The sequence below is a fragment of the Glycine max genome, chromosome 7 (assembly GCF_000004515.6).
Source record: "Glycine max cultivar Williams 82 chromosome 7, Glycine_max_v4.0, whole genome shotgun sequence".
NCBI lineage: Eukaryota > Viridiplantae > Streptophyta > Magnoliopsida > Fabales > Fabaceae > Glycine > Glycine max.
This window is the reverse complement of record NC_038243.2, coordinates 15,334,447-15,459,151: the sequence shown is the minus strand read 5'-3', so window position 1 is coordinate 15,459,151 and position 124,705 is coordinate 15,334,447. Positions and strand designations below refer to the sequence as shown.

The window sequence follows — 124,705 nt, the reverse complement described above, 5'->3', positions numbered from 1 at the left end:
AAAAATAGATAATTTTGAATTTTCCGGGATGAAACACATTTTCTTTTGCAAGAACTAAGAAAAACATTTATATACAAGGATCAACAAGATATTTAAACTTTATATACATTAATTATTTATTGATATTTTGTTGTGTGTTACAAGTTTGCTAATACTAAATTTTTATCTTAAATTTACTTTAATAGATTATTTATTTCATAATATTGTTTGATCTTTACTGTTTTTAGATATATTTTTAGAAATATTATCTATTTACAAGACAACAAATATGTATATTAACGTTGATCATGAAAAGTTGAGACTAATGGCTATTTTAGTGTTGGTCTCGAGGTTAACATGAACATAGTTGTCTCTAATGTGTTTACATCGGTTAAAAGAGACTAACACTTAATTTTTTTTTACTGGACTACTCTCTTATTTTTTGCATCTTTTTTTTTCCGTTAAGCCACTTGTTCCTCTTTCTACTTGTAACCATCCATCGTCAGACAAACCATTGAAGGGTGAGTACAACAAAAAATAAATAGTTCAGGTCAGGCTTTAAAAGGTCTAAGTCTATCCTATTATGAATTTTTTTAGATCTGAGTCTGACCTATAATCTATCAAAGACTTTTATTTTGACTCAACCTGAGTCTTTTTAAAAGTCTAGTTTGACCTAATAGCCTTTTTTAGAAATCTTCTTCACATTAATTTTTTAATATTTCTTTCAAAGTTATTTTTATATAAAAAAAAAAAACACACCTTCTATAATAGATTAAACAAAGCCTTAATATATAATTTGTCTTAATTTTTAATCTAATATTAATTTAATTGGTAGTCTTACAAATATATTAATAATATAAATAGAAATTATCAGATGATATAAAATAATTCAAAAATGAAAGAGAACCTCTTTCTTTTAATTTAAAATATTATAAAATATAAATATTATATCACAAACTTTTTAATTGGTTTTTAAAATTACTTATTTATTAAATTAAATTTTTTAATTTTTTAAAGAAAATGATATTATTAAATATAATTATTTTTGTTTTATTATTTAATTTACTTAACATATTTTTTAGGTAAATATTTATATTTTTGATATCTTTTGAATTTGTTTTGCTTTTCTTTCCATATCTGGAAGCCATAGATAAGAAAAATATCAATTCATATCATTTAAGCAAAAAATAACTATTAATTAAATATCTTTAAAGATATTTTCAATATATTTTTATCATAAAAAATAGCTCATATTTAATCATTATTAGTATCTTTTGGATATTTTAATCTTTTCTTCTCATATTTGCATAAATAATAAAAATATCAATTCTTATGTCTAAAATAACTGTTAAATAAATATTTTTAAAGATATTTTTATTTAAAGATATTTTCAATAAATATTTTTAAAGATATTTTCAATTTAGCATTTACTACTCTTTAAAATTTTATGTCTATTACATAAGATACATGTATCAATTATTTTTTTAATGTATTTTTTTTAGTTTATTTTAATACTACTAACTAATTTTCTTATGGAGCAGTAACGTGTAGTCAAAGTCTGCTGGTTTAAAAAGAAATATTAATTGTACCCAAAAGATAATATATATATATATATATATATATATATATATATACCTATCAGACTTATAAGGTTTTTTAATAAACCTAAATTTGGTCTATTTAATTTAATAGACTTTTAAAAAAGCCTCAATCAAACCTTTTAATTAAATAGGTTGTAGGTTCCTATAGGCCAACTTCGTCTATTCTCACCCCTAAGTTAATATCTTTTTTTAACATTTGATTGAGAGCTAGCTTTTGTTGGATGACTGTATTTATATCATGATTATATATATTTTATTTAAAGGTCATTCGTTGTAAAAGTAATTTAATTCACAACAGGATTTATTTATTGTTATTTATTCAATGTAAAAGAGGAAAAAATATAATAAATTTATTTCAAATTCTATTTTATAGGAAAAAGTCAGTGTGATTGGGTATCACAATCAGATTAAAATATTGTAATCACAAAAGATTTTTTTTTTATAATTCCTTTATTTTAATTTTTAATCTCGAAATTAAACATTAACGGGTAAATATTTAAGTTGTCACATGTGGTATTTTGATTGGACTTTAGTAGCGTAAAAAATTTTCCCTGTCATCACCAATGAACAAGTATCAGAAAAAGTAGTCCTCAAAAGCCTAATTGTCCTCAGTGTTCCTCTTCTTCCTCGCTGGGTTTCCTGCAGCACCCGTCTCCCCAACCCAGAAGCCAGAAAATGGAGTAGTTCCAACTGAAATTGGAGACGTTGGGATGCTCCACCAGATCCGAGAGCTTGTTCTGCAGCCCCTCCTCACTCCCAACCGCCATTAAAGCACTCTCATTCCACAACCGGTTTGCCTTTAGAAACTCCAAAGCTCGACCGCCCAAACAGCCCCAAGCATGGCCTTGTCCTCATCGTCCCACACCACGCGCGCGTCAACCTTCATCTCCTAAGAAAAAAACAAGTATATCTGTTTGTTTATTTTTTCAGCCCCAAGCATGGCCATGTAACAGATTGAACTAAGCTGGGAATTGAGAGCTGAAGGAAACAAAAGTAGGTATCAAAATTAATAAAAAAACGCTTAAGTAAGCATTTAACACTCAAGGTTCAATTTTGGAATTGTGAATTAAAATAATGAGATTTCAAAAAAATGAGGGATTCAATGGGTAAATTAAAAAGAAAACCAAATTCGTGAACTATAATAAATAAAAGGGCTAAATTTGCAATTAAAAAAAAACTAATATATGGTTTGGTCAATTGTCAGTCTCACTGGGAGAGGGCGTTAGGTATTTGCTATTGCATCCCTTGCCACTTAGCTTTTCGTTTAGAAAGCCTCAAACCATAGTAAAGGCAAAAACATGGTACTATTTCATCATTCAACATACACTCCTGCAACTCTTCTCTATAGTAATTTACTGCAACATCATCAATTAATTTATAACTCCCTTTACTACTTCTACATCATTCATAAATTATTGGCAACAGCTTTTCGCTGCAACAATTGTTTTGACACTCTTTTTTGTCAATTACATTTAAACGAATAATATTTAAATATTTGATATAGCAAGGGAATTCTTAGAATGATAAGATATTTCTAGGAATATACATCATGAATCAAACAAACTACGTTATTCTCTGGAGTTCTAAAACAGACTCCCGATAATTTCAAATATAAACAACATAGTTTTCTTTTTTCTTTTTCTAAAATACTCTAGCAGCTTTCTTGCCATAGTATTTCTAGGAACGCAATTCCAAATCAAACAGTAGATGATACATTCTACCCAAGTTTGAGATGTTATACCACCACTTGGTTGCATTAATTTATCTTTGATTTTGATGATAATTTCATGATGAACACCTTTCTGTGATTGTCAAACAGTAATTTCAATGTATAGTGTACATCAAACTAGCGGGTGCAACAATGTAAGGTTACACACTTATTAAGTAGGTCAGGCCATAAATTATTTAGAGAAAGGATTGAAGGAATCTAAAAACATTGATAAAACATTAGAAAATTTATTTTTCCTAAGACAACTGTACAAATCTGATAGATACAACTAGCTATATGTATCCACAAGTAAATGGAATTTATCTACTGTTGCTGAATTTTGTTGAAGTGTGATGGAAATGACAGCCAACTATCAAGTGTGGAGAAGTGCCAAGTCATTGTGACCCGTGCACTGAATTTTCTTCATAAAATTGGTAAACATTGTCAAACAATTTAGAGAAACAATCAGCTACCTTCAAAAGCAAGTCCAGCCATAATCCCTGCATTTATTCAGAAAGAGTTATTAGGATTCATAACTATATTAGATTATTGATCATCAGATAACAAAAACAGCAAGGAGAATACACTATCTCCTGCCAAAAGAAATGCTGGTAAAGAAACCTGCTCAATTATATTGCTCGTCTAGTTTAGATAGAAAGCTATACCAAAAAATACCAACAATTCGTAGGACAATGTCTAGATATTTAATAGAGATTGAGTGGACTGGAACCTTTTTATTGTTTGGATTTTTTCCGATGGAACGAAAAAATAAATAAAAAAAGAACTGATTTCATTTTCTATCCCCTATATCGGAGGATAAGAACAAGCTTGAAATCAGCTTGGTCTTTGTTTCCAGTGAGTTTGAAGTTTAAAGCATATGGGCACATTGAAAAGAAAAAGATGGGATTAGTACTCAAGCAAACAGTTGCAAGTTCAGTGTCCACACACAGACATTTGGAAAACTTCAAGAGCTAATGAATGTCCAAAAAGTTTTTAATATTCTTTAAATTTAGAGAACTTCAAGAGGACAAGATTGAATAGTACCACCGTAATACATATGTAATTCAAAAAGATCAAAACCAGCTTGAATAATAAGACTACGAAAGGACAAGATATTTTTCAACCCAAATCTCAAATTGAAGTAGCATTTTGGTTATAAACTTCTCTTAACAAATAATGAGCCAATCTCACAGAAACATGTGAGATTGAAATGGGACCACAACTCTAGGTCAGAAGTGATGTGATACAAAAACAATTATCACAATCATCGTTGATAATTTGATGTAAGAATAAATAGCTTTTAAGTAAATAGAATGAGATAATCATATCAAATCAAATCTAGTTTGAGCTCATAAAAATTGTCCTTTCAATTGGTGGAGTCGTGGAGAAACAAGACTTTTACAGATTCAAAAAATAATAATTCTGTGATGAAACAAAATATCTCTCATTTGGCCCTCAAATAAATTATTTTTTCTGGATAAGAAAGACAACTATATCATTCTGTCAGATAATAAAAATATCCTTCCTCTAACTTACTGAAAACATTCTGACATTAAAAATTAATTAATATCATCAATTACTAGTGGGATCAAGTTTTTTTTCTGGATCAACTTCATCCTACAAGAAAGGATGGATTCTTCACCAAGTAATACAGCCATTTATCTGATGCCTTAAAGCTTAAGCAGAAAGATAACACAATAAATTTAAAGAACAATAATTAGCAATGACTTACAATTTATGCACTATGTCACAACCAATTTTTTTTCATGCAGACGATCTTCAGTCATCACATTACTCCTCTTGTCGTCATTCTTCTCTTTGTCAAATGCAAACTCCAGTTGTTTCTCCACTGACTTGACAATTGCTGTTCGCTTGGATCTTAACCTGTATGGGGGAGATGCATTGAATGCCTTATTGTTGGGAATGCCAATCCCATAGCCATGGCTTGCTGGACTCCCGGAGAAATGCCCAGAACCAGAATCATCATTGGTTCTCTCTGTTTTATTAGAAGTATGTGGATTATTATCTACTTTCAAAACTTTAGTGGGACTGGTGAGTGTTTGGGCCCCAGTTCTTCTCCTCCTCAATATGGAAGGAGTATTTGGAAAAGTATTAGCAGCCTTTCTCAAGATCGATTCAGGTGTCTCAGTGCATAATTCACTACCCTTCGCACGAGGTGGAGTGAAGAAACCAGTAGGTGACATCGTTGGACTCGGACAGTACTCATTCTGCTGGCAAGTATAATTTAAATAAAGAGAATCTATGGGAACTGAACCATCTAACTGTGGTGGCTCATAACACAAAGAACCACAGGTTGGATTTTCTTGTGAAGATGTTCCGATTAACCTGGTACTGCTCCTGTCACCATTGTTTGTACAATGCTCAAAAGTTGAGTTTCCATTGAGTCCAGAATTCTCAGATATTGGCCCAAAAGTTGTTCCAAAATTAGCTCTTGACACGTGTTCTGAGTTGCTACAGCTGGGGTTGATGTTGGATGATCCAGGCTTGCATTCTACACAGTCAGAATCGGCAGAGTCATTTGCAGGAACACTTGAAGAATCACCAACTTCTCTAACTGTGCCTGAGGACTCAAACTGATTCCTGCCACTGTCATCTAGCTTACTAATGGCTGTAGTTTCAGATGATGTTTCAACAGCTGCATTTAATTCTTTATTTGAACAACCAAGCATTGATTTACTAGCAGAACGTCTAATTGTATCTTTGACAGGAACTTGTGGACTATTCTTAGGAATTGGTGGAAGTCTTCCTGTAGCTAAATAAAAATCCAACTTTTTCTTCAAAGAACTATTCCAGTGATTCTTTATTGCATTATCAGTCCTGCAGAAGAAAATTCACAGACAAATATTAACATTTGTCACAATATAATTCAAATGGCATCTCATTCCATCATATAAATAAATCTTGTAATAGGAGGTCGTATAATCAACAAAGTATGCCATCCTTCTTACATTACTTTTATGATAATTGAAGTATTTTTTGTCTTTTGTTTTTTTTTTTGTTGTTGCAGGAATTCACTCTACAACTTATTTAAACTATACAATGTGGTGCTTCCACTAATTATGTTTAGAATAACCTTGAACAGCTTAGTCATCTCCACAATAAAGTAGGTGGACAAATCTTCAGAACTTATACGTTCAGAAATTGTAAAAAGGAAAAACCTCAAGAAATACATCGGTGTAAACTTGCATGGGGAAAAATTAACAAGTGAGAAAAACAAGATGACAATATAGATTTCAAGATTTTCAAATTAAGAAGACCAATATTTCTTATCATCAGTAGAATTGCTACTGCTGACTACAGCATTCTCTTTTTTATTGTAGAACTTTTCTCTCTTTTCTGAGGTTGGAGGTGGATTGAGTGAAAAGTTCATTAAGAGAAACAAGAGTATTGAAGAGAGATCACATGGCCCTTAAATTGGGTTTCCCTAACAGTCATGTTCAGAATTCAGTAGCATTGTTGCATTTTTTTTTTTTTTGTTAAAAAGATTCCTACTCCCATTTCTCTATAATTTTTTATTTTAAAAAGATTCCTATAATTTTTTTTTCTTGTCTTAATGAATTTCTTATTTTATTTTAAAAACTAAATGTAAGTAGAATATATTGTTCCAAGATTTTATTATTGAGAGAGAGCAAGAGAAATACATCCAAGTACCACCACCACCACAAAAAAAAAAATGATTTGGAACTAGCCTAAGATGATACTTCAGAATTAGCATAACATAAAGATTACATTCTATGATTATTGCTATGATCTTAATTTCCTTCATAACAACAAAAGAATTAAAAGAAAACAGACCTTCCATGAAGGACCTTAGCTATTTCAGCCCATTTGTTCCCATGTATACGATGAGCATTCATCAGGGCCAATTCCTCTTCCAAAGTCCAGGCATCCTTCTTTATGTCAGGATTAAGATGATTGTGCCACCTGAAAATATTTGAAAAGAAAAAAGCAGTATAATCTTAGTAACCCATATGCAAAGCAAGTTTTAGTAGTCAAATTGTCAGTTTAAACTTTAAACAAAAGGACATTCAGATGGAATAAAGACTTGAAAAGTTGAAGGTGATATGCAAGAAACAGATCTAAAATTTATATTTAATGATATAGAGGACAACTTTTAGCAATAAAAAGGTTAAAAAAAAGATACAAAAAGAAATAACTTTCACATGATCTTCAGTTAACCTACCGCTCTCGACATTGTTTGCCTATTCGACCAGGTAAAGACTTGGCTATCAAAGACCATTTTGTAGGCCCATATTTTGACACCAGTTCAACAATTTTATCATCCTCCTGTAAGCCAATCAAAAGAAGTTATTGCTTGAATAAAGCTGTAGGAAAAATTAAAAAGAAAAGGACCAAGTTTCAACCTCCTGTGTCCAAGGTCCTTTAACAAGTTCTGGATTAAGAACTTTTTGCCATCTGTGCAGACACTGAACTTCTGATCTATCAGGAAAAAACTCAGCTGCATTCCATATTTTAAATAAGTGTCACAAAAATGAGCATAATGATTTCACCAAACCAACATGACCAAATTCCTAGGTTTACAAATTACACATATGACCATCATCCATCATAGAAAAATTACAAAACAAGATTATTATAATGAAAGTTGCAAGTAGAAGTTTGGAAGTTTTAATTTTAGTTGTTTTTATTCTAACTTTCAGAGTTCCAAAGAAGTGAAAAACTGTGGGAATCCATATATTATTTCAGGAATGTATATATTTTATTTGATCTTTCCTGTAATTAATTTGTTATATTGGCCATCATTGCCAACAATTATCTGCCTGTCATTCTCCTTCTGTAGCCTTCATGATAGTCATCCCTTCTTCTTCCAGTTATATGCACTGGTTTATTATCACTGTGTAACCTTCAAACTTCAATCACGTGGTGTGTGGGTATTGTTTTCCTGATGTCAGACAAAGAGAAGATATGGAACACAGTTGACAAAACAGGAGATGCTGGACACCAACAGCGTGGAGAATTGCAGAATATCCATTCTGATTATAGGCTGAATTTGAAGAATTATCTAAAAGTCTCAACTTGTTCATACTGTGCTAAAAGGAAAAGAAAAGCTGATTCACCTAATGATTAATAGGCCTATAAATGGAGACCCTAAGTTTCCAACATGGAACAGAGAAGACTCCATGAATATAGCTTGGCTATGGAATTCAATGATCCCAGAAATTAGTGGCACTTGCATTTTTCTCAACACTGCAAAGCAAATATGAGATGCAGTAGAGCACCTATTCCAAAGCCAAAGAAGTCGTTCAAGTATATGAAGTAAAGGTGAAAACAGTAGTGGCAAAACAAGGGAACAAAATAGTTATTGAAAGTGTTAATCAGCTGAAGTATTCTCAAAGATGAGGCTAGATCATTATAGAGTGATAAAAACTAAATGCACAGGTGATGCAGCAGTTCTCAAGGAAATTATTGAGCATGACAGAGTCTACGACTTCCTTGTTGGTATGAATTCCGAGTTTGATCAAATCAGAATTCAAATTTTGGGAAAAACAACAAATTACATGTTTCAATGACATGCCGGCTATTGCACAAAGTGAAGAAGGCAGGAATTTAATGTTGGATACCCAAACTATTGATAGTTCACCTATGGTGGATAACTTATCGAGAGTGGTTCAGCAAATGTGATATTGTGGGGCACGTGCACCTGCTGCAACAAGGCACATTACACCCAAGAGAAGTGCTAGAAAGTGCATGGAAAACCTCCTAGTCAAGAATGGGGACAAAAGGGAGAGAGGTCTGCAAGGAAGAATGAACTTACTCATGTTGCTGTTGCTGGAACAAATGAAGAGAATAAGCCTGAATCCACTGATCTTGATCAGGAAGAGATAGAAAGGGTAAGAATTTTCCTTGGCAGCCTAGAAAAACCAACAGGTACTTGTACTTTGGCATATTCGAGTAAGCTTCCATTCTCATTTGGATTATGTCTCTGAAACACCTTCTACCCAGTTATGGATATTGGATTCATGAGCCACAGATCACGTGACGACAACCTTATTGAAACACTTCTCCACATGTTCCCGTTGTCCCAGGAGTAAGAAAATTACCAGTACAAAGGGGACTGTTGTAACTATAGCTGGTTTAGGAGATATCCAAATCTCCATGTCCCACAGTTATCCACCAAGCTTGTTTCCATACAAAACTTACAAAAGATTTATACCATAACTGATATTGCTTAGCAATCATTGTGAATTTTAGGATAAGCATTTGAGGATGATGTTTGGACATGGTAGAGTATCGAATGACCTCTACTACCTTGAAGAATCAAATCTGTCTACTATGGTTAAGAACAGTTTACCACATACATTCATGTCTGATTCTATGTTATCCAACAAAAAGAATTTTCTTTATCATTGTTGGTAAGAGCATCCTTCTTTTCCTTGTGAAGAGCACTGGACAATTATCAATAAAAGTTACTAACCATTGAAGCAATGGTTAGATGTTGAGAGTCTTCCTTGTGAGGTGTGTGAGCTAGCTAAACACAAGCATGTACCATTGCTAATAAGCAATAAAAGAAGCGCATTTCCCTTTTAGCTTGTACATACAAATTTATAGGGTCCCTCTACTGTTCCAAATGTCCAGCGCTCAATGGTTAGTAACTTTTATTGATAATTGTCCATATGTTACTTGGATTTTCTTACTCAAACACAAATCTTCAGTAAGCACTGTTTTCCAAAGTTTCTTCTTTATGGTAAAAAATAATCCATTAATCTTGTGTCTAAACACCACAACAGAATGAGATTGCAGAGAGGAGAAATGGACATCTTCTAAATCAAACATGAGCACTGTTGTATCAGAAAAATGTGCCATAACACTGTAGAGGTGATGTTCTTATAGCAACATAGCTTAACAAATTACCCTGTAGAGTCTAGAGTCTTACAATTCAAAACTCAATAGCCCAATGGATTTACTCTCTTCCTTCTACCCAAATTTGTCCACTACAAACAATCTTAAGCCCCAGATCCTTGAGTGTGTTTCATTTGTTCATATACATAATCAAGACAAGGGGAAACTTGATCCTAGACCCGAAAGATCTGTTTTGTTGGGTACTATTCCACTTAGAAAGAACCTATGAAGCTCTACTGCAACAATAAATCAGCAATCAACATAGTTCATAATCCAGTTCAGTGTGATCAGACTAAGAACATTGAAATGACTAGGAATTTAATTAAGGAGAAACTTGACTGACGGTGGCTTAATATGTACTCTACATGTGCCCACTGAAGGACAACTCGCACATATCCTAACCAAGGGGTTGAGCATCTCCAGCTCCACATTTGAGAGAATTCTATCCAACCTGGTAATGGAAAATAGTCAAAATACCTATTCACTAGCTTGAGGGGGAGTGTGGGAATCTTATGCTATTTGAGGAATGTATATATTTTACTTTATGTTATCCTATAATTAATTTGTAGTATGAAATTATTTTAGAAACCAGTATAAATCCCAAAAATCATGGGATTACAGCTTAGAGAAGGGATACATTTGTTTCTTAAATTAGCAACTAGGACCTATGTATATAAACCGATTGATTATTCAATGAAATATGTATTCCATCCCTAATTTTCAAGACTAACTAAAAATTATCCTCAAGAGTCATGCCTATGTCTTTTGAATTATATATTTGTTTTTTTTTCAACTGCAATATTCTCTAGCTCCACTCTAGTACCAAGAAAACCATCAGTAATAATGAGATAATTTGTATATAACAGTGTAGAAGTTTCATTATAGTTTTCATGCTCCTTAAAGATTAAAGCAATGGCAGCTGAATCTATCTCAAAAGATGATGGAAACTTTGCAAAACAATATTTATCTTGTTTCTCATTCATTTTAGTTAAATTACTTTAGGGATAATACTATCTGTTCAGTTCAAATAAATAGGGTAAGTTCAAGTACTCACTGCAGTAATAATCAAGTATGCATCGCAACTATAAATATGTAAATCACATATAAAGGTCATCACTGAATTATTGAACCAGATGTCTCCATAGCAAAAGCAACATAGCAATAAAAAGGGATTCCAGAAGAACTAACTAGGGTAACAATAAACAAATACCTATTTTCTTCCAACTCTTTCCCTTAAAAACTGCAACAGCATTCCTTAATGTCTCATCCTGCAGCAACGTTAAATAAAACATTGAGAAAAAACATTAGCTATTATCATTAACTTGTTTACAAGCAGCAATAAATTGAAAGGACTGGCATAGTAATCTTGGACTACAGTTACAAAGACATAAAATCAACTGAGCTGAAGTCACTATTTAATCAGCTTGATAACAAGCAAGAACATATATAACCAAAAAATTGATAAGTAAGAAAAGAACAGTTGTCTCCAACGAGTAAAGACTAACTTCTTGTGCAGTCCAACCGCCCTTAGCACGCCTTATAGGGCCGGTGGTCCTCCTGCACAAAACATATTCATATAACAAAAATCAATGCATATAGATCACAGCAAAAGCTTCAAAATAGAGAAGAAAAAGTTCCACAGTATGAAGGGAATCAGCTACTTAACACATAATCTGAAATTAAGCCAATACCACAGAGGTATAAAACATGCAGGAAAGCACACTGCCCTTAAGGTACAACATGATGATCACAATTCATGACAGATACTGCAATGAAAAAGTAAAGAACTTAACGGATGTTACCGATGTGAGGGCGATGTGGATGCAGGGCTACATCTCCCCGGAGACTTGTGAATTGCACTGCCACTGCCTTCGGATACAGAGGAGCAAGAAGCAGCAGTAGATTGCTTATTCTCCTGACAACACTCCTCTGATTTCACCACCTCAGCCATATCCTTCACACAAGAACCCAAAATCCTAAAAAACAAACCATAGCATACATCAAAAACAGAGAAAGCCAAAATTCTCAGAACAACCCACCATATACCAACCATCCAAAAAACCCAGCTCAAATTGAAAAAATCCAAACTTTCACGGTGGAACACAAATTTAAACAGGACCCAGATCTTAGAATCTATTATCAGATCAAAACCTTCAATCCCCCCACGCTCCCTCCCAAAAAAAGTAAAAAAAAAAATCCTACAATTAACATGAAACGCTCCACCAAAACCTATTCCAAGTCCTTGAAGATAAACGCAACGACTCGATCAAATCAAATATAAAGAAATTAACGCCTGAATTTTGCAGAGTAAACAAAAAAAGAAAACGGAAACGGATAAAAAAAAATAAATCGAGAAAAAAAAACCATGAATTTCTCCGAATAGTGAAGTACCTATGCTTGCAGAGAAGTGGCGGGAATCGAAGTGAAGCTCATAGAAGAGAGACCACGATTGCTTCTCTCTCTTTGTCTCTCTCTCTCTCTCTCTGAAGCTAAGGTTTCGAAAAATCCTCGAACGTTGAAACAAAGGAAAATTGAAATTTGGTTTTAAAAAAATAAAAATGCAACCTAATTTATTTAATTATTTATTTTATATCTGTGTAACGAATATACACATAATAAAACTATTAATAATATAAATATAATAATAAATGTTTGAGCACCGACGTGACGTCGCCGTGAATAACCGTTAGGGGTGCGTGTGGCGTGGTTTTCAGATGCCGTCAGTTAACGGCGGTTGTGAACGTTACTTAGGGGAACAAAAGTTTGAAACTCAAACGGCACTGAAGGCGTGACGGCGATAAAGGTCGAACAAGTTTAAGGGACCTGATTTGGGTGTTGGTAAATTTTGAGCCGTTGGATGAGAGGGAGTGGTGGCGATTTCAGTTCCAAGAAGGAAACGTTCTAACTAATTTGGATGGTTAGAAAGATGTATTAACTATTAAACAAACTACTCATATTAGGTTCGGATGAAACAAAAACGGCCAAAAGGAAGGATTATAACCCTTCATAAAATAAGTCACAAAAAATAAAAAAACAGTTCAGATTTTTTTTATCATGTGATAAATATCATATGCGATGCCCTATTTAGTATAATCCTTTGAGTTAAAAAATAATTCACATAATAACTTATCTAAAAATATTCTTTTTATCTTATATATTATATTACTATTCTGACCTAAATATAATCAATAAAAAAAATTGGACCGAAGTATAAGTAAATATTAACTAACTTTTAATATGTTATTCATTTAATAAAATTTTGTTTCTCATAAATAATTTATTTCTGATAGTTAGTTAAATGTGCTTATATTTAAGATGGAAGGAAGTATTTATTTTATGGAAGGGGTCGAAGAACATGAGATTACATATGTGAAAGATTGGCAGAGAAGTTCTTAAGTTGTGATGATTTATTGAGGAATCACCTTGGGGAAGTTCTTTTCTCCTTTTCCTGCAATTTAAGCTTTGGGGCATTCTGGCTCAGAGACAATGATCCATCTCATTCAGCATGGGTGTTTCAGATCGCATGCCTCGTATCCATTGATGGCATTGATCAACGATTTTAACCAGAAAGGAGGCATATTCATGTGGTGGCCATGTTTATAGAAAAGCTAAGCAAGTAGTTGATGTTCTTGCTAAGTTCAGTTTTTCTGTTAATAGGGACGGTAGAATTTTTTATAGTTTGCCATCGTTTCTTCCTACTTTTGTTGTGGCTGATATAGCCAGTGTTTCCTTTCCTCCTAGTTTTTAATAAAGGTTTTCTTGGGGTGCTTTAATCCCATCGGTGCCAAAAAAAATATTCTTTATTATATTTTATACTTTAGTATTTTTTTTAGAAAAAAAATTATATAATTAAAAATATAAAATAATTTTACATTATCATTCTACCACAATCATTGTATATGATAAATTAATTAATTTTTATAATAATTAACTTTAAAGTCATATTAATAATAATTTATAATCTGATGACATTGTAAAATTATTTCACACAAAGTCTGTTGTATAATTTATTGTTTAAAACAGTATTTTAACTTATGTATAGTACAAAATAAATGTTTTATTTGGCATAACTAAAATTATAATAAATTAAATTTTTAAATAAATAGATTATATTATAATTAAAAATTATAATAAACTAATATTTTTAAGCATACAAATTTTATTTTAAACTTGTGATAAATAATTTATATTGAGATAAATGTGATTTTTATTTGTTGATAAAAAAACTGAAATTCAAGTTAAAATTAAAAATATTAAAAATGATAGATAGAAAGATATAAGATATAAAAAAGAATTTCTACAAATATTCTCATAAAAGAAGAACAACAAATAAAAATAAATGACAGTTAAAAACACTCTCATTGAAGATAGTCATTTTAATTTAATTTATATATATAACATAGGGGTGTCTTTTTTTCCGATAATTATGATATTAATATAAAATATCAACTTACTTTGTTGATAATTTTAACAACGTCTTTTTCTTTCATAAAACTAAAATTCAAGACTTTGTTTTAGATGACCTAATCTAGTTCCATCAAATCAACAACTTGTTGATGTAAAAGGGTAAAATTTCATGTAATGTAAAATATCTAAATAATTATGTATCTATACGTATATTTTGATGAATATATATATATAAAATGATTTAATGAATAAAAAAGTTACCAAAAGAATAAAAATAATAATTTGAAATATATTAAAGTTTAAAAATAAATATTATGATTCTTTGTATAAAAAATAAATGGTCTCAAATTTGAAAAATTGATCAAGAATTTTTTATGTATGAGATTTATACCTTACGTATTTTTTAATAGGATATGGCTTTCACAAATAACAAAGTCCTTGAATATTACAAAAAATCAACTTACAAAAGTGAGCATGTACAAGTTCAACACAAGTTAAGATAAATTTGCAAAACAAAGGATAAAGTGTTTAAGCTTAAGGTATTTCGTCTAGAGACTATTGCTTCAAAGAATGAAATTTTTGTTCAATATGATAGCTTAGTTAACTTCTGTTTTTTCTCCGGTCTTTATATAGGCATCAAAATGAGAACAATTGTGTGAACTGACTTGCAAAAGAGGGAGATATATCTAATGCTCTTTTCTATCTTTGGAACATCTATCGACAAGCTCTTATACACAAGCTACTTGTCGATAAAAATAAATAAATTATAAACATGATTATTACAATTAACTCAAAAATATATATTAAATGGTGATTAATGAAAAAAAATCAATAATTAAGATTTTTTTAGGATTAAAAAAAGCAGAGGTACTCTATATAATAAAAACAAACCATAGGAATGATTATCATAATTTACTCTAGGCATACCTTTTGTTAGATTTAGTTAATTTTGTTCTTCTCTTTGTGTGTTTATTTCCCATTAATTAAAAAACATGGAACTTAGAGTTTTCTAACAAAGTCACTATTATAGTTTGTCTAATTAGTCTTTTAAAAAAAATTAGGAACATAAGATACACAATCCTTACTACTAAGTTGTCAAGTTAATCTATTCTAATATTTATAAATGGAAAAAAAATGTTTTTAGTTCCTATATTTTCATAAATCTTGTATTTAGCTATTCTCATAGTTTCATATCATCATTTAATTTAGTCTTTGTGATTAAAAATATATTTTTAATGTCTCACCATTGACATTATTTTCTACATAAAAAAATGGATTACACTATTTATTTATCATCTGAATTCATGAAAGTAACATTTAAGAAATGAACAAAATCAAAATAAGATGTAAAAATAAATTTATAATAATTATTAAAGAATAAAGATGGAAACAAAAATAAAAATGAAATTGTTAAAAGTTATCGTTCGATGTGTTTAATACGGACATATTAATAACTTCTTTTAAAAAAATAAAACAAATTTCCACATTATTTTAATCAATTTTAAAAATAAAAAATACACACTTTGTTTGTTACATCACACAACAGTTAATGCCACTTATGAAAAATTTGTGGGAAGAAACTAAAAATAATTTTTCTGTAAAGTACAAAAACTAAATTAAATTATATGAAACTTCAAACATTAAAAATAAGATTTCAAAAATATAATCACTAAAAACATATTTTTCCTATTATGGATTGATCTCGTTCACTTAATTTCTACCATTTAGTCTAACTTTAATTGTTAACTACAATAACTCAATTGATTCATACTTCAACCCATATACAAAACAATAATTGGATAAAGTGAAGCATTTCAAGATGTTGGAGGTGCATAAAAAAGTCAACACTTCATGTCAACATAAACTACCAACTTAAGGGGTAATTATTCCAGACTAGCCCAATAAGCCCATATCGATTACATGGAACCAATCTAGTCCAATAGGTTTGTGTCAGTTGGTACCTAGAATAGGGGATATGCTAGGTGCACCCAGCAATATTGCTGGTGCACCCAGCAATTCAATGAAAGGTCAATTTTGCCCTTCAGTTAAAAAAATAAAAAGCATTTTTTTTCTTCCCGGAAGCATTCTCTCTTTTTCTCACTGTGTCTCTTTCGCAAAAAGCTTCTTCTCTTCTCTCTTCCCCGACAAGCTTCTTCTCCGCGAGCTTCTCCGACAGCCCTTGGACCCATTTGCTTTCGAGGTAGGTGGCCTTCTTCTTAGCTTTGGTTTTGTTATGCACTACATTAGGGTAGGTTAGTGTAACGTTAGGTTAGTGGAACCTTAGGGTAGAAGACAGAACCTTAGGGTAGAAGACGAAACCTAGGGTAGAAGACGAGAGGGGAGAAGACGAGAGGACGCCGGAAAAAATGGCGGAAATCGCTGACGGAGGAGTCTTCCGGAAGACCCCTTAGGGGTTCTTCCGGAAGTTCCGGAAGAACGTTTTCCGGAAAGTTTCCGGAAGAAGTGTTCTTCCGGAAGTAACCAAACGTCTTCCGGAAGAACACTTCTTCCGGAAGACTTCCGGAAAACGTCTTCCGGGAACTTTCCGGAAGAAGTGGTTCATCCGGAAGAATTCCGGAAGACTCGCACTTCCGGAAGAAGTTTCAAACTTCCGGACGACCTTTCCGGAAGAACCCTTCTTCCGGAGTGTTTCCGGAAGAACCACTTCTTCCGGAAGTGGTTTTTTTGTTTTTTTTTTTAAAAAATTTTTTAAACAGAAATTGTTTTGTTTTTTTTAAATGAATTATTTTATTTATTTTGGTTATTTTGTTTTTTAGATTTTATGAAAAATGAAGTTTGGGTTTTTGATGTCATATTTTTTTTATAATTTAAATTGTGTATTTTTACTAAATATTAATTTGTAAATTAATTTTTTTTATAAAAGTAGTTGTGTTTGTTTTTGTTTATTGTTTTTTTTTAAATTAGTGTTTTTTCTTTAAAAATGAAGTTGTCTATTTTTATAATTAAAGTTGTGTGTTTTGGAAGTTTTATAAAAATACTAATTTTTTATAATTAATTAGTTTATTTTATTATAAATGAAGTATTTTATTTACTAAAAAAATTGTGGATGTTTACTAAATAATTTTTTTTTACATTAGTTGTTTAATTTTTTTTAAAAATTAAGTTGTGGATGTTTAGTAATGAATTATTTTTATATTAGTTTTGTTTTTTTTTTTTTATAAATGAAGTTGTTTAATTCTTTTTTAAAAAAATTAAGTTGTGCATGTTTATTAATAATTTTATTTTACATTAGTTGTTTTTTTTTATATAAATGAAGTTGTTTATTTTTTTTAAAAAAAAATTAAGTTGTGCATGTTTATTAATAATTTTATTTTACATTAGTTGTTTTTTTTATATAAATGAAGTTGTTTAATTTTTTTTTTTAAAATTAGGTCGTGTATGTGTGAAAATGATTTGATTTAAGTTAGTCTTATTTGTTTATAAATAAAGTTGATTTTTTATAAAGAAAATTGTGTATATTTTGACCGAAAAAAAAACGTGTTCGACATGATTTACAGATCATGGCCAGAACACGAGGTTTAGGTCGTGCCATAGGTAGATTTGTAGGCAGAGATAGAGCTGCTGGCGAGGATGCTGGCGATGTTCCCGAGAGGCGTAGGCCTACTGCCTCAGCCCGTAGGCTACGCGTTCATCAGATGACTACGGAGGGACGTGATATGGCTGAGGACGTCGCTGACATGACTGATGATGTCCCTGAGCAGCCTACGGAGGCACCTGAGATGCGTGCGGACGCACAAGGTGCTGATAGTGGTGAGGGGTCAGATGGTGATGATGCTGCAGAGGGATTCCCTGGTGGTCCACGTGACCCGTCAGTGCTCACATCATTTGCCGAGCATGTTGCACATGCCGTGTGGAGTGGACAGGTATTTTAATTTGTTAATTATTTGTCATTGTTTATTTATTTGTTTATGATTAATTTTTTTTTAATAATTGTATAATTTGTACTTCAAATCAGGAACGTCCTGATTTGAAGTTAGTGTCACATGGGAGGAAGCTGACACTGATTGGGAGGCCAGTGCCTGAGATTGAAGGCCTGGTGGCTGCCACAGGATTAAGTCCACTGATAGATTGTTCAGTTATTACTGGCGATCCTGGATTTATATCCGCATTTGTGGAGAGGTGGCACAGTGAGACTAGCACCTTCCACCTTCCAGTAGGAGAGCTGACGATCACATTGGATGATGTGTCGTCCATTCTACATTTGCCCATCACTGGCGCCTTGCACAGTTTCCACGCTCTTTCTACGGAGGAGGCCAGATTCTTGCTCACGGAGTTGCTGGAAGTGTCTGCGGAGGAGGCCAGAGCCGAGACAGCGCTCACACGTGGAGCATATGTACGATTAGGATGGGTTCGTGACATTTATGAGACCAGATGTCAGGCCCGGCGGTGGATTGTCGCAACTCGCGCTTATTTGCTGCACCTTGTCGGTTGCACTCTTTTTGCTAATAAGAGTGCAACATACGTGCATGTGGTCCACCTTGACGCTTTCCGGGACCTCGCTCATAGTGGTGGTTACGCTTGGGGGGTTACCGCGCTGGTTCATATGTACGACCAGTTAGATGAGGCTTGTAGGACCACCACCCGACAGCTTGCGGGGTACTTGACGCTATTTCAGGTAAATTTTGTGTTTATTAATATGTTAGGTTCGATTATGATTTAAACATGTTTTTATGTTATGTTAACCTCAATTATTGTGTAGTGCTGGATCTATGAGCACTTCCCTAGTGTGCATCAGTGCGTGACTGACGACACATACCAGGAGATGTCCCCACGTGCTTCCCGGTGGTTGACGTCGAAGGCGCACATGAAGGGCATCACAGGAGCACCCTACAGGGCACGTTGTGATGGTTTGACCGTCACAGATGTGTCCTGGTTGCCGTACACGGAGCATCGGGGTGTTAGGGCGTTTCAGGAGATTTCATCGTTCCAGGGTCAGCTCAGATGGGGTCCTATGATCGTCGCAGTTCGACCGGAGAGGGTGGTACGCCAGTTCGGTTACATCCAGAGCATCCCTCCGCCGCCTGTTAGTGCACGATTGTCACAGGAGCAGATAGATGACAGGTGGATGGAGTTTGCGGATCACTTACTACCTGCGGGTCAGCCTTGTTTAGTGCCTGGGCAGGTATCTGCGGATTACATTGAGTGGTTTTTCCGCATATCTCACCCTTTCATGACACCGACCCAGGCAGCTGACCAGCAGAGGGATGCACCAGCTGCAGACCCTGAGGACTACATACAGCCGCCCAGCCCCCAGGTTCCAGTGGCATTTGACCCCCCTCCATATGTGGTAAGATTATTTGCGCGTTTAATGTTTTATGAGTTGTTGTTTATTTTGAATTTCATAATAAATGTTTTTACTGACTTTGACAGGATGATTACGAGGGATATGAGGCGATTGCACAGAGGTTGGAGCGTGTGCTCAACCTTAGGATAGTCACTGCAGGCACAGAGTTATATGACATTATGCAGGACTGCCTGACGATCGCGAGAGGGGGACCCAGTGCTGATGGGACGGTCAGGGCTCGTCAGAGACGCCGCACGGACCATTGATCATTGTATTTATATTGTTGTGTTGTAGTTGACATGAATATTTGTAATTATTACAGTTTTTGTTTAATATAGTTGGCGTGTTTTGCACAGTTTATTATTTTATAATATAGTTTGTTATTCCGATTGTTTGTGGTCCTTAAGCGAAGTTTACGGTTGTTTTAAATTTATTTTTAAAAAAAGGGAACCTAGAATCATGAGTTTTGTTTGTAAGAATTACATAAAAAATAAAAGTTTTTAAAATGATTAATAATTCATAAGTGAACCCTTTTTCCATGTTCAAGTACCCATGTTTGGGATTTTTTTGCGTGGGTGTGCCTGTGCCCTGAGACAATGGAGGGCGGCCATTTCTCATGTTTGGACGTCAAAGAATCCAAAAAAAATAGTCCCGTTCCCCAGTTCCGTCAACTAACACGTCAAAACAAAGTCTCAAAATCCAAAAAACTACGAAATGAACCCTTTTAACAATTAAATTTTTGGACCACTGAAACAACGCATTCAACTTTATTATGGGAATTAAACACGCCGTAAACATATAAAGGTTACATCAACAAAAAAACAAAAAATTAAACATGACATTCAGTTGTTTAGCGACGTCCCACTGACCTCGTCTTCAACATATTTAGTAAAGACAACTAAAATTTCTATTGGTCCATATTTTTTCCAGTAGTTAGATTGTACTAACACCTTCAGCAGTTCTTCGTTGGTGATCAGCTCATTTATTTCATATTTTATAACCGTATCTGAATACTCAAACCGAGCTGGTTGGCGGAAAAACAATCGTCTTACCGTTTGTGATTCGTGAATTCCAAGAGGGGGGATCCCTTTAGGTGCAACTTGCTTGATTAAATTCTTCAGTTCATCGATGGTACATGTTGAAGGAATTTGAAATTTCTTAGGATTTTTTCCTGTGAACGCGCAACCAACAAATTTGTTCTGCCGTGGCATGTTCCATTTGCCGTTGTAATACAGGATCGCGTCATGAATACGAGGCATAGTGCGTTCAAGTAAGTTTATTATTCCATCTGGTGTTCTTCCAACGGTGCATAATAACTCAATCGGACCAACACAAGAAAATTGATCATTACACATTAACATTGTGTTGACATCGTCATCATTTATCAATTTGATACACTCAAAGCGAATTTGGTTACCTGTATCGGTGAATGGCTTCCGGTAGTGAATTTCATCCAAAAATTGTTTGTCGGATAGCTGAAGGGTATTGTGTATTCTGGTTTTTAGGCTTGCAAAATCACACCTATTTGGTACTCGAATGGGCACCGGAGTTGAAGTTTGGAAGTAAACCCCAGTATCATTGTGAATAATCGATCCATTTGGATAAATGAAAGCCAACCTTGAGTTGACAATCGTCTGACTGCTAGTTTCTCCTAGAAATGCCATAGTTTGTGTATCAGTTGGGAGATTATTTGAAAGCAAGATAATGTGTGATTTAGTAGCCTAGTCTGCCATATATATAGATGGTTGTGACCGAGCCTTTGTTTAACTTTGTTTACAAAAAAATAGACACGCGTAAATGTGTAGTCAAGTCAGCCAATGTGTTGTCGCTAATGTGTAGTCAAGTCAACCAATGTGTTGTTGAGCGACTGCTAGTTTCAAAATGTGTACTGAAGTCAACCAATGTGTTGTCACGCTCAAACTGTAACACGCATGCATGTCATTATGTGTTGTCAATTATGACAATGATGTATGCTGTACGCGTAAATGATTTTTGTTGGACCAACAATTTCCTTGCTTAACCAAACGAGTAGTTGATAATATTAATTGGTTAGTGACGGGTTACAACGAATTATATCGCATAATGAATACAAATAAATAAACAATGAATGTTTAGTCTTCATTTAGGTCTACATAGTGTGTTTTGAATGACATCAAGCTTGTGTATTCCTGCATTCTACTAATATATGGAATTGCCCATTGCTTTGCCTGAGAATAACAATTGGTTGACCACAACAGCGCTGGGGGCGGCAACGGACAATGGTCTTTCAAATAAACCTGTTGTACATGAACAAACATTATATCATGCGCTGACCGTGCCAAACGAACAAGCGAAGTCATTGCATAATTGTTACACTAACTATATTCAATGTACCTGAACAAAATGATTTCCAAACACGTGACCGACACATATGATGCGGTGGCCAGAAGAGTCAGGTGGTGGTTGACTTCTAAGAGGGAAAAATGTCATGCTTTGTTGTTGGGACAACGATATAAGGATTACGTTATACCGTGAAGCAATCACATATCCCATGTCTGTTATATCCATCCACTTGTCCACACTAACCTGAATGAACCAAACATACACATGTAAGTAATTTAAACATTGTTATTAAAAAAAATTAACCTAAAAACATACCTTTGAAAATCCATCAACAAGTAGGGAATAATGCTGGGTGCACGTAGCAACTCCCCTAGAATAGCTAGGATAAGGCAAAAAATCTCCCAAATAAGTTGAGAATAATTCAAAGTTCCTTTGTTCTCTTGCTAGAAAATATCCACTTTATCGTATAGAAAATTAGTATGTTATCCTAATCAACCTTATCATGTTATCATTGACGACCTTATGCTTCAAAAGACGCGTACAACATGCAAACAAAATATTACCTTGATTCTCTCAATTTTTTTACATCTAATACTATCAAATAACATGTAAATAAAATAATTATCTTACTTGCTTTGATTATCTTAATAACCTTTGAATATCATTCTTGAAGTTTTAAATATGTTAATTAGAAGAAGAAAAAATCGTACAATTTAAAGTTTGGAGGAAAAAGAATTATTGTGGGAGTGACATGTGACACATGATTTACTTCTAAAAACTTTATTTTGATTTATGACATAACACTTGCATAAATAAATAATATGTAAATAAGAAATTGACTTGAGAGATTTGGGAGATTATAAAAATGTCTTATAGGTATAGTTATTTTTTTAAGGAAAAAAAATGTTAACATACTTTTTTCGAGTGAAACTTTGTTATTTTTTTAATCATAGTAGGATTTTTGACTTCTTAATAAAACTCTAATATATTTTTATAAATTTTAATTCTTTGGATTAATTATGGAAGTAATTCTTAATTCAAGATTTGGTTACACTTAAGATTCTCTGTCTCTTTTGATTCGTGGGAATCAATCAAGTTACACTCATTAGATAATTTTTAACAAATAGTGTACTTATCAAATAAATAAAAAAAAAAAACTTATATTATTTGATAAGATTTATGTAAAATTTTACCGAATAAGTAGTATTTACAACGGATTATGTTAATTTTTACTACTCCCTTTATTTTTTAACAAGAGTCGTTTTAGACTTTTGCACACTAATTAAGGAAATTATTAAAGGCTTGAAATAAGTAAAATATCAAATTACTCCAATTATAGGAGTGATAATGAAAATAAATGCATTGCAGAATTCCAAGGCAACTGCTACTCTACTGAAGGAGGAATCCAAAAACAAAACAAAAAACTCTCTCCTCTCTCATTTAATATACGTGTAGTTAACGAAAATAAATCTCTCTCTCCATTAAAAACTCTATTTTGTTTCATGAGCTACTAAAAACCTTTCTTCTTTTTCTCATATCAAAACTCATTAATCATTCAATGAGGAACCAAAAATTAAACTCAGAAAAAAACTTTAGAGGCAAAATTTGAGTGAAAATTTTGAGCCAAAAAAATTGGAGCCAAAATTTGAAAGCATACCATTATAAATTTTGGGTCCTATGTTTCATCTTGCAACAAAAGAGTAGTATGGCTTCCAATAACTATCAGTTTAATCTAAATGAAATTCCTTACATAAAAGGGGTTAATGAAATTCAATATCAAAACAAAGAACTTGATGAAGAGAGGCAAGCGACAATTCCATTGGTAGTTCGATCTTCGATCGATGGCACTCTTGTTCTTGATCTCAATACGGATGGAAATCATCATTATCCTTTGTTTGACCTGAACCTCGATTATTTGCAACTAGATGCTAACAATGATCCAGATATTGAAGGCATTGATTCCATCCTCAATGAAGGAAAAGACGCTGATTCTGTACTTGATGCGGGTGATGACCCTAATTCCTGTTGGTGTTTTAATTTAAAATTTATAAATATATTAATTCTATTTTATAAAATAAAATATTTATTTTAGATTTTTTTAAGATTTTGTTTTAATGAGTCAAATAGTTTGTTACATTTGTTGTGACAACTGTAACGTCATATTTTGTTGTTGCAAGATGCCTATATATATATATATATATATATATATATATATATATATCTTTCCTCTTTACTAAAAAAGAAAAGAATACAGAACGTGTCTGGTTTCTTTATCCCAAAAAATTATCTCTTTCTTTTTCCTATAAACAAAACTTATTTTTATGAAAACAAGAATATTTGGTGTTCAGAAGGTTCGGGGATCCTTTCGCTGCACATGATCGGAACCAACGGGTTGTCGTATCTTGTAAGAGTACCAGCATTAAATTTATTTTGCTACTGTTATTTTGTTATTTAATTCAAGATGGTGCATCTTCTTCGTATTTATTTTTCTTTATTTTTGTATTATTTTTCCAACAATTCCTTCCTCAATGCGGGCGATGACACTGATTCCGTCTTCAATGCTGGTACTCTGTTTTAGTGTTCTTTTGCCTTCAAATTACGTATTTGCACAAACTGTATTGATATTTCTCATTTGTTGAAACACGCTTTTGTAATTGAGATTGATATGCTGAATATAATGTTCTTGTTAAAATACTCAATCTATTTTATTTTATGTGTTGGGTCAAAATTTGATTTGTTTGTTCAAAGCTTATTTGTTGGTGATAGTTAGAACTTAAAAGTTATCTTGTGTTAGTGATTGAGTCATGTGTTCGTGATCCAGATTAATAGCATGTATTCGTGAGTCAAATTAACAGCATAGATTCGTGGTTTTTTTTTCTCTGTTTTGATTACCAATATTTTGTTTTTTTTTTCTCTCTAGGAAATGTTAATGTATAACATGAAGATGCTACAGTAAGGAAAAAAAGTTCTTATCGAATGAGTAAAGATGGACAATATATACTGCATTACTTGAGAAAAGCGTCAATGGCAAATTGAAACGCACTATAACCAATGAGGTGACAACTCAACACCTTAGTCACAAGCAGCCAGACAAGTATTACTTGCACCCTTCAATTGGGACTTCATTCAAATCGAAAACACATTTGAGATCTTCAATCTTTACTTCTTCCACCCCTTCGTTCTGGATTTCATTGACTCTTGATTTCATTGCTTCTTCATTTTGAGACTCTCCAAATGCTCCATTTTCAACCTCACTCAAAGACTCTGTTCTATTTGTCATGAATTCTCTATTCTCTTTAGAGCTGACCTCAAAACAACTATCTTGAGTCAATCCATCATTATCAAACAAGTCTTCAAGCGAAAGATTCTCACTATCATACCTTTGTGAATCTTGATACACAACATGATTGTAATTGTACTCTGACTCATCGTTGTTGTTCTCTCGCGACTCCTCAACCACTATCGCATCATCAACTTCTTTGTCATCATCATCATCGATGTGTCCAAATCGGATGATGGTTGGTCGAACCCTCGATGAGATACCACCATCTTTTGCTATAGCAAGTGAGAAAGAAGAAAACCCAAACGACACAGGGAAGGGGAATAGGAAAGGTGAAAAATAAAAAGTGTATTTAGAGAGCAGATAGAGTAAGCAGTAAAGGAAGAGTGAAGCATCACGCAAAATGGTTTAATTAATGTGAAATGGAGAAGAAAGAGGAGAAAGAGAGAGAAAAACAAATGCCAGAGATAATCAATCAAGATATGAGAATGAGTAGAAAGTATGAGAAGTTGTCCCTAATAAATAGGGAAGATAGAAAAAGCCTTTTATTTTTGAAAGACTAAAAGAGTCTAAAACACTCTTACTAAAAAACAGAGAGAGTACTACACTATAATGATTAAAGAATAAAAATGAATAAAAAAAATACATTTATTAGAAAATATATCATTTACTAGTATTATCGAAACCTTAAATTTTCAATCAACTTTTTTATTTGTTAATTCTTACTAAAAAAACAGAGAAAGTACTACACTACAATGATTAAAGAATAAAAATGAATAAAAAAATACATTCATTAGAAAATATATCATTTACTAGTATTATCAAAACCTTAAATTTTCAATCAACTTTTTTATTTGTTAATTACTTATTATTTACCTACCTATTAAAAATATAAATATCTTCCTAAAATTGAGTCTCTTTTTGGAGTAATCCTAAAATTGAGATATTATTTATTACCCTTAAGATAAATATCTTGTTAAAAACGAGTATTAGTATTAATTAACCTTAACATAGTATGTGGATCCCACAAAGGGGACCATAGTCTATGATAGTCAAATTCAAATGAAAAGTGTCTCTCAAATTCACAAACCCAACGGTCATGTGTTTTCAAAAACCTCTCCCCCACCCCACCCTCCCTCTTTCTTTCTAATCATCTCAAACTTGGATTTCACCCACATTAAAATCTTCAACAACTCTTGTCAATCTGTCTCAAAAAAACCTTTTTTTTTCTGTCTTCTATGGCTGCTACTCCAAAACCCACCATCAAATCTTGCACTCCCAAGAAACTCCCCAACGCTCTAATCTCAGTTTCCAAGGTGAGGGTCATTGTCAGGGTCAGACCCTTCCTCGCACACGAAACCTCTGCAAGAAACGGCGACGTTTCGTGCATCTCCGTCCTCGATCAAGATTCCGAGTCTCCGCAGGACGAGATTGCCGTTTATCTCAAAGACCCACTAACCAGGTCTTAATAAAGTTTACACCTTTTGGTTTTTCTGTGGGTGAATTTTGGTTTTAGCCATGTCGGGTTCTTACTGTTTTTGTGATTTTGGTTTTGCGTGCCTTAGCCGGAACGAGTGCTACCAGTTGGACTCTTTCTTTGGGCATGAAGATAACAATGTGGGTCAGATATTCCACCGAGAAGTAAGCCCCTTGATTCCGGGAATGTTCAGCGGATGCAATGCCACAGTGTTTGCTTATGGGGCTACTGGCAGTGGGAAGACATACACCATGCAGGTGTGAGTGTGAGATCTTTCAGGAAACCATTATTTCGCTTTGTTTGCTGTCGTCAGGGTTTTAAATTGGGTTGAGGCTATTGCAAGTTAATGTCTTGTGATTTGCAATGCCAATATGTCATACCCGGGTTGTAGTAGACTCTCTTTTTTATACAATTTTCTTTCCTAGATATATGAATTAGTTTGGTTTTTTCTAGTATCATGAGGTTTTGCAATTGTATAGATTTAGGATTAGGATTACTATCATGAGGTTTTGCAATTGTATAGATTCTGGTTTTTTTGTTCTGAACATTAGACTAGCAACTAAGGATTATGGAAATGGTTTTAAATTGTGGTTGCATCATGTGTGGTTGTAGAGATCTAAAAAACTAGAATGTTGCAGCTGCAATTGTTGTCATGGAATGCAATTTAAAACCATGATCATGGGTTTTATTTGAGGATTTTAGAAAGTGCATCCACTCTTAGATTCTTCAAAATTCAAATTGGTTGTACCTCCTACTTGTTGATGTGAACTTGTAGCCTGTTTAGTTTAGTGTTATGTAGGACAACACACACGTTTAGTTCCCAAATCCAAGGTATTATCCGTTAATTTTGAGTTATACTTTTTTGATCCACATTTTGGGCTTTTTGACGCAGAACCAAACACACATTTAGAGTTAAGAGAGTGAGGATTAGGATTGTTCTTTAATTTTTATGCTTAACAATAGCAAAGGTCCTGGTTATATTTTTCTAAATACTATCCCAGAAAATATGGGGGCTGAGGTGGTGGATTTGAAGAAGTTTATTCATTCTTGGGACTTGGATTCCTTAAATTTGTGGTACCTAGTTGTAAATTTTTTGTTTTAACATTCTTTTATTTAATTTTTCTTTTTATGTTTTTTGAAGTTTCATACTTTGTTGTGTTGTGTTCTTGAGATGAACTGATGCTTGGTGTTGCAGGGAACCGAGGAACAACCAGGCTTGATGCCACTGGCAATGTCCGCGATCCTGTCTATTTGCCAGAGCACTGGCTGCACAGCACAGATTTCATACTACGAAGTCTACATGGACCGATGCTACGACCTCTTGGAGGTCAAAGCAAAGGAGATTTCAGTTTGGGATGACAAAGACGGGCAAATTCACCTCCGGGGACTATCTCAGGTTTCTATAAACACAATGTCTGAATTTCAAGATGTTTTCTCTTGTGGAGTTCAGAGACGCAAGGTTGCACATACAGGCCTCAATGATGTCTCTAGTAGGAGCCATGGAGTGCTTGTGATATCTGTGTCCACTCCTTCTGCTGATGGCACTGGAACTGTTGTATGTGGAAAGTTGAATCTCATAGACTTGGCAGGTTAGTTCCATACTCAATTGGGATTAGATGTCTTGCAAGCACTTGTGGTTATATGCTTATGTGTTTTAAGATTGAAACAGGTAATGAAGACAACAGAAGGACATGTAATGAAGGGATTCGTCTCCAAGAGAGTGCCAAGATAAACCAGTCCTTGTTTGCATTGTCAAATGTGATATATGCATTGAACAACAAAAAACCAAGGGTACCCTACCGAGAAAGCAAATTGACCCGTATATTGCAGGACTCTCTAGGCGGAACAAGTCGTGCACTGATGGTTGCTTGCCTGGTAAAGCTAGAGATATTATAGTTCTTCTCTTCTCAATTTCTGTTTGTCCACTAGATTTTTAGATACATAACAACAAATTGCTTGAGTAAGAGATTTATTAGTTGAATATTCCTTGTTCAACCACAGCAGTGACCAAAGAATTGCTTATTAGTTTACTTCACTATGTTAACTATGATTTGATTCAAAATTTATTGAAGCCTTTTTGTATTTTGATTTCAGAATCCAGGAGAATACCAGGAATCTGTTCATACTGTTAGTTTAGCTGCTCGATCAAGGCATGTTTCTAATTTTGTACCTTCTGCTCATAAACAAGAGACCCCAAAAGTTAAAGTTGACATGGAAGCAAAATTGAGAGCTTGGCTAGAATCAAAAGGCAAAACAAAGAGTTCACAAAGACTTGGACCATTAAATTCTCCACTTCCGAAAAAAACTCCCAGTTCCATTGTTACCCCTGCTAAGAGATCCATTACCTTTAACAGTTCAGTGAAGAAGGGGGGAAGAACTGCTATCAACCTAGATGCTCAACATACTAATGAAAGGTGACTAGTGGTCCTACTCTTGCATACATAATAACAGAAATTTTTTTTCTTGTTGACTTTACATTTCTAACAGCTATCTGTTTTACTGAGTAAGCAGGGCCTTTGCTGTAGCTTTTGGAAATTTACTAGATGTTGAAGGTTCTTTTGATTCATGCATGGAGGTAAGTGAGAATCAAAAGTGCAATACATTTAATAACAGGTACAATAACCCAAATACAACATCATTCATACTGAAAAAGACAAGCATTATCAAAAGAAGCAAGAAAAAGTGCAACAAGGAACTGTTTGTCTTCATAAATTTTTGAATTTTCACAGTGAAGAAACCTTTGCATCTTTATTGAATATAATAATATTCATAATTTTTAAAATTTTCACTCAAATTGATGAAACCTTTGCATCTTTCTTCAATATAATAATACTCAATGCTCTGCAGAATGCGCCATCTGGTGTCAAGGAAAATGATGACAAAGGGACTGAGCATGATGCCAATAAGCCTGCATGGAAATCATACAAAAATCTACCTGGTATGCCACTACTTTGTGAAATTCCTGAAATTAGTTGCATTATTTGACAATAAAATAGGGAAAAATTAGTTTGGTACTTTTGGTATAGTCTCCTGTGCTTTCTTAAAGCTTTGAATCACCATGTCTTTGTATGTAGTTGAGTCATTGAGCAAGGGAGTGAACTCAATTACTATTAAGAGTAAAGATGCAGCACAAAGTCCTTTAAGAAAAGCCCTCTCCCCCATCAACATCAATGGTAATCAGAAACCCCTTGAATCACAAACACCTTTTCTGGCAACCTGCTCCACTAATAAAGGGCCACAAAAGAATGACACTCCACTTGGCAAATTCAGCACACGAAGTTCTACACTGAAGGTAATGCAGGTTATCTGACTCCACCCCACTAACAAATGTACTTTTGAACCACCATGCTCACATTACCTATTTTTTAATGTGCAGAACTGTCTAGTTCAAGAATACATTGATTTCTTGAATAATGCAAGCAGGTAGAGCAAACACTCTCCTTGGTATTTCTATTCTGTGAACCTTCTATTAAGGTGTTTTAACATTGATTTCAATTCTTAAATGCAGAGAGGAACTACTTGAGTTAAAGGTACATGCAGGAGTGTCACAAAAATGCCCCATATGAAGAGCTATTTTTTTATCTTGAATAATGCGTTATTCTTTTATTTTTGTTCATTTTGTAACTTTTGGGATTCAATTCCTTCAGGGCATAGGAGAGAAAATGGCAGAATACATAATAGACCTTAGAGAAGAAAGTCCCCTAAAATCGGTTAGTATAAAGAACATTTACACTACAGATACTGAACTAAGTCAGCATAATGCTTTTAGTGATGCTTTGGTTTTGGCATTTTGTAGTTAAATGACTTGGAGAAGATTGGCCTCTCTTCCAAGCAGGTATATTATAAAGTCGTTATATTAGCTGAAATCTTAATTCTAATAAGTGTGAACAAAATTATAAATTTTACCACTTTTTGGCAGGCCCATAACCTGTTCACAAAAGCTGCAAAAACACTATTTGAAGATAAAGCTGAAGATTCAATACTCAGTTGAAGTCCATTCTCAGGCTTTTATTTTCAGGGCATCAAGTGTGATTTTTATTCTTTTCAATTTATTATCATTGTACCATTGCCGCAGCTAGCAACCTATTCAGTTTGCTTTGAGTTCTTGTATGTTGTAATCTAATCACAATACATTTTTTACTCATCATTGAAAAAGTGTGATCCTTGTAACATGGTGTCAATTATTTCTACTATTCTCTTGCCTGTGGTCAGCATTGTTTATGACTTTTATTCAATTGAAGTTATATGAAATGAGCTCCACGTCTAACTCTTTACCTTCCACAGAATTGAAATAAAAATTAACATACAAAAATTGTACATAAACTATTAAAGTAACTTCTATGAGAAGCGTCAATCTCTAATGCTTTTGGTTGACAGGTAAAAGTAGGTCACACATTAATTCTTCTCATGGTTCAGTTGAAAACAACTAATTTTTAAGTTGAGATGGAAAAAGAAAAGTAGACTTGCATAATATATAAACAACCAAAGTTTTTTGTTTTTTCCATTTTTTAAGGTTAAATAGACACTTTTATCCCTAAATGTATACTTTGCTAACAAATGCATCTTCAAAAGATGTAAATACAAAATTTAATCTCCGAAAGTGTAAAAAGTGCGACAAATAATGCATCCCCTAATAAAATAGTCTACGCGGTACAGAAGGATGAATTTGTCACTAAAATGATTGTTAACATGGTCAAGCTGACTAGATTGGACAAAAATGTAAATAAGATATCATTTTTGGACGTAAATGTCTGTAATTTTTTGTTGAATGAAAATGTCTATTTTTTTAATAGAGGAAAATATCAATAATTTTTTTTTTGAACTTACATATGAGTATGTTCCTTCAGACCAAAAATGTTAACAAGTTATTATTATTGGACGAAAATGTCAATAATTTTTTATTGGATCTAAATATTTTTAGGATAAATTTTTGTCTTTTTTTATCTTTACAAACATAACATTACAATAATCACTTAAAAATATATTAGCAAACATAATTTAAAACAAACATAATAATATTGATTATTAATCATAATTTGTCTGTCATAATAGGAATTATCCAAAATAAACATTGTACCAGTTTACCAAAATAATACATTGTAATGGTATATCAATCATTACAAATTTTTTTTAAATTACCTTAAAAGATAAATATATCTCATATTTCACTTCTTTGAATCTTGACTATTTTATTAATGGTGACGGATGAAAGTTAACGGTCGAATATATTTGTCACATGCACTTGTCAGCGAATTACACATTTAGGGATAACATGACTATTTACCCATTCATATTCCCAAAGAGTGGAAAGACTAATAGTCAAGAAAATATTATATGACAAATATGTTCATATATTGACAATTAGAGATGATCACATTGACAATCATTTGAGTGACAAATTCGTCTCTCTGCATCACGTATGCTATTTTATTAACGGTGACAGAAAAAAGTTAACAACCAAATATATTTGTGGCACTTTTTATAGTTTCAAGAATTAAATTTTATATTTTCATCTTTCAGTAATTTGTTAACAACTTACTCATTCAAAAATAAAAGTGACTATTTATCCTTTTCTTAATCTATTAGATAGTCTGTACAATAATTGATGAGTAATGCCATGGTGTTCTATCATGAGCCAAAATTTTCATAAAATTAAATACTTTTGTGTTTGAGTTCTTTTCGGTAGGGTTATTTTTATATACCCGTCTACCCATGACTAGGAGTTTCATTGATCTACTTCACACAGTCAAACCAGCATAGGTGAGATTTTAATTATTTGACAAGCAAGTTAACTAAAAGCTAGAAACCTAATTAAAAAAACTAATTTTATCTAAAATGATGTTAAACTAGTTTATTGAATTGGAAGTATATATGTAGTAAAATTAACAATAAATGTAAAATGAAAATGACATAAAATGCATTTCTATATATTTATTTGTTTTTAGGTTTTTGGTTAACTTCTATCTCCTCATTTAAACAATCATGCATCAAATATACAAAATCCCAAATGAATTTATTGTTGAATTGTATTACTAATTTTCTTTTCTTTTTTGTTTTTACCAAATATTACTAATTTTCTTAATTCAAAGGAAAGAGAATCGATTTTTATAAATGAATCTTGAGCTTCAAATACCATGCATAATACAAATGCTGTGGACAATTTAGGTTGAGAACGGATAATTTTGTATTTAACTGCATAACCTCTTTGTTTAATTTTATGCCCCCCAAACCCAACTGGGCGACTCCCAATCCTATCACATCCTTTACGAACGAAGTTGAATGGAAATTGCTTGCACAAAACACTAAAAAAAATAATGTAGAAATTATATTTATACACTCATTTTTTTTATCTTATTTTCTTTCTCATATTATCATATTACTGAATCAGTTCTTGTACAGTTAATCATATTACTTACTATATTTACTATTTTTTTCTTTTTCCGTCATATCATTTATTAAGCTTATCATTTTTTTCCTCTTTTTTCTTTCTATCTCCTAACACTCCTAAATGAAATGTACACTAAACATTTTTCTTCATTTGGTCTATCAATATGCGATATCGTTTATAATATTTGTGGAATTTGAACCCTAACCATCATCAATATAAATTAATTTTCGCGGGATCGAGAAAATTCCCAATGACTCAAATTTCTTCACAAATCACAATGCACATTACTAATGAAGTCAAAACTACTAACTCATTATTTGACTAACATCAGCTACTTCCATTTACAATTGAAGCAGTTAGCGTAAAGTTAATCAAAAAGTAAAATATTATTCAATTAATTAATGCCCTTTCCAGTTTGCGTAAATGATTATATAGTTATCCAAAGAAGCAGTAAAAATCTATTTCTAGGCATTAACACTGCATGTAAAACTCAAATCAATTTGTCAAAAACATCATTTTCATGAATTCATTGTTAGCATGACAAGTCATATCTATCTAAGGATAGGAACAAAAACTTCATTAGTGTATTTTGTCAATCATCATAATCTCGGATTTTCGTGCCGACCAAGTCAATAACGCATGATACTGATGCATTCTCCGGTGGAGGGGGACTCGAAGACTTCTCAGCTTATTTTTTTCAATAAAGCAAATTATTATTGAGAAAGAGAGACATTCCACATGCCTTTTTAAGTTTTTTTTAATAAAAAAAGAGAAAAAAATTCAGTGATTAAATAAAATTAAAAAAAAGGGTGATAGGAAGGGGGAAAATGACAATATAAAAGTAGTAAAACGGTTACTGTGAATTAAAAGAAAATATATAGTACAAGTTTTAAAAGTGGTTTAAAAATAAAATTGTCTAATGACATGTATATACTAAATTTGATTGATGAGTTAATACTTAATAGTACATGTATATATAGTTAATCATATTCTAAATTTTAAACGTTTATGTGATAACTACTTATTATTAGTAAACATTTTATAATTTATGATGAGTTTATATTAATGTAAGTTAAATTAGTTATTGCATAATCAACAACTTTATATAAATTTTGATTTCACTTATCAAACCATTATCTTATAATATTATATTACATTGTTTATATTCAATTTTTCAAAATTTAATAATAAGAAGAATATAATCAAAATATTCTTATTTTATGAATTGAATATTAAATAATTTTGTTAATATAATTTATAAATATAATATATAGAATATCATTCCTAAATAAATCTATTTGATAAAATATTTTAATTTACCAATAAATTTGAGAGAAAATTATTTGATAGTGAAAAAATAAATTGATGCCTCCTCTAATTTATTAAAAAATTAAATTTAAACATATTAAATTATTATGTTTTATAATATTAAAAAAGCTATAAAAAGTCTCCTTTTCAATATTCTCAGCCAAGAAATCTTACTCCTATAAAGTGGACAGCAAATTATTCTCCACATAACTGCTTGTCAACTCCTTTTTTAGATGATAAAAATGCCACCCTTGCTTCTTTTTTCAGTGGAAGGTTATTTCGTTCGCATTTTGATGATTTTTTAAAGAAAATTTGTGTGATTGACAATGATATACAAATGCTCGAATCATTTATAAAATGCTGTAAAAATATTTATTTCAATAACAGAAAATAATTCCTTTTGTTTAAATTTGAAGTACTTAACATTATCTATATATAAATAAAAAAATAACTATAAAAATTATTCTGAATTACTTTCTTTAAGCTTATTTGGAAAAAAGATTTTGCCAAACATGATTACGACCTTGAATCAGATAAGAATAGGAATTGTGAAAAAAGAAAAAGTTTCACACCATAAAAAATAAGTATACACGAGAGAGAGAGAGAAATAAATAGGTAGAGGAAAAAAAGATATAAATGCGTGCGATACGTATTAATTAAGTAGTGAAATGAAAAGGAAGGAGTTGAAAAGAAAGTAAAATAAGTATACAAAATAACGTAAGGAATTGCTGTAATAATGTAAGCCTCAATTGTATTCATATAAATGAAAACAAATTTTTTAATCAGTCACAAATCACGAGCGTGTTTACGTATCCATCACCATCCAAGTCAGAAACACACACATGGAACTGAAAATCACAATCTTGATGAGTCTTTAGCAAAAGTAGAAGGGGACCAACAATGACCTCAGCACGTGTTTTTGAGATAATGCATTGTTTATAATAAAAAATTGCATTTGTAACCTCTAAAGAAAAAATGAAGAAAAATTACCCTTTATATCCTCTAAACGAAACATTTTTAGAATATTTTCAAATTTCAACCAGAGTGGTTTATGAAATTTCTAAATTTATGCAGTTCATCATTAAAATAATCCTTCTTATCAGTTCTTTGTTGAAATTCATGATTCTCACAAGAGCTTAACCATTAAATGCTCTTACATCACTGCCCTTCAATACTCACAAGTCACATCCATTAAAATAAATGCTATTTATCATCTAAATGCCACTTTGCCACCATGCCGAAGTTTCGCACCCTCGACTTCAATTGTGAAAGACAAAGAGGAAAATCGCATATTATGGCAAAGAAAACAAACAGAAAAACTAGACACTTTATTCCAGCAATAGTACTAGTTTAATATTATAAGCAGAGATTCATAATTCAGATTAACTAGCCGAACTTTATACAGAAGCGACCAATTACCAAACATTTATATATATATATATATATAAAAAAAAGGCAACCATGACCTTAACACACCCATCACAAGTCCAAAACACTTGAACTTGCTCAAGGGCAAGAAATGACCACTTTATTCTAAGGGTGTTTGTTTAGACACAAAACACCAGAGTGCAACATAATACATACTACATAATTTTGAAGTTTTGAAACTACATATAGTTTTTATCATTATTTCTAAGGGCCATTTCTGCTTGAAGCTTTAGCTCTCCAACACCTCACTTGCAAGTGCAGGGGTTGCAGGTGCAGTTAGCTCCACATTTGCAGCCATCGTTCTCAGCGGGAACACCCATTTCAGCACTCTCGAATTGAGCCTTAACTGGTGCCACTCCCATGACCAAGGTCTCGGTGGTGGTTGACTCGGTGTAGCTCAAGTCTGGGTACATCTTGCAGCTGCATAACAAGTAGAATAAAGAAAACACGGATTAGTGAAATTTACATAACACAATTACACAAAAGCAAAAGAAGATTCTTATGATAAATTTTCACATGAACATCTCATGTGAAAATTGTGTCTCTCTCTTCTTAAAAGTGTACGAAATTTTATATGATTTATATCCAAACATGATCAAGTGAATTCATATTCAACACACGCCAGTGCTCTCAGAAGAAACATTTTCCCCCGAGAATAAAAACCTCGGGGTGCTTCTAAAGAAGCACAGGTTAACAAAAAGGGTACCCTAAAACCAAATAAGGAACGAAGCATGGCCATCTTTACACAAGTAAAACAGATCCTCAAAGTGAACCTCAAAGTGAACAGAATTGAACTCGTAGAAACCCATGCAAGAATAAAACAAAAAACATTATTTTTTTTTATAAAATTTACCAAAAAGGTACCCAAAAAGCCAAGCAAAACACCCCAAAAACCTATAAAATCGACATGTTCTGACTTCTGTAAAGCAGAACAAAGGTTCAGGTGATCAGAATGTCCTCATGCAAGAATAAACAAAGCATAATTTTTTCATGCAATTCAACCAAAAGGGTACCCAAAAAAGCCCATAAAAAACCCAAGAAGAAAATTTTCCCGGAAAAACTCAATTTTTCGAAGTGTGAAGCAACAGTGACACAACAAAAATCTTACCCTCCGCAGCCGTTGCCGCACTTGCAGGCGCTTCCGCAACCACAGTTACCACCGCAGCAAGACATTTTCAGGTGAGAGAAAAAACAAACACACAAACAACAAAAGAAGAAGATAACGACGAAGAAGAACGAGTCACAACAATCACATACACTAGAACGAGTTTCAAGGCGAAGCCACGACCCCAATTTATAAAGCGGTTGAGGGGAGAGAGTCCGAAACATCCACCGTACACGTGTCGAAATCTGACGACGCGTCTAATCCGTTTGCGGATCTTCTCCCACGTCGACGTCGTTTTCATCACTTGGGTGGATTGATGAGAGAGAGGGATTTTCTGGTATGTTCTAAAATGTACGTTTGTTTGCCGTTGGATGAGATATTAAATGATGATCAACGGGGGAGAGTTGATGTGATGGAAAGGTGTGAAAATATCTGTCTCGAATTTGTCACCATGTGCCACTCATGCAATCATTCTACTCTACCTCTTGCTTTTTTTTTTTTTTTTTTAAATTTATATTTTTTTATAAAGCTTGCTCATTTCATTTTAATCCTTTCCTCTCTCTTACATAGCAAAAGTGCACAACATAAACTTGAGTTTTCAATTTTTTTCTTAATGAGACCACTATTTTTCACTATGGGTATTAATTAATTCATCTAGATTCTTAGATTCTTATTTGTGAATCTTATGATTAATTTCACAGCCTAATATTTCATTTAAATTCATTTATACTTTAAATTATAATATATATACAAATATTTTTTTTCACTTACAAATAAGGTAAATAAATATTGATTGTTAAATTTTACTATTTATGATTGCATAATTCAAACTTACTCATCACTCTCGTGTAAAAATATCAACTCATTAGAGATGCCTCCTATTATCATGTGAATATGGGGTGTGTTAGCAAGTATAAATGTTAAAAAAAAGTTATAATAATTTACGCATCTTATTTAATTAAATCAACTTTAACATGCACACATAATTATACTTAATTGTCCTTATATAATTGTATCATACATATTTACTCATCCCAATTTTATATAAAACGGGCAATCTCATTTATTTGTGAGTTTTAATATTAAATATAAATACTATTACTAGAATTATTTTAAAATTTAAATGTTTTTGGATTTTTTGAAACATGTTACTTTTTTGGAATGAGTTCTTTTTTTAATGTTTACCTTAGAAAAAAAATGTGTGTTTTAATTTTATGCCAAGATATTTTGGTGCTAAAAATAATATTTACAATTAATAATAAATACAAACAAATGGACTACTTTGAAGAAAGGTCATATTTTTGCCCTCCAAAAAATCATATCTTTAAAGGTTAAAAATATATTTAAGATTTAAGTTTGAGGTTAAAAACCATCATAATTTGTATTTGTATTTATTTTTATTCTATAATTTATGATGGTTTTTCTGTAATTTGTGATGATTTTTAATTGATTTTTAGAAATTCTCACAAATTTAAATTTACACGAATCTTGTTATGTTCTAAAAATATAACATATTTTAATTTTATTTTACGTGGAAGAAAAATCAACGATAATTTTACAGAAATCGAACATTTCTACTTTTATAACAACGAAATATATGTATTAGAAAGATAAAAAAAAAAAAAAAGTATAACTAAGTCCGTTCAATGATAAGTTATTTGAGCTAAATTTTATACTCATACATGATACACCACAAGCAACTTGTACCCATCACACACGTTCCATTTCACATTTTCCTATGCTTCTGTTTTTCAATTGCTTTTCATCATTGGCTAAAGTAGAAAGTGAAAAATAAAAAACAAAAAAAATATGCCACTAAAAAACCATATGCCTATTCATTTTTTTAACATCTTGCTTTTTTTTAAGAGACATCTATGGCTATAGAAATAAAAAAGATGACAAAAGTTAGTAATGGTTATTGCAATGATTATTACTTAAGATTCTATGAAAAACTATGGAAATCCAAATGGGTGGATGTAATGGAAGCAGGACATTGGGCAGATGTGACCCGATTTGAGGTAAAATAAATAGATTGGTTTGAATTTTTATAGGTAAAATCAATTAAAAAAATGTTAGATTTAATTTTTAAGTATCAAATACATTACTAATTAACTCATTCAATTTTTATGTTGTAAGAATTAATTCATTCAATTGATAATACGTGTCAAGTTTTTTCACATACATCACTTAATGATTTTTTTTTATGAATTACAGAATTTAACAATCTAACCATTGAATTGAAGTGAATTTTTATAAAGTTGATTGAGTTTATAAAATTTCATGCAAATTAGAGACTAATTGATACTTTATTATACTATTTTTTTATGGATAATATATATTTTTATCAGCAAAAAATATATATTAAATGTGGATACAAAGGTACCCCAATCCATTTACACTATAGTTTGGCCTATCTAGTATCTGCATCACCCTTGGCATATTGTTGTGCACCATTAGATTTATAACATGTTATTTAAAATATAAACCAATGTCTATTTCTAGATAATATATCAACTTGTTAGCTACAAAACCATGTTCCACTCTCGTGATTAAAACTCAAAAGAATATACACGTGGATATATAATTAAGGAACCTTTTTCTGATATTTCCGTCCATCTTAGGCTTGTTGATCGTCTCTTATATCTAACAATTATAAGATTTGATCTCTATTATATTCTGCAATATCTTAGTCAATTCTTATTAATTAGCTTCACCTCTAATGGTTCATTATCATGATTCTATCAAAGTTCTCAGACATGTCAGAGGTACTTTAGCTGAGGGTTGTTTTTTATGTATAAAAGCTAATTAGAAAGAATGAATTCACGCATTAGTAATTAGAAATCAATTACAAGCTTTTCTACATGAAAAAATAACATTATTATGAATTTGCGTTTTCAGTAGACATCAATCATGCACGTTGTAGAAGATCTTGGACTTCTCAAACGACTACTCTGTATTGCACTAGTTTATTAGAATTTTAGATTGAAAAAAAAACAATAGATTAAAATAGAGATGGTGTCCAAAACAGAAAATATAATTTATATATAATTAGATTAAATAATTTATATCAAAATTGCAAATTATGAAATCTTTTAAGAAAAGGAATAGACTAAAAACAACACTTTTAGATGAAATTATTTTAGTTTAATATATTGAGTTGGATTAAAGGCCATCAAGGTAAAAACCTGTTTTGTATACAATTTCAAAAGCCGCTTGAGAAAAAAAAACATTTTCATTTAGAAATTTGCGTGGGCTTTATTTTTTCTTCTCCTGGAAGTCAAAGATTAGCATATTGTACCGGAGTTTTTACTTTCTGCACTACTTTTTTCAACATCACTGTCCTTATATTCAACTCCGTAAGATTAGATGGAATTACCGAATTACCAGAGAGAGGTTTGAGTAGTTTACATCTTAAGTTCAAATTTTATTGTCCTTATTGTACAAAAAAATGCCATCCTTTATTTTTTTAAATTATTATCTAAAATTTCCATTGCTTAGTTGAATCATTTTTAGAAATTTAATTTTAGAATTTATTAAATTTCTTTTAGAAATTAAAATTTGAAATTAATTTATAAAATATTATTGAAAATTTTAATCCTAGAATCTATTTAACTTTTTGTTCATAAAATTAATTCCACAAGTAATTTGTAAACTTTTTTTTTAAAAAAAAGAAATATTAAAAGATACTTTATAAATCACATTGGAATTAAAATTTTGAAAAAAATAAATACATTTTAAATTAAAAATTCTAAAAGATATAACATCACACTCATTTTATTGGAATAATGGTAATTTTGAAATAATAATTACAAAAAATAATGGGTCATACCGTAGGAAAAAAGGTGGTGTAGCAAAAACCATCTTGCATTGGTATACCGGTGGGCCCTTAGTTTAGTGTGACCGTCCTATGTGGGCACCGAATCCATTTGGACTGTGGACCAAATAATCTTTTTGATTAGTTCTTACACGATGTTTCATATTTATTTTGGTCCTACATCATAACCTTTATCTATTATCAATAATTTCTCATCTCTATCAACAAAACAAATACATGTTATTCCTATTATGAATAATTAAATTTTGATTATTCATATTTATCTCAGTAGTATATTTTATGAATTTCTTTATTATTATTTACTTTTTTGTAACTTTCTGGTTATTCGTTGTATTTATAAATAAACTACTACCCTTGAAAATAATACATGCAATTCTATTCTCTCTAATATTCTGTCTTCTTTTTTTTTTTCTCTATTTTTGTTTGTTCTGAGTTATTTTATTTAACAATTTCACATTCTGTTTCTAACAGCAACAGATAAAGCGTTTGCTGTAGAGAAAAGAAAACCGAATGCAACAACTATTTGAAAAAGATACTATCCTCACTATAATTTGCTAAATTTGTTCATATGCAGTTAAGGGGAAAAAAAAGTAAAGCAAAAGTTAACTTGTGCTTTTCTGACAGAGTAAAAGTTGTATGATCAATCAATCTCGGAAGTTTTAGTTTCACAACCTCCACTTTCTTTCCACTAATGTTTAGCACTGATATTTTGTATTTATTTTTTAAATCTCACGAGAAGTAGTATTATATTTATATCTTTAACTGTATGGTTGGATTAATTTATTTTAAAATATCAAATATTCTATCTAACTATATGATGGTGTTGCATTAATTACATATGACATCTCAATTATATCTAATGATTGAGCTTTCAACTCAAATACCCTTTTAATTCTCCCGACATTCTACAGTGACAAATCCCAATTTTCTTCTATTGTGCCATTATGTACTAAAACTTCTGCATTCATTTTTAGCATGTAATAATATATCACAAAACTACAATAATAACAAAATATACTCTTTTTTATATTATAAAGGCAAAATTTTAACTTTAATTTCCTTATTTTTTTCCAAAATTTCGCTTCTCTTATTTTATAAATTTATAATTTTGATTCAATTTTTAATTTTATATAGGTTTATTTTTATATTTTTTTACAGTTAAGTAATTAAATTATGTTTTAATGATACTAAAAGTAAATATGTTAAGTCTACAATTTAATTTGATTAAAATAAAAGAAATAAAGCATATCAAGTATATGATTTGATGAGTCAGATTACTTGCTTTATTAATTAAAAATTCTCAATATTGTCTTGTCATAAGTTTTTAAGAATTTGAAAAAAACTTTTACCTATGTGTGATTTTGAATTCCCCTGACATCATTTCTCCTACTTGATAGACAATCCTCCTCTAGAAGATCTCTTAACCCCTAGAAACTAATTAAGTAATCCTGTTTAGGTAAAATTGTTTGCGATTTGGACATGTATAATAATCCTGAGGTAGATCTCTAGGATAACATGACATCCATAACATTTTTACCATTGGGAGTGCTTTCCATTCTATCATTTTTTCAGCATGAAAAAGTTTTATTATTTTTTAAAGACTAATTTTTTATTTTTCTAAAGAATTTATTTGTAATAGAAATCTTTAGAAAGACATCATGATTCATGACATGATCCAACTTTTTGATTATTAAACTGCCAACTGAGTGCTTAGTCTAGTTACTTTAATGCTATTACTCTTTAAATTTTGAATTATTCATTGTTTAAACTAATATATGTATTAAAAATATTATTAGTTGCATTAATTATAGGTTTAGTTAAAGATAGTCAGACAAGGTTTTTGGTAGAATCTGATATCATGGTGACCCCCTAAAAAAATATCCTTTATAATACATAATTTGAAACAATGAATTAATTTTATGAAATAGAAACAACTAAAAGTATTACCAGTAAAAACATCGATTTAATATTTTAAAAATAAGAAATATTCTCAGATAAATTAAAAGTCTTAAAACAACAAATAAATAATATGAAAAGCGTGGGAATTATTGTTTGGAGAAGGGTTGAGTCATGGAAACGCCCCAAATAAAGCTTCAGTGCAGTGTTGTAATTGTGACATACAACAAAAAACGATGAACATCATGAGTGGTTGTTCAGAATCTTCAACCAAACCAAACACCATCATCAACAATTCACCCAAATCCAAGCCTCCTTTCAAGCCAGCAAAGGATGATACCAAGCCCGTTCTTCAAGATCCTGTAAAAACTCTTTCTCTCTCTAGTTTCTTTTTTGTGCTTCTTTCTTTGTAAATTATTAACCTTTTTTCTTCTTCTTAATTCTTATTATTCTCTGTCAGATACTGAGATCCGACCCAATTGAGACAGAGGAAGCTGTGCTGCGATTGCCACCATTCAAAATCCCCACTTCAACTTCAACACCTGAAATGGCATGAATGTATTTAATTTCACTCTTTTTTTTCTCTTCTTTTTTACGTTTTTTCGTCTTCAACAATGGGTTTATGAGGTTTGGTTTGAATGTTTTTTTTATGAGCAAAATAATATATTTTAGTAGTTTTAATTAAAATAAAGGTAATATAGAAATAAAAAATAATTATTTATTTTGCTCGCTTCCTTATCCGAGAACTTTGTAATATTTTATTATAGCATATTGGAACAATGGAATGGAGGATTTATTCTATTATGATCTGTTATACTTTATTCCATTTCATTCACATCTTTCTGTCTTATCTCTTTCTGTTGATTCAAACATAGGCCCTGTTTAAATAAAATTTGTCTATCACTGTTTATAAGAGAACTAAATAAAAGGTAAAATAAATTAACTTATGCAATTCAGCTTTTGTAGAAGTTAGATGAGATGGGTTTCTATAAAAGTTAAGTTAATTTTAGCTCATGCCAAAAACTAATTCATTTTATCTTCTTATTTTCTTTTCCTGTAAATACTTAAGGGCCATGGTCTTAGTTTTCAGCAGTTGAGAGGTTCAGTGTTGATTATCACGGCATGGAATACTTTGTTAGTCATATTCAATTCATCTCTTAATCAAAGATTATCACTGCTCTTATGGACAGCCTTTTAAATTTTCTCGTATTTCTCAGAATTTAGGTCTGGCTTGAAACTTGAAAGAGTGGTTTCACTGCCAAACAGTAGTGATGCAAGAATAATGAGTTAGGATTTATGATCATTTTGGTGCTTGCTTCATTGGTTTTGTCTGTCAGATTGGAAATTTAGAATGCACATTGTCAGTGTACACTACACACTGCACAATCATGTTGTTTATTTGCTATTACTTGAGTTGATACCACAACAATCAATATTAGTTCACATAATAGTTTTTGAAGCTTAATTTCTTTTTCAGCTTGAATATGCTATTGTACTGGTGTTTTACTTATTGTTTGGGAGGGAGGAATATGGGATGTCTGTTTCAAAGTGAAAGATTTGGTGGTTGCTGATTTTATCGATGTTTTGACGACTATATTGAAATGATTATAGGTTCAACTAATCATTAATTATTTGATCTCTATAGGTGACACTCGTTTAGGAGTCAATCTTTATATATGAAAAAAACTTGAGTCCCTATACACCCTTATTAGAATATAATGGTCCTTATCGTTACTATGTTTCAAGAAAAACTAGAGTTTTAGTTTGATACATTCTTATAGGGACTAAAACTTCATTTTTTTCATTAAGGGATTGATTCTTAAATGAGTGTCACTTATAGTGACCAAATAATTAATTAAACTATGATTATATTTGAAGGATGCATGTGATGATGTCACTAGCATGAAGCTTCAAGGTCTTTGTATGACTGCCACCTTGTGTGGGTGGAATTTGGCTTCTCCAATTTGCAAATTTTGACAATCACTTCAAATCTGTAAAGTCCCAGATAGCTTGCAAAATCTAAGTAATTAATTTATGGAAGTAAAGGGAATGACTGGTGTCAATTCTGCCCCCACCCCCTTTTTCCTAAGATTTGTTTTGGTTGTTCTGTGTATCACTTATATTGGGTTTTCCGTTCTTACAGCTTCGGAAATGAAAGATTCCTGTTTGCAAAGAATTTCTAATTCTAATACTATTGGTAACTAATTATCAGAAGCAAAATTAGTTCGAATGAAGCTTTAAATAAGTTTTATTAGAATTACGTTCTACAAAGGGGCAATGGAGGTGGAAAGATTACTTAAAGAAATTTATTTGCAGAGTCATTGCTTTGACTAATATTGAGTGAAATAGCTGCCTCTTGCAAAGCCTATTATTTTTATAATTTAATTTCATCTACTTTTAGGATTCATCTAACTGAATGCGTTATGTGATTCATGTAGACTACGTCACCTAAGGAAATATGATTATTGTTGTGATCATCCATCTAATCTTTGAGCTTATGCTTTTCCCAAGATTTAAAAGAAACTTGTAATGAGTTTTTAAGAAAAGTTGTTTAGGTAGATTAAATATGCAGTATCCATTGAGATTTTAAGAGTTGCATGTACAGTCAAACAGATGAATGTCCCAAGTTTAGTTAGTTAAACTATGAGTAACTACATTGACATGTGAATCACCAATGCATCATTAATTCGAGTCATATATATGTGAGAAAATAAATGACTTATTATAGCATGTGTACAGTAGGATATACAATGTTTTTCACTTTTAGCTTGGATGATATTAATGCTTTTTTTTGTTCACGATACAATTTCTCCACCTGATGTGACAGTCTACCTTGACTATATAAGTTTACCCCAAAGAGTTATTAGCATTGCATAATGAAATAATTGATATTAGAACTGAAATATAATAATGATAACTGAGAAAGTTCAAGTTATTTCAGCAGGATCCTCCGAAGCAAATTAAGCCGCATATTATACTTTGGAATTTGTGTAGTAGTATTAAGATTGTATAAAAACTAACCATTATTAAGGTGGTATCAGTAAAATTGGGGTTTAAACTATTTAAGACATTGAATTCAAATTTTATAAATGAAAAAAAAAATCTAAATTTTATGAAAGGTTATTGCACGAAATCATATGAAGTAAGATAGCTGAAATTCAAGTAGTTACGTAATATTCACTTCAATCACTCGTGTATGGCTATTAGGACCCTTACTTGTCCAACTCTATACTTAGTTTTTGTTTAAATTTTCTTCTTAACAAATAGTATTAGTGATGAAAACAAAATGTAGTTAACAAAAGTGATGAAGATTAATTATTAACAAAAGTGATAATTTTTTTTAGTGTACAAACTCCGTTTAGCCCTGAAGAAGTTCACCCCATCCATTAAGTTTTCCTAGATCTGCACTTGCAAGATCAGGTATTGTTTGGTCAGCCTTGGATCTCAAGCACGTGTACTGTTTCATTTAAGTCAAAATGCCATGATGAAATTATTTATTATTAAGTTATACATATCTGACACAATTAAATTCTGCTTTGTCTTTGGTGTCTCCATGAAGTTGAGGAATCTCATAGTTCAACTGCATGGTCAGATTCTCCACATTTTTTTTAATAATTTGTTGTTCAACATTCAGCAATATCATATCAGTGAGTCTGGACTAAGATTTTGTATCCGTTATCATCCAATCACCATCTATACATGCGAATAATCATGGCAATGAAGCAAGCAAATCACTAACAAGAAGTGACAATTTGTTTAATATAAGGAGAATAAAATATATCATTAATATTAGATCGACAATAATAGAAAATCTCTCCATTCATGCTTCCAAATGAAAGGAGATTAAAAAAAACTCTTCCGGTCAAATAAAATCACTATGGATGAACAAAATTTTTCTTTTAGAATATTCAAAACGGGTTGTATATTTAGAATTCAAATTATTAGTTGAATTAAAATAACTTTATATCATATAATTAAACTTATAGGATTAACAAGTAATATAAGATCTCGTTATATTCACCGTGAGAGAAAGATTTAGTAAGAGAATCTGAACTTGATTCTCATTGTGTTTAAAAATTCTCTTAAGTCAGTAATAATCATGCATTAGTTTTCTATCTAATGAAATAGAAGATATCATGATCTTTGATTCAGGACAAAATAAAACTTTATATCAAATAATATACCAAAAAATTTATGTTAGGTGATTAAATGATTGCAAGTTGTTGTTATAAAGTATAAATCTTTTCACACCTATTTTCAATTCTTACATATCAAAACAATTATAAACTGTTTGATACCTACTTACAGTTTCTGCAAATAAAAAATCAAATTATCTAGGCATTCCATTCATGCTTCTTAAATAAAGTTATAAAGAAATAAAACATAGAAGGTAGCAATAAGAATCTTCATAAATGCCTCCAACGCCGCTTCTATGCTAACTCTGGAAAGTCAAAAGCATCCAAATTAATGGCCATTGCTATTTCAATTTAAAAAGTACACCACCTTCTCCCTTATAAACTCTTCCTTATTCAAACTCACCACTACTAAAATAAAGAAACTCTTCCTCATTCAAACTCACCACTCCAAAAAAAAAAAAAAAAGAAACCTGTCTCTCCTAGCCTTTTACTCAAACTCATAGTCAACTAACTCATCAGAAGAAAGGAAAATTCAATTAAACCATAAAAGAAAAACGGCCATGAACTAACTAGAAGAAAACAACATTTCCATTTTAAAAATTTAAAGTGCCACAAAGTCAACACCCCCTCCCTCTTCCCTCTCTTGCAAAAAACCCTGTTCCTTGCATTCAACCCTGTTTTGCTCTGCTCTGTTCTGTTTTGTTCTGTTTCCGTCTCCTCTGTTCTCTCTGCAATGCACGTTGCTTCACTTTCGGCATTGCCACACCCACATAAAAAGCTCAAAACTTGAACCCTTTATTCTCTTTCACTCACCAATGGGTAACCGAATCGGTAATCTCTGCCTCTGTTCGTCCGGCGACGCCTCCGGGAGGTTCGAGAACAGAGCTTCCTTCCTCTCCAAGCAACTCCAGAATTCCCTCGGAAACTCCATCTGCTATGTGAGATCTGAGACGTGCCGGTTCTCCGACGATGACGTCACCCTCTTGACTTTCCGGTCGGTCTCCGGCGCCACTGTGAGTGCAAACACATCGGCCACGCCTTCAACTTCGCTCGACGATTCGCTTCAACACAGCGTCGTTTTGGATTCCTCTGCTTCGTTTGAGAGCTCTGGCTCCTTCACTTCCACCTTAGTGCCTTTTCAAAATCAACACATGCCCCGTGGATTCTCTGTGGAAGGCTCCACGGAAAGAGGGTTGTATTCGGGTCTTCGTGATAGTGTGATGAACGGTGAAGGGTCCATTGAGAAAGGTTCTTCTGAGGTAGCAATAAAGAAGGGGAAGAGAAGTAAAAGAGATTTGAAAAAGGTTTTGAGTAGAGCGTTTTTAAGTATTAGGAGAATATCAATAAAGAAAAATGATAACGCTAATGCGAGAGTAAGTTGCAGTACTAGTTTGAGTGCTGAGATGAGTTTGCATGGTTCTGAGGGTGATAATGATAATAAATATTTGGATGGTGATGAGTGTGATGTGCTAATGGGGTGTGAGAATCTTCATTGGGCACAAGGGAAAGCTGGTGAGGATCGTGTGCATATTGTGATTTGTGAGGATCATGGATGGGTTTTTGTGGGGATTTATGATGGTTTTAATGGCCCTGATGCCACTGATTTTCTTCTCAACAATTTGTTTTATGCTGTGAATGATGAGCTCAAGGAGATCTTGTGTGGTCACAACAAGTTTGAATCCATGGTTATGGATTCAGACACTTTGGAGTTAGATGAGAATGTGTTTTTATCATGTAATGGAAATGGAGGGGCTGATGGTGGTTGTTCTTCAAGTGAAAATAAAGAAAACTATCCAATAGAAAATGAAGAGTTAAATTTGGAATGTGCATCAGAAGGAGAAGAGGGAATGAATGGGATAAATAGTGAAAAAGTGGGTTTGAGTCATTCAGATGTGTTAGAAGCTCTTTCCGAGGCATTGAGGAAGACTGAAGATGCATTTATGAAGACCGTTGATGAGATGATTGGTCACAACCCTGTGTTGGCTATGATGGGTTCATGTGTTTTGGTGATGTTGATGAAGGGTCAAGAAGTTTACTTGATGAATGTAGGAGATAGTCGTGCAGCGTTGGCCACTCACACTGGGGAATCTCTTCAGCTCACCATGGACCATGGCACTCACGTGAAAGAGGTAGCTTGTGCAATGCAACTTGTTTTTCTGAGCAGTGAATGAATGAATGAAAGTTAATTGGTGTTTTAAGTTCATATGACATAGTTTGTGAGACCTTTTGTGAATCTCAGGAGGTTTACAGAATCAGGAGGGAGCATCCTGATGACCCTTTAGCAGTAACCAAAGGCCGGGTGAAGGGTCACTTGAGTGTCACAAGGGCTTTTGGGGCTGGGTTCCTTAAGCAGGTAATTACTTACATTTCTGCATAAAAAAAGCATTTTCATGGGAGATTTCATTGTGAATAATAATATCCGGGAGAATTTAGCAGTTAACCGAACTTAACGACGTCATATAATTTATGTAACTGACTTTAATTGTAATCACGACCTTTGATTCTTTGGTAGGACTCTAAGGTATCTCTTTAAGTTTCAATCTTTTGGATCAACTATAAGATTATAATCACACTTAAAAAGCTTTTTGCTCCTTTCCCAAAATGTGTTGTAGGCTTTGTTGCTGCTATTACTGCATAAAAGCATGCAATGCTAGTTTCATTCCCCTATTTTTTACTGTTACATGGAATTATAGATATTGATTATATTCTTCACAAGTAATAATAATAAGACAAGTCAACTTTGTTAAGACTCAATCCTACCACATCTAGCATGTTAACAATCTTAAAATTTTGTAGCACCCCAGTTGCTACTTTAATGGACCACTATATTTCACCCATGGCATGATTTTGTTGGTCCATTTTGCAGCCTAAGCAAAACAATGCAGTGTTAGAGACTTTCAGGGTCAGCTACATAGGGGAATCTCCATACATCACATGTTTTCCTTCACTCCACCACCACAAGCTCAGCACAAATGACAAGTTCCTCATACTGTCTTCAGATGGACTTTACCAATACTTCACCAATGAAGAAGCTGCTGCCAAAGTAGAGTCATTCATTACCATGTTTCCGGATAGAGATCCTGCACAACTTCTCATTGAAGAAGCACTAGGTCGAGCAGCAAAAAAGGCTGGTACAAAGCACTTTTTTTCCCTCAACTGTTAGGTTTGTTTAAACTTAAAAAACACAATTTTAAAATAAATGCTTTCTAAAAAATTGTTTTTTTAATAAACAAATAAGATTTGTTTCTCAAAATAAACAAATATTTTTTAAACCATAAACAGTTTAGACAAACATATTAAGAAAACAAAAAGTTGTTTATTTTATTAAAATAAGTATTTTTTTCAAGAAATAAATTTAAACATGAAATGAAAGAAATTCACAAGTGGTCAGAACAATCTTAGTGAGCAACTCAGAAAAAAAAAATTAAAAAATCTTAGTGAGCTTGATTTTCATTGTTGCAGGTATGGAGTTCCATGAGTTGCTTGATATTCCACACGGGGAACGCCGCAATTACCATGATGACATTTCTATTGTCATAATCTCCTTAGAGGGAAAAATATGGCGTTCATTGGTGTAAATATGCATTTGCTTATAGTAACTAAGCACTGAAACTTTGGGGCATTCCTTCTAGTTCTTTTTTTTGTTACCTCTTTCTAACATTTTTTTTTTCAATACCAAAGATTCAAAATTAGGGGCAATCAAGAGCTACCAGTTCAAATTCCCTTCCAGAAAGGACCAGTTCTGTTTTGATAACTCTCAATCATATTTCTTTCAGTGGTATATCTAATATTGCAAGGGAAATATTCCCTTTCTCTTGGAATATAAAAACATTGTCATAACCTGATCATAAAGTCAACGTCCATTTTTTTCCTCCAATGATACCAAAATGGCATGCAGTTGACAAAAGATCCTTATTTTCTGCGCTAAATTCATCAAGAATTTAAATAATCGGTTTCAAACAATGAGAAGCTGTAAGAAGGATCCACAAACTAGTATGATTTTAGAGTACCAACAATTTCAAATTGCTTAGTCAACCTATTAAGGAGCAGGAAGTAGTAGGTTTGGATATAATAGGGTTGATAGTCTAAGAACTTGTCCTATTTAATTCAAACTCTGTACTGTTGAAATTAATGATTGTTTATATATAATCTACGGCAAATTGATTTTGAAAGCAAAGTTTTAATTTGCTCGAAGAAAAAGTATACTTCGTGACATTTTTTCCCTAATTGTTTAATTGCCAATTGGTTTCAGCAAAACATGTATACAAATCATGCGTGACAATGACAATTCTAGAAGCAATCTACAATATACTATGAACTTCAACTACACTACGTAGAATGATAGGCACAAGGGTCGTAAAAGACAATGCAGTGGGTCTATGGTAATTAGAAAACGCGTGGTTGATTTTAAAATCACATGCACATACACAGATCAATCTGTACTAGGATGTTTAACAGTGATTTAGGTCTATCTAAGATCTTTTGATAAAGGATCACTTGAGTTAGAACATTGAAGCCATTCTAGAATTATTGTCTAAAAAATTGAACTAGCTGATTTGATTGGAAATTTTTTGAATGAATTAGGTATACGATTTCTTTAAGAGAGTTTCTACCGTGTCCTGTTAATTTTGGGGTATTCACACTGTTGTTTTTTCAACCCAAAAGAACTACTAATTTCAAAATCAATGGACTAGTCAAATTTGTCCAAAATAGATTATGAAAATTCGAGAAATCAGTTGTTTTAACTTTAAAATGTTTATTTAACATTTTTTTATATTAAATAAGGGCCTAATGTCAAGTTATAAAAGTCAATCTCTATGTGTCTAAAAAGAAAAAAGCCTATGACTATGGTTCACATATAAATTGTTATTATTTAATCTCTTATATTATTGATTTTTTTCCATCTTGGAGAGCATATAATATAATTATTTTATATTAATATAAGATTTTGCCTTATTTCTTTTATGTTTGTATTAGTTTATTATTTAATATACATATAATATTAAAATATATATTAAATTAGAATCTGTTCAACTGTAATTAAATGTGATCAAATCAATAAATCGTGAACTAATATCTTCATTTGTTCATTAACTAGTTTGATTTTAAAAACAATTGGTAGAAAGAAGCATATTTAATCTTAGAAAAAGATTTTCTGAAGTTAAATTATCTTTAAATTGAACATCGCGGTAATATTTAACCTTGAGTTTTAATTACTAGTAATGGGTTAAAATTACCATGTACCTTAAATTGAATGAAATATTAATACATTACTATTTATTCACTTTATAGAAAAATTTACTTTATATAAATTTATTTATTTTTAATAATGTACAATAAAATGTGCACTTTGGTTTGACAAATTTATTGAGACCTTATTTTTTCAAAAATGCCAAATCAACTATCAATTTTTATTGGTCCAGTGTACAAATTATAAAAGAGAGGATCTCTCCTATTTTACACTCCTATTAAAAATATGTGTGGTGGTAGTACATGACAATGACATAATATAGGACTACTGGACTACTTGTCTTGTTTTGAACAAAACAAATTAATGAAACACATAAAAAAAGAAAAGCAAATTGAAATAGTTTGAACCTTTTCAGAGGTAGTTTGAAGCGTTTCCACGCCTTAGATATCTCAACTGCAACAACTTGACTTTTACAATTTTGTTTTAAAAGTATGGTGAAATTTCCAAAGAAACAAGCAAAGAGCCCAGCTGGAGATGTTGAGGATTGAGAACAGCACAACGCCAATTCTGAATTGAAAAATGTTAGTATAGAAATTGAAAAGACTACATAATTAAATGAAATTTAAATAATGGAGCAAGAAATTATGCACATTAGAGCCAGGGGAAATTGAAATTGAGGGATCAATGTAAATGATTACTGAAAGGGATCATGTAATCTCTAAAATTTAAATTTTAAGGACGCGAATTTATAAAAAATATATATTATTACATTATACCTAACAGGTAAAAAATGTTCTATGAAAATTTCAAAATTGGCTCAAATGTGCATTTCAAAGAATGCAGAAAATTTAAAAGATATTTGTGGTGAAAAAATCAATTTGTTCTTTTGGTTAAAATTACGATTTTGTTTAGTCAATCCTCTATTTTCACACACACACACACATATATATAAAAGAAACAAATGTCAGTAACACTTTTTTTTAACATGTGATTAATTGAAATTTTTAAAAAATTACCTGATTTAATCTTGAGACTTACAAAAATTAATAATTTTTAATAAATTTTAACTAGCGCTCGTATGCCTCCCTTCCCTGAGAGGTACTAAAAAGATAGGACTAAGACCGAAAAAATAAAATTTATCAAAAATCAAAAACAATTTTAGGAACCAAAACCAAACATTATTATTGTATAAGGACTAAGAAATTCATTAAAACTACCAAAATTGTCTAAATGATATAATCCACCGGCCATACAATATCAAAATGTCAAAAAAATAATCCAGGTAAAATCATGTGCTGGTGTGGAACAAGGACTCAATTTTGATCATATGACACTATTAATTTTTCAGGTTAAAATCTCATCATAACAATGTCGCATCATATGATAGGGAAAAAAATTACATCAGTATCAAATTTAAACTCTTGAACAAAAAGTTGTAAACTCCTACAAAACCCGGAAAAAAAGAGAGCCCAAGAGATTATTTATTAGTAACAATGTCGCCTTGATTTAAATACTGGAGTACTATAACAATATACAAGCATTATATAGAACATTTAATTTTAAATATAACGTAAAGTAAAACAAATAAAATTTGAGGGTGGATACATTCCTACTTATTGAGGACATTGCATAGGTTATTATAAACCCTTGGGTATGTCTTCAATTCCTACCGATAAAAAAAAAGCACTTTACAAATAAGCTTACTTCTAAAAAGCTTTTTCCATGAGGATCATCAAATTAATGTAAAGAAAGACCTGGACTTGACAAAATATTTGCAAGTCACAGCTACAACAGAGCAACTGTATTACATATTCAGGCAAAAGCACTCGATGATAGGCTAAACCATAGGGCAGCATGAGAAAAGAAATAAAGAATACTAACATTTTTCTTCTGGTGTCACTTTTCTATTACCTATATTTACATCATTCCTAATGCTAGTGTAACACTACCAACTGCCAGTCCAGAAACCATTTGAATCACTTGTAATTGCCATCATTCTCCAACAGGTTTACAAGCAAGCCAAGAATAGCATCAACAAGAAAGTCTAGCTCACAGCCTCACAGTGGCCTATCATAGCTGCAACTTACTAGGAAACCAACTAAGAGGCGACTCATTTTTACATACATTTTTGGAAATGGAAAATACAAACAGTTCTAGAGTTGAACCATCCAATGATTTGAATATCTTTCACTAGTACAACTTCAAACAGAACACAGACTCACTCAACAAGCAGTAATGGAATGAAACTTGTCAAACATTTGGAACCTGTAAAATCAAGTTATTAAACAACTCAGGCTCAATTTCCCAAACCCATATCATTCTTTAAGCATGTCACAAAAGAAATCATGTAATGCAACATACCAAAACATTCATCAATTCCCTTTGTTTAGTCATCCATTTCCAGTCTTGGGCAGACTACAAAAGAAATAACCTGCAATTCAATGCAAACAGATGAATTAGAGATTGAAAATACGAATGCCACAATTCGGAAATAGACAGAAGTAATTGAAATAACGACAGATTACTCACTCATGTCACCATGTTATCATAGTCAACCTTCCATAAGTTACAATTAAACTTTGTAACAAACTTGGTGTCAATGTGCAGCTATAATGGTCTGCCATTATAATCAGACAAATTGTGCACAAAATTCCAGTAAGAAAATGGTCCCTGATCAATTGATTAACACTTTCAAGTTTACTAACTGGAGAGTATACAACATATAAGAATGACTTTACATTGGATAAACAGTGCCCAGCATTCAATCCCCTTTTGTCATCACCTTCGGACCTTCCAAAGATCAGACACGACAGCATATCCCAAAGAATTTCCATCATCACACCGCATTCTCTGTTAATATCCTATCAAGCTCAGAAGCATTGCCATCTAAATTACCCACAACAAGTTTTAAGAAAAGATCCCACCATTCACCGTCAACTCCAGTCGTCATGGCCAACAAAACTACCTTGTCAATTTCCTCTTTCTTTCCTCCTGAAAGAGAAATCCCATCAACCAATATTGAGAATGTCGACTTGTTAGGCAAGCATCCACTCTCCACCATCTCCTCCAGCACCCTGATAGCCTCCTTCACATCCCCAACCTTACAAAACCCTTTCATCAACACATTATAAGTAAAAGCATTCGGAACACGGCCCTTCTCCACCATCTCATCCCACAGCCTCCCCGCCTCGCAAAGCTGTCCTCTCTCGCACATCCCCGCAATCAGCGTGTTATACGTCATCAAACTCGCAACCTCCCCTTTCTCCAGCTCATCCAACACGCCCCTCGCCTCCACCACCTTCCCCTCCTTGCAAAGCCAATGCACGATCGTACTCACCACCGCGCCACCGACCCTCCACCCCTTCCTCACCACCCCCCTCCACACCTCGCAAGCCCTCTCCACACTCCCCTCCTCACACAACAAATCAACCACCTTACAACACAACACTGAACTCGGCACAAGCCCCTTCTCAACCATATCCTCGAGCAAATTCACCGCCTCCCCTGGCTTCCTCCCTTTACAATAAGCCTCAATCATAACACCATAAGTAACCTCACTAGGTTGAACCCTATTCTCTTCCATCAAATCCATCATCCTAATTGCATCCACCAACTTCCCCAATCTACAAAACCCACTCATCAAAACAGTGTAAGAGGTTACATCAGGCATCCACCCTTTATCCAAAATCTCACCAAAAACCCTCATAGCACTCTCCATATCACCCTTAAACACAAACCCACCCAACACAGTGCTGTAACTAACCACATTGGGAACCAAACCCATCAAACTCATTTCATCCAAAACCCTAACAGCGACATCAACCTCGTTCCTCTTACACAGCGCCTTGAGCAGAATGTTGCAGCTAACAACGTTCGGCACAAGCCTGAATTTCTCGGTGGAACTTTTAAACACGGAATGCGCCAAACGGTGTCGTTTGTTCTGGACGAGCGCGTTGAGGAGAGCGTTGAGGGACCTGACGCCGAGGGGTTGGAATTTGAGGAAGATGCGGAGGGCGGAGAGGGGTTTTCCGGCGAGGCCGTAGGCGCGGATAAGGGTGGTGAGAGGGGGCTCCGGCGGGGGGTTGGGGAGGTGCGTGAGGAGGGATTCGAGGTGGTAGAAGCGACGGGCGCGTGAGAGTTTGAGGAAGAGCGCGTGGAGGGGCTGGGGCGCGTGGGAGAGGGAGGGGTGGGCGTGGTGAAAGATTTGGAGGGAGAGGTCGGGGTCGTGCTGGCGAGAGATGAGGGAGGCCAGGTTGTGGGGGGTGAGGCGGCGGGGCCAGGGGTAGATTGGGGGCTGAATTCTGAAGGACGAAGAGGGGAGGGCGGCGGCGGCGGGGACGCTGTTGGCGGTGATGGCGGCAGCGGCCGCGGTGGAGAATGGGTGGAGTTTGCGCCGGGGAGGGCGTGAGAGTATGGAGTGGAGCATTTGGCAAATACCAACTGGCAACAACAAAACGAAGTGTGAACTGAACTCTGAAGTCAATCTCAGTTATGCTCTTTTTTTTGGAAAACAGCCATGGTTGATGCCGTCACAAATTTAGTCTTTAAAAAATCAAATTAGTCTTGTTTGTGAGAATAATTTATCATTAAGGTGTATAGTTGAATGATTAATTTGATAATAAGTTTATTTTTTAAAGATTAATGTGTTACGACTAATTTGTCGAACGTTTTGTGCATCCTGAAATTAAATTTGTATTCTTTCATTTTTAAGGAACTATTCTGTCAAACTAAATATTTATTGAAAGAAAAGCTACTGGCACAACATGCCCTTTTCATTACGGTTGCATTTATTGGGAGATTTTGTAGTTGCTAATAGAGCATCAATATTGTAATTCACAAAAATCGAGCGTGCTGCATCAGGGATCAATAATTTTTTTTACAAACTTAAGAAGAAACTAACAAATCAATTATACAGTTAGTTATATAACAATTGAATCACTTGATCAAGGGGACACTTCGTGCTGCATGGATCTTAGCCTCTTACTATCTATAGACTGTAGAACCCATGTCATACAAGTGAATAAGATGATCTCCCCAGCATATTCTCTAATTCTAACTCAATCAATTGAAGCAAAATTCATGCAACGGACATAAATGAGAGGATATTCCTTCATGAACTTCGACCAAGGAAGATCCGAGATAAAAGTTGCAATAAAAAATGGGGCTCATAGCTTTATTTTTATATTCAGGTGAAATTCATATTGTGGCAAGTGGGGCTGCAAGGAAAAGAAGAGCAGTAAATGCGCTTTACTGCTTCTCGGTCAAAGTACCAATCACCAACGGATTCAGCAATGGTCTGCTTCAGAGGCAAGGCAACAACAGTGGATCAACCACAATGGATTATATGTGGTAATGTTAATTTGTTATCAAGAAGTAATGCATTGTATGGCCCAAGCATATTGCTAAATTAGCTAGAGTTGCTACATCGACACCAAATCTAGTATTGAATGAGTAAGGATCTTCGTATTCTAATGGACAGATGTGGATAAAGAAGCTATTCCACGAGTACCCAATTAAGTTTGGTACTTTAAATATCAGTACATTGACAAACCAATGGAGGTGATGGACACCATGATTCAGAGAAAAATTAGCATCATGTGTCCAAGAATTAAGTTCCTGCAACTCAAGGATGACAAATATGACAGAGAACTATAGAAGGATAGACAAATGTTCAAATAGTAGGCTCTAAGGCTAAGGAAGGTAGCTACCTAGGTAAAGCCTCCCCTATATGAAAAAGAAATGATCAAAAGCATTTCATCAAAATTCTCAGACATCATTATCGTGGGAAAAAGGTACAAACAGGCATGAGTGTGAAAATGACCTACAGTTCTGGCAGGAGTGTTAACCGTAAATATCCATTGAAGTTGATGAAGAAGAAAGGGAGATTAACTATGTAGCTTATTAACAAAGAATGGTCCCTCAATGAAAACCCCACTACAGGCCCAATTATCCTCGATAAATATTCCCTACTTACCGTGTCTCGTACATCACAACTGTCGCATGAACTCCTTACCCTCAACCCTACAACCCAAACACACCATATCAAACACCTCCACCTGTCCAACTGAATCCACCTACTGCACTACAACCCCAACCATGGTTCCAACCCAAACCAAGCAAGACCCCACCCCAACCCCCAATAACCAAGATAAGAAGCCACCCACTCGATCAAATCTTGATGACTTAAAAGGGAATACACCTACACCCACAACACACACACACACACAAATGAGAATGTTAAGATGTATGTGTGACCACACAAGAAAGAACATGATACAAAATTAGTGTATACGAGGAGATATTGGTGTGACACCTATCGAGAAGACGATAAAAAAACAGTGGAAGTGATTTGGACATATGTAAAGAAGGCAACTGGAAGCAGTTATGAGAAAAGTAGATAATATGGTGTATTATTGTATTTTAAACTAGGTAGTTAAAAGTGTTGTGTTAGCAGAATGCAATAGCCTTTTTTTGACCATGTGTGACGCGATAACTGGGTGTGACACAGTTTTGCAAACATGATGGGTGTAGAAACTATTAGTTGCGAGTTCACACTAGTTGCTCATATGCAGGCACAATTGCAAAATCGAAGAAAATGGAATTAATCCCTTTTCACATTGTTCCAGAGTTCTGTTTGTTTTTTAATCTTTTAAACCTTTTCAATTGTGCCCCTCCCCTCTCAATTTAACCATTCTTCTCCTATTTCTTCTCAACATTATTTTCAGCTCTTTACTTTTTCTCTATGATCTCTTATTTCTTTTTACCATGGCACCATCTCAACCACCAAGTGAACAACCAATTCTTGGAAGCATTGCTTCATCAACCGGTTCAGCCTATATAGGTGACAACCTTGATATCGTTTGGGAATGGAATTCCCTAAAGGACATAAACAATAAAAAGGCTGTCATTTGTGATTTTTGTTTGAAGACTACAATGGGTGGAATAACTAGAGCCAAGAGACACCAAATGGGGATGAAGGGAGATGTTGGTGTTTGCCAAAAAAATCTCACTTGAAATCGAGCTCAAAATCAAGGAAGCTTATGAGAAGAAGAAGGTTGTAAATAATGCGGCATTTGGGGTGGAAAAAGATGATGATGAGGTAGAAGCATTGGAAGAAACTAACAATATAAGGGCTGGAAAAAGACCTGCAGCAGCAGGTTCTACCGTTGCATTTGCTGTCAAGGGAGATACAGGGAATGATCATATGGATTTGCATACACTTAAAAGTCCAGAAGCATCAAATAAACTCACAGGTGCAATGGCTAAAAGAAAAACAGCATACAAGATACTTGTATTAAAGAAGCAATCTTGTATTCTTCTATAGGAATTTCCTATAGGAATGGTTCTAGCCCTTTCTTCTTTAACACAAGCATACCGTATGTTTGTTTCCTTTTAGCCATTGTGAGTTTGTTTGATGCTTCTGAACTTTTAAGCATATGCAAATCCATATGGTCTTTCACATTATTTCTCTTGGCAGCAGGAGCAAGGTTAGAATCTGTTGAAGCAAATCTTTTTCCAACCCTTACGTAGTAAATTTCTTCCAATGCTTCTACCTCATCATCATCACCTTTTTCCAGCCCAACTGCTACATCATTTACAACCTTATTTTTCTCAGAAGCTTCCTTGATTTTGAGTTTGATTTCAAGTGGGACTTTTTGGCATGCACCAAATCCCCCTTCACCCCTATTTAGTGTCTCATAGCTCTAGTTATTCAATTGAAAAACTTTAAAAAATTAAAAAATTAAAAAACACAGAAACCCAAAATGGTGTTAAAAGGGACGAATTCCATTTTCTTCCTTGATGTTGCAATTGCACCTGTGTATGTGCACAATTGTTGTGATCTGGCTGCAAATAAGAGACGAATTTGATTTTCTTCTCTAATGCTGCAAATGTGTCTACGTATGCGCGCAACTACTACAAACTCGTCACAAATAGTGGTCACACCCACCACTTCACAAACTCATGCCACACCCAATTATCAAGTCACACATGGTCAAAAAACGCTACCGCATTTTGCTATTCTATGCTAACACAACGCTTTTAACTACCTAGGTCATAATCATAATATTAATGGCTTTATAGTGTTTATAAATGGAAACATAATTACCCGAGTGTGTTTGGATGGAGAAATTTAAAATTTTGAGAAATTTTAAATTCTAAGAAGTTCAAATACTTCAATTGAAATTCTTTTATTTTCAAAATTTTGTGTTTGGATAAAAAAAATTAAAATTATGAGGATGAAAAAAATGAATGAAAAAAAAAAGAGAAAATATGATTGGTGTACTAACTATACGTGTGTTCCTCTATGCTCATACCCGATCGATATTTTAGGAGCTCAGACGGTGTTTCTTGAAGAAGATTGTAAGAAGAGAATTTCAATTTCTCACGTTTTAGAAGGAAATTGAAATTCCAGATTTTTAGTTGTTTAAAATTCTGTTTTAAAATTCCAAAATTTTAAATTCTTCATAAAAAGCATCCAAACAATGAATTCTAAATAACAGAAATTTAAATTCTCTAATAAATTACTTTCCTCGGTTAAAATTCTCTATCCAAACGCACTCTAAAGTGCTTCTTATTTCTATTCACAATTCTTTCTAATGCAATAATATTATGATTTACCAACTTTATGTGAAGTGCCAAAACTATGGTTACCTTATCGTTTATTTTAGGACAGTTGGGTGAATTCTATGTCTTGAGTATTTAACTATTTATATAACTTATACTATCTACACAACTTATGTTAGGTGCCAAAACTATGGTTACCTTATCATTTGTTTTAGGAGAGTTGGGTGAATGCCAGGTCACATCCATCTCAGGCAATGGACAAAGCAGGAATCTATAAACATTCCAATCTCCTTTCATTGTTGGAATTCATTCACAGCCTTCAGCAAAGAGCCACCGTAACCAAACAATGATAATTTCCCAAGTTATCCCATGCCTCAGCGTGGCTACTACATTTAGGTTCCAGGTTAGATCATCATTAATCAATATCTGCAGTATTCCAAATCTAATCCAATTGAAGGCTTACAGAAGTTAACAAACCAAGAGTACAACAACATATCCAGAAACTATTTGGTAGCTATAGTGTTTACTTACTTTCAAGTTTATCAATCATGTTAGCATTACAATTGCGAATGTTCAGTCTGTACCTTTGCCAGTGACCATCAGGATCGGATCCTTGAGGCACCAAAATATTGCGTATCTAAATACATTTTAATTTGCATCAAATATCTGTCACAGAAAAATTAGACAAAAAATGTTTTATGACAATGAAACATGCATACTAAGGGAGCTTACCTGCCAGAAATCATAAGCTGGATGAACAAGGAACAGTGGAGTCTTTATGTTTTTAACAATTTCTGATGGAAAGAGACACTGCATTACAAATACACAGTTGGTTGTTCTTTAGTGGAAATATACGAACCAACTAACCAAATTTTACAGTTACAAATTATATCAAAGGGTGAGGCAGCGAGATTTGAGAAACTAAAAAACCTGCCTTATATGGTTCCATTTTAGCAATGCAATCTTTGTGCAAACTTTTTGCAAGACCCTAACAACAAGATATGCGAATATTATATAATTAACTGAAAAAATCACATTGTACTTTTTTTTACTTACAGTAATAAACTTAACAGAGAAGTATAATTGTAGTTCATTAAAGAAATATTGTTATAAATATATAAGCAAGCACAACATTACCTGAAGCTGGACAACATCATGATAGAAAGATCTTATTGTACTGTTTCCACTAACATCCTTCTTGAAATTTATAGAATAAAGATTATACTAATTATTTTACTTAGTAACACATAACATGAGAGATGGTGAACAAGCCATGTACAGGTACAAATCAGAAGTGAATGCACCAAATGCATGGTTTTTCAAATCCAGTAGCAGATAATGAAACTCAAGTCAATTACTAGTCACAACTTTTTTTGTCAAGCAACATCATCCTATGATGACCCATTGTGTAATAAAATAAAAGGACTTTTGGTAACTTTCAGTTTACATTTTACAGTTTAAAGGACGGCCTGAACTGGTACAGGGAGAAGTTGCTTGTCACGCCTGAGAAAACGCATGTGTGTGAGCTTTTTAATGTGTCGTCAACTGGTTTGTGTAAATTGGCAGACGGTGATCCTAACCACGGGGTTGGCTACTGGAAAGGTTTCCGGAGGAGTGACGGGGGCCAGCAGTGGCCAGAAAACTTATCAAAATTTTGCCACCGGGGACAGTGGGTCCTCACGGTTTTCGAAATGCCTCTGTCAGACTCTGGATTACATGTTAAAAAAGGGAATGGACCGAAATCATGTGCATGGAGCTGATTTATATAGGCTAATTATATTAATTACACAAAATGAGAGGATATTCAGTTTCCTCTAAATTAGATAATATATCCCTATAAAATTTCTATATAATAAATGCAGGATATTTTCTTATTTTCAATAGATATGTTGAGAGAAACCTACTCATCTAGGAAGAATCCTGCATCGGCAAGACACTCGACAGTTGCTTCCTTTGGAAGTACTTGTCGGAAATTATCAGTGTATAAGAGTTGCCAATCCTCCAGCAGAGCATCCTGAAAGCAAAGCCTACAAAAGTAGCCTTATCAATCATCAAATGCTAACAAGTTTTACATCAAGGCTAATGCATCATAATACATAAACAGTGCATTATTTCAATAGCATATAATCTAGTGTCTGGAGTGACATATATCTGGCCATTTAGAATTCAACTAATGTCAAAAGAAGACAAAAGAACTAAAAATGCAGAAATTCCTTTCACACCTGAAACTGCACTTGTTCAAATCCATAAGCTCAGATTTAATCTTTCACACTACCATCTATGCTTATTGCTCAAGTTCATTTACAATAAAGGACACTACTTTCTTGTGTTAACCAAATCAAGAAATAATCAAAGTAAAGAGAAGTTCTTTGATTATAAACTAATAGAAAGATTATGATAGCAGACCCTCAATTAAAAGGATGTAACTAGAAAAAATACAAAGGAGTGTGATAATCAACCTCTGATTAAGGAAGTTTATAGGAAAAGGAATAGGCTAGGCCAAATAGAATTCATGCCTTAAAAGCAATTTTCCTTGTGAGCTGTGACAAAATGTTACAGTTGGTTAGCCAACTAAGTAATGACTACAGAGGTTAGTTAACAAACTAGGGTGAAGATTGTTATAAAAGGCAGGGAAACTCCAAGAGGGGCATCAGAATTGTTTGGGAAAATTGTGGATGGAGAGTCCAGACCTCTCAAAAGTCTAGGTAGTATCTGATCCAGTTCTATTAGAGTGCAGGGAATTAAGGTAGTTAGTTAATGTTGTTGTGTTGGCAATAAGATGTAAAAATGATTATTTGTGCTGTCAATTACTGTTAGTTAGTTGAAAAGACTTCAAAAATAAGAGACACACGGAGGACAAAAAAAATAATCTTTTTGGATGATTATCAAGAAAGGCGAGGAGAGGAAGGACTTCCTGGATGTAGAGTTCTTTTTGTACATTGTCACTCTTCTATCTCTGTCCTGTGAGATCTCTGATTGAGGTCTTGAGAACAGAATTCAAATGATAAAATCTTTATATTTTTCTAGTTTTCTTCATCTATTTCTGATCCAGTTCAATCAGAATAATTTCATAATGTCTTTCATTGTTTCACATGCATCAGCTGAGGATAATAAGTGCGCAACAAACGTAATATCCGCCAAACTGATCCATACCTTTAATGTTTACAGTGCAAGTGATAAAATTGAGCAGAGGACTGACAGCCAGATATTATTGTATCCATGTTGATAAGCATTATTATTATTATTTGTTTGTAACAATCTCAGAAAATTTTAAAAGATATCTTAGATTGTCATTGTGGTAAAAGTATAACCTGCTTTGCTTTAGACAGGCCAGTTGATAAGAGTTCATCCATAATAGTTTTCCATATGACCTAGCCTCTGAAGAACAACCCACTTCCTCTCTGCTATATAAAATAATTTTAAAAAAATACATCAACATAAACCCAAATGAGTAAAAGTTATGAACAACCACCAGTGCCAAACATAAAATCAATCCTAACCTCACTCTCTGGATGACCGGCAAAAGATGCGCCGCCACAGTAGTGTATCTTCACCTTGTTCCAGTTAAAGAAATTTGAATAAGTTTGACACATCATATGAAGTAACATCACTTATTCAATATAACTGACTGTCTATCTATATTTACCTACATACATTCACACATCCTACACCAGCACAAACCACACAACTGCCAGATATGCAAATCCAATGGTGTTGGGTATGTAATTATGCAGGTTTGGGGGAAAATGTCACCAAAACAATCAATCATCAATATTACAACAGTAGTAATCTATTCTACAATTTCTCTAATGATATAATCCACAGAACCCATAATACCAAAACAAGAATAATGACAAGTTACTAGGTCAATGTAAAACATTGTCACCGTATCATTCAATCATGACAACATAGCAGCACATGATTGGATGATAGTAGAAAAATGTCTTACAAAATGGTGCATTTAATTTAAACTCTTAAAACAAAAAACCACAAATTCCTACAACAATGGGGTAAACAAAGAGAGAAAGATAGCAAGATATTGCTGACTAGCATCAACTATCAAGGTAGGGTGTGATAGAGGCAGTTAAGTGTTATGTTTACAGTGGATAAGCCAAGGGGTTTAAATTGCAAGTTGCAACAGTGGCAGGGACCTCAAAAACCTTGATATAGCTCAAAAACTCACACAGATGCAACCGCAATAATGGGATTTAAAAGTTAAAACCATGATATATAAGCATGTTACAGTCATTTACAGAGAACTTACCAGTGTTCTGAGCAGGGTCAGAGCTCAATATTCCTGAAAAAGGAATAAGCTTCTCCATATGATTGGAAGACCCCAAATGAGTGAATTTTCACTGATGACATGAAAGTATCGAATTGCACCACCTTCCTCCCTGCACACACAATCGAAACCAGGTCAATAATATTTTCGAGAGGAACACAACCTATAAAATTCATTGGAATTGGAATCTATAAAATTACGAGCTAAACTTATTAAATAAGAAGTGAGAATTGCAAAATCTTATGATTTTCAATAGATTTCAATCCTCGATAATAAAGAATGTGTTTAAAAGAGTATGTCAGAAAGAGTTTGTTTTTTTAATATTTATAGGAATGAAAGACAGGTATAAGGAATTTACAAAAACTCACCCCCATCCAACCAACTGAACTATACCCTATTAGTAGAAAGAGAAATTATTACGCGTGTCTATAGTTCCAGCTAATTTCTATGTGTCTTTCAAATTTACAAGAGATAGTTAATAAAACTCAATTATGAGTTACAGAGTTACATAGAGATTATCTGGGACTATGGAAATGGAAGTTTGGGACTACGTAATAATTTCAAGTATTGGAGAGTGTGTTACTAGCATTTCTCCATTTTAGAAACCAAACTCATTTTTAACAACAAGGGAGCCAGAAACCCCAATGTGGATCAGCCAATTGCGGGATCCGGATCCGAACCGGCTTCGGAAATGGTAACCAGGGGCGCTCCCGTCCAAGCATACTGCACATACGGGAAAATGAGGATTCAGTCAAAAAGAAAAAAGGATGGAGGCGCGTGGGTGTGTTTGGAATGGAACATACGCGCAAGCGTTTGGTTGGCGTTGCGGAGGAGGGTTAACGGAATGAGGTTGGAGTAACGGGAACGTGAATCCAAGTGGGAGAAGAGAAGGAGAGAGAAGAGGACGAGGAAGATGAATGCGGCGATTGCGTAGTACTTGGAGGACCAAATTCTGAGGGCGCGAAGATGCAAATTGGGAACGGTTAGAGCGGAAGAAGAAGAAGAAGACGAAGACGATGAAGGCATTGCGTTGTTGTCGGAGGAGAATGAATGGAGAGAGGGACACTGCAGGAGTGAATTCAAGTAGTCCGAGTCAACACAATGAAGATGTTTATTTGTTTGTTGTTCAACGTGCTCTAAATCTAATGCTAGATTATTTGTTATTATAGTTGATTTAACTATGTTTAGTCTATAAATTTTTTCAAATTTTATATTTTAGCCCTAAAGTCCTTGTCGTCCATTTGTGCACTTAGTGGATAATGTGATGGTAATTTTATTATATTTTTTACTGGTTAGTTTTTTCTGCAGTAGAAAATCGTCAAAAATTGCCATGTTAAATTTTGTAAAGCACATAAAACAATTTCCGACGGTTTAAACCGTGGGAATTTGCTTTCACCTTTTTCAGATTTCATGCATTTTTAATTTATTTTTTAAAATATGTTTTCTTGTCTGGTTTATCAATGGTTGGTAAAGACTTATTCAATATAAACCAAATGAAAATCTTAATGTAGTGCAAAACCATCATCTTCCAAATCCATGAAAATAGTGCAATTCAACTCTATTGTCTAAGCTCCAATTATATTTAGGATTTGTCAAATAACAATTGCTTTGAGCTTCTATCATGGTATCCTCAATTTCCTCGTGCAATATTTTATGATATCTAGCAATCCAATATTGAATAAAAACGGTAACAAGAAAAACAGTAACAAGCAATACAATTCCAACAACCTTCCATTATAATGTCTCAAATACGATGATGGTGTTAAGACAAAATTCTTCCAAAAACTAATATTTTAATGATGATAAACTACTAGAAACAAATAAAGTGATTGAACTTAGTTATTAATGATTATTTTGAGTGTACTTTATTACGATATGACATATTCATGAAGATAACATATGTGTGAAGTATATACTTGCAGAGGAAAATTTTCATTATATAGATTCTGCAATCAAAAGCAATATTGCTAGAAGGAGAATTATTCAGAAGTTGAAAAGGTAGTCTTGTTTTACCGGTCAAAGTGTATGTCAGAGTTGTGTATGATTATAAAAATGATGATGCTAATAACTTGAGTCAAAGGATATGTATTAAAAGCTACACATGGTGATAGGAAAAGAACCATGAGCCAATAAGATACTATTGTGGACATTAATAAAAGGCCCAAATGGAAAATCACTCCACCAAAGCATCTAGAAGATTATGTCTGAGGAAGACCTAACCAATTATGTCAGGAGGAATGTTGTGTTGGCACTGTAGTATTGGTTGGCTCAGATTTTAAGAATATTATTGTCTACCATTCAAATTTTGTTATTTGTCATTTTCTACATTTTGTTATTGTCAGCATCTATGTTATGTGTGTGTGCGTGTGTGCGTGTGCTCTATAACTGATTCTACTCGTTCCAAGTCCAATATGAACCGCATCGAAGAGGTTATAACGAAACTCACCTCCAATCAATTCACCATCATCGCCACTCAAAACACCATGACCACAAAAATTGATGAACTTCTTCAAAAAATGGCCTATCTCGAAACTAGTCAACATTTTCCTACCTTTTCTTCTACAAACCCACATTTCTCTTATGTATATCTAGCTCTATACTATGAGATTGATTTTGGGAGCACCTGGAACCGATTGCTAAGCATGTTCAGTACCGTGGAAACTCTTCATTCATCATCACCAACTTCAAGTCATGCTATACTTGGAAATGATATTGGCACCGATATAAATGCTCTGAGAAACCAAAGTGAAATGAAGAAGATTCAAGTTGCACAAGTGAAAATCTAAGGCGTGAAGAAGTAGCTCTATTTTCTTTCGATGACTCTGATTCTGATCTATGTTGCGCGCCTCATACAGTTTTGGAAATGAAGATTTTTTTTCCTATTGCTATCCCTAGTGCCTTACAACCAATTTTAGAATGAGCATCATTATCTAAGAAATTAACTCATCTTTGCCCTTCCACCAAAAAGCTCAAAGCCCATTATATCAAGATGGAACCATTTCGGCAAAACCACATTGACATTCAATTGTTATGCAATGATGAAACTCCCTACTCTTATGTTTGTGCCTTGTGGTTCCTCAAACAATTGGATGACTACTTCATCTTATTTGATGGTTGTGTAGTTGATGCATGCTAATTATTTGATGATACAAGCTGGGTAACAAATGCGACATCTATGCACACCTTTAACAAGAGGTTTTGTTCTGGTGCTATAAGGAGAAAAATTTTGGCACATGCCCAACCAAATCCACATGAAATGCATCAACATCATCCTGCATTTTCATGATTCTGCATATCCAAAAAGGAAGTTGGATAAGAGGTACTTAATGTTAGTTGACCATCATTGTTCATTGTATGTTGTTAATGCTACACTTGCAATTATTGAGATGCAATTTTTTAATCTCATTGTTGCCATTGATCATCAGAAGGGCAACAGAAGTTTGCCTTACGTTGAAAGTGTTCATCATCCTTATGAAGAATTCATCTCTATTGCTAGGAAGGCTTCATATGCTTTTAATGAAGACAACTGGTTTTCTTGTTTTGGATTTAGAGATGGACCATGGGATATGAAGACATTTGATGATATTATCCCTTCTTGGCCATTTGACAATTTAAAGTTTTTGAAATTTGTTGAAATAATGAATATTGTAGTGTTTGTTCAAGGTAATTTGATGACCGATTTCTAGGACTTGCAATGCTTATCGATCATGCTAAATTTGAAAATGGCGTACCTACAAATCTTGTCTCTCCTAAATTCTTATTGCACAACTCAATAGAGATGGCCTTTGAGGTCAACTTACCCATTATTATTCAAGTTGAAGATATTTTTCCACAAATAGAGTAACCAAGTGCAGTTCTTGGGAGGACATTTTTCACAACAACAATTGCTATTGTTTTCAGAGTTGCAATTCTGTTTTGTGCCACATGGACGTGTGCTATTTGGGAAAGGTTGTTTGATAATGTACGATGTTAGTTCAACCAATATTACATATAGTGTTGTTGATACATTTGTAGTACTTCTCTTGGGAGCTATTGCTGGAATTCTTGGAAGCTTATATAATTCCCTTGAGGATACAATTGTTCAGACTTATAGAATCATGAATGACAAGGGTGTCATTACTAAGAATGAGGCTTTCATGACTGAAGTGGTGTTTCATAACCACATACTTATTGTAACAAACATAGTGGTAGCCATAAAAAAGTCTTCCCTAACACAAAGCAACACCTCTGTTTGATAAGCTTGCATTTGAGAAGACACAACAAGCACTAGGTGAACATGTCCCTATCCTACAACTAGGAGTTGCTTCTTTACCTTGACTTGTGGAAGATATTTGTTTCTCATATATAGGATTTAACAACCTTCTTGTCCTGCATTTCATTTGTTGTAGCAATGGTGCTTATTGTTTGAAAGTTAACTATCACCTTGAGGACAAGGTGCTTTTAGATGGCATAGGGGATGATAGGAAAGGAACCATGGCCCAATAGGATACTACTGTGGACATTAATAAAAGGCCCAAAAGGAAGATCACTCCACCAAAGCATCTAGAAGATTATGTCTGAGGAAGCCATATCTAATTCTATTAGAAGGAATATTGTGTTGGCACTGTAGTATTGGTTGGCTCAAATTTTTTAAATATTCTTGTTTGCCATTAACATTTTGTTATTTGTCATTTTTGTATTTTGTTATTTTCAGCATCCATGTATGCTATATATATATCCTAAATGTAAGAGTATGAGGTAGCGATAAAATATTATCTCCATTAATCATCTTTTATTCTTGGGAGGTCCCTAATCCCCAAATTCTAAGAATTTGTCACTGTGATCCTAACACATTGTTTAAGGATCACCAGAGCAAAATGACTTGTTACAAGAACATAGACAACTCATTCAATATCTAAAAAATTGAATTCAACCTCGTACGATTACCATAACGACTAGCTCTTGATCAAGTCTATAAATTCATCAAATTCGAAGGAGCAACTTGTAAGGAAGACTTGTCAAAATAGGGCACATTTCCCTGTTTGGGGTTCTTTTAGAAAGAATTTCCCAAACTAGGGCTGTTTTGGAGGTATTTCCCAGGGGGTGTTGTTTTGTATGTAGCTGGCCATGCATGGCGCCAGTGCTGATGGCGCCTTCGACAGGGACGAGCCACGTGGCCATGGAAGCACCATTCCCAGCAGCGCTTTCCCTTTTGCTGAGGTGGCTTTGGAAGCGCCAGCAGTAGTGGCGACTTGGTGAACGCGTAGCCCTAGGTTTAGGTTGCAGCGTTGCAAATTGGCCTGCAATAGGGAAGCGCCAGTGGTGGTTGCGATTTTGGAAGCGCCATTGGTTCCTGCGACTTGCATGAAAACGTCAATGGTGATGGCGTTTGAAGGTGTTTAAATACCTGAGTCTTGTACATTTGTTCTGCGTTTTCCCTTTGAATATTTTACTTTCATTTTCGTAGCTTTGGCATTTTGGTGACTTTGAAAATTTCTGTGGTATGAAGCATTTTTTTTAAAAAAATTATATTAGCTTTTTTTTTTTCTTCAGCGCTTTCCCTTTGAACATTTTGCTTTCATTTTGGTAGCTTTAGCATTTTGGTGGCTTTGGAAATTTCTGTGGTATGAAGCATTTTTTTTTAAAAAAATTATATTAGCTTTTATGTTTTTTCTTCAGCGCTTTCCCTTTGAACATTTTGTTTTGGTTTTGTTAGCTTTGGCATTTTGGTAGCTTTGGAAATTTCTGTGGTATAAAGCATTTTATTTTAAAAAAATTATATTAGCTTTTATGTTTAAAAGGCTTGTTAGTGTGTGTTTAAATGTCAAAAATAAACAGAAAACTTGTGTAACGATGTTTATTTGAAGAAAATATTTTGAATATGAAATTTGTATTATTTTTTTAATTAAATTAGGTTGGTGTTGATGAACGTTTGAACTTTGAATTAAAAAAATTTATAGATGATATTTATTTGAAGTAAGTATTTTGAGTAGGATTTTTTTTTTTAATATGAAGTTGTAGTATTTTTTTAATTAGATTAGGTTGGTTTGTTGGTGTGTTAAAAATTTAGAAACATTGAACTCGAAAGTGTTATTTGATGCTTTGTTTTTTCTCGTACTACAAATATTTTATTATATTTGTAGTAATTTTGTAATTACCTTTTTCCATTTTAAAGTTATTAATGGTTAAGATTAATTATTTATACTACTAACTTCGTTAATGAATTATTAAATTTTCTGTTAAAAATGACTATGTTGAAATTGTTCATTTTTTATAAGTTTGTCCCATAAAATTAATTTGAAGTTAATTAAATTTTTTTAAAAGAGAAATTGAATGTGAAGTTCCAATAATGAGATCTTTTGTGATTATATTTTATTAGTTTTGATTAAAAGTTTTATAAAATCGTTTGTGCTATTTAAGTGTGTTGATGTGAAATTTATTTAAAGTTAATAATTTTAATTACATCTTGATTAGTTTAAAATTACTACATTGAAATTGTTAATTTTTTTAAAGTGTCTTAATGTGAAATAGATTTGAAGTTAATTTTTTTTTAAAATTAAGTTTTATTTTGAAGTTTCAGTAATGACTTTTTGTGATACCCATTTTGTAATTTATTTGACGTGTTAAAATATTGTTTTTGTAGGTACACGATGAATTCGGTTATAACAGTGTTGTATTTCAATGGAAAGGTATATGAAGATAATGATGGTGTAATATTTGAAGGCAGTAAAAAAGCGATTCAGATTAAACGTGGAATTATTTTCAATGCTTTGAAGAAAAAAATTGGAGATAAGGTAAAGTAACAAAATAATGAAATTATTTCTGCTATTAGCTATAGATTTTTAGTGTCAGGAAAATATATTGCCTTGCAAATTTGTGATGATGAAAACATTGAAACAATGTTGGAAAGTTTTAAACAACAAAACCAAATGTCAGTTCTATAATTGTACATAGAAAAAGATGTGGCTGGTGGTTCAATGTTTCATTCTGCCAATTCGCTTACATCATGTGGAAATTATTTATCTAATGATGAGACACAACCGGTAACAAATATGAGCAATTTACATATTGACGAAAACGACGATGATGATGATGATGATTATCTTGTGTCTAACTCATACGTTGAAGAGTCTTTAGACAAAGATGACAGTGTTGACGGTATATCTGATACAAACGATGAAGTCATCAACATTCCTCAACCAGTAAGAATTGTTCACCCAGCAGAAGGTATAATTTGTTGTATAAAAAAATTAGACAATACATTTATTATTTGATGACAATTGTATTTAATGCTAAATAAGTATTATTTGTTTTTTTATTTTATTTTGAACTGTTAGGTGCACAACGAATTGAAAATCCAATTTGGAATGATGCCTTACATTATAACAATATCAACTGGAGTTATCCTGATGAGGAGGACATTTGCGGTTTGGAGATGCCGTCGACCTTTAATGTTGGCCAAGAATTATATGTTGGCATGAAATTTGATAGTAAAGATGCGGTTAAAAATGCAGTCAAACAATATGTTATGAAGGTGCATCAAAGTTTCAAAGTTGTTGAAAGCAAAACGAACAAGTATGTGGTTTGTTGCGTGAATAAAAATGCAGAGTGTCCTTGCCCTTTCTATATGAGGGCAATTTTATCTAAAAAAACAGATACGTGGAAAGTCACACAATGGGGTGGACCACACACATGTCTGAATATGACCATGACACAAGATCACGAGAAACTTGATTCAGATTTAATTGCCACTTGTGTAGTAGGTACGTATTTTATGTTCATTTTTTGTTAATTATCATTTAAATTTTGTTATGTTATTGACAGGCATGATCAAAGAAGATCCATCAATAAAAATTTCTTTGATTGAAGAAAGGATTAACAGTGAATTTGCATACAAGGTGTCGTACAAAAAAGCTTGGTTGGCGAAACAAAAAGTCATTGCAATTGAATATGGCGATTGGGATGAGTCATATGCGAAACTTTCGTCGTGGCTAACATACATCTTTCTATATAAATACGCAAGCACGGCAGGTCCCCACGCATACGTGCTGCACTGTTCAAAGTCACGTAAAAATTGTAGGTACCTTAAGGAAACTCTGCTACTACTTTTGTTAATAAAGAGGACACCTCCTATGAATCGAAGGATCCACGCACGGGTAAACCTTTGTAATTGCTCAACGTTATCCTCATCAATATTCATGTGAGAAAAATGGTGAGCCAACCAACTTAATTTGACGACACTGCCTTCAATTTCGCCTTCCTGTGGTCTGACTCCTAATAATCACTAATTAAGACCGCATTTATCTTTAGATATCTCATCTCCATGATCCAATAAAACCCAAATTGCCGAAGCAAAGGAACAATTTCCTCTGGTATTTGTTCTTCACCTTGATACGTCGGGACTGCTCGTCTGATGTGTAGTTTTCTGTCTGGTTCCCCAGTCCAAACATGTTCTAAAACATGCTTGGGTTGCATCCACAACACGTCACAATCAATTGGATCAGACCTAGTTTGTATACTTGATGAGCATGACGACGAAGATGTCATTGATCCTACAAAATAAAATATAATACAATTAATTGACAATAAAATTTATACATTAATTATACATAAACAAATTAAGTATATTTACAAAAAATTAATTAAAATAAATAAGAAATTATATTTTTTAAATTTCAATAACAAAATATATTATATAAATAACCTAATTCATATATATTCTATAAATAAATTAAATTACAAACAAATATAAATTTAAATATATAAATTAATGACTTCAAATAATTACGAGTAAAATAATTTAACATACAAAATCAATAATTTAAAATACATAAAACTATTCTAATTTAAACATAACATATGAAACTAATAATAATAACTAAAAGTAACGTAATATAAAAAATTTAATTCTAACCTAATTTAAAATTACTAATTTACACTACATAAAATTATTCTTAATCTATCATAACAAATATTTAAACTAAATGTAATCTACCATATACAAAATTAATGACTTCAAATAATTACGAGTAAAATAATTTAACATACAACATCACTAATTTAAAATACGTAAAACTATTTTAACTTAAACATAACATATGAAACTAATAATAACTAAAACTAACGTAATATAAAAAATTTAATTCTAACCTAATTTAAAATTACTAATTTACATTACATACAATTATTCTTAATCTATCATAACAAATATTTAAACTAAATATAATCTACCATATACAAAATTAATGACTTCAAATAATTACGAGTAAAATAATTTAACATACAACATCAATAATTTAAAATACCTAAAACTATTCTAATTTAAACATAACATATGAAACTAATAATAATTAAAATTAAAATTAACATAATATAAAAAATTTAATTCAAACCTATTTTTAAATTAATAATTTACAATACATAAAATTATTTCTAATCTATGATTAAATATTTAAACTAAATGTAATCTACCATATACAAAATTTAAACTAAAGCTAATCTAAACTTAATACGTTATGGTACCTAAAATGATTCCTAATCTAAAATTATTAAATTATGGTACCTAAACCTATATAAAAAATTTCAACTAAACTTAATCTATCATATAAAATTATTCCTAATCTACCATATAAAAAATTATTCCTAATTTATCATATAAAAAATTTAAACTAAATCTAATCTGTCCTATAACATTAAGAATTGAAACTAAACTATACAAAATTATTATCTTACACTACCTAAACTATACAAAATTATTATCTTACACTACCTAAAACCATTTTATTATCAGAATATAAACATCTATATAAATAAAAACATACAAAAGATTCAATATGTAACTTACAAATTTTTTACGAAAATGGAAGAACACCAACAAGAACAGCACCAACCAAGCAGTTCTCTCTTCACACAATATTTCACTCTCTCGGATAACAAGCAAACTCGAAAACGCAGGCAAACAATTGAAGGCCAAATGCAGTTTATAAACGAAAGAAAAAGCACGAAGCGCCAATGGCACCAACGCCTTTAGCAGGCACGAAGCGCCAATGGGAATGACGTTTCCTTGCACCTAAGTTGCCTAGCCCTACTGCCTTCTGCTGCCCTCAGCAAAGCGCCAACACCACTGGCGTTTTGCAATACATGGTCAAATCGCCAATCAGGTTAGCGCGTCTCTCCAGCAGTCGACACTTGTTTGCCATGCATGAAGTCGCCAGTTCTACTGGTGCGTCCCATGTTGGGTACGTGCAAAAACAGCACCCCATGGGAAATATTTCCAAAATAGCTCTAGTTTGGGAAATTCTTTGTAAAAGAACCCCAAACAGGGAAATTTGCCTCAAAATAGAAGGTAAAGGTCAATGTTGACAAATCCCCTAACTGAACTTCCTTAGCCAAAACACTATAGGTGGAGACAGTAAAGCCAAATTTGAAAGAGTGTTTGTCCACCCCTAGGAAAAGAACTCAATAGAGTGGTCAAGGGATTACTGCTTCTGAAGTTTAGTGGAAACGCAACCAGTAGTTGTGTGTGTCTAATAGCAAGTGTTACTAAGGGTGAAGTTTAAAGAGATTTTTTAAAAGAATATTTGGACAATGTCTACAAAGGCTTAGAGAATACTGGGGTGCAGTCTCAGGAGGAGATGCTTTTTGAAAAAAAATTGGATAAAGTCTTTATAAGCATAAAAATATTGAGATGAATTTGAAGAAATTTTTTGAAAGAATATTTAAAGAGCTTGCAAATGCTTAAAAAATATTAGTTGTAGGAACATGTGGAGACTTCATAAAAAAAATAAAGACTAGCTGATAATGCAGGTACGAGAAGTAATATTATTCAATTTGATATTTTATTTTTTTTTAAATATAATATTATCCTTTGATTTAATTTCATTAATATCGTTAGTGTCAATTTGAAAGAGAAATAATATCAATTTAAAAAATAATTAAAAGAACAAATTAAATATTTAAAACACATAGGATGAAATTGAATAATTAAATAATGTAAATAAAAAAAGAGATATTTTTTTAGTAAAATAATATATATATATATATATATATATATATATATATATATTGGACAGCAGCATTTGGGTTGGATACACAAGCAAAAAAAAAATTAAACTTACACCTTAAAATATATATGACTTTAAAATCGTAAATAAAAAAATTAAATTAAAAAAATTACAACTTAATTAAAAAAAATAAAAAAATAAAAAATCATAATGAATATTATAATTTCTATTTAAAATTATAACACTTACGACTTATCTCATTTTCAATCTTATTTCATTTTCCATAATAATTTTAAATTGACCCTGGAAAAAGCAAATTTGTTTTGCCCCATTTGATAAAAAAAGCCACCAAATGGCGCGATTTATTTCACTTGCTCAAAACGTCTCCTCTCCACGCAATAATTCCCCGCTTAAGCCCTCTCAGCAGCCTCCAAACGAAAACCCCAATTCACTCACCCCAATAACGTTTCCGATCTATCATCATCTTCTCCATAATCTCTCTGTTCGCGTCGGAAATTGAGGTAGATAGTGTCGTGTCGAACCAACGATCGAGAAGGAAAAAAGCGCTCCAAAATATACCATCGAGCATAACGGTAACAATGCACAAATTGTGCCTATATATCCCTCTTGTTTCATTTTAATGACTAGTTATTGTAGTTTATATTGTTGGTTCATGTTTATAATTTGAGGATATACCAACAATGGTTGACATAAGTGATAGTGACTTGTGTTCCTTAATCTAGTGGTCCTGGGTTTGAATGACTGGTCCTTGAATATGGAATAAGTTGTGCTAGGAGGAAAATAATCACTTTGTGTGCACTCACTTTTCCTGACTTTTCCTGATGAAGATTAGTCATTGCTTTCTTTGGTGGCTAATTCGTACCAATAGCATGGCCAGAGAAAAAAAAATAATGCGACAATATGATCCCCTCTGTCCCACATGTTTTCTGTTTTTGCTGAAATTTTTTAGCAATGTCCCTTGACAAATGAGTAGGGTTGACTCTGGATTGTATGTTTTTATTCATCTGGTTTGCCAATGAATGAAATTAGAATGTGATATGTTTGTATTTGTTGAATTGATTTGTGTGTGTGTGTGTGTGGGGGGGGGGGGGGGGGGGGGGGAAGCACTTATTTCAAACTCTTTAGATTCTGGCATTTGGCATAAATTGGAACCTGAATGAGGAAAATAAAGTGGATATTTCTTCATGTTAATGGAAATTATTGTGATTTTGCAGATATAGAAGATGGAGTTTTGCCCCACTTGTGGTAACATGCTACAGTATGAATTGCCCTATATGGGTCGCCCTTCAAGATTTTTTTGTTCTGCTTGCCCATATGTTTGCCTCATCGAGAATAGGGTAGGAATTAACTTTGGCCATTTCATGCTGCTTTAATACGTTATTAGCTGCTTGTTCATGGTTTGTGTTATTTTTACTTCACAGGTTGAGATCAAAAGAAAGCAAAGGTTGGTGAGTAAAGAGATAGAACCTATATTCTCTGAGGATGACATGACGAATGCAGCATCAACTGAAGGTACATTTCTTTTCTTTCTTATTTAGATAGATATTATCTTTGAGAAAATTATAGTTTAAGATGTCCCATAAATGTATTCAGAATTCACGATATATTAAGCACTGAGATGACCAATTAACCATCTTTGAATGTTGCTATATTTGGAGCCCAAATACACAAATTTTGCTAAATTACTAATGTCCTATGGTTATATGATACTGAGAGGCATACAAACAAAGGCATGACATAGAGCAGGAAGTTAAGTGTTTCAGTATGAACTCAACTTTTCATAGTAGTTCTAGTCTTTCACACATACTATTACAGAAGGGGGCAGGAATATAGCTAGGTTGTAGCATTACTAGCATATCTTTTCATTACAAAGCATAGCTGCTCTGGTGCTCGTGTTGGGCCCTGGCCTCCCATATCCTGGTTCTTATTTCTGGTCTCATGGTTCTTGCTACTGAGTCTTGAACCTCACTTCTCTCGTCACTCCTGGTCTTGCTCACACATCTCATGTTCAATAGCTCCTGATTCTATTGCATGTATTTTGAGTCATCACTATATTGCAGAAGTTTCTTCCGTCCTCTGTCCTGTGCCTTCAATAATGAATGTGGTAACACTGTAAGAGGAATTAACCAACCTTTTAATCTTCACATTGCTTGTTGCCTTGTTGAGTAAAAGCAAAGAAAATGGTTAGAACAAATGGAGTGGAGAAAAAGGCTCTAATTCTAGAATTGGTAATTTTTTTTTTCTTTGGAAGCTGAAGATGATCATGCTCCACTGTGTGATCGAGGAGGCAATATGCTAGAGCTTATTTATTTATAAAAGAAAGATACCAGTTGTGTGAACTAGCATTGATCATTGGAGAGATGATGTGGTCTGTTAGTAATTCCAATATAATTTAGCTTGAGTACAAATTTGGGAATATTGTTTTTATTAAGGGAGGCGGATCATGATTGATAAAAAAAAAAGGAATCATGACTAATTATGCGATATTTGTTTCTTTGTTTTTTCTTTATCAATTCCTTGTTCTTTTTCTCACCTTTTCTCACTCATTTCCTTTTCTTGTAGCGACATGCCCATTTTGCGGTCATGGTAAAGCTGCTTTCAAAGAATTTCAGACTCGATCAGCTGATGAGCCAGCAACTCTATTTTATAAGTGCTTGAACAATGAATGTAAGAAACAATGGCGTGAAGGGTGACTTCAAACATTTGCCGTATATTTTTTTAATTAATTGGCTGAGGATAGAAAAGCTTTCATTGTAATTGGGCTTATATGGAGCTAAGAGTGTTTGGATAGTTTTTACATTTTCGCTGATAATTATCAAAATGCTGCATTTTTTTCGCTCTTTATATTGTCGAAGTTTGTTTTAGGGATTACAAAAATGAGATGATAAGAATTCCTCTTGTTTAATATGAAAGATTCAAAATTGCCAATAAGATAAAAGTTAACATGGTTGTTATTCACTATTGTAATATGCTCAATTCACTCGGGTATTTCATATAATTAGGTTTTGATTTTTACAGTATGGAATGTGGGTCCACGTTTTCATATCAAATGTAACAGAAATGTAAAAGTTACATATTTCTAAAAAATAAAGATAAAAAAATGACGTTGTGTTTAGATGTTTTTTTTATTACCACACACTACCCCCCCTCTAAATCTGAGAAAAGTATCCAAATTCCAAATAGTATCCACATGTACCCAAATTAAGTACTTTTTTTTATATATTTTTTTGTGGTACATTACTATCCACACTCACTAGTCACGAGTATCCAATGCGTACTAGATACGAGTCCGTACCCGATAGGCCGATACACGTAAAACTAGAGTTTAGGAATATCCTACTTCAGAGTATACGCTCAACCTAAAATCCTAGTATTTACATTATACAGAAAGTATAAAATGAAAGGTGGTAACCATTAGAACTTGAAATTTCAAAAAGAAAAATTAATACTTTTCTTCAAGTAATTAACTAAGGAGATTCAAAATTTTACTCTTGTAAAAATGGGGGTAAAAGGCTAATAAAAAGGGCAGTTTCTGTGTTACAAATCTTGTTTTTCTGATGAATTGAATCACCATATAAACCTTTGAATTCCAGGCTCATGATCCCAATGGAATGGCCGAAACAGAAACATCATCATTGTAAAGATATTGACACCAATATACAGTGTGCCTGTGAGAATCCAACTTTGATCATCCCAATTGTTACAATGAAGCACCAGGAAATAGAATGGTATAGTGTAGTATCTGAACTCTATTAGTGGAGTTGGTACAAGAACAGCAGCAGTAGCCAAGAAGTATGCCAATACCCATATTTTACTCCTAAATTTTCCTGTTTGACAAAGGATGTTGTTAGTTATAATCCCACAAGCAGTTGAATCAAACACGAATGCATAGTATGTCTATGTACTAACCCAACATGTGGATCATAGAGAGCCATGAGCATATATAAACTGGGACTAAAAGATATTTAATTGGCCAGTGAGCCATGATAACTTTCCTCCAAAGATAAAAAGGGTAATGGCGATTATCGGCAAGCAGGTATGGATGAGCTACACTGCAAAAATTGAGAAACGCAAGTGAGCCAGAAGTTGAGATTAAACATGTCAAAGAGAATGCATTAGATTTTAGATATGGCTCTGTTTGGGTAAGCTTCGCAATGAGCACTTATAAAATAACAAAATAGAAAGATAAAATGGATTAATCTTCCCTCATAAGTTAAAATTAGTTTATCCATAAACTAATATATATAAAATCTCTTATTTAACTCCTAAAAAAGCTAATTTTAACTTATGGGAGAAGCTTAATTCATTTTAACTTCTTATTTCTTTTCCTACAAGTGATTATGAGAAACTTACCTAAACAGGGCTATAGTAAGTTAAATTCTTGTAGTAGAGATTTAGAACGAGTTTGGCTTCATGAGAAAGCGTTAACATTCATGCAAACTCAAGTGGAAAAGTTATCACTTGAAATAGATATAACTGCTGGACAAACTGTATTAAGAGACAATAAATAAGCGGGCCTGATAATGAACACCATAAGGACACCGGTTAAAGAATTAACAAAAAGAAGATTTTTATTAGAAATCATGGTGGGGGTGCATTGGTAATAATAAATGTTACATTTTCCTATAAAAACTTTCCACTTCTGATTAGCATTCTCCACAAGTAAAAAGTTGGAAAGTAAGATGAGCTTAAAATTTTACAGTATTGGAGAAAAACTGCAAAAGCAGTCTATAAATTCACCACCACCAGAACATGCATTTAATAGTTAACAATCAAAATACAGATTCTGCTAGCTAGTTTACGTAGTCATCTGAGTCTGACATCACCTGAAAAAGTGTACTGAAAGCAGGCCAACAACAAGGGCCAGAAACATCTGAAAGTAAAGAAGGGGCCTACTCTTCCGAAACATCTGAAACAGGTCCACAGCTTGAGTGATAGTGAAGTGCATAGGAGCCTGAGCCAATACAGAAACCAGACTAAAATAAAGCATCTGTGCAAAATGTGGGGTAACTGCATGCGCTTCTTTTGCACCTGCAGTGTCAGTGGGATATGTGTGAGGAAGAAGAAGGTCTTAGTGGCCCCAAAAGATCACAAGGGAAAACAAGAAAAATGAATGTTACCCAGAACAACACTTCCATTCCAATAGACAAATAAAAGAAAGGCCACCACCACCATGAGATAGGGACTAAATGAAATTAAAAGCTTCCACTTCATGTACCATAATGTTAAAAGGATGGACCATATTTCATGAGCAAAACCTGCAAAATGATAGCAATAATCGTGTCCTATATATGTTGCAGAAAGTTGAAGGAGTGGGATGGGATTAACTTCTTGCTCCCTACAGTTATATAGTAATTTTATTTTCTTAGGAGCATAAAATAGGCTTCATGGTTTTCTTAAACATGTGAAAGCAAACCTGAAGAAAAGGAAGAAGAAGCATGTGAACTAGACGACGAGTGCTCAACGGTATCCCTAGATTTAACAATTCTTCGTCTTCTCAGATTGAAACCCTCTGTATTTGTACCAGTAGCATATGCCAACCCATGTTGGATAGATACATCCGACTCAGCAGTTTTTGTATGGTGCTTTGCATGAGTCACAGAAATATTTATGATCCCAGAGCATGCAACAAAAACCACCCATATAATATTTGTTTGCCGAATAATAACTGCAAACGCTCCAATCTATATGAATAAAATTTGGCGCATTACCATCATTATAAAATAGAATGACAATTATAATTATCTATGTATGCTGCTAAAAGTATCTGTAAACCTATACATCAAGAGTTCTGTTGTACAGACTAAAGTCAGAAAACCAAGAGATTAAGTGTGCGTGTGTTTGTTTTTCAGATTTTAAAAACTATTTTATAAAATGATTTCAAAAACTAATTTTTAGATAATAGAAGTGAGGGAAAAGTTGTGACAGTGTAATGAAGAAAATAAATAATCAAAAACTGAGAGTAGAAAACCAAAACAATTTATAGAATGACAAATATAATTATCTATGTATGCTGCTAAAAGTATCTGTAAACCTATACGTCTAGAGTTCTGTTGTACAGACTAAAGTCAGAAAACCAAGAGATTAAGTGTGCGTGTGTTGGTTTTTCAGATTTTAAAAACTATTTTATAAAATGATTTCAAAAACTAATTTTTAGATAATAGAAGTGAGGGAAAAGTTGTGACATTGTAATGAAGAAAATAAATAATCAAAAACTGAGAGTAGAAAACCAAAACAATTTAGAGATGTTCAGGTTTTTTGAAATTATAAACTAAAAAATAGATGTTATTTTTTAAAACAGTTCTCAAAAACTACTCTTATTAAATAATCCATCCATCCCATGATAAGTGTCGTATAAGAAGAAAAAATAAGTCCCAAAATAAGTGTCATTTTATCTTTTCAATGTAATATTAATAAAATGGTTAGTTTTGTAAAATTACTACTTTCTTTCATCTATTTATTAGCTTTTCTTGATCTGTGTAAAAAAAACATAGGATGACATTTATTATGGGACAAAGGGAGTATTTTTTTTTTCAAAAACCAAATAGTTTTCAAAAATAGGATTCATAGAGGCCCTAAGAAGTTTATAATCTAGAATTAACATACATGAGATAAGGGAGCCTTTCAAAAAATAAACAAGAGATAAGGGATAATAAAGATCCATTTGAACTAAGAATAGCTATGAATATAATGATAGAACTAATTCTATAAAAGTTGTTTTTTTTCTTTCTTTCTGAAATCAGACCATAATGAAGAATTGATAAAGTAATATTTTGAACTTAGTTGTGCAATAACATACAAACATACATATATGTGTGTGTGTGTGCATATATTCCTACAAAATTAAGAAACATAGGTTCAACTGTTTTAGAAGAGCCATGATATAGTAAAATAAAGGAACTTGGATAAAAAGTAATATACACAAATTAAAAAAAAATATCAATTTAAATATTTTTTTACAAAATTAAAATCTAAATATACCTTACCAATGCACTAAACCAGTAATGTTTCTTCAAACTTGCAAGATACATAGCCAGCACTGCAGTAACAGATGCAACATCTGTATAATAGAGAAAAGTGAAGAACCAGTGAAGGGGGTACAAGGATAGGACCACTGCATGAAGCATCGCCTTCCTATCATTAAGTGTTGGATTCAAGTGAGTAACTATGTCATATAGAATTACACTGCAGACAACTGCTAAGACACCATTAATTGATCGAAGAATTGCAGCAGAGCACAAGTCAGAAAATGAAGCAGCTTCTACCCAGTAAAAGCCTGGAAACAAAGCAGCAACATGGGCAAGTGAAAGATAGTACCTGCAAAATTTATTAAATTGCAAAGATCAACCTTGATATTTGATACTACATAATACTTTCGGTAATATTAAAGCAGAATTGTTTAAGTTTAATCTTAGATCCAGATATTTGAGCAGCACTTCAATAATCCATCAGAACCAGATAGTTTTCAATTATTCAAAGTGGCTCAGGTTCTTTCCCATAAGTTTTTAGGATTAATATAATACAAATATTGCACTGAGACTGTGGCATATCCCACATATTGGTATCCAGTTAATTGTTATGAATGATTTCATAGTTTCTGTTCTTCATCCTACAATATGCTTGCTTCATTCACTTTCATTTCATCAAACATAAGGAGTTTTTTTTTTGGTTAATGAAAGTTAGGGGGAGGAGAGGCTGCTCCATTCCAAGGACATGGCAAGCCACATGCTTCAACAAGGACAATACTGGCAGCCAAGGGAGATTGTTAGCAGTGAGAGCTGAGCCTAAGGTCTAAGCCTTTCAGGCAAAGTACTTCAACCATCTGTAGCTGAACCAACCCCCTTAGGCATAACACATAAGTAGTTGTATATAAGCTAGTGGCATCAAATTTTCCTGAATATGGGGCCAGAGGCAAAGATACCAAAGAGAAAAGAGAACATACAGGCCAGGAGGAGTGGTAATCATAGGGTCCCAACTTCCAAACTTTCCCTTGCAGTACTGCTGTGCCTGTGGTATATGAAATATTTCATCCTGCATATCATGGACATCAGTCATGTTGAATAAATGGAAATTTTCTTCAGTATCAATTTAAGTATCAACAACTGTCTGGTCCCCAGTTTAATAAACTTTTTTCTTACCATATATGGCTCAGGAACTATGTGATTAACCATTACAGTGGTAGGAATAACCCATAGGCTCACTATTACTGCAAGAGCTATTTTTCCCATTTCCCCCTCAATCTTCAGTAATAACAGGACCACAACAACAACTGTAATTGTAGATGTCAAAAAGTGTATGTCAATGTCTGAAAGTCATGTGCAATAGTTATGACACTGCATGCTCAAGCTGAACATACTAAAGCCTTTTCCTGAACAACCAAACTGAAGAAGCTATATGATTATGAACTGTATACCAGATGTAGAAATCACTCTTGTGAATATGAAATTAAATTACCTAAACTATGGAATACCACAAAGACATTTATATATCCAACTATCACAAGACAATAAACACAAACTAGGGTGCATTATATTGTCAAAGCTAAAAACGTACATATTTCAAAGGTGAAAGAAATATCTATGCTCCCAGCTAACAAGTAGGCATTCAAAATCAGCACAAACCCCAAAGTGCCAATTTCTAGTTAGTATGACATTATTCCTTTCAATGGCAAACCTTCTATGGAAGTCGTGATTTATTTGTTTCTACCTAAGTCAATGACAATAAGAAGGTTTAGGGGTGTGGAGGATAAAAGATGTAGAGTCTACGTGGGTTGTGTTACATGCATATAATACCGCAATTGATTGATGGTTTGAGAATTGGGGACGACCAAAAGTCCACATAAATCAATAGCTTTGTACATCATTGTAATCAGCATACACTTCAAAATTCCAAACTGATGAGTCTTGGTCTGTTACTTAGCTGATTACAACAGTACAGAAAATCAAAACACAGACACAAATGGAAGTCCAATAACCATATGCAGAAACCATGTATGTAGCATATCAGATAGAACTGAATTCCTTCCATGCCATCCAAAGACAAGTTTAATTTTTTCTCAAGAATTCTCAAACTAAAACTTTTTGTTTAACGCATCATCATACCCACTGATAACAATGTTTAACTTTTCATCAGAAGCCATGTCAACCAGTCCATAATTTGATGTTATTCCACAACAACGCCAATAACAATATTTTATATATAAAAAATAACAAAAATCAGCACTTATTAAAAATGCTCACTTCTCATTGCATTTACATGCAAATTTCTCTGTAAGTACTTATAGGAGAAAACAATACGCTAAAATGCATGTCAGCATCAATTGTTGTAACACCTTTGTTCTAACATCAATTTATGCACATTAACTTCTATAATCTAATTTCTCCAAAAGCTAAGGTGGTAAGTTGTTGATTTTAACTTATTAGCAAAGCTCAACTCATTTTACCCCCTTACTTTTTTTCTCCTATAAGTGGTTATAGAATAGTTGATCCAACCAGGGCCTACGTTACCACATTCCTCATCTTCCCAATCAATTAAGCTAATAAAAAATTTACAACCTCCAGTAAAAGCCTCTATTGTGCATTCCCTTAGATAAATAAAAAAAATGAAAATTGACATTTTATTGGAGTACCCATTTCCCCTCTAAAGCATACCCATACCCTATTAAGTCCATTTGCAAATACATTACTAGTTCCTACACAAAATCTACAAAAGGGTTGTTGCAAACTGTAAATGTGAGTGATAATGGGGTCATAAAAGATTGAAAAAAGAAGAAGAAAGAAAGCAAATCAAGCTCCAACAAGGCATACCAAAAGGGTACCAAAGCAGTACCTGTACATTTGCAGAGAGAAGCGGGTGATGCGGAAGCGCACGCTGTGACCTACGACGAAGGAAAGTGGTGACAGAGAAAGAGAAAAGAACCAAATTTGCAAAAGGGGCGGTTGTTGAATTGAAGTTGGACGGTGTGAGAAATGTTTTCAATAAAACAGAACTTTGAAAAGGATGAACTGAAAAATAGAAAAAATAAAATAGGTTTGGAATCTGGAAAAGAAAATTGCTGCCCCAAATACTGTCTCTGGTGTTTGTTCAGTCAGTGTTCACAATCCTGGGATTTGGCTGGAATAGGGTCCCGCGGCTCTCTTCAGTCTTCAGTTTACACTTTTTTCTCACAAGAAAACAATGGTGGAACAAAATGGTCTTTTTTTCCGTATGTTTTTTTATTCTATAATTTTAAGGAATAATTGCACTTATCTTCTTAGTCCTTTCAAGTTGATATTTATTAATTTCAATTACAGTTATTTAGTCAAATAATTATACCATTTATTTGATATTTTTCTAATTTCAATTATTATTATGACAACGCCTTATAGTTTCTGGATTAAGATAATAGTAATTTGTTATTAAAGAATTATACTTATTTCCTTTCTATTCCAAAGTAGAAATAAAATACATTATTTATTAAAAACAGAAGTCTTCTTGATGTTCTCTTTGATGTGTGGTAATGTAGGGAGAAAGTATGATGCATTAAAGTATGATTTAAGAGATCTTTTAGGTGGATTTATCATATTGAAAGAGGAGATTATATCATTAATTATTATAGTTGAAATTTCATGAATGATCACTAATATAATTTAGTATGAGTTGACTTACTCTGAGTTCATAACATAGTTTTGGATACTAATTAAGGAGATTGTGTCATTAATCATTATGATTAGATTTTCTCTAATAATCAGTGACATGAGAATTGATTGAGACATAGTTTGAATACTGGATCATCAATCATTATAGTTGAGATTTTCTACCATGATTAATGACATGAGAGTTGAGTGAGGCTCATTCATAATATAGTTTAGGAGATCATGTCATCAATCATTGTGATTGAAAGATTCTCTCCAATAATGAGTGATAAATTTAATGGTATGAGCGAATTGAAGTCCCATTTATAATAGTCTAAGAAACTATGAATACTTAAATATATAGTGATTTGAGTAAGTAATGTTGATTGTGCTATTAATGTGTAACAAAATTAATTTTCAAAATAAAATTCAAAATTTGATTTAGCATTATAAATTATTTTTTTATTGTTTGTTTGATTTTGATTAGTTGGCTATTTTTATAATTATTTATTGGTTTATGGAAGGCCTAAAAAAGCTAAATATTTGTCATTTACTTGGCAAGTTTCTCTGTAAAGTTTAATCCAATTTTTTAAAAGTTTGATTATGTTTTTAGGGGATGTTAAATGTCAACTTTAAATAAAGGCCTATAAATAAATTAACGAACCTTTCAAAAGGCTAATGAGTCCAAGTCCTTAAATAAACCAATAAATAATTATAAAAAAAACTTAACTAATCAAAATCAAACAAACAATAAAAAAAATAATTTATAATGCTAAATCAAATTTTGATTTTTTTTAAAATTAATTTTGTTACACATTAAGTATGTGGTATGCTTTCTCAAGTTACTTTGCACTTAAAGTACTTGTAATTTTCTGGACTATATTATGAATGGAGTCTCAATCTTCCATACCATTAAATTATGTCACTCATCATTGGAAAAAATCTCAATCATAGTAATTGAAGATACACTTTTTTTAATCAGTATTCAAACTATATTATGAATTAAGTCTCCATCAACTCATACCATCAAATTATGTCATTACTTATTGGCAGGAATTTCAACCATAATAATTGATAACACAATCAAATTCTATCTCAATCAAATCAATCTTTCTAATAAAAGAGTTATTTTTCTCATTTTTTAATTATTAGTTTTATTATGAATTTTTATGATAAATTATGAATTCGTATTAGTTTTATTATTAGTTGAAATTTCCCTTAATTTTTTAAATAAACTCTTTATTTTATATGACAAATCTCATAACTGTCCAGCCTATTGTACTTTTTTTTTTTATATATATAAATTATCGTAGTTCAATATACTGAGCACGTATTGGACCGCCGTTTAATATTTAGAAAAAACAAACTATTTTTTTACATATAAAAAAAACTATTGAATCATAGGAACTGAATAATTGCTCCCCAAATGAAAAGAAAAATCCATAGGAACTGGACACTCCAACCGTTGTTCATCGTCCTTCAAAACTGTTCCTAAGGATAAAACTAAAATTACACATATAATCTCGGTCAATAATATTAAAAAAAAAACAAATTATGAACCATTGTCTTGTAAACACAGATGATAAAATTAAACTTGTCATTTTATATAATTACCAATAGAAATAAATATAGCATTAATATTTTTTTTTCCTAAGTGTCTTTCAATAATCCAGTTAGTCAGATGTTAATCTTGCTCGTAGTATGTGATTGTGGCTGATAAAAAAAATTTACACGCTAGTGAGAATCAAATTCATAATATAATAAATATAGTACTAATATATAGCTAAAGAAAAAAGCACACAACTTCTTACACAAAATATGCCAAGATTAAACTAAAAATAATAATATTTAAGTTAGATAGTTTTCTTTCACTTGAATTTTGGATGTCTGTCTCTATTTTCGATTAATTTTACTCATTTTATATAAAATTTAGTTCTACTATTAGATATTAATTAAACCAGTTTGTTTAAATTTATTTTAATAAAATAAATAATTTTATATTTTTAAGGTGTTTGTCTAAATTGTTTCTGTCTAAAAAATAGTTTTCTATTTATTTTTAAAAACAATCCTATATGTTTTTTTAAAAAATATTTATATAAAAAATATTTATTTTAAAGTTATCTTTTTTAGTTTAAACAAATTCACTCACTAATTATTTGGAGAAATATTAGTAATACATTATTTAACATATTCTTTTGAACCCATATTCTATTCGTTAAAATTTATTGAACATCACAAAGTTGTATAGCTTCTATTTATTATTTAATGAATCTCTCACGTAATTTTTATAGTTTTAATAAATTTTAACTAATTAAAAAAGTGTATTCAAAAGCTTATGTGAGAAAGTGTATTGTTATTACTCTTCTTTATCCTTATATTGTTAATATTTACTTAGATTATAGTGTATATAATTTCTATTTTTTATGATATTACTTGTTATTTTTTATGAAAACAACTAATCCTTTTAGTTTTTTTTTATAACAATCCTTTTAGTTATATATCGAGACAGACTATATTGATCTAAAAAAAATCAAGGTCAAATGCTAAAATATAGTGTTGGACATGAAAGGAATAAATAACACTAATCTTCAACCAATAAATAGATTATTAAATACTGATTGAAAAAAGCACATAATAATACACGTTAAGACAATACAACAACATGGTTGTGTATAACAGTAAATTAATAATAATCGACGCAGATGATAACAATTTATGTCTCCTTTAATTAAGTATTTTAAAATTTGAATATTGAATGATCTTTAGATATAAAAAAATATTTATATGGTATGTCATCACAATTAATCTCCAATCAAAATTAATCACTACGTACCAATATTATTTTAAAAAATTGATGTATAACAGTAAAACCACGGATAGAAAGGTTTTGATCCAATCTCAATCAACAAACTTAAGAAACATGATCTCGATCGATCACAAGCTAGAGGACACGCACAGACTTTTGCCCGACCAATCATTTTCAAAATTCATGAAAGATTTAATGGCCCACAATGATTTATCACGTTGATTTAAAGCTATAAGACTGTGTAACGAAATAGTAGTAATAAGTAATTAAAAACCATTGACATTTCATAACTTACTAGTACAATGAAACTCTGTAGCACAAGTAACGAAATACGTAACAACAGCATGAAATATTGAGAATTGAGATGACCCCAACAAAAAATATTATGGTATCAGATTTGTGGTTGACTTTGTAACGAGTTGGTGACGTGAGGGAATTGAAAAATGAAGGGTTGAGATGAAGAGGAATGTTGACAGAGATGACAAGTCCAAAAACAGACAAGGCATTGGACACTCTGAAACTTGCATTTATGGACTCATAACTGTTCCATGCTTGCTTTTTCAAAACGTCAGCACTAAGGACGAAGCATGCATATACACACAAAAGGGAGACCCCACCTCAGTCACTTGCCATTTTGCCAAGTCTCACCTTTGCTACCCCTGTCCCTAACACTGTCTTCATATCAAAATTCACAATTGTTAAATACTCCATAGTAGTAGCATTCATATGCTTCCAATAAATAAAATTAAAATGCCAACATTGTTTTAATACTGGGGAGGGAAGGTTTGAATTGGAAACACTTCAATGCAAGAAACACATTAATTTCGTGCATGGGATAACCATTACTACATGAGAAATTATTAGATAATTCGATATTGTTACATGTTTGTAATTTTGACCAATTTTTATCTTACATATACTTAAATTTAATTTAGAGAAAAAAATTTAATAATATTTGATTGTATATCTTGTGGAGATTAATAGATATTATGTTGATCCTCTAAACTATCTAATAATTTTTTCATTGCATCCCTTTCAAAAAGAATATATTCAGAATAAAAGATACAAAGAGTACCATATTCTCCAAAAGTATGTTTAAATCACAAAATTGTGTGCAATATATTGTTACCCAAACATATCACTTGTTATTAGTTAATTTGTGCATGCTTGGATTATAATTTATAAACTTTAATGTGAATTTTTTTATCAGAAAAAATTTAGATGAATTAAGCCCTGAGGCTCACCAAACTTTAATGTAAATGAATTTTAATTATTTTGTAAACTCAATTTGTAAAAATATTTTTACTTTTATTTATCACCCAACATATGAATAAATTATGTCAGATTATTTTAGCTTAATTAGATGTTTTAAGTTCAACCTAAGTAACGATTATATTAAATATTTAAAGAAAAATATTATTGTTCATAGTGATCTTATCCAATTCTTGCAAGAGTTGAATTGTCCCCACATTGATGATAGATGTGATGCATAAACTCCCTTTACAATTACATGCATGTGGTCCATACCCCAAAAGAACTAAATAAGAGACTTTTTCAGTTTTACTTTTTAACCTGAAAATCCTTGCAACTTAAAACCAAACATAGCTTTTGACATTTTATAAAAAGTATAGCTCTTGGGTCATCCAATTGCAGAATAGTTGAGTAATATTAGAAATGTTAAAAAATATATACTTTCTAACACACTATTTGAAAACTTGAAATTTATTAATATATTCGAATTTATAAGTGAGGGTTGAGACGTGTGTCATTTGACATTTAGTCAATTTTAATACATGATAATGCTTGGAATACTGCTAGCCTTTCCTCGTAATAATATATGCATCAATAAATACAAGATTTCACACAATCATAGAATTTATGAAGTATATAACAGGTGATGTGATAGAGGTGGGAACAAATATGATTTGCCACCAGATTAGAGAGGTGCTTAATTATCAGGGGAGAGAAAGGGCAATTTGTCCAAGTTGAAGAGTATAGTTGTAGAGTATATATGGTACTGAATTAGCCTTACTAGGGGAGAATCTGATTCATTCGGTTAAGAAAAAGTTAATAATAAGGTCATGATGACTCACACTCACAATCAGTAATTCTCTTCATTCACTCATCTCTTTTCAGAATCTCTCTCTCTCTCTCTGCATGGACTGAAGCCTCACTTGAATGCTCCTCTAAAAGGAACACGAGCATGAGAGGCTAGTACTTTTTACCAATCTAATTCACCACTCCCTTTTATGCCTGCCTCAACCTCTCTCCTTTTTGTCTCTTCCTCTCCTCTTTACTGTATCTTTCTCTCTGTCCCTCTATTTATACATCCCCCTTTCTCCTGTCTCTAGAAAATCATCATCAAAGAGATTAAGAAAAATATAGACTACTATTACTATACTATGTCCCCAGCAGGTTCACCAAGATGGAGCCCTACCACAGAACAGCTCATGATCTTGGAGGAACTGTACAGGAGTGGCATTAGAACTCCTAGTGCATCTCAAATTCAGCAAATTACTACACACCTTTCTTTCTATGGCAGGATAGAAGGAAAGAATGTGTTCTACTGGTTTCAGAACCACAAGGCTAGGGATAGACAGAAGCTCAGAAGGAAACTCACCAAGCAACTGCAGCTACAGCAGCAACAACAACAACAGCTCCAACTCCACCATCATTGCCCAAAACTCAATCAAGATCATTTCACTAACCATTTTGTTGGTAACTTTGGTTATAGCACTCTTCGTTCTACTACCCACGATTTTCCCTTTTTTAACCCACCTAGCTTGCTTTTTCAGGTAATCTTCCTTTTCCCCACCATGCAAGCACAAAGCCTGAGTAATATTGTATTAGGCCTCCTTCAACTTACATTTTTCCAATAAACGCAGTTTGATGATATGTTTGGTTTTCCTTAAACGCACATTCACACATTTATATTAGCTTGAAACCAAGTTTTCAATTGAAAACTATCAAAGTTGCTTTTCCAAACTCAATTTGGAAAATGAAATATACTTTAATTCAAACTTAATTAAGTTTGCAAACTTCAATCCATGTACTTAATGTAAATTTCTTTGCTGTGTCTTGCCTCTTCATATTTTTCTGAGTAATATCTATAATATAACTCTTGAATGCATGGGAGTTGCTGACTTAGCATCCTTCTACAAATTGTTGACTAAGATAAATGATGTAACTGCACATAATTAATTACACTTGGGGCATTGCACAAGGATGGGGTTAAAGAAGCTTGAAGTCTTGGATTCATTTCCAAAAGTTATGCTTTGAGTTTGAGCTGTACTGTATTGGAAGCTAGGGAAAACTTAAACTATGTTTGTTGCTAATTTCTTCATTTCATATATGTTCAGGGAGGTGCTGCGAACACATCGTCAGAACAAGCATTGAGTTGCAAATGGAATGTGCATAACCCTCAAAGTAATTTGGTGGAGAGTAAAGAGATGGCATTCTGCAACTATGGTTGGACACTTGTGGATGTTGATAATAATCAAGCATCTTCATGTTGCACCACTCGACCTGTCAAGACTCTTGATCTCTTTCCTCTCACAACTACCAGAATCAGTGAAGACTGCACCACACCACCCAAGTAGCTCTAACTCATTGTTCCAAGACTGCATGTGTGTGACATTTGATGTTAATAGCCTATTGCTTAAGGAGATTAATCTCTATATAGGAAACCATGCTGGAATGTTCCAATTACCAAGAGTACCAAGTCTTGTACGTAGGACCTATGGTTGCACCATGTGAAAGCATGATCTAAGGTCAACATACTTTCATTCTGGTACAAAAATCCTATGGGTATATGGTATATCCTAGTATGATACCAACTACCAAGAATTATTAATTAATTTTATCCCATATAATGAACCTGTACCTTAATTCTAAGTGTTTTCCAGCCACTCCAAGTTGATGTTTGTTGTCTTCACTTTCATTAGTTTAGTTACATCAGGTAAATATATTCTGGCTATATAATATGCTCAATTTATATGGAAATTGTCAAACTGGTAATTTGTGTATTGATACTACATGGTCCCAACCTGTTATATCTTTTAAGTCTATTTAATGTGTACTGGGGTGTCCTTTGTTCATCAATCTCGAGTTCCTCTCATCATGCATGATGAAAACTAAAGACTTTATGGACATGTGGTAAATCAGCTTTTTGGTTAGACTTAACTTTTTGAGTGAGTGAAAAGGTAACTGCTATTTTTGGGCATGGATCACACCCACATTTATAAAGAGTACATGCATATATGGTCTCAAGTCTCAACTGTCAATCATTAAGTTGATGCTCGTGATAGGTGTAATGATGTTAACTTGGCATGACGAATGAGGAAGACAATAAGGTATAAAGGCAAGATAGGATGCACATGCAAGTTTGGATTAAAGTTAATGTTGTTGAAACTCGCATCAAAATCCAGAAGTTATTTGTTAAAGTGGAAGAGAATTACCCACATTTTATGAACAACTAGAGAGTTAGTATAGTTTTATCGTTTTGGTTAGGGTAAGGAGAAAGAATGCTATTTTATGTATATCTATTATAAGAAAAATATTTCATTTTGGTATAAACTTTTAGTTGGAAATAAAATATGATTTATTTAACCTCCTTCTAAGTGGTTACCAGTATAATCTAATCCAATGACCCAATTAATCTAACCTAAATAAAGGAGAAAATTTTGGATTACTAGTTTAGATTATCGATCTAGATTTGAATTTTAAAATTATGAAATTGATAGTTGAGACAAGTTGGTGAGATTAGTGTCTGATTATGCATCAAATCAATTCCACAAGTTAGTGACATAAGATTTATGCATCAAATCAACTTCACTTGTAGTCACAATGGTTAGCTTTTGAAGATGCCTCTAAATACCATAAGATTTAAAGTTCACCCGTAAAAAAATTATGTGTGAACAAATTATCATCAAAATTCAAATATCTTTGTAAAATTTATTCTATGCTAAAAGATAGAAACACAACACTCAAAACCCGCGATATATATATCTTGAGAGTACAAGACTTGAACTTTATCCTTGTAATCCATATATAAGATGATATACCCAATGTGTACCTTGATCTTAAATAAATAAGTGTGATTTGTTGAAAAAGAATACTTAAGAATTTATTTGAAGAGGCAAGTAAAAAACTACTTAATTGCTTGAAGAGACAAGCCTAAAACTACTTAATTTGAGTCAAAAGTGACATGGAAAGAAAATATTTGTAACTTGCATTGATTATAATAAAACTTGATGGGTTAGCTAATAATTGAACATAATTTCAATAATAAAGACAAATTTGAATCAAAATCTTGTGTTTTATTTTTTGCTTTTATAGTTTTATCTAACCTTAAATTATGCTTTTATCTTTTATAGTTTTTTTTGGAAAATATTTTGATATATTATTGTTAAATGTATTTTTCATAAGATGATATCTTATCTGAGGTTATAAGAAATAGAATTTAGTCTTTCTTGTAATAGACAAATATATTAGATTTAATATTTTTTTAGTTTCTAAAAAAATAAGCATTTTCAATATTATGTGTTGTTTTGAATGGAAAATAATATAATATATTTTCTTATTTTTAAATTATAACTTTTATTATATTTTTAAACTTATAAATAAAAGTGCATTTGTCATTTGTAACCACCACTATTTTAAATTATGATTTTTAATTATTTATTATTTTTAAAATTTAATAAATTAAAATAATAAAAGTGACGAGTATAAATCGCCATTAATTACTAATGTTAGTAATGTAGTTTTAGTGGCAATTTAAGACTATCGAATTCGCATACCTAATTGTATTAAAAAAAGACAATATATATTGCATGAATTTTTAAAATTAAGAGATATAATTTAATCTTTTAATAATAAAGAGACAGAATAAAATAAATAAATATAAAAGACAAAAACGTAATTTAAGTTTTTTAATATCCTAAATCTATAACTTTTGTACAAAGCATGCTAGGGTCCGATTCATTGATTTTATCCGCAAATTTTTATTTATTAATAATCAGATTTTTTTTCAAAAGTATGATACGATAATAAATTAATCATTAAAAAAATAAAAAAAAATTTAATATTTAAATATACAAAAATTAAGATAAATTAATTGTTAAATTTATATGGCGTGACACAGTAAGAATTTGACTATTTATTTATTTATTTTTCAGTTTTAAGTTCATTGAATATTATTCCACTCTTACCCTTTCTGGCTCAGTCGCTCTCCTCTCAAGTCTCACTTCACCGTAAGCTTTCAGATTTCACCATCGTTTGTTTCTCGCTGTGCATCTTTCTCTTCTTCTTATTCTAACATTGTCAATAAATAAAAATAAATAAATCTGCAACATTATGTCTGAATTAGGTAACGCGCATGCCTTTGTTTGAAGCTAGCCTTCGTCGAATTCAATTTGTTTTCCCTCTCACGCGGTCCTAAGTGCTAACCTGTATCTGAGGTATGCCACCCTTGGTCTTTCTTTATGTTTTATATTTTTTTTTTATCAATTTTTTTGGTACAATACCATTTTTGTACATGGTGAAGCTGATTGCAGCAAATTTGGCTACTTTTTTAATTTTGAGAACCATTTGGGTTTATTGCATAAAGATTGTTTACTGTGTTAAGCTAATGCTAGTGTCTGCTTTGGCCAAGTGATACAAGATTCTTCTTTAATTTTTACCTTTTTTTTTTTGTATTGGGGGGAAATGAACATGATATAAATTTGACTTTAGTCTGGCATAATATGAAAACATGATGTCCTTTTTTTGTTTGTTTGTTTAATTGTAAGTAGAAAGGGTTTTAAGTTTTATCTAGCTAATGTCAAAAAGTGGAATGTGATAGATTATAGTGTTTGAGACTTTGAGTATGTGGCCGTTCTATTGGAGTACATGTTATAATAATAATATCATTATGATGTCTTCAGGATTCTCTTATAGTGTGGTTATCTGAGGTAATGATTTGCAACCATTTGATGTATCTGTTTAAATTGCAACCTTTTCATAGCTGATTGTGAGGGTTGTATTGTTTCAAAACTAGCTAGGTCTGGTTCTTATTATTAGGTGCCCCAACTCACCCTAGTGCAGGGTACGTTGTTGGTTGTTGTTACTTTCAACCTATTTTCCAATTGCAAGTGAACCCACCTGCCTTGTTTTTGGTGAGTTGAAGGAGGGACTGGTTGAGATGGGTTGGCCTATTTCGCTACTTTTGTGGGAATTGGTCCCTTGTCAATATCTTATCTATCAAGTAATTGAGAGGCTTTGAAGTTTGTTTTACTTTGCAGTGTCTTCTTGGCATTGATAATTAGATTCTATCTTCAGTTCTTCTCTAGGTCTAGGTGCACTTATATTCATAATTACAGTTTTGTTTATTGGGAGTGTGTTAATACCTCTATGTGCTCTATGGTAAATTGATAATCAATTTCAATTTCTATGTTTTTTTAAACCTTTTTTATGGTTAATTCATGTTTAACTTATAATTCATGTTCTTTCTTTTCCAATGCTAGTATAATGTGGGGGAATTGACCCTTAGATGTCATATCTTCCTTTAACAGATACAAAATGCCAAAAGTAAAGACAAACCGTGTTACATACCCAGAGGGCTGGGAATTAATTGAGCCTACTCTCCATGAACTTCAAGCAAAGATGAGGGAAGGTTGGAATTTTATATGTGATACTTGCCTTTCTAGATTTTATTGTGTTCTTTCTGAAACCCTTGAACTTAATTGTTTTGCATTCCTTATGTGGCAGCTGAGAACGATCCACATGATGGCAAGAGAAACTGTGAGACATTATGGCCTATATTTAAGATTGCACACCAGAAGAGCCGCTACATATTTGACCTCTATCATCAAAGGAAGGAGATTTCTAAAGAATTGTATGAATTCTGTTTAGATCAAGGATATGCTGACCACAATCTAATTGCAAAATGGAAGAAGGTACCTAAATTGAGTTATATTATTCTATTTTGAAACTGTTTTTGTTTTTCATTACATTTTCGTAGAAGAAATTTCAATTAAGGAAAATGAGTAGTACAACTAAGAGGAGGAAAAGAAATTCTCTAGTTACCAACGATTAAGTGTTTGACTTTTATTTGGCTTAAAGAAGTCATTGTCTTTTTAAAGGAATTGTCCTAATGTATTTGCTAGAGGTGTGGTATGTGGTGTGTACTATGCACTTCACAGCTAATGGCATGACTCCTCTGTTTCTTACTTCCCTTGCTGTTTCCGTTGCTCTTTGCAGCCTTATGCTCCTTGACTTTTGTTGTTGTTGACTTGTTAATTAGGCCTTAGACCTAATGATGTTTGTGTGCTTTGTCTGGGTTGTATCTCTACGACTTTTGATTATTAACAATGAATGTCTATAATTTTTGGGTGATTTATTTTAGCATTTATACGTGTATAATTTATCTTGTATGCAAAATCTTCAGTATAGCAGCCATCCTGGCTCCTGCTGTAGCACTTTTGGGTTGGCCGCTCCATGTCACTATCCAAGATTCTCTGACACAATTGTCAGTCTGATATTGAGGACTTGGGAAATGAAAATATACGAATACTCTGCTCATTTATGCCTTTTCCACTATGTTAATTGTTACAAGGCTATTGCTACTGGATAGCAAAAAAGTTAAAGAATGTCACCTTCTTATTGACTTTGGTTAATCCACTTACAGAGTATATCTTGTTGTAGTTATTACTAATACTAAGACTTTATCTCTGAGAACTGTTAAAATATATAGCTTGTTTATAGTACATGTGCTTTCTTGGATTTGAGTACTTAAATCATGATTTTTTTTTTGGTTTGAATTGCAGCCTGGTTATGAACGTCTATGCTGCTTGGGGTGTATGCAGCCACGCAATCACAATTTTGCCACCACTTGTGTTTGCAGAGTTCCCAAGAACCTTAGGGAGGAGAAGGTTATAGAGTGTGTTCATTGTGGTTGCAAGGGCTGTGCTAGCGGGGACTGAGTGGACATCAATTCTATTATCAGTTGCCAAAAAGGGGGTTTCTTAGGATTATTTTGTTGGTGTTTTTAGCATTCTCCAGATTGTGTTAACTATTTACTACATGAATACTATACTATGTAATGAAAAATATTAGTTAATTGTTAACTATCTGCATAGTTCAAAATCTGAATGGAAAATGAGTAAACCTTACGATCTATTAAATAAAAAATAATTGGTGAAATATATTTCTATCTATTCGAGAGTAATTGCAATCTTTAGCGAGTTTTTTTTTTTTTTTTTTTAAAAGTGCTCGGTAAACTTTGCCTTTGCATAGGGATATTTTAGTTCGAGAGAGACTAATTTTTTTATTGAGTTTTTTTTTTAAATGAATATTTCTTTTTCAGAAATAGTGTTTCCGAATTTGGACCAACACTTGTTTTAGACATTAGCCCGAGAGGAGTTGCTATTCTCACCCCTAGTTATTGTGAAATTACATACATACTCTCCTCTCTTCCCTACATCCCCTTTCTTCTCCCTTCCTCCGTCACAATTCACGCACAACCACCACCTCTTCTCTCTTCTTTTAGCTTCTTTTTCCATCCCAAACTCCAAATCTCCCTCTTATCAATTGCATTCTTTGGTATTTTTACCCATTTGATTTCATTCTATTTTTATATCCAACAAAATTATGATTTCCTTATGTTTTCAATATAATGGAATCATAATTCAATTTATTTTTTCAAAACAAAAATGGACTTATGTTTCTGTTCTTGTTTGGGCTGAATTATTCAATGGAATCATGATGATTTTGTTAGATAATTCAATTCAAACAGCAACAAAAACATAATTTAAATTGTATACTTTATTTTCTTAACTTGAAATAGTCCAACCAAATATCTTAATTCTATTGAGTGAAGATAACTGAAAAATTTGAATCAATCCAACCAAATTAATTATCGTTGGTTTAGATTTTATTTTAACCTAAAATCAAACCAATATCCCTGAAAATTATTGTATCCTATATATCCTGTAAGCTTCTTTAATTACCTTATAAGCTACTTTTACCAAAAACAATACTAATGATAACAAAAATACAAAAAACAATACCATGGCCTTGTTTATTCTTTTTATTTGGCTTTGTCTAATCAATGTGCCCTTTATTGTAAAAATCCTTGTCATCAATTTTATTCTTTCTTAACTTTTGTACCATAGTGAATAAGAAAGAATGAAATTGAAAAATCATTAAATTCTGGTTCATCTTGAACGAACTAAAAATCTGCTTCTCCTTGTCGATCCTTTCTCCAGTTTCCATTCATAGATTTAATATTTTATTTACCATAAGTTCTCTGGTAGATTGATGAACATTAAGTTTTGGGCTTATGCAAATTGTACATGAGACTGAGAAAAGATGAAGAGTGAAGACAAAGGTTGAGAAAAAAAATATAAATAACACTAAAGATATCTATGCAAAACCAACACAACTCTGACATCTAAGTACATACAAGAAAATTACAAAACTCTCAATCCAAACTCACTATAGATTTCTATAATCTTCTATTGTTTGATGATGCCAAGTGCCAAATTCAGGACTTATGCAGTGCGAATTTCTCCTTTAGAAGTTCTCCTTGTGAAACTGAAAACGGGTAGATGACTTTAGGCTGAACTCGTGACAAAGTTCCTTCAGTGTTTTTGTAAGAGTAGGACTTCCACAGTAGAATACACCTGCATCAAGAAAATAGCAGATAAAATTTTTTCATTTCTTTTATTAACTTTTTTGTTTTTTAGAATTTCACACAAAGCATCGCAACTTTGTATACCTATCCGAGAGCTTTGATGCGCGTTTGCTAATTCAGTGAAGACTTTTTTCCAGTTTGGTCTAGCAAAATGTGTTCGAATCTGATATATGGTAAGATAAAAAAAATAAAAGATTAACATTTGGTTGAATGGTGAAAAGGTTTTGGTTTAAATGAGTGGTAAATCAATCAATACCCGGCTTTCTGAAACAACATCAACTCCATTTTTAGCATGTTGCAGCCTCTGAATCATGGCAATAAGCGCGGACCTTGCATCACCTTCCTCGTAGACACTTGTCAAATAGTTGTGCATTTCTATGATATTCTGCATCATTCAAACATGCTAACATTTTTTACTGTACATGGAAGGAACAAAACCAGGAAAAAAAAATGAAGTGTTTGGTCCTTAGTCTCACATCGCAGTCATAATCTGCAATATCATCCATGACACCTTTAAACCATTCAAATGATGACTGCTCTCTTGTTACCCAATAGAAATATGCTCTTTCAGGACCTTTCTTAATTTGATCATCTGAGTTACTGCTAGGGACTGAGTCCTGCATATAGGTTCCCTGCTATGTTAACCCCTTGAATTGGAACTTAGCGTATAAACTACAAACAATAAATAATACATAAGCTAATTGCATTGTCATCCAATCACAAATCGTCAGAATTTAAGATTATTGACTTTTAAAATAATTACTTGAAAGTCATACTAAAGATGATTTCTACTTGATGGGCAATGTGAAAACTTCTACATGGACAATACCTAATAAACTCAAATACAGATATGCTGCCAACCAAAAAAAGTATATATAACCTGCCACTTACCTCTTTAGGGCTTTCTGACTTCATGTTGTTCAACATATCTTTTAGAATACTGATCATTGGTGTGGCACCGATTCCGAGACCTATGAGAAAGAGAACATCATAGTTCTTATAGCTTTGTGCTGGGGCTCCGTAGGGTCCTTTGATGAGGATCTTTGGATATCTAATTCTGGAAAGACCAAATAATGTCAACATTTATAGATGATTTTGTAAAGCTAAGAACAAAGAGTTGCTATTCACCTTGATTTTGAAGGATGGTTATAGGTTGAATTTGGTGCTCTAGTTTCCATCCTCATAAGGTTTCCCTTTCTTGGTTGAGCATTGTGAGGCTCACAAACCTGCATTTCTAAGTATTAGTACAACTAGATGTTCAATAATTACCATATTTATATGAACCTTTGACTTACTAAATACATAGGATTGATTGAGTTCGCAGTTCAGACATTAACATCACCTGTGCAAATGTGTTTTTAAGCTCTGTAGTCCAATCTCCCAAGGTTCGTATATGAACACTCAAGTAGTCATCTCCAGGTGCAGAGGTGATGGAGAAAGGATGCCTGCAACAAGATTCAATTTGATCCTAAAAGTGATTTTGCAAAAAAAATCTTTTTTCTTTGATCACTATCATCCAAGAGTCATGGTTGTTACCATTCAAAAGTAGATATATCTGGACACTTGACAAAAAGATACATTCCACTTTCATACTTGAATCCTTGGGGTTTGGTCATGTATAGTGCCAGAACATTTCCTGTATATATTATTGCCTGAAATTTCCAAGTGATAAAATCATTTCCGTGCTCCAGCCTGAAGAATCAAGGAAAAGTGGTGGACACACACCTTAATGATGCTTACTCGGTGATCTTTACTCCTGAAAAACGGGTGAATTCTCTCAAAAGCATAGAGTGCTAGTGGAACTACAAGGTACATCCAAGTCTGCATTAATCAAAGATATTAATGTCAAATCAATGATGTAGAATTGGACATGCAGTATCAGCCATCAGGTCAAAATACCAAGTGTACAACATCAACAAATGAAGGGTGGACAGAGTTCAATTATATGTGTTATGAGACGTAAATAAACCACAATTTATATCAGTTTAAAAGTGCAAAGCTGTTGTAACTGCATTTTGAGAGAAAACTTTTGGAAAATTGAAATTAGAAGGTATGGTTTGTTGGTAGTTAGAGCGATGAAAAGTGTTAGAGCTACACATACCGTCTTCTTGTTCCATTCCTTGGTGAGAAATAGAAAGTAGCCATGTATGATCAGGAGTATGTAAACCACAATAAGCAAATGATGAGCATACCAAAATGCATTGAAACCAGCCAATCGATGCAACGGGGAAGGCAACTTGACAACACTTTTTCTGAAATAATGTGTCGCTAGAGTGAAGGTAAAAGCCATAATCAAGACCATAAGAATTCCAGTTAAACCAGGAATGCTTTTAACTAGGGTGTAGTAAGTAGGCTGCTCATAGTTAAAACCATCCCCAAATATCGAAAAGAACTTATTTTCTGGGCATGATATTAATCTTGGAAAATCACAAGTGATATGCATCATTACATGAATAAAAGTCCCTATAACCACAGCTACCGCAATCGTCTTGTGAAAGTTTATATTGTCATCAAAAGGTATGATTCGACTTAGAAATGATCCTCTTAGTTTTGTAAGTGTTCTTCTGCACATGGTTAGGACAATAAGAGCCATGTTGAACTTGAGAGTCTCAGCAGCACCCTTTGCAAAGCAGAGACAGTAACCCATGACTTGAAAGGCTTTCTTTTCCCTGTATTGCTTAAATTTCCAAATAAAAAGCACCAAGTTTATGGCCAACCAAAGCGCGAAAACCCATATTTTTTTCCATTTATCGAGAGCAAATTCTGTGGTTTTAGATAGAAATTTGCTCACTGGTGTCCTATACTTGCTCGGTATCATAGCTTTACTCAAAGTCATGGCTCTACATTGATCAAGTTTTTTGGTGCCTTCTTCAGAACTAACCATTTCCTTCAGCAGAGTTTCTAGCTGCCAGATCTGTTTAAAAAGAAATTTAAGAATACTAAAGATGAAGGTTTATGTAAAATTCAATAAAAGAAGAAAGCAGTAAGAACTTGTTCACTTCTAACCTCTATATATCCATTATGATCAGGGTCAAGCTCTTCCATTATCAAAGATGCATACCCATCAGCATGCATTTTGAGGTTTCCTAGCTTATTTGCTGAGGCGCTCAACACTATAACCTTTTAAACAAAGACATTTAGAATTTTGTTTCCATATAATGAAAGAGAGAGAGAAAAAAAAAGAAAAGAAAAAAGGTAATCAGAAGAATTTAAGTGGTCTCAATACTCACCTCCTTAACCTCATCTTCTGATAGCTTACCATCTCCATTCTTGTCACACCTGAAAATAACTGATTCATTTATGCCAATCCATTCAATAAGAATGCAACATGCAAAAGGAATACAGATAGTGTGTGTGCGCTTTACATGTCAAAGAACACTTGAAGCCTAGATTCAAAATCTTTGTTGGTCATGTCCTCCCAGAATACTTTAGCTTCATCCAAAGATATCCCATTTTCTGCATAGACTTTCCTTCTCCTTGCCAAAGCCTCATACAGCTCCCCAGCAAAATCCTTTGATTCTGCCCCCATGCCTGTGGAACACAATTTCAATTTGCATCATTCAAACTTACCACTAATTATGAAAACTAAATATATCACAAAACGACAAAACTTGGATACAGTTCCATAGACACTTTTGCGGCGTTGTTCTCCAATCAGAATTGGAGTTTTATTTCGACAATCTACGTTGATCTTTAATGTAAACCTTTATTAACATGAATTACTAAGGCGAAACTCTAATTCTGACAGGAAAACACCACCAAAAAAGCACCTAGGAAAATCTAAGTTTTTGTCCAAATGCATTCCCAATAAAAACAAAAAGGAGGCAAATGTTTGTACCCATGCAGGTTCCAAATTTGTCTTTTGTGAGTTTTCCATCAACTGCATTCTGAGTAAAGCGCTTCTCAATGGACTTCCATGCATCAGTTTCCCTCCCTGTGACCGTTCTATCAAGAAAACGTAAACCCTTAATCCCTCTGGCTGCTCCTGATTCAGTCCTCATCATTTTCCTCCCTCCATTACTCCCCCGAATGCCAAGTCTGCTCCTCACATTGTTGTTGTTGTTGTTGTTGTTGTTGTTGTTGTTCACAGCAGCAACATCATTGGGAGATTTAAGCACCGTGCTTCCATTAGGGGGTGCTTCATCATCCCTTTTAGGCCTTCCCACAACGGGATCAATCTCAATGCTCTCAAGAATCCACGTTGATGATTCATCTTTGCCTCCTTTTTGTGATGACATCAATGAAAAGGAATTGCCAAAATGATATGAATATGATGATGATGATGATGATTCGGTGAAATGTGTTTGTCAAGGTGGTGGTGATGGTTTTTGGAATTGTCAAGAAAGAAGGGTGTTAGAGGGAAAGGAAGATGAAAATGAAATAGTCAAAGTGGCATTAGAGAGAGACATTGATCAGTATATATATATATATATATATATATATATATATATATATATATATATATATGTTTTTATGTTGTGGCTTTGCTAATTATAGAGAAACAGGCTGAACCCTCCACACTTGTGTGTCTGGTTCAACCAGCCATGCTCCTTAACCAACAAATTAAGAAATCAAACGAAATTACCTACAATATTATTGCATGCTGCTTTTTTTCTTTGAATGCTTTTCTGACAGCCATATGTCACTTCTACATTGAAAAGAAAAGGGGGTGACTTCCACCACATTTTTTTTATTCTTTCACATTACTAATAAATTTAAAATTTCATTGCTTCATCTATTTAGACACATTTAGATTGATATTTGATTAAATACATATTTAATATCAACTTTTCAATAAGAATTTATTTATTAGTGTTAATTGTGAAGTTTATCGAAATAAAGTAATTAAAAAAATTATTGTAAACTTTATTAACTTATATTAAAATATCGTAAATGGATTGGATCCAAATTGTTTGAAGTGAACAATGACTCCAAGGTGTAAAGAGAGCAATTTCATTCTTTTTATGAAAAATTAATGATTATTAGTTATTACGTGCACTTGCATAACTAATGATAATTGTGTTGGAAATTTAAAGGGACTGATCAAGTAGAACAAAATAAGGCATTTCATCTATAAATGTTCTTTAAGTTAAAGAGACTTTTCCAATTTTAGACTGAGGCGTCATCTTATATTTCCATTCAAAAAAAAAAATGTATCAGAATATAAATTGTTGTTTTTCTCATCAACAGCAAAATTATTTTATCTTTGTTCACTTTAGAGGAACCGAATCATATTTTTATATGTTCAATATACATATTCGTTTTTCAATTTAAGGATTTATATGATAAAATAAGCTTCAATAAGTTTTGTAGAAGCATTTTATACGTCATTTGTTTATTTTTATTCACTTAATATATAATTACCTTAATTACCAGTATCGAAAAAAGGTACACACTAAATTTTTGCCTTAATTACACTTTTTGTCAACAATCTTTTATGTTCTCGCAAATTTTGTCACTAAAATTTACATATTTAATCTTGAATTTTTGCAAATTTTGTCATTTAATTTAATTTAATTTTTTTCATAGTTTTACTCAAATTTTTAAATTTTGCACATTTAACCCCTATGTTACAATTATGCTATTTTTTATATGTTAGGAGGCGAAATGCCTGAAATTTTAAAAGTTGGGTGACGAAATATGAAAAAATATGTGCTAAATTTTATAAGTTGAATAACAAAATGTGTAAATTTCATAATTCGTGAAAATGTAAAAGATAAGTAGGCAAAGCCAAATAAGGCCAATTTAAGCGTATATAACTTTTGTTAGTTACAAATAAAAAAAAAAATCTACATAACTTGTAACGTGTTTTTTCTTCAAATGTCAAATTTTGTTGGACATTTAAATGTGATAATTTGTGTGAATCGTGTTTCATGTGGTGGTTACAAACAACCTTACCTTACCTGTGATATTTTATCATCACTATTCCTTTAATGGGAGCTTTAGTGGTAACCAGTTGCAAGGAAGGATCTTGGAGTGGGTAATTGACTTTTGGGTTTTATACTTCAACTTGTCTTAACAATAGTAGTGATTACCTTGTTTTTTGCTTTTTATTTGTATGAGTTATGGTACCCTTGTACCATCATTAATCTTTTCCCTTTGCTGATTAAAAAAAACAATAGTAGTTGATCAGTTAGAAGTTAGAAGCTGTCAATAGCACCAAAGGATAACCATTTTGTCTATAGCTTATCTTTGATATTCTTAATTAATTGGAGAATTGACGTGCTTGCATTATGCCAAACATGTTTGGTCCAGCTCAAATGCGAATCATATTATATTGGACTATGATGATACCTTCAACTAGTTATTAATTATTAATGAAATAATAGTTATACCTTAAACCCCACATAGAAAATCTTCAATATATAAAGAGCTAGCCCACGTAAGATAATATTTACGTGACACCCTCTATCCATACATATATGTATTAATAATAAATTATAATTAATTAACAATTCTTAAAACACGTTTGAATAAAAGTATTTCAAAAGGGTAAAAGACTCACATTTACTTTTCTTGCATCATAGTAAACTTGTTTGAATAAATAATAAAATCACTTCGGCTCAAACAAGGTCGTCCAAGACTTCATACAATTAATATATAAACATATACCCCAATGTCACATCCTATCAGAGCATTGTGTCTCGACGTCCTTCAGCACAAGGTTCCTTAAAGTAATTCACTTAGTCATCTGCTCCCCCGAACATAAAGTTCAAGATCAGCATAAGATTCAAACACAAACAACACACAAGGAGTGAGTTATTATATTCCTAACTAATAGAGAAACAAGACAACTAGATATACATATCATATAAATGAGATACAATTTACTTCAACATAGCTCACGTAATTCTACCACTTTGTCATTTAAAATTCATTTTTCAATCATCAATCACATTACACATGAATCACACATCCCGATCAAGACATAATAACACATCAATTTCATAATAAACAATTAGCAAGCGTTATGCAAAAGTTATGCTAAGACTCAAGCTTATATGCAATGTGGTACTATGTCAGTAAAAAATCACACTGGGGCGCTTAGGAGTACATAATTAACAAGACACACCACAAAATAGGTATGTCAAGTCACTTTCACTAAGTAAAATCATAGGAAGATCAGTCAGGGTCACACTGTTTTGCGAGAATGCTCCAACCATGTAGGATCGACATATGCTTAAAGGAACACTCAAACCGAGTGTATTTACCCTCAAGACTTACACTCCGAAGAGTCCGTTTGGGTCTCTCCCTCTTGATTCAGGTCCAACCTCTAAAACAATTTTTACATGCAGACACTGCTCATGAATTATACAATACTCATGATCTCACACTCGTGTTTTAAACACGTTCAACACATTGCGCTACAATTTAATATTGGTTCCTAAATAGGAAGCCTACACTTTCCCTTTAACATTGCACATCCACTTTTTTCAAGATAAACACTGGTCGGGTTATTGTATAATTCATAGCTCACAATACAAGTAATGTCACATCAAGTGTTAAACACACACTTATCACAACTAAAACTCATGTTCATAATTTCACATCTTATAATGTCACAATCCACCATCACATGCTTACAAGTATCTCACAAATTAACACATGTTCAACTTTGCACTTATACTCAATCTCAATAACAATATTATAATCTCAAAGCAACATGTTATTTCACAATTCATCACATATTCTATTTATAGACATTGCTAATGAATTATACAATACCTACAACTTCACACTTGTGTTTCAAACACGTTTAACACATTGCGCTACAATTTAACATTGGTTCCTAAATAGGAAACCTACACTTTCTCTTTAACACTGCACATCAACACTTTTCTCAAGATAAACAATGGTCGAATTATTGTATAATTCACAGCTCACAATACAAATAATGTCACATCAGGTGTTAACCACACACTTACTCACAACTAAAACTCATGTTCACAATTTCACATCTCATTATGTCACAATCAACCATCTCATGTTTACATGTATCTCGCAAATTGACACATTCCACTTTGCACTACTGAATCTCCATAACAATATTATAATCTTATTATAATAATTTATCACACCTCATAACTCATATACACATAACATGTTGATCATCATCATGGGAAAATTAGAACAAGATAATAATTTGTATAAAATAAGTCATTAAAGAATATTATTTAGAGTATAATTCAGTGAATAAAAAGAACTCAATTTTTTTAAGGATTCACACTCAACACAAGAACATATCAATTTCACAACAATTTTTCATTGGGACATCAATTGGCTCATCAAACATATATAATTCACAATTATAATTGTAAGGATAGAATTAAAATTTGCGGAAACACCCCAAAACCGATTCCAATTGATACTCTAAGGATCCTTACACATGTTCTCACTACTCCCCAATTGTGAATAACTCATCTCTTACATCTAAACGAGCTCCCGTGTGTATTATGACAACAATAGCGGCATCTCTAACCGTTTCCTGAGATTCCTCAGGTTTTTTCTCTGACTGCTCTGATAGGGTTCCCAAACGTTAGAGAGTATGAGAAGGGATTGAAGCCTCCATTCCACTGTCTACGTGCGATGATTATTTCTCCCTCCACATGCATTATTTTGCAAATCCCAACAGTGAAGATGTTTGGAAATGAATCTCGAACCGCATATCAAAATTTCATGACAATCCAACGGTTAACGAGTCCAAGATTATAGTTTTACTGAGATAGTTTTGGATTTCTACGGGAAAGGAAAAAGTTACGATGCAAAGGATATTTCTCTCAGCTCCGACATCTTTTCATAATTCTCAACGGTGTGAATGTTCGAAAATAAGTTCCGAACCTGGTGCTCAAATTTTACGATAATCCAACGGTGAATGAGTTCCAGATCGTGTTTTTCTAAGAGAGTTTTAGAAGGACGAGAGGGGAAAACGAAATTGAGAGGAAGATGAGGCATATGGTCAGTCTTAAAACTGACCTAAGATATCTCTATTTATAACTAAGGGTACTCAAAACTTATTATTTACTCTATTTATTTTTTTTTTATAGAAAGAAACTCTATTTTCTTTTTTATAAAGCATACTCAATCTATAAACAATTAATTAACAATGAAAGTTGAATATGTAAACTACTCTCAAGATATCTGTTTCTCTCTTTTAAAAAACATATAACGTTTTCTAACCACCATCTATTTCTTATAAATTTATTTTCTCATATAAAGACAATGTGCATGAATTTAAGAAATAATATTAAAATAATTTAAAAAAACTCTTTCGGAGGTCTACTATTTAAAAGAAACAAAAATATATTTAAAGATATTTTAGTTAATCATCTTCATTAGCCATGTAGCCTTATCTTGTGTCACAAAAGATTAAAATATTTGATTTCATGTTTGATAAATCTTTTACAAATTTTATAATTAAATAAAATTTTAAATTAAATTTAAAATTGTTTTATTCTTAATTTTTTATTTTAATTTAAAGGTTAGAATTATTCTCATTTCTCACAATCATTCTCATGATACATTATATATATGTCATTAATTATCTTGGTGCATGTGTTGAAAAATGGAAACCCGTTGCTCAATTGTTAAATACCACTATTCAACCATGTAGTATAGCAAAAAAGTAAATTAATAAATAAATTTATGCAACGTGAATCAGGACAAACAATAGAAATCACTGAATTATGAGGATACATCTCGGCTGTCATAAAAGAAATATAAATCTTATTTGTATAATCCTAAAGTGAGATGTTTAAGTTTCTGTGTATAGTATAGATTTTAACCTTTTAAACAAATTCGAATATTTTAAGGATTAGTCTCTAATTCTAATTCTAGTGCTGAGTGCTGAGAATAACCCCGATTCATCCAAAATGTGTAACATCTTTTCTCGAAACTTTTGGTTGTAATATAGTGCCAATAACAACCAATGTGTGTGTCTTATGTAAAGCGACCACATACAAAATTTGACAAAAACCAACCACAATCAGACGCACAAACAATAATGAAATTTCAATTCATTAGAATTCAACCAAAAAAAGAAGAAGAAGAAAAAATCAATGTTGGAGATATCCCTGTTAGATCCACACGTTGTCACATCAACTATGCGAGGCTGGCACCAGAATTAGCTTTCTCAAATAGAAAAAATTGCTGCATTTAATTGTAAAATATCGTTCTTTATTAATATGTGTGTCAATGATGTTCAATCTTTATTTAAGTTAATTTATAAAAATAAAAAGCGAAGAAAATAATCATATTTTTGTATATTTAAAGAAAAAATATAAATTACATGATAAGTGGTAAGTTAATTTGCTATTTTGAAGTATTTTTTTATCTGACTATTTTGAAGTTTAACATGTATATACAATTTTTTTTCATATATAACGTCATCATATATATATATATATATATAAAGAAAAAAACCTTAATACATACTTTTTTTCTTTTATCATATCACTTTTCTTTTTATTCCCTCTCTTTCCCATCATATTTATCTTCTCTTTCACCATTTTATTTTTTCTTTCTTCTTTTCACACTAATCTACACTAAAATTAGAAGTCATAGTCGTTAGGCAAGATTTTTATTTTTATTTTTTAATTTCAACTGGAAGCTAGGCGATGTGATTATAATCAACGACTCATTAATATGAACCTTATAGCCGATTTCCGCAGAGCAGTTTCTGTCTCTTTTTTATAGGCTAAGCTTGCACAATTAATTAAATAATCCGAAACAGAACAAAAATCAAACGTGGTAGTGGAATGAAAAATAAACCAAATAGGAAATGAAAGCGATGGTGTAGTTTAAAAAGTAGAATATTGCTCAAGGACGACATTGACATATAGTTTATATCAAACGGAAATGACTCATTAATTTGCAAATGATGATTAAGTTGATAAGATCACGCGTTCCAACTGGACACTACAAACACAACTTAAAAGTTCAATATCAATATTTTATTCATTTCTATTTTATTATAGTTCTGATAAACATATAATTGACGATTGACTAAAAGGATATTTAATTTGTCGGTTTAGTTCCTTTAATAAACAAACAAACAAATATACATAATTAATTTGAAAGAACTGGAGATTTCACATACTTAACAGTAAATACAATACTAGGAAAATGAAAGTTAATATGAAGCATTCAAAATCTGTATTTTTTTGGATTTACTTTTATACTTTGGTGTATAGTTTTTTATATTTATTACCCTCAAGTATATAGTGTGTTTTATATAAAAGAAATATATTATTTTTACCATTTTTGTTTGTATTTCAATTTTAATTTAATTTATTTATTTTAAATATGTTCTTTTTTCGGTGAATTATTTTAAATATGCTCTAAAATATTATATCTTTTAAAAAAATATCTGATGAATTACCTTCATAAGAAATGTCGGGTAAAGTTAACTTTTTTAGTTACAAAAATTAAGGACAGATCGATTAAGCTAAAAGGATCCATCAATCACTACAAAAAATAATGATAATTTTTTGTATTAAAAAATAAAGTTTTTTGGCGATTAAATTTCACAAATATTTTTTTTTACTTTTGAAAAAACTTCTAATTTTACTTATTGGTGCAATTTTTTTTTCAATTTTTAATTTACTTGATCGCTGCTCGACAGTAATATTGCAGAAAAAGAAAATGTTCAAATCATTATATGTTGGTTTAGAAATAGAGGAGGCAAAATGGACACTTGGCCCAATATGAGTCAACCCAATGCGGATTGCAGGATATAGTAAATTAGATAAATAAAAAAAACACACAAATTCAATTCAGATCTCTAAATAATGTTCAAGTCCTATAAAAGTTAAGTTTATTTTTGGATTGCTAGTTGTTATAGGCTAAGTCCTCATTAAGTCATGATCTAATTGGGTTACAAAGGTCCATGTTTGATTTTTGCTTAAAATTTTAAGTCCAAGTTCTATATTTTGGCAAGTTTGAACCAACTTGATTAATTCAATTTATTTTGCCACCTCTTTAAAATTATCACAATTTTTTGTTTTTTTTTTCATTAAAAGAAATCTTAAATTACTATTAAAATCACAAATTATAATGTTTATAGAAAAAAAAAACAATCCTTGTCTAAGACATGTTAGTTGTATAATGGATCATTTGAGATTATAGTGGGAGGTCAAAACAAAATATAAATTACTATTGGATAGAGATTGAGAGGGCAAGGGAGGGGGTTGAGCTTTGAAAATTGGAAGATTTGTTTCCAGATTGAAAGTAAGCGATTGGGAGTTTGATATGTGAAACCAAAACCATACAGCTAGTGATAAAATAAATAAATAATAGAACATGCTTCAGAAGATTTACGTTGGAAAAAGGCACTTAAAAATAATAACTAAAACTGAAACCATACGTTGTAGAGATCATGTATTCATTGGAAGCCTCTTCATCTTGATTAAGCCCCATTCGGAGAACAATTTTATGCAATATTGTTAATTGTTGATGCTTATGCTCTCCTGTGACACTAAGGAAAATAATATTTGGAAGATTAATCATTATTTCTTATATTGATTATTTCGTAATAATATCATGATTAAAAAAATTAATAAACTTTTGATAATTGATCAACATGCAATGATAGTTGCCCCTATAAGTATCTAATGAGTATTTTCTACTTTCTGAGAAGTATTCTCACTATACAGGCAAGTAAATCACCGTTATGCTGGTTCTAAATTTAGTATTTTTAATCAGGTTCTTTAACCAATATTTTAACTAATGTAGGTTCACTCAACCGATGTTTTTTATAAGCTTCTATCTCTCTCTCTCTCTCTCTCTCTCTCTCTCTCTCTCTCTCTCTCTCTATATATATATATATATATATATATATATATATATAATAATGATAATACACTCCTTATGAAAAAAAGGCTCGCTAAAATTTAACAAGCCTATTCCATCTATTTTGCTTCCTAAATTAATGTACATGTTCTTTTCGATAAAAAAAAATCAAAAGTAAATATTGAACCCAGCTTTCAAAACTCATAACCTTGGTATAAGTTGGAATAAGTGAAAATCAGGATATAGATATTAAGTACTAAGCGAAATAGAGATGTGGAAAGGCAATGCAAATGCCAAGATAAATATTAATCAGCTAAAAAAAGGAGTTGATTAATTCAAGTATTCAACCTCAAAATCTATCTCATCACATGATTGGCCTGAGGTTTTTGTTGTTGCCCTCAAAATTTCCAATAGCCGCACCTTGCAGTACTGGGAAAAATTCAGGTTAAAACATAGAAACCCAATAATGTTACGTGGACGATGGATCCATGCATGCATGCATGCATGCATTCCATTCCCTTCATTCATGCCGTGGCATATTCTTTGAGGGGAGAGAGGAGAAACGAAATCCAAGTAAGAATGATGAATTGGCAAGCCTTATTCTATGGAGATAGTGACTTCGCCATCTGAGTCATGGCCATTATCGTCCTCCTCGTTGACCTCATGAATTCTTTGTACAGCTTCTTTTAAGTCCCATCTCTTGTCCTCATCCCATTCACAGCATGCCAATGCAATCTTCAAAAGCTTGATCATCTCCCCCTCGCTGTTGTTATTGTTTGTCTCCATCATCATGTCCTTATCAAACATCTCACTAGTCCACTCTTGTGAATGCACCCAATTTGCCAAATTCTGTTGATCACTTCCTTTGTCTTGTAGAAAGTTATCAGGGAAGTTGCCAGTGAGAATCTCCAAGATGAGTATCCCAAGACTCCACACATCAGTCTTCTTTGTGATGCGGCCATGCTGCACATACTCCGGGGACTTGTAGATGAACATCATCTTAGGAGCACTGTCCTGGTTTATCACTGGTAACAACCCATAGTCTGTGAGGAGTGGCTCCAAAGATTCACTCAAAAGAACGTTGGAGGACTTTAGATTCCCATGTGCCGCAATTAGGCTTGGCATCTCACTGTACAGATTCTCAAGTCCTTTTGCTATGCCTTTCACTATCTTCAACCGGCTTCCCCAATCCAGGCTTGCTTGTCCTACAGGTTGGGATCCTGAAAATTGAAAGAGAGATTAATATATATAGAAAGGTTTTTCTGTTTTGTTTATCAAGAGATATTAATTATTAGGTTATTAATTTTTGTTAGCTAAAACATTTCAACCTTGTGACCTTTTTGTTTTTTATTTGACAATTAAAATTATCTTTACCATCAAGGGAACTTTATATTATATATAGAGAACACTAGTTAACGTGAGTTTAGACTTAATTTAATCATAAAAGTTAAGTTAAAGAGTAAAGATTACTTCTCACTTATATATTCTATAATTTGATTTTCTTATTTTTATTTTTAATCGATGAGACTTGGATTTTTTCCAAACACATAGTAAGTACCGTGAAGGCGAGCAGCCAAGCTTCCATTGGGAACAAAGTCGGTAATCAAGACTCTCTCCTCCTCTATGCAGTAGTAGGCGACGAGAGGAAGGAGATTAGGATGATTGAAGCTTCCAATCCGTCGCATGTGCTCCCGAAACTCGTCCCTCCCTACATTGTTCATCTGCGTGAATTTCTTCACCACAATCTCAGTCCCATCCAACAGAACAGCCTTGCAGGAAGAGCTGTAACCATCGCTGCGCAAAATCCTTGCTGAGGATTTCAGCAGATCCCGCCAATCAAAATCATCTCTTTCATCCCTCATAAATGATAACCTGAAGCGTCTCTTGCCGTGGCTCGAGGAGCTACTATGCATCCACATCCTACTTCCTTTATCTGACCCTGCTTCTTCCGCAGAAGCCACTTCTGGCCCAGCTTGTTTTCTTCTTCGACGACGCAGGACTAACAATATTACTGCTCCAATCACTATCAGTCCAAAAATAACAAGAACCACAGCCACAACAAAAATCACGGTTGATTTCTTTTTGGAGGAGGAGCATGCACTTAACGGTGTTCCACATACCCCTTCATTACCTGAATTTTCAAACAAAACAAAAGCCATGTATTTGATATATATATACACACACACACACACACACACACACATATATATATATAGGTTTTGTGATTAATTATATAGTATAACACAAATGTACCAGAGAAAGATGAAGCTGGCATGTTATGGAGGCTGGCTGGTATTTCTCCCTTTAATTGATTATTGGCTACGCTAAATGATTTGAATGCATGTTGAAAATTGGGAATGGGGCCGGTGAAATGGTTACCCTCCAACCTCAACTCCATAAGCCTAGGAATGGATGCGAGGGAAGTTGGAATAGGACCTGTGAACTGGTTGTTTGACAAATGAATCTTCTTCAACCATTGCATGCCCTGAAAAGCCTGAGCCGGAATCTCCCCGGAGAACTTGTTGTTTGAAAGGAAAATGGTCTTCAAACCCACAACCTTGTTGATTTCAGGCCATGCAGTGTCGAAGTCATTGTTCATGAGGCTTATGGTTCTGAGATACGGTAAATCCAGGAGGGACTGGACGTCAATGACACCTTTGAGCCTCATGCTCTCCAGCTTCAAACCCCAGACGTGTCCCTTGTAACACTGAACGTGAGGCCAGTGGGATGATGCATCATCATCTGAACATGGAGGGATGGATGCATTCCATGAGGACAACAACGCGTTGTTGTTTTCAAGGGAGTCTCTGAATTTGAGGAGAGATTCTGTGTCTGAAGCACTGATCATCACAATCATAAATGATAATAATGTGAATGAAATTATAAAAGAAGTGAGGACTAGTAGTGCCATAGTGAAGGGGAAGGGTTGGCACACGCCCAAAGAATGGTGCCGCGTGCACGCCCTCCAGAAGTACCTGCTGGTTTGGAATGATGGGTGTGAAGAAGGCAAGGGTTGGAGATGGAGGGTGGACAACTTTAGAATATGGCAGTGAAAGGAGAAACGCAACGAGAGAGAGAGAAAGCCAATAGTTGGTATAGGAATAGGATACAACAACAGACTAGAGAGATTAATTAGTTCTGTTTCGTTTAATTACCAAAATAATAATAATTAATTAGTGAGGTAAAAGGTTGACCAAGTCCTATATTTATTTGTTGCATGAGAATGTGTCACTGTCTTCTCTTCATCATCAGAAATACACGCCCAGCCACCACCACTACACCTTCTTCTCCCTCTTTTTAGACCCCACTCCACTCTAGCTACCACATTAATCATTAATCACTAATAAAGGCTTTTTTTTTTCTTTCAATTTTACTCTAAACGTCTTTTTTGTTCATACTAACAAATCTTTGTCTATTTCAAACTCTCAAGTTAGCCTCAACAACTTAACTAACTTACCCACCAAAGGATATTGCAGCGGAAATCAAGTTATTATAATGATGATGAATGACATTGTTAATCAAATTACAAAACTGCACTTATCAGTTAATTAAACACCTTAATTGACCGTTAGTTTTTTTAGAGAATTTGACCGTTAGTTATTTATCATGTTCCATTTCTTATCCAAATTACGTCTGAATTTTAGCTTGGTTTAACTCCAATTTTAAACCAAAATAAGAAAATTATATAACCAGGGAAAGAATCAAAACAACTAAATAAAAATTCATTCACATGCCTCTCGCCCGCAAAACAAAAACAACATAATCCTCTTGGCTATTTTACATTCACAGCAGCAACGTTATTTCTCCACTTGATCTAGTATCGTTTCTCTAGAGAACGATGAAGAACGGATCTAAAACTTGACCATGGGGGGTTAAAATTATATAGGTCAAGATATTAAAATAAAAGAATTTAGTTCAAACGTTAAATTAGCATGCCTTTATCAATAAGTATAAAGTTAATTCATATCATGATTTTTTTTTTCAACAAAGAATTGAAATTTTATTTTGTACAATACATGTTAAATCTTTTTTTTTTCACCTTGAATTGTTTAAAGTTGCATACTCATTTCTGTAACAATAAAATAATTTTTCCTTTCATTAATATGAATTTATTTAATTTTCTTTTAAAATAATTACCAATGCATGTCTCAAACCAAACGTTTAAAACAGTACTAATCAGTTCCTGAGCAAAGAAAACTTGTCAAATTGATTGTTTTTCTCTGTTTGGCAAAATATTCTGTTGTGTAATAATAACTAGTTGACCACCGCAGTAATTGCATTCTGCAGTGGATATGTCATCTCTGTTTTCTATGACTATATCTTAATCTCAAGCATTCCTCCTAGTATAGAAAAAGCATACATGGATCGATGTGTTGTGCATCTTTCACGTATATAAATTTTTTGTACAAATTATGCTAACAATTCCTGACATTTAATACAATTATACACAATAATTCACCTTTTTTTCTGATATAAAATTATCCTCTCACTTCATGGAATAACTAGCATGAGAAATTACTTCACATTTGTGGAGGTGAAGGTAATGCTCCATCACAACTCACAAGGTGTTATTGATCAGAATAACGAAGCGCATAAACAATATTGACTATCTGAAACTACAAGGCTAGTCAACACAAAGGTACACTGACGATCAGCTATGACAAGTTCCTTGGTAAACAATTCCACCATGGCATCACTGACCTTGACGTGTTGTAGCAGACAGTGGTTGAACAGCTGCCAGAGGATTTACTTGGTAGGAAAACGCAAGCTGCCACAAATCTACCAAAGCCCTCTTTACGGCCATTGCCTGTCTTCTGACAATCCTAAACCATGAACGAATATTCAGAACCATGTAATCCCTCAGGAGAACGGGAACAGTGTTTGGTCACAGTTAACATTGAATAAATAAAATCTGGTCTCTTCACCATGAGATACGGCAGCATAAAGTGAAACAGATTTTGCTCATGATGATGATAACAGATTCCTAATGAACTTAAATACTACTACAACTTACTGGAAAATCTCAGCCTTAGTGGGTAAAACAAGAAATTACAACGGATATTAATATAAGAATTAAAACTACAGTTGAATATATACTAAAATATTTTTGCATGAAGGGCCGTCCTTGAATTGAAATAAGGGACCTTGAATATGATGAAATGACAACATTTTACTTCAAAGCCAGTGCTAAATAGGTCAACCCATTTGGAATAGCATGGTTTTTCAGGAAAGGTTACAAAATATCCTACAAATTCTGTAACTAATAATAACACCAGGAATCACAAGTGTTTGATATCAAACAATATAACAACAATTTACAAGCTGCCTGTTCAGAATCTTGCAATCCATTACTCCTAGGTATAGGCTAAAACACTCCATTTGTTACTGTGTTATCCTAAATTTTAGGAATATGTTAGGGGGAATACTGAAAAGGTATGGGAAGTCTGTTAGGGATCATCTTCTGCTATTTTATGAGGAAATTCTTTGGATGTATCAGGATCCTCTCCTTACTCTGCAGCACAACCAAAATCTGAAACATTCATCTTATTCTCTCTCTTTATCAGTTACTGTGCAATGACCAATCAATGGTTGAGATCTTGCCCAATTTTAGCTGCACACAAAATTGGCTTGAGCAAATCTGATTTTTTGTTTGAAGCTAGGGTCTCATAAAGGAGGATAGCAGATCACTCTGCCAGTAAATCTCTTTTATATGAATAAAACGGTTCTTTTGGATCAGGAGTCTATCAAATTGCTAGTGGAATTAAAGTATATAAGGAAATAAAGAAATACAGCTATACAAATCAGCATAATGCAGATCCTAAAGTATATAAGGTCATATATTGCCCAAATTAGAGATTCAATTTCCCTAAATAAGAGATAGTTTCCAACAAGAACAACAACCAGAAAGGAAAAAACAAAAATGGTTAATTTAAACTAAAGATGACTTTGATATGCAATGGTGATTGTATCCTCGAAGTTAAGAGGATACAGAAACAAATACTTGAGATACATTCTACTATGGAGCTATGAACTTAAGTGAGTACCTTTCTAAAGTAGCTTGCTTCTTTCTGAAAACATAATAGATGAACAATATTAAACAACCAAGCATGATCTTCCCACTAGTTATGACAAACTTAGAAGTGCCAATCTTCAAATTGATACCACGGAAGCACCAGAAACATGCTTCTATTCGTTCAGACAATTTTGTAACAGCTTCTTTGGACCTATACTTTTCATTACTTTTCAAGGCTTTTGGTAATCCTTCAGACACATTTTGTTCTTTCAAAGGATAAGCTTCATTGCTATTTGTGGGTGACTGCAGAAAGGAACTTTGAGACAAAATGGTACTTTTAGGAGACTGCATGGAGTGTAATCTTCTCAGAAGTTCCTACAAATACAATGGCATACAAATACTTAGCAAATGAATGTGGAAAGCACACTGCCAAAGGACAAACAAGGCAATACTTAACAAAAGACTAAAGGAGGATTTTTTTTTTAATTTTCAGTTAAGGACCAGATAGAGTGGTAATTATGTTGTACAGACTAGTGAGTGTGCTATTGAATGGTAAACATATTTAGAGTGATTAGTCACCTAGAGACCAAGTTTTACCAACGAAATAACCACCATATAGACAACAACAAAAAATATAACAGTAAAATTTTGTTTTAAAAAGGTCCACTTTGTAAATTTTCCACTATATATTCCTTAAGTTTTATAATCTATAAATAAATTCCTCCTTTGATGCTTATTAATGTTAATGAAAACCAAAATACTTATCACTCTGATAATTACATTTGACACAAACAGCGTGCAATTTTTCATAAAACAAGTAGAATCATAGGAAAGACAGCTAACTCCAAATGTCAGCTTAGACTAATAAATTTTAAGTACAGATAAAAGATAACATCTGATTCCATTTCCACCAATATAGACAACAAAGAATGAAGTCAACTGCTTTATTTCAATGAAAACAACAGTTAAGAGAAAGGTAAGCCTGCACAACAGCACAAGTATGCAAGAGACATTACTCACAGAAGATGAACTTGCAGAACTCTCACTAACAAGCTTTGGGAGGTAAGGTAGATAAGAAATCATTTCCAACAGAAGTAAACAAAATCTAAGCAAAAGATCATATAGGAAGAAAAAAAATGAACTACAGGATCAGAATCAGTAATCATACCCAGAGTAGCATGCTTCAAGTTTTAGACTTTACAAGCCCCCCAAAAATTCTTAGTTAACCTTTAATCTATTCATGAACACATGCACAAACACAACACATATGTCGCGATCAATTTTGAGGATGTACACAACGATAAGTTAATGCTCAGGCCATTGAACCGCATCACCCAGACACCAGCTTCAGTTATACATACAGAGAGATTCAATTGATCCACTGTTGACACGGTCATGTCAACTGGTGGATTGTTCATTCCAATAAATCAAAACCACACAACTTTGTTTCCCATTTCTAGGTCAAATGCCTAATTACATGCAAAGTTGATCTGCAGACAAAAACATCCTTACCTGTCGATTTTCCTCAGGCAATGAAGCATTCTCAACCCAGGAGATTGCAAGATCAACATTTTTTTGAAGTGTTGCAAGAAGCGTGACGGCATAGAGCTCAACAACTTGCAAATATTCAACAATTGGAAGAAGAATGAAGCGGCGGCTTTGGTCTCTACTTGCAGCCTCGGTAATGACAGCAGAATATTGTGAATGTTCAAGAGTCCATCCATTGAGAAACTCGTGGAGAAATTGTTGAACGGAAAGTGCAGAACCTTGTGCTATTTGAAAACAAGCTCTGAAGCAAAAGAGGAAAAAAAAAAAAAAAAAGAACATGAGTGACTGAGCAGCTTGTTGTTGAAGGGAAGAAAGCAAGGAAGCATAACGACCCAGTAAGAAGAAGACGGGAAGGAATAGCTTTGGGTGAAACGAAGTATAGTGTGAGTTGATTAAGAATGTGTGGTGTCTTGGAGGGAAGTTGGTTGAATGCCTGAAGCAGCACCATAGCACTTGATTCCAACATATCATCTCTATCGATATCATGATGGGAATGACGCAAGCGTTCCAAAACAGAGGAAGCTAATTGTGCCGCTTCTTCGTACATAGAACAAACAAGGTAACTGCAAATGCAACATCATATTCATATATTAATATAATGGCTGGATTGATGTGTGTGAAATTCCGTTACGTACCTCTCTGAAGCCTCAATTTCTTTCCATATCGCAGCAGCAGCGTCTGTGTCCATGGTCTCCGCCTCAGCCGATGCTCCAATTGCCTGCTGCAAGGAACTGCCTTCGTTCCTGCTCATCAAAATCAGATGGATGGGATTTTAGAAGAAGAAGACGGCAAAAACGAAAAAAAGAAAAAAAAGTTTATTAAAATTTTAGTCCTAAAAAATTATGGGGTTTTCTATTTTTTATCCATACATTATTTTTTTTATAAATATTTGATCCTTAAATAATTTTTGGTTGTTATAAAGAATTCCTAAACTATTTTCCCACTACTCTGACATTGAAAATGCGAGCAAAATTACTCCTTTCCCACACAATATGAGTATAGATTATAGATGAGAAGGGTGAATTGATATTTCACGCAAATATCTTTTCATGAGCGGTTTTTGTACATTCATAAGTGTTTGGAGTGTTAGGGTTGAACAGGGTTCTTCTCTTTCTCTTTTACATTTTAATAACATGATATTCTACTCATTTATATCTAATCATGTATGTAATATACTTGTGACATTTACTCTATCTTAATTTATGACATTTCATCATTTAATGGAGGACATTAATGACAGAGACTATTTTTAATAATAACAAATTCTTTAAGAATCAATTTTTTTTTAAGAATAACTTCGGAATAAAAAATTTAAAAGCCATGGTTTAAGAACTAAAAACTTAATTAACGCAAACAAAATAATATTTTTGCTCTAGCTAAATACACCCACCCCTCTTTATTTGCTAAGTAGGCATGGCAAGAAAACTCATACTCGTGGGTACCCATCCGAATCCGTCACGACTTTGACGGGTGATACTCGAGTTGACTCGGTATGGATTCGGGTTCGGGTTTTTCCCAATAACCAAAAGTCGAGTACGGGTATGAGATTACTACATCTACCCCGACCCCGAACCCGAACCCATCCTGTCACTTAAAATTTTTAGAATTTTTGCATAATTTAATCAAAAGGCCTAGAATTTGTAATACTAGTTAATTTTATTTTAGAATTTTTACATGATTTAATATTTTTTTTCTTAACGATTTTGTAGACACATGCGCTATGATAAATTTATTGATATATAAGTAGTTAAAAATAAATATTTAACAATCAATTTATTTTTTCTAAAATCAATTTTTATTATTTTCTTTACACAAAAGAATATTTTTCTAATTTGAATCGAGTACGAGACGGGATCGGGGATATCCGATATCCAACAAATACGGGGATGAGATAATAAATTTTAACCCGTCAAGTATAGGGTACGAATATGGGGACATATTAGGGAGTCAAGGTCGGGGATGTGGGAGACAATATTCGTCTTCGTCACGTCGCGTCCCATTGTCATGTCTATTGCTAAGTACATTCTTTCGTTCTCTTTATATTTGTTATTACCAATTATACCCATTTAACCTAACCTTATTTTTACACCTCCACGCTAGGTTATTCCTTTAAACCTTGTTTTACACATGTTTCTTCACACACAACTCCCCTTTGGCTTGCATGTCATCACAATGACATGCTTGTCTTCGTCTTCTGCAACCCCACCATGTAAACAACATTCCCGTCATAGGTCGTCCTCAATGCTTTCTTCCTTCGCATGCAATTTTTTGGAAATGTAGTTTTGAAGTTTCGTTCACTGCTGATACGAACAGTAAGCAAGGTCTACAAATAGCAAGGCCCAAACGACAAACTAATGCCCTTACTTACTTGAAGGATTAGGTGCAACACGGGTAGCAGTAGCTCCATGCTCATGCAGCGTCCGTACATAAAGGAAGCGCACCACTAGGATTGGATCGTGTCTTCTAGAAAATGCTTAGGTAGTGGAGAATAAAGGAATATCTTGCTGTTGTGATATTCCTACTTTTGGCATATTTCCATTAGTACTTGTCAGGCTCTTGTCCCCTCCGTAGCTTATATATACATGTCTGTAATTGCGCTTCTAGAATAGAGAAAATAGCATAATTCCTTTTCTTCCTCTTGCTCTTGGAGGTAGCTTGGTCCTCGAATTCCAAGTGCTTCTTCTTCTTTTCTTCTTCTTCAAGAGGTGTTGGACCCTCGAAACCAATTTTCCCATATGCAGCACCTAACATTTTGGTGCTTTCATTGAGAGCCCATGGCTCCCTTCCATGGCTGCCATACCAACTTTCACTACCACAACCCACACCACTCGCCAAACAGAGCTTACATGGCTGCCATACCAACTTCCACTACCACAACCCACACCACTCGCCAAACGGAGCTTCCATGGCTGTCATACCAACTTCCACTACCACCACCCACACCACTCGCCAAACGGAGCTTCCATGGCTACCATTCCAGCTCAAACCACCACAATCCACAACACTCGCCAAACCACCTTGAATTTTCTTCCGCTACCAAGGACCATCTTGAGGCCGCCTTGGCCAACCTTGCTGCAGCTCAACGCCGCCTCGACTCCACACTAGATGCTCTTCTCCTAAAACTGTCTCTGAGAACCAGCTACCACTACCCTTCTTCCTCCGTGCAGTCACCACTGCCACCACCGCCGTCCATGCCAACTCCACCTCCATTTTCCGCACTCATACAATTGCGCCCCACACCCTTACTGACTTCGCTGCCCATGCCAACTCCCTCACCCATGCCGACTCTGCCGTCCATGCCACCTCCGTCACCCATGCCGACTCCGCAGCCCATGCCACCTCCGTCGGCCATGCTGCCTTCGCTTCCCATGCCAACGACGCCTCCATCCGCGCAACCATCCCTTCCACCATTGTCGGGTTCGCTTCCTATGCCTGCTCTTCATCGGTCCTATCTCGGTCTCGTTTGCACTGCCATTTACATCAACAAGTTCATCAACATCGTTCCTCTTTAAGGGACTGTCATGGCCGCATACAAGCTCCAACCAGTTGCCTTTGCATTACGCACAATTGCTAAACTAGGTGCAATTCGCCGGAATAGACCTTGGGATCCCAGTATCACTTTTGGAAGCCATGCGTTGCAACCCAACACCTCGAGAATGATACGAATAGTAAGCAAGGTTTGCAGATAGCAAGGCCCAAACAACAAACTAATGCCCCTACTTACTTGAAGGATTAGGTGCAACACGGGTAGCAGTAGCTCCATGCTCATGCAGCATCTGTATGTAAGGGAAGCACACCACTAGGATAGGATCGTGTCTTCTAGAAGATGCTTAGGTAGTGGAGAATAAAGGAATATCTTGTTGTTGTGATATTCCTACTTTTGGCATATTTCTGTTAGTGCTTGTCGGGCTCTTGTCCCCTCCGTAGCTTATATATATATATATATATATATATATGTCTATAATTGCGCTTCCAGCATAGAAAATATAGAAGAATTCCTTTTCTTCCTCTTGCTCTTGGAGGTAGCTTGGTCCTCGAATTCCAAGTGTTTTTTCTTCTCTTCTTCTTCTTCAGGAGGTGTTGGACCCTCGAAACCAGCTTTCCCATACGCAACACCTAACAACTGCATTCCTTAGTTTCTCTCATTTACAGGGGCAGGTTTGTGACCA

General features: G+C 33.0%; 14 protein-coding genes and 2 long non-coding RNA genes across 27 annotated transcripts; 7 read left to right on the top strand and 9 right to left on the bottom strand.

Annotated features, from left to right (window-relative positions):
- Window positions 1–3,363: 3,363 nt before the first annotated feature.
- Window positions 3,364–12,765, bottom strand: LOC100793280 (transcription factor MYB3R-3). The gene is made up of 9 exons (XM_003529047.4): window positions 12,562–12,765; window positions 11,973–12,146; window positions 11,676–11,727; window positions 11,381–11,438; window positions 7,674–7,768; window positions 7,493–7,596; window positions 7,105–7,233; window positions 5,021–6,126; window positions 3,364–3,788 (listed from the first exon to the last, which is right to left on the bottom strand). Exons 2-8 carry the CDS (start codon window positions 12,119–12,121, stop codon window positions 5,031–5,033), a joined length of 1,683 nt encoding a protein of 560 aa, XP_003529095.1. The 5' UTR covers window positions 12,122–12,146; window positions 12,562–12,765; the 3' UTR covers window positions 3,364–3,788; window positions 5,021–5,030.
- Window positions 12,766–22,058: 9,293 nt separating this feature from the next.
- On the bottom strand, window positions 22,059–22,318 carry LOC121175115 (uncharacterized). Its single transcript, XR_005892201.1, has 2 exons — window positions 22,256–22,318; window positions 22,059–22,158 (listed from the first exon to the last, which is right to left on the bottom strand). It is a non-coding gene; the product is annotated as an uncharacterized lncRNA (long non-coding RNA).
- Window positions 22,319–26,576: 4,258 nt separating this feature from the next.
- Window positions 26,577–31,142, top strand: LOC100804591 (kinesin-like protein KIN-10B). The gene is made up of 13 exons (XM_041017035.1): window positions 26,577–26,946; window positions 27,050–27,218; window positions 28,157–28,550; window positions 28,631–28,836; window positions 29,056–29,375; window positions 29,473–29,536; window positions 29,809–29,899; window positions 30,036–30,253; window positions 30,338–30,384; window positions 30,470–30,491; window positions 30,609–30,671; window positions 30,758–30,796; window positions 30,881–31,142. The coding sequence occupies exons 1-13, from the start codon at window positions 26,723–26,725 to the stop codon at window positions 30,950–30,952; spliced, it is 1,929 nt and encodes a 642-aa protein (XP_040872969.1). The 5' UTR covers window positions 26,577–26,722; the 3' UTR covers window positions 30,953–31,142.
- Window positions 31,143–35,964: 4,822 nt separating this feature from the next.
- MET2 (metallothionein type 2) lies at window positions 35,965–37,354 on the bottom strand. Its single transcript, NM_001248577.2, has 2 exons — window positions 37,194–37,354; window positions 35,965–36,505 (listed from the first exon to the last, which is right to left on the bottom strand). Exons 1-2 carry the CDS (start codon window positions 37,256–37,258, stop codon window positions 36,331–36,333), a joined length of 240 nt encoding a protein of 79 aa, NP_001235506.2. The 5' UTR covers window positions 37,259–37,354; the 3' UTR covers window positions 35,965–36,330.
- Window positions 37,355–43,079: 5,725 nt separating this feature from the next.
- Window positions 43,080–43,724, top strand: LOC100527011 (uncharacterized). The gene is made up of 2 exons (NM_001364684.1): window positions 43,080–43,283; window positions 43,382–43,724. Exons 1-2 carry the CDS (start codon window positions 43,158–43,160, stop codon window positions 43,475–43,477), a joined length of 222 nt encoding a protein of 73 aa, NP_001351613.1. The 5' UTR covers window positions 43,080–43,157; the 3' UTR covers window positions 43,478–43,724.
- A 3,683-nt stretch (window positions 43,725–47,407) lies between these two features.
- LOC100804061 (probable protein phosphatase 2C 4) lies at window positions 47,408–50,930 on the top strand. The gene is made up of 4 exons (XM_014777979.3): window positions 47,408–49,186; window positions 49,297–49,410; window positions 49,924–50,188; window positions 50,520–50,930. Exons 1-4 carry the CDS (start codon window positions 47,873–47,875, stop codon window positions 50,633–50,635), a joined length of 1,809 nt encoding a protein of 602 aa, XP_014633465.1. The 5' UTR covers window positions 47,408–47,872; the 3' UTR covers window positions 50,636–50,930.
- A 3,018-nt stretch (window positions 50,931–53,948) lies between these two features.
- On the bottom strand, window positions 53,949–61,625 carry LOC100803526 (pentatricopeptide repeat-containing protein At5g16420, mitochondrial). 8 transcript variants are annotated; one of them, XM_041017032.1, is made up of 6 exons: window positions 61,546–61,625; window positions 61,012–61,450; window positions 54,987–58,447; window positions 54,778–54,865; window positions 54,610–54,679; window positions 53,949–54,513 (listed from the first exon to the last, which is right to left on the bottom strand). In XM_041017032.1, exon 3 carries the CDS (start codon window positions 56,672–56,674, stop codon window positions 55,085–55,087), a length of 1,590 nt encoding a protein of 529 aa, XP_040872966.1. In that variant the 5' UTR covers window positions 56,675–58,447; window positions 61,012–61,450; window positions 61,546–61,625; the 3' UTR covers window positions 53,949–54,513; window positions 54,610–54,679; window positions 54,778–54,865; window positions 54,987–55,084. The 8 variants fall into 8 exon arrangements, with proteins under 8 accessions (XP_040872966.1, XP_025985016.1, XP_025985014.1 ...); XM_026129231.2 differs by having other exon boundaries at window positions 54,778–58,447; window positions 61,012–61,255; window positions 61,345–61,450; XM_026129229.2 differs by having other exon boundaries at window positions 54,778–58,447; window positions 61,012–61,239; window positions 61,345–61,450.
- A 118-nt stretch (window positions 61,626–61,743) lies between these two features.
- LOC113002183 (uncharacterized) lies at window positions 61,744–66,235 on the bottom strand. Of its 3 annotated transcripts, XR_003267695.2 has the most exons (7): window positions 65,899–66,235; window positions 65,464–65,818; window positions 65,078–65,207; window positions 64,314–64,367; window positions 64,125–64,214; window positions 62,718–62,840; window positions 61,744–61,801 (listed from the first exon to the last, which is right to left on the bottom strand). It is a non-coding gene; the product is annotated as an uncharacterized lncRNA (long non-coding RNA). The 3 variants fall into 3 exon arrangements; XR_003267694.2 differs by having other exon boundaries at window positions 64,125–64,217; window positions 65,078–65,818; XR_003267693.2 differs by having other exon boundaries at window positions 65,078–65,818.
- A 10,215-nt stretch (window positions 66,236–76,450) lies between these two features.
- LOC100527062 (DNA-directed RNA polymerase III subunit RPC9a-like) lies at window positions 76,451–78,970 on the top strand. Its single transcript, NM_001251172.3, has 4 exons — window positions 76,451–76,670; window positions 77,313–77,435; window positions 77,520–77,610; window positions 78,661–78,970. The coding sequence occupies exons 2-4, from the start codon at window positions 77,322–77,324 to the stop codon at window positions 78,789–78,791; spliced, it is 336 nt and encodes a 111-aa protein (NP_001238101.2). The 5' UTR covers window positions 76,451–76,670; window positions 77,313–77,321; the 3' UTR covers window positions 78,792–78,970.
- Window positions 78,971–79,574: 604 nt separating this feature from the next.
- On the bottom strand, window positions 79,575–86,297 carry LOC100792228 (dol-P-Glc:Glc(2)Man(9)GlcNAc(2)-PP-Dol alpha-1,2-glucosyltransferase). The gene is made up of 9 exons (XM_003529045.5): window positions 85,927–86,297; window positions 84,237–84,367; window positions 84,041–84,129; window positions 83,085–83,415; window positions 81,515–81,782; window positions 81,219–81,356; window positions 80,925–81,129; window positions 80,008–80,150; window positions 79,575–79,925 (listed from the first exon to the last, which is right to left on the bottom strand). The coding sequence occupies exons 2-9, from the start codon at window positions 84,324–84,326 to the stop codon at window positions 79,666–79,668; spliced, it is 1,524 nt and encodes a 507-aa protein (XP_003529093.1). The 5' UTR covers window positions 84,327–84,367; window positions 85,927–86,297; the 3' UTR covers window positions 79,575–79,665.
- A 5,502-nt stretch (window positions 86,298–91,799) lies between these two features.
- On the top strand, window positions 91,800–93,484 carry LOC102662354 (WUSCHEL-related homeobox 3). The gene is made up of 2 exons (XM_006583523.4): window positions 91,800–92,312; window positions 92,877–93,484. The coding sequence occupies exons 1-2, from the start codon at window positions 91,920–91,922 to the stop codon at window positions 93,114–93,116; spliced, it is 633 nt and encodes a 210-aa protein (XP_006583586.1). The 5' UTR covers window positions 91,800–91,919; the 3' UTR covers window positions 93,117–93,484.
- Window positions 93,485–95,742: 2,258 nt separating this feature from the next.
- On the top strand, window positions 95,743–98,697 carry LOC100527276 (G10 family protein). Its single transcript, NM_001250477.2, has 5 exons — window positions 95,743–95,768; window positions 95,885–95,975; window positions 97,068–97,168; window positions 97,264–97,451; window positions 98,322–98,697. Exons 3-5 carry the CDS (start codon window positions 97,075–97,077, stop codon window positions 98,475–98,477), a joined length of 438 nt encoding a protein of 145 aa, NP_001237406.1. The 5' UTR covers window positions 95,743–95,768; window positions 95,885–95,975; window positions 97,068–97,074; the 3' UTR covers window positions 98,478–98,697.
- A 1,039-nt stretch (window positions 98,698–99,736) lies between these two features.
- LOC100791701 (putative respiratory burst oxidase homolog protein H) lies at window positions 99,737–104,762 on the bottom strand. Of its 2 annotated transcripts, XM_006583522.4 has the most exons (14): window positions 104,028–104,762; window positions 103,555–103,720; window positions 103,420–103,468; window positions 103,196–103,309; window positions 102,291–103,103; window positions 101,915–102,010; window positions 101,726–101,841; window positions 101,532–101,634; window positions 101,318–101,415; window positions 101,081–101,246; window positions 100,666–100,806; window positions 100,446–100,574; window positions 100,274–100,352; window positions 99,737–100,178 (listed from the first exon to the last, which is right to left on the bottom strand). In XM_006583522.4, exons 1-14 carry the CDS (start codon window positions 104,425–104,427, stop codon window positions 100,069–100,071), a joined length of 2,580 nt encoding a protein of 859 aa, XP_006583585.1. In that variant the 5' UTR covers window positions 104,428–104,762; the 3' UTR covers window positions 99,737–100,068. The 2 variants fall into 2 exon arrangements, with proteins under 2 accessions (XP_006583585.1, XP_014633453.1); XM_014777967.3 differs by lacking the exons at window positions 99,737–100,178; window positions 100,274–100,352; window positions 100,446–100,574 and having other exon boundaries at window positions 100,723–100,861; window positions 104,028–104,592.
- An 8,518-nt stretch (window positions 104,763–113,280) lies between these two features.
- On the bottom strand, window positions 113,281–115,868 carry LOC100802475 (pollen receptor-like kinase 2). The gene is made up of 3 exons (XM_003530153.5): window positions 115,229–115,868; window positions 114,534–115,106; window positions 113,281–114,195 (listed from the first exon to the last, which is right to left on the bottom strand). The coding sequence occupies exons 1-3, from the start codon at window positions 115,830–115,832 to the stop codon at window positions 113,573–113,575; spliced, it is 1,800 nt and encodes a 599-aa protein (XP_003530201.2). The 5' UTR covers window positions 115,833–115,868; the 3' UTR covers window positions 113,281–113,572.
- A 1,496-nt stretch (window positions 115,869–117,364) lies between these two features.
- LOC100791170 (protein APEM9) lies at window positions 117,365–121,536 on the bottom strand. Of its 2 annotated transcripts, XM_006583520.4 has the most exons (6): window positions 121,490–121,536; window positions 121,172–121,279; window positions 120,869–121,099; window positions 120,501–120,777; window positions 119,020–119,363; window positions 117,365–117,798 (listed from the first exon to the last, which is right to left on the bottom strand). In XM_006583520.4, coding segments are annotated over exons 1-6 (1,092 nt in total). In that variant the 5' UTR covers window positions 121,492–121,536; the 3' UTR covers window positions 117,365–117,668. The 2 variants fall into 2 exon arrangements, with proteins under 2 accessions (XP_006583583.1, XP_003529092.2); XM_003529044.5 differs by lacking the exon at window positions 121,490–121,536 and having other exon boundaries at window positions 121,172–121,401.
- Window positions 121,537–123,310: 1,774 nt separating this feature from the next.
- Window positions 123,311–124,048, top strand: LOC102667452 (protein diaphanous homolog 1-like). Its single transcript, XM_006584184.1, has one exon. It carries the CDS (start codon window positions 123,311–123,313, stop codon window positions 124,046–124,048), a length of 738 nt encoding a protein of 245 aa, XP_006584247.1.
- The last annotated feature ends 657 nt before the right edge of the window (window positions 124,049–124,705 follow it).

What these genes read in the sequence shown, in the direction of transcription:
- LOC100793280 (XM_003529047.4), bottom strand. Translation starts at nt 12,121, where the DNA reads ATGGCTGAGGTGGTGAAATCAGAGGAGTGTTGTCAGGAGAATAAGCAA. An exon ending in AAGGACCTTGGACACAGGAG is followed by an intron (nt 7,597 to 7,673) that starts GTTGAAACTTGG and finishes ATTGGCTTACAG; the next exon opens with GAGGATGATAAAATTGTTGA. An exon ending in GCTAAGGTCCTTCATGGAAG is followed by an intron (nt 6,127 to 7,104) that starts GTCTGTTTTCTT and finishes TTTCTTCTGCAG; the next exon opens with GACTGATAATGCAATAAAGA.
- LOC100804591 (XM_041017035.1), top strand. Translation starts at nt 26,723, where the DNA reads ATGGCTGCTACTCCAAAACCCACCATCAAATCTTGCACTCCCAAGAAA. An exon ending in ATCATACAAAAATCTACCTG is followed by an intron (nt 29,900 to 30,035) that starts GTATGCCACTAC and finishes CTTTGTATGTAG; the next exon opens with TTGAGTCATTGAGCAAGGGA. An exon ending in TTCTTGAATAATGCAAGCAG is followed by an intron (nt 30,385 to 30,469) that starts GTAGAGCAAACA and finishes TCTTAAATGCAG; the next exon opens with AGAGGAACTACTTGAGTTAA.
- MET2 (NM_001248577.2), bottom strand. Translation starts at nt 37,258, where the DNA reads ATGTCTTGCTGCGGTGGTAACTGTGGTTGCGGAAGCGCCTGCAAGTGC. An exon ending in TGCGGCAACGGCTGCGGAGG is followed by an intron (nt 36,506 to 37,193) that starts GTAAGATTTTTG and finishes CTTGTTATGCAG; the next exon opens with CTGCAAGATGTACCCAGACT.
- LOC100527011 (NM_001364684.1), top strand. Translation starts at nt 43,158, where the DNA reads ATGAACATCATGAGTGGTTGTTCAGAATCTTCAACCAAACCAAACACC. An exon ending in AGCCCGTTCTTCAAGATCCT is followed by an intron (nt 43,284 to 43,381) that starts GTAAAAACTCTT and finishes ATTCTCTGTCAG; the next exon opens with ATACTGAGATCCGACCCAAT.
- LOC100804061 (XM_014777979.3), top strand. Translation starts at nt 47,873, where the DNA reads ATGGGTAACCGAATCGGTAATCTCTGCCTCTGTTCGTCCGGCGACGCC. An exon ending in ATGGCACTCACGTGAAAGAG is followed by an intron (nt 49,187 to 49,296) that starts GTAGCTTGTGCA and finishes TGTGAATCTCAG; the next exon opens with GAGGTTTACAGAATCAGGAG. An exon ending in GGGCTGGGTTCCTTAAGCAG is followed by an intron (nt 49,411 to 49,923) that starts GTAATTACTTAC and finishes TCCATTTTGCAG; the next exon opens with CCTAAGCAAAACAATGCAGT.
- LOC100803526 (XM_041017032.1), bottom strand. Translation starts at nt 56,674, where the DNA reads ATGCTCCACTCCATACTCTCACGCCCTCCCCGGCGCAAACTCCACCCA.
- LOC100527062 (NM_001251172.3), top strand. Translation starts at nt 77,322, where the DNA reads ATGGAGTTTTGCCCCACTTGTGGTAACATGCTACAGTATGAATTGCCC. An exon ending in TTTGCCTCATCGAGAATAGG is followed by an intron (nt 77,436 to 77,519) that starts GTAGGAATTAAC and finishes TTTACTTCACAG; the next exon opens with GTTGAGATCAAAAGAAAGCA. An exon ending in GAATGCAGCATCAACTGAAG is followed by an intron (nt 77,611 to 78,660) that starts GTACATTTCTTT and finishes CTTTTCTTGTAG; the next exon opens with CGACATGCCCATTTTGCGGT.
- LOC100792228 (XM_003529045.5), bottom strand. Translation starts at nt 84,326, where the DNA reads ATGGGAAAAATAGCTCTTGCAGTAATAGTGAGCCTATGGGTTATTCCT. An exon ending in CTTTCAGTACACTTTTTCAG is followed by an intron (nt 80,151 to 80,924) that starts GTGATGTCAGAC and finishes CAATTTTTGCAG; the next exon opens with TGTAGCTCATCCATACCTGC. An exon ending in CTCTATGATCCACATGTTGG is followed by an intron (nt 79,926 to 80,007) that starts GTTAGTACATAG and finishes TTTGTCAAACAG; the next exon opens with GAAAATTTAGGAGTAAAATA.
- LOC102662354 (XM_006583523.4), top strand. Translation starts at nt 91,920, where the DNA reads ATGTCCCCAGCAGGTTCACCAAGATGGAGCCCTACCACAGAACAGCTC. An exon ending in CACCTAGCTTGCTTTTTCAG is followed by an intron (nt 92,313 to 92,876) that starts GTAATCTTCCTT and finishes ATATATGTTCAG; the next exon opens with GGAGGTGCTGCGAACACATC.
- LOC100527276 (NM_001250477.2), top strand. Translation starts at nt 97,075, where the DNA reads ATGCCAAAAGTAAAGACAAACCGTGTTACATACCCAGAGGGCTGGGAA. An exon ending in TCAAGCAAAGATGAGGGAAG is followed by an intron (nt 97,169 to 97,263) that starts GTTGGAATTTTA and finishes CTTATGTGGCAG; the next exon opens with CTGAGAACGATCCACATGAT. An exon ending in TAATTGCAAAATGGAAGAAG is followed by an intron (nt 97,452 to 98,321) that starts GTACCTAAATTG and finishes TTTGAATTGCAG; the next exon opens with CCTGGTTATGAACGTCTATG.
- LOC100791701 (XM_006583522.4), bottom strand. Translation starts at nt 104,427, where the DNA reads ATGTCATCACAAAAAGGAGGCAAAGATGAATCATCAACGTGGATTCTT. An exon ending in ATCATAATGGATATATAGAG is followed by an intron (nt 103,104 to 103,195) that starts GTTAGAAGTGAA and finishes CTTTTTAAACAG; the next exon opens with ATCTGGCAGCTAGAAACTCT. An exon ending in GCATCAAAGCTCTCGGATAG is followed by an intron (nt 100,179 to 100,273) that starts GTATACAAAGTT and finishes TTCTTGATGCAG; the next exon opens with GTGTATTCTACTGTGGAAGT.
- LOC100802475 (XM_003530153.5), bottom strand. Translation starts at nt 115,832, where the DNA reads ATGATTGTGATGATCAGTGCTTCAGACACAGAATCTCTCCTCAAATTC. An exon ending in GCCAGCTTCATCTTTCTCTG is followed by an intron (nt 115,107 to 115,228) that starts GTACATTTGTGT and finishes TTGAAAATTCAG; the next exon opens with GTAATGAAGGGGTATGTGGA. An exon ending in CTTGGCTGCTCGCCTTCACG is followed by an intron (nt 114,196 to 114,533) that starts GTACTTACTATG and finishes TTCAATTTTCAG; the next exon opens with GATCCCAACCTGTAGGACAA.
- LOC100791170 (XM_003529044.5), bottom strand. Translation starts at nt 121,287, where the DNA reads ATGAGCAGGAACGAAGGCAGTTCCTTGCAGCAGGCAATTGGAGCATCG. An exon ending in TCCCGTCTTCTTCTTACTGG is followed by an intron (nt 120,778 to 120,868) that starts GTCGTTATGCTT and finishes CTTTTGCTTCAG; the next exon opens with AGCTTGTTTTCAAATAGCAC. An exon ending in AAGCAAGCTACTTTAGAAAG is followed by an intron (nt 117,799 to 119,019) that starts GTACTCACTTAA and finishes TTCATGGTTTAG; the next exon opens with GATTGTCAGAAGACAGGCAA.
- LOC102667452 (XM_006584184.1), top strand. Translation starts at nt 123,311, where the DNA reads ATGGCTCCCTTCCATGGCTGCCATACCAACTTTCACTACCACAACCCA.